The sequence below is a fragment of the Corapipo altera genome, unplaced genomic scaffold (genome assembly GCF_003945725.1).
Source record: "Corapipo altera isolate COAL_440 unplaced genomic scaffold, ASM394572v1 61, whole genome shotgun sequence".
Classification (NCBI taxonomy): Eukaryota; Metazoa; Chordata; class Aves; order Passeriformes; family Pipridae; genus Corapipo; species Corapipo altera.
Genome location: NW_020884910.1, coordinates 6,373,559 through 6,495,980, shown reverse-complemented (window position 1 = coordinate 6,495,980; position 122,422 = coordinate 6,373,559). Strand labels below are relative to the sequence as shown.

Below are 122,422 nucleotides of genomic sequence, written 5' to 3'. Positions count from 1 at the left end.
AATTTTCCAAAACATGAAGCTGAGAACTGAGCATCTCCGGATCTGTGCTGAGACCTGTATTTATTTGTTAGGGATCTGAAGAGAACTGCCATTGGAGAACTGATGATGACAGAGTTAGTCAAGACTAGAGAAGCAGAGTAGATGGAGACAGAATGATCAGAAATCAAACTCAGTATAGACAAGTCCAAGGTAATGTCCTCTGGAAAGAATAAGTATATTCAAAAATTATCCCTGGTTTTAAATAAGCAGATTAGGAAAGGGCACAGTTATAGTTGTGCATATATAGGTAGTTTTAAAAAATTTGTGTCAGTGTTTTAACAGCTGCATTGTCTACATGGAAACTAAGACAAAAAATTAAGGCACACAGTTACTGCTGCTTACTGACTTGGCATAAAGTATTTGCAGTGGCACTGTTTAATATGGATTGATTTCTGCAAAGTTCCCACAATATCTTCCTTGGGAGAAGCTAAGACGGGGCTCATGAAGACACTGCAAATCTTCACCTACGTTTACCTCTACCTCTTTTTCATGAGCAAAGATAAGAGCGTATATTCAAGAGACAAATCATAGTTTCATTTTTTGCACTTCTGATATCCAAATCACCTAACACATAGGGTTGCCATTCAACGCACCTTCTTTGCAGTGGAAAGGAAATAGGAGCATTCGTGGGAGGGGTTGACATCAACAGGTAATTCTGGTTTGTTATTCAAACTATTCTGAGCAATGTTTCCAAAACTGTTAGATTTTTTCAGAAAATCACGTAGATGAAGCAGGAAGAAAAACTTCAAAAGAGCCTTTTCTTTGAGGTAGGGGTTTAGTGCATCATGTATTTAGCAGCATTTCAAACAAGTTCACTAATTTGTCTCTTTTTAATTCAGTAATATATTGGGGTGTTTCCCTTCCCTTTATCCTGTCTAACAAACCTTACTTGCCTGACTCATTTCCTTCAAGTAAGGAAATATACCTGGGGTTTTTTTTCTGCTTCAGGAAAGTTAAACTCATGTAAAATGAGTATGTTCACCTACTGATTGTTGACTTAGCTTTTTATTTTAGTTGCTCCTGTGGAGGAATTCTCAAAATAAAAGCTGTGTCTGCCCAGTGACACAGTCCCAGTTCCATTAACATACATGATCTTTAGAGTCCCCTGGGATGAGGCAACAAACATAGATGTGCAGATATCTGTTGCCTATTTCAGTTTTCTTGGAGCATGGCTTTTTTGCAAAGTTAACTATCTTGGCACTCATGTTGTTTAGCTGAACCTAGCCTGGCTGCCTCTTTGCATTTCTTGAGCCCTTCTCTTGGTGTCTGGGAAGAGTTTGGCAGGAAGAAGCTGAGCTTGAAGCAATGTGTGCTCAATACTAGCAGTAAAACTTTTTTGATTCCAAGCCACTCTGATCTCTTTACTCTACCTCCCTGTTTCCTCTTTGGAACAATTTTGTAAGCACCCATTCTATGTGATGTTCTGTGGTGGTGTCTACGTTAATGAAGTAGTGCAGGTGAGTTAGAGCAGCTGTTTAGAGAACCGTTGTTGGAGAAGACGATGCTATATATTTCAGAATTATTTGTTTCACGCTAACTAGTCCATTGTGCTGGGGATTTACTGGTTGTTTACACCTGGAGTGCAGTAGATGCACTCCTGAAATGTATTTTCGTGTTCATTTTTATCCAGATCATGTTCCTTGAGACTTCTCTGTCATGTCAGCTGAAGTTCAGTAGGTGGGGACAGTGGAGAGTTCTGCAGAACTCCTGATCCCAGCTGCACTGCTAGTATAGAAATGCCTTATGGTATTGCAGAAGTCATTGTAAGGTGTTCTTCCAGGACTGGGTGAGAAAAAGGTCCAAATACATCTTTCCTAGTTAAAGAAAGAAGAGTTGAAAGGTGGAAAGGTATCCTTACCCCTTGCTGTGTTGCTCTTTGAAGAAAAGAAAGCTAAACCAACAATCCTTTCTTTTGAATATGTGCAGTAATTTGTGCCTTAGTCTCAAAATTTCCTCCTTTGCCATTCCTGTATGTAAGTGCATCTGAAGTACATATGTAGTGGTTGGGATCTGCAGTATCAGACATGGCATCTCCTGGTAAGTTTCGCTTACGTTTAGAGATAAAACATCAACTCCACGGTGAATAACTTGCAAAGCTCTAACTAAAACATTTATACACTTGAGACATTCATCTTTGTGGTCAGTGGTTCCTAGGAAGTCATCACTTATAAGAAGATGCTGGGAGTGAGTCTCAGTTCTGTTCTCTCAATTTTTGAGAATTTTAAATTCAGGAACAATGCTTTCTTCAGCAGAGACTCCAGATTAGGATCGGCACCATATATTAACTCTGGCACTGCTCCAGCATACATTCTTGCCTCAAATAACTGGAGTACATTTATATTGTACATTATACTGGAATTTGACTATAACTGTTAAAGATGTGGTTGAAGTATACTTAGTTTACAAACACCGTGATCTGGCTTCTCATATTCTCCAGAAGGCCTTGTGCATAGTTCTGTTTTGGTGTGTGTTTATCGACAAACAATTAAAGCAAAACTCTCAGGATTATGTCTGCATCCATTGAAGGTAAAGGACTTCATAAGAGTGAGCTGAAAGTCTAAGGAAGGACAGTGAAATGGGATCCTTGGGGACTGACCTGCATCTGAACGTTTTGGGACCACAGATTTTAGAAGCAAAAGTTTTCATCTCCCTTGTTAGGGCCATCACGATTCTGACAACAGTACAGCAGTAAATATGGCTAATGAAAGCCTTTATGTCATTTTATGTAAGAATTCTGGATCTGATTTGTTGAGGACTGCAGTATAACATGAAATTTTAACTTTTCTGGTCTCCACAGTTTGCTAGATGTTTGTGACAGCAGAAATCTGTTTGAAACCATTTGCCAAAGCCGAATCTAATCCTCAGATCCAAAGCCTTTGGGTGTTGTCCCGAAATGGAGATTTCACAAAACAGTTTATTATTTATAAACTACAATACCAATTTCAGTAATTGCTGTAGGATCAGTAAGAGCCAGAGGTCCATTCTGAATTACTCATTCATATATTTCATTACTGTTCTGATGCACATTCTGCATATCCATATGGCTAAAGGATCATGACAAAACTCAGAGAGGATCTGTGTGTGGTTCTGGTAATAGCAACAATATGGACCCAGGCGGGTTTGAGTCTTGAATCTAATGAGCATGCTCTTTCAGTGGTCCAGCTTGGTTAGATTTATGTTCAGGACAACAGATGGATCTTTCACCATTTTAATCTCTGTGTTTGAGTTCCTGGATGCTCAAACATAAACTGTTTATAACTGATTGACTGCTTCACAGGGAGAAATAGCAAGCTGGCATAGAGAGTCCAGTGGAAAAGGTTTTCTTTTCAGGAAATATATTATCTGTTCTTGACAGGAAAACAAAAACCCTCTTTCTGCTTTATTGGACCATCTAATTTCCGTTAAATTATTTGATCTGTTCATTCCTTCTGGGTAAACTTGACAGTAGCTGCAAGAAGAATGACAATGTATTGTGTAGTCAAAAGCCTTGGAAGGCCCTAGACATGTCTCATCAATTCAGAAGTCCCTTACATAGTGGGATTTTACTGATTGCATCAGCCAGTTTCAGGGAAAATGTTGCAGCAAAATCGTAATCATATGTGACATTAATTGATCTAATTAAAGCTTTTGTGTCTTGGTTTGGTTTTTTATTTTTTTCTAACTCACTAAGCTGTGAGAGAAGACTTGGGTTAAACTTTGAATTCCCAATCAAGCTTTCTATTGCATAGTCCTGTCTAGATGACAGATGAAGTAATGGAAAATGTATTGTTACAAAAGATTCTGCACTGATTCTCACCTTTCTGTCATTTTGTTTGCTGTGGTAATGGAAGGTTTGACAGAGAAGTATTTGTTCTGTATCGTTCTACCTGCAACAGCTTTAGTTTCATGATTATTTTGTATAAGACCGAATGCCAACCTCCTGCACAAAGGGATGAGCAGGTGTGTCCAGGTACAATAAACAGTTTAACATCTGGGAAGATATTTTCCTGTTGTGGTGAATTGCTGTCACAGAACACCATGTGACAGAAGATGACAATATCCACTACATGAGTGGTCTCATGCTGGACATGAAACTAAGCACTGAGCTTAATGGCTGTTGTGCTGTCATGCTCTCACCACTCCAACATGGCTGTGAGACAGGAACAGCAAATCTGTGCCATACTAGAAGGCTCAATCAGTTCCAGATGTGCTATTTTTGCTGTATTTGCAAGATGAAATGTCAGGACAAGAGTTCCAGAACTGAAATCCTTAAAAGTTATTAAATGTTTGGGAGTAATGGCATGCTTGTAAAGCCTGGTTTATAAAGCCTAGGATAGCGTGGTCTTAGCCTCATTCAAACAGCCGACATGAGAAGTCACGTGGCTGAATGTGCCATAAAGTAAACCATCTGCTTCCTTGATACAATAATGTGAAGACAGTATGAGTCTAATTTGAAGGATTACTGGGTTAACTCTTACAGGTGGGAAGTAACAGGTTATGGCACAGCAAGGTAATACCAGATCTCTCTTGGTGTCCTAAACCAGATGCTCACAGTTCAGGTGGGGACTTTGGATTGTACAAAGCACAGGTAAGATCCTGCGTGGACATTGCCACTTGTCCCACAGGCTGTTGTTCAGTTTCTGTTCGGTGTGATTTTATTGTCATCCAGCAATGTGAAATGACGGTCACGTGCTGATAAAATTAATTGGTTAATTAACAGTTTCTGCTGTCACAAAAATTAATGAAACCTCTGAAATACTGAATTTTTGTTCTCTGCTATCTTTGATGAAAACTTCTTTCCTGATGCCCCAGGATTTATAGAAAGAAATTTTTAAGCTAAATACACATGAAACTTATCAAAACAAGGCTGCTCTTTAGCATTATCCAGAATTTCTGGTGTAGGAGGTTTCTGGTTTCATTCACCCTGTTTACCTTCATGCTTCCTTCCCAAAGCCACATCCCTCTCTGAGTAAAGTAAAATCTAAAGTAAAATCTATACGTTGAATGTTGTGAGACTGACTTTTTATTGTGACTGGAAACAGTTGTTCATATGTATTTCAAGAGTCTCTTCATGGTGTTTGCTGAATGAATAACAAAGATTTCAATAACTGCCTCTTGAGTATTCAAGCCAAGGAAGATCTATGAGTGGGTTGGGGTTTGCTCTGCCCACATGTATTCCTTCATGGCCTGTCTGGCAGATGTTCCTACAACAAGAATGGGAAAATAAGCAATTTTCTGTTTAGGCTTGTAGGCCAAATGCAAACTGCAAGTGGCAGTATGGCATTCATTGTTTTTAGACAGTCCTCATCAACTTTCTGTTACTGACATAACTGCACACCCTCCATGTTGAAGTTGTGTGGATGTTCAGGGGGGAAAAGGTAGGATATTTTTTTGTTCTTCAAGACATGCTAGTTACATGTTGTATGCCCTGCCTTCCATCTCTTCTGGTCAGAAAGTTACTCCTGAGATTCTTGCTCTTAAATGTAGGTTACGCTTTTCTCCTGCCATGAGAAACAAGGTGTGCAGATGTAATGCTGAACTCCAGTGGTTGTGTCTCTTAAACTAATCAGTCATACATTTCTGGAGCATATGTGGAATCCACATGGGCAAGGCATCTCAAAGGACCATGGTTTAACTAATTTTGATGTACAGAAGGCTTCTCCCCATCACACTAAGAACACTTCTCAAGAAGCATGGGAGTTACTGTATAGCCACAGGCTGAATGCGCTGGACAGGAATGACTAAACCCCTTTCTGTCTCAGAGGTAGTGCATTCACTAGGCAGGCACACTGGCAGACAAGAAAGAAGTGCCTTGCTGGTTGGAGAGGATTGCTGCTGCTGTTGAGACAACTGATCCAAACTGCAACACTCCTGGCTTATGTTCAGCATCATGAACCCCCTTAGAAGGAAACTGTGAAGTGGATTGATTTTCCACATGCGCTGCATGAAGGCCGCAGTTTGCGCAGTGTTGGTGTGGCCTGTTGGGAAAGTATCATTTTAGTGTTTAATAACCCATTGCCAAAATGGCCCAAGGATGTGGGGGGATTCTGAAGATCTTGAATCTCCTTGGAGGAAAGTCTCAGATAGTTGTTCCTCTTCAGCCTCGCGAAGAGATGTTTGAGAGGGGACCTCATCTGTATCTGCAGGGAGGGTGTCAAGAGGATGGAGCCAGGCTTTTCTTGGTGGTGCCAGGTAATAGGACAAGAAGCAACAGGCAGAAACTGGAACATGGGAAATTCCACCTGAACATGAGTAAGAACTTCTTTACTGTGCGGGTAACCAGGCACTAGAACAGATTGAGCAGAGAGGTTGTGGAGTCTCCCTCACTGGAGATATTCAAGAAGCCTCTAGACACAGTCCTGTGCAATGTGCTCTAGGATGACCCTGCTTGAGCAGGGAGGTTGGACCAGATGACCCACTGTGGTCCCTTCCAACTTTACCCATTCTGTGAATTCAGATGTGTTGCTGACTTGTGTGTGGGTTGTTCTGGCTCCGCTGAAGATGAAATGTGCTTTTATGGGGGTCTTATTTCTAATGGGTTTAGTTCCTACAGACAGTGTTGTTAAAATAGACTTCAGAGGTGCAATATATCTGTATAGCCAGAGAACAAAATTGAGGTGATGAGCTCACTGCTCTTTTAATCCACTTTGTTTACCAGCATCACACGCTGGCAGGAATAGAAACTTCACTTTTTCGTTTAAGCCGACAAAGCTCTGACTCAAAGGGCTTCGCTCTACTTTCTGCTTGCCTTTGAGAAGATGGATTAGCTGAAGTGTGAATGTCATCTTCGTGTTTTTGAGGATGTTTCAGTAGATGCTGAGTAGTTTGTCAAGGGAGATCTCTGGGTGGCCTGAGAAGATTTAATGGGTGCTGTAAGGTTACCTCTCTTCAGTTTAAAAAAGAAAAAAAAAAGTAATGTAGCTGCAGATGAGAATTAAAATAGAGACTATTCCCTATCAGCTTCATAGAAAGTTTTGCTACAGCTTCATAGGAAACAATGAAATGTGCATCAGCAAGGCCATTTTGGTATGTTGTTTTTAATGTGATTTGGGTCTTTGTTGTCTGCCTTGCAATTTTCTATTTCTTTACTGTTTTTGTCCAAAGAAGAGTTTTGCTCTTTGGTTAAGCAAAGAAAGTCAAAAAACTTATTTTACTTTTTATTTCTTCGATGCATTTGAGCTTTACTGTGCTTTGCCTCAGTTTCCTCACTCTAAATGAGGCATAGGAGACTTAATTGCACAGATATTGGGAGGCTAAACTAATATTTGCCAAGTATTTTGAGCCTTCCAGTTGAAGATGGCCTCACTTGGCACTTAGTTATAGTATTTCTTCCTGAGATGCTCTGTTAGTGGTGCTTGTGGCATAAATAAATACAGTGAAAAGTACTGGAAGGCAGACAGTTCAGTACAGAGTAATAAATAATGCATCCAGTGACAGCATCAAAGTTGTCTCCTTCACAGAAACCTGTAGGCTATTGCTTTCTAACTTGATACTCTTTGTTCTGCTGCAAAATGCCTGAAAAGGTCCCAAAAGAAACTTACACCACAATCTCTACTGCAGCTCCTTAATCTTTGTCTCCCTGCAGCTTGAACACAAGGGCCTCTGCAAGGATCTGATATCAAAAGAAGGGTAATGCCACTACAGGGAGGGGGGGGAAATTACTGGATTTCCTGAATAGTAAATAGTTTGGGTTGGTCTTGGGGTTTTTTTAGGGAGCTGGTCCCTCTGCTCTTGGCCCTTGCATTGCAGGAGGGTATCCCCAGGGTGCTGTTGCTGCAGGCCTCTCTCGCCGCTCCCCGCCTCGAAACTAGGGGCCAGTGGAGAAAACTGGTTTGGCGGGGACGGTGTCGCAGGAGTTAAGCAGAGGTGGGGGAGTGTTGCTCGGCCTCCGTGGGTGGGAAGGAGCTTCTCCTCCGCGGGGAAAGGCGCGTCCCGCGAGTGTTCCCGAGGGCGGGGGAGCGCAGTGCGCGGCGAAGGGCGCCAGGGGGCAGCCGCGGGCTCGGGGGGTGCTGCGGGGGGCGCGCACCCATCATTCCCCGCTCCCAGGCTCCGCTGCCAGCCCAGGACCCTGGGTTTGCCTTAAGCAGCGTCCCATTGCTCTGACCGAGGCGAGGGCGCGGACTGCAAGCTCCGAGGGTGCAAGGAGGTGCAGCTCAGGCTTTCAACCTCCCTCCGGGAGGGAGCCCGGCTCAGCCCGTGTGGCGGGGTGAGTGCGGAGGTCTCCCAACAGCCCGGTGCCGCGGCACTGTGCGGCTCCGCGCAGGGGCTGGTCTGTGTCCCCGAGCTCCCCTGTAGCCTCTGGGCTCACAGATGTTAAAAAGGAGGCGTCTCGACGCTCAAGTTGCGCGTCAAGGGCCTTTCTGAGCCCCTTATCCTCTCCGTGCCTCCCTTTGGGACGATGCTTTCTGCGCGGAACACAGCCCCAGCACTGAAGGCCATCCCGACATCTCCGCATCCGAAGGGCTCTTTCTTCTCCCTCAAGTAGATTTCAGAGCAGAAAAAGGGGCAGCCCTGCTCCTTCTTCGGGGTAGTGAAGCCCTGCAGGAGAAAGGAGGATGACTCCAGTCCCTCTGGGTCCGTCCCTCTCCTGACGATTATTCCCCAGCTCTTTCTCTCAAGCGAGCCGGAAGCTGGGGATGATTTCAGAGGCCGAGTGGTTTAAAAACGTATGTGAGGGGTTGTGCAGCGGCGGTCAGATCTGCTTATCGAGAGTTATTTACTAAGTCCTCCCCGCTTCCCTTAACACGAAAAATACGAGACGAGACGAAGCCGTCACCTCCGTAACGTGGGGAAAGAGGGAGAAGCGTGCAAACTTGTCAGGGAAACCTTTCATTACTTTGTTTTCAAGAGTCCGCAATAGGAGCGAGAGGGCAAAATACACCTGATCCTGCTAATTGCAGGGAGGACAGAGTGAACGCGTCGGCAGATAAAGACGTCTGCCAGCCTTCTTTTGTTCAGTCCGAGCTCCGATACATGACTTTTTCCTCTTTCTTGGCTTTATTCGTTCCCCACTGCCTCTGCTGGGGCTTGCTAAATATGTCTTCGGAATAAAAGCAGAGACGTGGGGTTTGGAAAGCCACGTCTGATCCTGCCTGTGTATCTCAACCTGGAGCCCCTCTCAGACTTGCAATGCGATGCTAAATCTCGTGTGGCCCCGCATCTCCTCACCTCCGCGGAGTCGGAGCATTGCCAGTCTCCAAGCGCCGGCGTGGCGGGAGAGGTGATGGAGGAGAGGGGCGACCCCAGAGCCCTTCGCCTCTGCTGTCCTCCTGGGGGCCCAAGCCCGTGGGTGGGCAGGACTGCACGCCTCAGTGTCCCCATACAGGGACTTTCGAGGGAGGCTTAATGCAAGGCAATGACTGTCTTCATCCTGTTTGGCCAAAGCGAGTGTGTTCTGCTGACACAGGGAATACATCTGCGAGTTACCGAGCACCCCGTCATGTATCACTGCCCTTGATCATTTGAGCACTTTGGGATTAGCGAGAGGCAAAACTCCAGGCTCACGTGGAAATACCCCGGAGACAGCGTGCGTGGGGCAAGCGGGGGAGGCAACAGCGACCGGCTGCAGTGCTCGCTCTTTTCAGGCATCTCCGCGGGGAAAATTGCAGCAACTTCCCTACAACGAAAAGCAATTCAGGAGGGGAAAGAAAATAAAAAACAATTAGTGAATTGGTGCGTTTCGAGAAATGAAGACTTGAGCACCGTTCCGTGCAGGGTGCAACGTTAGTTGCCATAAATAAATCCCGCTGCTCATTTTCATTCTTCTCTCGGCAAAGCCTGGCTAGTCCTACCGACCTCCCCACGCCTTCGGCGGAGGCTCCGGCTGCTGGAGCCCGCGGCGCTGCAGTGCCGAGGGCGGGTAGCGCGTCACTCCTGCGGCTCAGAGCAACCGGTCTCTCCCCTGCCCTTCTGGTGCTCATCCCGAGCGGGGTGTCTCCGTACCCGTCTTCTCTCGAGGTCCCAGGGATCGGTCCCGTCGAGTACCTTTTCAACATCTTTTATTTCAGGCGGCTGAAGCACATACATCACCGATTCTCGTAGCGCCTCGCGAACTCAATCAGGCGTTGTGATGTCCGAAATAAATTTTCAAAACAAACATTTGCCTCCCAAATACGGATATAATCTTCACGGGCTTTCGTTTTAATAACTTCCATTGAATAGATGCGGCAAAGCTCTTTATCTTATAGTACAATACAAAATGTGGCGTTGTACACATATGGTTTAGGTTTTTTCCCCCTAATTCTTGCGAGCTGGGCAACTTTGAGCCGGGAAAGGCGTATTAATAAATATTTGACTCCTTGCACGTTCTAAGGCGCTGTAATGGTATAGGATGTTTCGGGAGATCTGTTTGGGCAGAGATATTAAACTAAATCTAGGTAAAATGCACTTTAAAGCCGATTCCAGAGAAGTGAGTCTATCTTTAGGACACAGCTAAATATGCCCTGGAAATTTGTTGCTGCTGTTACTGAAAATAGGCTAAGCACGGAGTGATCAATTTTCATGTCAAACAGATCAAGAATAAGAGTTAAGAGCTCGTGTGGAAAAAAAATACATATATAAAGAAAAAAATACAGGAGGAAGGTACTTCTGTAGTGCTGCTTATAAGAGAGGATGCGTGCAGAGCCGGGAGTGCTGTGAGCGTGGGTCTGGCATGCAGCGCGGGCGTACCTCGCAGGGGTGAAAGCAGAGGGCAAGCGAGGGGAGGAATTGTCTGGCAACCTGCCCGCAGCCACCACCAGGTACGACCTCCGTGGAGCCGTGATAGACCCGGGGACTCCCCGCCTGGGAAGGCGTATTTGGGAACCCTGCGGCCGACACAAAATCTCGCAGCCGTGTACCAGCAAATCTCCCCCCTTCCCGGTCCCGGGAGAGCAGCGGGACTGTGAGGACTCCCCTCACCGCTCCCGAAATTTATCTCAGCTTGGAGCCCGCACTCAGGGGCTCTCCTGCCTTTCACACCTCGTGTGTCACTGTGTGTGTGTGTGTGTGTGCGTGGGGGGAAGAACGTCCTCTGTGTGCGTGTGGATGCATTAGGCTGCCGTGTCCGTGCCTGGTTTCTGTTTGAAGGCATCTAGAAGTGTTGTCTCCACACGACCCACTGGCAAGGCAGAGGGGGTGAGTATGAGCCCCTGGCTGTGACCCCTCTTTGTGCTGTGTCTGAGCTACCAGGCCATCTTGTCTGGAGTGTGATTTTTATCTTCAGCTGACAAGGAACAGTTTACTCCGCGTTCTCCTTCTTTCTCTGAACTTGACAGGGAAGTGTCGGTGCAGTTTTATTTCTAGCAAAGCAGTGCCTGCAAAAGCGATGTATACTTCCATCCAAATAAACGAATCCGAGTGAACTCCACTCTCAGAACTGTGCCACCCCTTTCCAGGCTGAACTCAAACTCCCTTTTCTAACTTATAAAATCTGTTCTTGTCCCTGCCCGCTAGTCTGTCCATGTATCTGTCCGTCTATCTACCTTTGGAGTTGGTCTTTCTGGGACAGGCAACACAGGTCAAACCGCTGAGTACTCAAGTCCTTTTCACTTTATTTTGGATGGATTTACACCCAAGCCCCCCTGAATTCGTTCTTATTTCAGTAATGAGACAAATAAATACTCATCTCCCTCCTGAACGTCTAAGAACCCCAAACCAAAACCCAATCACAGCACTCAAAATTCAGAGGGCTTCTCTCAAGGAAATGTATATGTATACGAACACAGACCCGTAAAAAGCTCTCGAGCCGCGGGAGCATGTAAACGAGGTGTCAATCCCCGAGTATGTGAAAAGAGATAACATTGATCTTCTAGACGCATTTGAAATAGGTTTCCGGTTTATTGTTGATTGGTTTGTTGCTTGGAATATTTTTCTCCGGAAATAAACATGAGCTGATTTCTGAAATCGTTTACCCCCTTGTGCTTCCCCCTATTTTGTGATATATCTGCCATTACAAACGGGAGATGAACAATTTCGAAATCTCATATCAGGGCTGGAGGACCAGAAGAGTTAATGCTGCCAACCCACCTCTGTTTCTAAAGAGTCATATTTTGGAATATGGCAATACGCTGAAGAAAAGGTGCTCTCCTAAAGGATGAGCCACTCGGCGTTAGCCGTGAAATTGTGTAGGAGGGAAACTTTGCAGCTGTGGAGATCCCGACCCCGAAACGTTTGCTCTGTAGCTCTTTATGATGATTTTTTGTAGATCGTGCGCAAAGGCTGGAGGGTCGAGCTCTTATTGCAGCTCCGGAGGGATTTATGGCCGCAAACCGTGGGGGACTGTGCTGTAAAGCTCCTGAGAGCTGGTGGGACAGCAGGTCTTCACGCTTCACGTGGTGCCGCCGAGGTGTCTTCTCTCCAGAGAGGCTTTGGGGATGGTTCACCGTGACGGTCTCTGGGGAAGTGGGAAGTGTGCGCTAAACTTGTTTTCCAATGCCGACGTTAAAAGGAAAAGGCGGACTTTGAAGCGTCGCTTATAAGCCGCGACGTGCAAACCTGGAAACCAAGTCGCCAGGGATCGGTCGTGAAACCTAAAGAGGGGATGGAGAGTCTGCAAACCTTTGCAGCCTCAAAGAGAATTAATCGCATAACACTGGCTAGACGACGTCCGCCCTAGCCGTGCGTTTAAAAATCAAAATAAGGAGTAAAAACCCGATGCGAGAACCAGAGAAAATGCAGCCACAATAAAAGCTGGTCAGTAAAGCCTACACTGCGGCATGCGGCCGACCCACATGCCCAGTGAAAGGGCGGAGGGGGGAAGGTGTGAACCAGAGGTGTCACATCTGCCGGCGGGGCCTACGCGGGGATCCCCCGGACCAGCAGGAAAGGCGACCACGAAGCAGAGCTGAGAATCGCGCAGCTCCACCGCTGGTGCAGTTGGCATTGGGAGGGGAAGGATCGCCTGCAGACCTGCAACTAAAGGCCCAGAGCGCCTGCCCCGGCCGTGCGCTGCTTTTTCGCTCCTGCTGACCCAGGTCGGCCTTTTTGCTACAGGAGGGGAAACATGGGGCTAACTCTTGTTTTCCCGAGCAGATGACAAAGCGTTGCTATTTCTCTTTCACAGTTCCCTGGGTGATTCCTTCTCCCTCTTTCCTATGCTTGTCCATTAACTTTAAAAACTTCGCGGAGGTTTCTGTTCCCGGGGCTACAGATATATCTGACACTGAGGAGTCACGATCGTCTTTTTCCCTGTCACAAGAAACCGCCCAGCCCACGGGTTTTTTTTTTCTGTGCTCCAAGTTCAAAGGCACGGTCCTGAAGTCGTTAAGGGGCCAAAAGGGACAAGTGTGGGGGAGGCACCGGGTCAGGAGCGCAGGGTCGAAGCCATTAAGAGCCGCCGCCTCTGCGGGCTTGCCCTTTACGGCCTTAGCATTTCGCTGCGAGCATCGTTCCGCCCCGATCCAGAGGCTTAAGGGACACGGTGGAGAAGGAGAGGGCAGGAGGGGGGAAGGGAAATGTCACGGTGTTTCTCTTTGGAAAACTAAAGAGGTGGCACTGAGGGCCGCCGAGCGCCCGAAGAAGTGACCCTGCGGGGAGCTGGGCTTGAGGAGTGCGTGGTTTCACCACTGGCTCTGCTCCCTTCTTAGGGTCCACGATCGCTAGGGTACCGGGGCAGGCATATCCCTACTAATAAACAATCAAACCCGGGACCTGCTTCTCTCCGTCGCCTGCATCTCCTGTCAGCCCGAGCGTGTCTGCTGGTGAAATCTTCCCCTCGCCGCCACTCTCTGCTCCTTCTCTGCAAGTTATTGGGTTACACTCGGCTGCTGTGTTATACGGGGCATGTGCTGGGTTGTTAGAAACCTCTATAAAAGAAAAAAGACTTAGTGGCAGCCCGAGCCTGAAGCTCGTTTCCCTACACGTTATAACACAGTCCGCAGACGCCGTTTAGTAGCGACGGGATTGGGGCGAGTAGAAAGACGAGTCTCCCATTATTTCTATTTGATCGAAAGAAGAAAGCCGTGTAAGGTGTTTCCTGTCTACTTATTTTGTGCGGCCCTTTAGACAGGTTATTTCTTTGGAAAAAAGCCACAGATCCCATTGTCTTTATCTGATACTTGAAAGATTGGGGAGGAGAGGAAGGAGAAAAATCATTGTTAAAAACCACTTTGAAGTTGTGCAACTGTTGCTGCTCCAATTTTTTTCTCCAGTTTCCAGATGCAGCAGAAATCGTTACTTTGATCTCACAAAGCAGCAATTTATATTTTTTAATTTTTTTTTATTTTAAAAAATGGTTGGATAACTCAAAGCGTAATGGCAAACATGCCGAGGATGAGGTCATCGGGCCGCGCGGGGAGGCCCGGGGAGGCGGGAGCGAGCGAGCGCCGAGAGCGCAGGAATGAGACGGCGGGGAAGAACGGGGCTTTTTCTCCGAGCGAGCCTAGTTGCTGGGACATCTGCTCAGGGCTAGTCTTACATCCCTGCTCGTTCACAAGGAAAAAGTCTTTGGCAGTGCATATGGGGCTGGCTGAGCGTGCGATGGGACCTTCCCTTTTATGCGCCTGCCCAGGGCTGGCGGAGGGGTGGAATGCCACGGAGAGAGGAGCGCACACGTCGGGTTGTGAGGAGCCCAGGAGCTGTTAAAATCTCGGCTGCGGACGTGGCGAGGGCCAGGACCCGGCTTGGCAGATGGTCCCGACCCCACTTCATCAGAGCAGGAGGGAGATCATAGAATCATAGACTCATATAATATACTGAGTTGGAAGGGACCCACAAGGATCACTGAAGTCCAGTTCCTGGCACTGCACAGGACAGACACAGGAATAACACCGTGTGCCTAGTGAGGGCGTTGTCCAAATGCTTCTTAAACTCTGTCAGGGTTGGTGTTGTGACCACTGCCCGGGGAACCTGTTCCAGCACCCAACCACCCTCTGGGTTAAGAACCGTATCCTAATATCCAAACTAAACCGACCCTGACACAGCTTCATGCCATTCCCTCGGGTGCTGTCACTGGTCACCAGAGAGAAGAGATCAGTGCCTGCCCTTCCGATGTGTGAGAACCCTCTGCCTTCACTGGTGCGCGGACAGCCCTCTTTGAGCGTTCCTCAAAAACGGGTTGCCCCAGACAAAACCATGAACCTCTTGTCTCTTCCAACGCTCCCAGCTCAGAGAAGCGATGAGTAGGCTGACGTTACCAAAGCCAACCCGACCCGTTGCCTCTCTGTTGTCTGCTGCCTCCTGCCCAGAGGAGCCTGGACCGGCATCCCGGTCCTCAGGATCATGGCCGCCGCCGGGGCCGCAGTGATGGCAGGGGCAATGCTAAGATCGGCCGGACAGGAGCAGCAGACTGACAGCTACCTCTTTCGGAAGGGCTGGGAGGGCTTCTCGGGCCGCCCCCACGCTGACCGAGCCACAACCACCTGCCTAAGGGCTTGACTCCAGAGAGACAGCCACCTATGCGGAGGTCAGGAGTTTATTTTGCTGAAGAAAATCAAATGGAAGCGAGGGTAAGAGGACTGTGCTTTTGTGGTGAACTCGAGGGACAACGACCCCATCACTCTCCAACTGAAAAAACAGGGCCGTGTTGAATCATCAGCACTGAACGCAGGTGATTTTCTTGTTGGGCAGTCACTGTCGCTGCCTGGCTTTTCCATTCCAAAGATACCGACCCAGATCAACCCGCTGTCCCTACAGGCCACACAAGGCGTGAAAGTGGCTCTCTCTCGAGCCCATCGTGCCCCCGTGGAGATGTTTCCAAAGCCCACTCTGGAAGGAGTTCGGCCCGGGCTCTGCTTTTGCCATGCCTGGCAGCGCCCCGCTCGGGTTACACAAAGTATGCGCTCTTCTCCCTCTGCGCGGGTGGAAACGGACCTACAGCACCCGCATGTGAGCAGGATTTCGTTGTAAGGCCCCCTGGACCCACGTGAGCACAAAGATCTGGCTTTGATCCCGCTGCTGCCAAGGGGCGAGACGCCTGCAGCTGCCGGTCGCGGGCGAAAGGGCCCAGGCAGACACCTCCCCGCAAGCTGGGGCCCCGCGTGGGCTGGCGTGTCACCGCCCGAGTGGCCCCGGGAGTGGAGGGTCCCGTGCTGCTGCAGTCCCCGCTCCCCTGCGCAGTGCAGGCCGCTCACTGACTCCCCCGCCGCAGAGAGGGATGCAGGGAGAGCAGCACACGCCAGCGGGAAGGCGAGGTGCCCGTGGGGGACAGGAGACCTGCCAGCTGGTGGCCAGGCACACGCCCCCCCCCCCCCCCCCCACTGCCGTCTGAGGGCAGGGAAATCTGTGCTCTCCAGGGTAGGGGGCAGCCTGGTACTGCTAGAAGTGGCCCTTCCCTGGAAATGGAACAGCACTGACTCCTGGATGAGGTGGTGGGATCTGTCGCGACCCTTCAAAATTCTTATTTTTAAAAGGGGAGAAATGCGGGGGGAGAAGGAAGAAGAGACAGAAATGAGATGCTAACACTGAGGAGTCGAAGGGAGACATCAACAATTGGTGCCTATAGGCCACATCAAAGAACCGCAGAGCAACAATAAAATGCCTTGAAATACTTCTTAAAGCAGTGTTTACATTAGGCAGGTCCACAAATGACGCCGAATTTGCCATCATGGGAGAAAGAAAACAGCAAATGAGGTTTAACCAACATTTCTCTGAAACCCAACTATAGAGGGAAAAGAGAGGAAGGGAGAGGGAGAGATTTTTATAATCCTGAAAGGCAAGAGGAGAAACCACATCAATGCAGAGCGAGTAAAATACGGCAGGGCAGGATTACCAAGGCACAGGGGAATCTTAACAAACAGACCGATATGCCACAAAACATCTGTAAAGAAGAAAACTTCCAATCTGAATTGCTACGGAGGCATTTTTGACTCTGAGGCTATTGCTCGGCCCTGCTATTTTAAAAGAGGCCACACTGGACCCCCCCTTGCCCATGCCCTCATACCCTCAGCCCGCGGGCGATTTGGGGGCACCCGGAACCTGAGGATCGTTCCAATAGCTGGAGAGCTTTCCTGGGGCGGTATGTCTCTCGCACGGATGGTGAAGAAGGGAAACGGGGACGAATGTGTGTGCTGGCGAGGGAAAAGCCTCTGGGTTCCGGTCAATCTCTGCCAAACAAGCAGTCACACTCAGATGAGTCCTTAATTGCTATTGTGTTTTTGTTTTCCAAAGAGAGAAACCCTATTCCCCGAACCCGGCTGCAGTGTGGTGCAGGCTGGCTTTGTCTGGTTGCTGTGCGGCCGCTCTCGTCATCCTGGTCCCGCCAGGCTGCAGCTCAAAGTCGGGAGTACCTATTTAGCTGCCTGCCACCCACGCACGAGAGAATGGCTGGATGCAGGCGGCTGAACACCCCTCTGTCCTGCAGCGAGTCTCTCTCCTCACCCACGAGATGAATCTCCGATCTGTGCTGAACTGTCAGAATCCCGCTCTCAGTTTGCTTTGCTGCCTTCCCCCGCGGGCGAGCTGCTGTCCCCTCTGCATCTGGCTCTCCCACCTCACCCTCTGGCCGGCCGTGCCGGGCGAGAGCCGGCGCCTGCTGCCTGCAGTACCTTTCCCAAAGCCAGAGCCCACCGCGGCAGTGCCGCCTGTGCTAGTTTCACAGGGAACCTCCCGGTTGCTGCGCCCACGCCGGGCAGGCTCGGGAAGTGCTGCCGGGCTGCCAGCCCTATCTCCGGCCGGCCGGGGGGCTCCGCTCTTCCCTGCTGCGGAGATGTCCCTGCGGTTCGGCCCCTGCGGACAAGAGTTGGCTGCTGAGCATCCTGCCTCAAAATGCTGTTCCGTGAGAGGCTGAAAGAGGGTTTGCGGGAGAGGGCAATGGACTGGGGCTCCCGGGGCAGGCTGGGCATGCCGGCCGGAGCCCTGAGGCTCTGACGTCCCACTCCCGCCGGCCCCCGACCCCTCACTGGCTCCCAGCCCCTCGCCGGCCTGGCCCGACCTCGCTGCGGCTGCCGAGCCCGGTCCCCGGAGTCATGGCCCCAACCCTGAAAGCGCTGGGGAGTGGACTCTGCTCCCCGGGGGTGGGCTGCAGGCTCGACCCTCGGGCTCCTCCTCCGGGAATGCCACACGCCGCTCCTTGACCCGGGGCGACTCCTGCCCACTCCGACAGGGACGGGTTGGGGCGAGCATAGGGCAGGGAGAGAGGCCTTGCGGCACGGAAAGCATCGCACACGCTGCCGGGTTCGCTGCTGCGTGGTCTCCATTCCTCAGAGACATGGAGAGAGAAGATAGTTTAACTTATAGTATCGTAATAGAACGTGACCCCGACAGGAATGCGGCCGGCACCCAGGAGGGAGCGGGGGGATATCTCTGGGTTTCCGCGGCTTTGCGGGGAATTAGCGGGATGGACTTTGGGGAGCCGAACAAGCTGCGCCGATGGAGGGACAAAGGTTCATCTGGATCGGGGGTGTCCCAAGGCGTCATCGCCCGTCGTTCTCCGTTCTCTTCCAAGGTTTCTATCTTCCAGACGGGAGAAATCCCTGCGAGGCGTGGAGGTCGAACGGCAAAGAAGGGACGACATGTACCAGGAGAAATTCCTCCCACGACAGCCCAAAATTTCGTCCTGAGAGACCCCAGTCCCCGGCAGCTTTTTGGTTACTAGAAGCTCTATAAAAACAGTATTAGAAGCCAATAAAATCTTGCTTAATCTGGGTAAATTTCGGGCGCCGAGGAAGAACAGGCAAGGTTTGCAACGCAGAAAGGTAGCCCGGTTCGGGATCCAGTGGGTCATGAACACTTTAGAGGGACCTGGAGCCACGTTTCTACAGTGCCTGCTTTACACAGCAGTCGTGTTTCACGTGGGTTAAAATAAGTCGTGTTTGAAGTTCCCGGGTTGTGCCACGAAGATTGCTCGTGAGGAGGCCGGGGACCTCTCTCTCGCTTCTGTAGTGGTGCTTTAACGTTGATAGCACGGCGGGACAAACTTCCCTTTTCCATAGCGGGAAGAGTACATACCGGGGCCACAGGTCTTTTGAACAGTCCCGTTAAAGTCTGCTGCATTTTGTGTTCGACCCTGAACGGGATTGTTTACGGTATAACATATCATGTATGAGATAGGGGAGCGCAGAGACCTTTCTTGGTTCAAAGACCTGTGCCTTGAAGGGAAAAAAAATTCACCTTATATTTTTTTTTTTTTTCCTACCGAACACACATTGAAAGGCTGTGCGCAGCTCAGCTTTCTTCTCTGGAAAAGCGGGCTTTGGATCCCGTCTCCGTAACAAGGGGCCGGTTGTCCGCCTGCAGCACCCAATATGAGAACTGTTGTGCGCAAGTCTCGCAGCGTTTTCTGGGAACGCCGCTTTTTCGGCGTGTGCGAGGCGTGGGGACAAGAGTGGGACACAAGCGACGACGTGGCTGCCGGGTGGGTCCAGCCTGGACCTGGGGGAGGTGAAAGCACGCTTGACCTCTCCCGCTTCTCCTCCCCGGCGGCAGCTCAGGCGGAGATGGCTGAAAGGTACCATGTGCGGTTGAAGCCCACTCATCTTCCCACTCATCGCACTCAGCCCTGTAGGTTTGGGAACCGAGGGTTGCATTTGGGCTGGAAAAATAATCCAACAAAAAGGAAAACAAACCCCAGACTTTAATCACCTCAAGCTATCCCAAATTATAATACCAGCAATAATCTGTGAAGAAGTAGCTCTTCAATGCGCCGCTGTGCAAATGCTGTTTGCTGCCCGCGTAAAACTGATTTCGATTTCTTTCCCGACGGTTGAGTCGGGCGCCCTGCTGAGAACAGTCACCTTTTAGACTAAAATCTCCCCGCCAGGACTCGAGTGTGGGCTACCCCACGCCTGGTCTGGACCCGACTTTCCCGTTGCTCGTCGTATTCCTACGGCCACGCCGCGTGGGACGATAGGGGAGTCATACATGCCCCGATCTGAGGTCGGACCAATAGGAGTGCTGAGCCCAAGCACAGCAGGACTGAGCCCCTCCACCTCTGGGAGATGCTTGACGGGCAACCTCCTCGGGACTGGCTCTTGTGCCCTGACTCTGACAGTGGATCTGGTTGAAGCTCTTGTCCTAGAACTTGTCTAGATACAGTCCCGCTGCCGACTTTTCCACTCTTTCCGAGGTCCCCTAACGCTATAGACCTTCTCCGAAATTCTACAAAGTCGGTTTATTTACTGGGAGGATAAAAACCCCCCCCCCCCCCCCCCCCCACCACAAACAAACACACGAACCCCACAAACCAAACAAAACCAACAAAAAACAGGCAACAAACGAACAAAAACCCCAGCCTAGACCTATGAACCGCTTGGAGATCTCTCCCGGTCCCTTCTCGCCGGCTAACATCACTCCCGAGTCCACCTGCAAACGGGGGTAGGGGCAGTAAGAAGGAGGCCGCGAGGAAACCTCAGCGACCCACTGCAGATGAGGCCGGGGGAGCGCCCCGGCGGACAGCGGAGCCCAACTCCCCTTTTCCTTGGCACCAGCCTCCCCCTGTGGGCATCCTCGGCTCACTTTGCCACCTCTTCCCGGGGGTGTGTGTGTGCGTGTGTGCGCAAATAAGTCTGTCAGGAGGGTAATGTGGCGAGTGCCAAACTGTGGACAAGCTGGCACGGCTGATCAGACACCGCTGTTCCTCATTCTCGGAGCCGAGTGGTGTGCAGTCTTTTTTTTGGGGGGACTGCACTGCTTTCCTGTGGGTTTGCCAGTCTCTGCCCTCCTTGGAGCTGCCTCTTGCCTCTCACCATCCGAGAGCTGCAGCCCCGTGGACTCACCTGTCAATAGAGACCCGAGCACTAAGCAGGGGAGAGGAGAGGGTGCGGAAATAAATATCTCATAAAAAAGCGGGTGGCAGGAGCAGCCGGGACTGGGTCCGGGGCACCCGTGGGTGTGAAGTGGGGTGTCCCGGGCGGGCGCGCCCCCACGTTGTGCCCCGAGGGCTGCAGTGCACCAGGGAGCGTGGTGCAGAACAGCCCGCCCGTGTGCGGGTTTCACGCAAGCAGCGAGAGCTGAAAGCTGCAGAAATTCCGCGCCCGTGCTGACAGGCAGGCGAAGGGGGTTTGTAGGCGACAGATGAAGAGAGAGATCATCTAGTCCCCCGCTTATCGTTCCAGGTTGTTCTGAAGTTTGGTAAATACATGGTAAATACAAATGCATGGCTTTTAACCCTGCCTGTGTTGTTTCAAATCAGTAGCTGAGAAGGCAGTAGGGTCTCTAGCCGGGACTTTGGTCTTTGTTTGCGAGGGGAACCTGCTTTGTGTGAATTATTCATCATAATTGCCTATTTCCAAACAGCTCCGCGGGGAGTCTCCGAAATGCAGTCAGGTCTGGCTAGTGCCTACGAAGAAGCGACGCCCGGAGCTGGTGGTAGTTCAGGCATAATTTTAAGTTCCCGATTCGCCTCTCCACGGGGAACACTGGGACCGGGATGGAGCTTAATGGGGGAGAGGCCCGGAGACAGGGAGCACTTTTTTTCACCTTAAAGCTCAGGAAACCTGCCGATTTCTTTGTGATCTGCCTACTCTCCTTGTGCCGCCCCGAAAACAGGAGTAACAAAAAAATATAGGCGTCTTGGTCTGCAATGCCGAAACTAGTGGGAGACAAGTCCTGGTAAAATGGAGGGAAAGTAGTGGCTGTTTTTTATAGTCCAAGTGTATAATCGGATTTTTTTCTGTCCTGATAGAAAGCAGATAAATTTAGGAAGGGAGAGCTAAGAGAATAATTACAGGGTTAAGGTAGTTAAATTTTATTTCGAGTCCCAAAGGCAAAACCTGACATTTTATTGCGAACATCTGGAAGACTTAAGAGACTGGCATGGTGTTTGTTTAAACACTAATAGAGATTTTTATTCTGTAAAACACAAACAAAGACCATTTAAAAACACTTCAGACTGTAAATATTTTGCGGTGGTTCAATTCTCAAAGCCTGAGAAAACCGGGAGAAGGGGAGGGGGAAGGAATCGACAACATAATTAGGGTATAATTATGAATTAGTTAATATACGCAACAATACCGTTTGTGCAGACCATAAAAATAAATTGCAGGCGTATTTTTTTCCCCGCAGTCACAATAACTGACCCCGCGCAGCACGGGAACATCACCTTGCTCTTGTTTCCAAGCGGCGACTTGTGTTCACTTTAAACTTGCCTCTTAAGAGAGAGCCAACCTCGAAATCCTCCGATCTGTTTTAAAAGATAATCGACGCTGCATTAAAGTCCAGTAAATCACTCGCTCACATTATCAGACATCCTTCAGCCCGCACACACTGACTGGTTTTAACGTTGTTTTCAATTACTAACTTTAAAAAAAAGAAATAATAATAATAAATCCCCTGGCTAGGTCTGGATAAAGGACCTTCGGAAAGGTTTTCCTTGCTGTGAAGCAGGGTTTGAAACTGGCTCAGCCCCTGTGAACAGCACATCTGGACAGCACTCCCGCCCCGCAACCGGCTCCTCTTATTTCCTTTTTTCCCCCCTCCAAATATTTCCATATATAAACAAATATTTTTCAGGCTCGCTCTGCGGCAACTGGAAAGCAGGAGTGAATGATTTCTTTATAAACCCCGGGACCTGGCCCTGCGACCCCTGCTCCTGCCACTTTATTCCAGGGAGCAGTTTCCTGGATTTAATGGGAGCTACCCCTGCAAGTAAGAGTCTGGAATAAAGACCAGGCAAAGGGACGCATTCATCTCTGGCTGCCGGGGGTCGGAGTCGGATCTGAATCCAGATTAAGCCCAGGCCTCTGGTAGACTCCAGGTTTACACCGCTTGCCGCGGGGAGAGGGGAACTTGGCCCCGGTGCCGCTCCGACTGAGAGGAGCACGGGGACCGGGTGCCGGCGGCGCCGCGCGTGTGCGTTTTGCTCAGCCAGATTTTGGTGCAAAGGCTCAATCGAAATATCATTCCCCGACTTGGGGAGAGGGGGTTATTTCTGGGCCAGCTTGCTCAGCCCGGGGAGCAGCGAACCCTGCGAGGGGGCAGCGTTGGCTCTCGGTCCCCCCCGCCCCCTCATCCCCATCCCTCCCCTTTCCCCCGGCACATCCTCGTGGGGCCGCAAGGCCGCTGCAGGGTCTGCCCTCTCCCTCCGCTCGTACAGCGGAGCAGCAATGTCTCTGTGTTTACCACTTTTGCACCGCCCGGCGCGGACGGGCAGAGAGAGGGCGAGCTATCCTAAACCTCCCGGGCACAGGGACAGGGAGGAGGGGGGAGAGAAGCAGTCGCCGGCCGCCGTGTGTCCCCGCGATCCCGGGAGCGGTGTCCGGGACAGCGGGGACCTGTTCTCCGGCCCCTGGCAAAAGGATCTGCTCCCTGGGGTCTGACGATGAGGTGCCGTATTGGCTCGGAAGCTCCACTGTGTTGCCTCCTGCAGAGGCAGTTCGGCTTCCAGGGCCGGACGCGGAGTGCTCGGACACAGCTTGCAGACCTCGGGTGGCACAGGGGAGCGCCCCGATGTAAGAGACCCTAAATGGATCGGGGATGCTTTAACCTGGCCACCAGTAAAAACACACTTAATGCTATGGAAAACGTGCTTCTGAGTTCTCACATCAGCCCTCAAATTTCGTTTAAATCGCCCTGCCTTTCCAGTACCACTTCTTCTCACTAAAACGCTGTAAATATTCCACTGTTTTCTTGGTGTCTTTTTCTAAAATCCCCCTCCAGTTTCTTTAAAAGCCTTCCTCTGTGTCTGTCTCCCAGGCAAGTGTTTTCGAGGCTTTCGGAAATAGGGAAACGGATTTTTTTTTTTTTTTTTTTGAGACATTCTTTCGCTGGGGGAAGGACACACAGCCGGGGGACCCGTTGGAAACACATGTGGCCTCCTACGAGTCCCCGCTCCTCTTTCAGTACCGCTGTCGACTCTCTCCAAGCCCCGGTCTCGGTCGCTCCCTTCTTCCCGCTGCTCCTGCCCCGGCATAGCTCCCCGCGGAGCTCGGGAGCCTGCAGTGCCGGGGTTGGGGACACACGACATCCCGTGCGGCAGCGCCGCTGTGCCCGGCGCCAAGCCCGCGGCGATTGACCTGTCCAGGAGGTGTACCGGAGGGGAGGGGAAAGGAACGGAGAGGAAGGGGATGAGGGCTGTAGCGCAGGTGATCGAGACTCACAAAGCGTGCTCCTCGGCCTAGACATCAGGGCTTAGCTTTCCCGAGATTTAGCGAAGAAATGGCTTCTTTCCCGCTTTTCGTCCGAAATCCGTTTCCGTGCGTGTGAACCTCGGCGCGCTGCTGTCAGTCAGCGCTTTAGGCCGTAGAGAGAGCACTGAAGAGCTCCGCCGTACCGTGCGGATGTGGGCACCTTGGATTCACTTTGGGAGCAAAAGGAAGCGTCTTTCCCCCCAACACTCCCGTGTGTGCCCCCTTCACTTGTGTCCAGCCCCATAGTAAAAAATCATTTACGATTCGTAAAAAAAAAATCTCAATTCGTCTACGAAAAATCTCACTCTTCTCCCGGCGCTGCCCTAAGCAGCTCTGCGCCTTCAGGGAGCCGGGGAGAAAAATAATTCCTTCCTGAAAATTGATGTGTCTTCTCCCCAGCTTTTCCACCGTGACTAGGTCCATGTTAATTTTCTCCCGTACTTCATAATTATTTATATTTTATTTTGAACTTGTATTCGATCCTCGGGATCGAATAAACCCCCTCGGCTTTCCCCCCTGTATTTTCCCTATACAGTGTTTTGCCTGGCTTCACCTATTTTTCCGGGGTCCCATCAGTTAATAAAAACACACGCTTCCGCCACCTTCTCAAAAGCAGCGCTTGTTCCTTTTCACTGAGAGCCCCCCCCGCGCCACGCGTGACCGAGGGGCGTGGGAGCAGTTGCAGACCCGCCTCAGCCGGGAGGATTTCAGAGCAGAGTGAACAGGAGAGCGAGAAATAAAATGCTGAATATCGTTCAGGCAACCGGCCGGGATCTGTACCTAGCGGGTTTGTTCTTGCTGTAGCCAAAGGGACAAAAAGAAGCGGGAAAGGGGGAAAATTTATTTATATATAAAAAAATCCTCCTTCCCAAAGAGAAGGCGCTCCCACTACCCGTGTTTGTCTGGGTCTCTCTGCCAGCCCACGCCGGCCGCTCAGCCCCGCCGTTCCACGGACACGCATCGTTTTGAAGTGAAATTTCAACCCCCTCGAGACGTTGCTTCTGCCGGGTCAACACCGATTCCACCGGCAAGCGCAAGTAATACATGGCATAAATGACTTTTAAAAACACCCCCTCATCCGGCACCACTGGGTGGTAAAGCCCCTCTCGGGTACTTTGCGTGGGGATTAGCCAGCAGCAGTCTCTGGGAAATCTGGGTGCGGCGGAGAGAAGTGCGGGAGTTGTTACCTCTCTGCATTTAGAGCTATGGGTTTCCTACTGGCTCCCCGTTCTTCAAATAGTTAATTCTCCCGGCCGGTGCTCCAGGACTCAGATGGCCAAAATTCCTCTCCCTGAAGCCCGAGTCTCCCTTCCCTCCCCATTGGGTCGCAGCTTTTGGGTCTCTTCCGAGCTCTCCCTCCTATTGGCCGGGGACAGGTTTTTTTTTTTCCTTTCCTTTTTTTTTTTTTTTCCTTGACAGGCGCACACAGCCTGCCTAACTCTTGGAGAAAAAAAAAATCCCAGAAGTTTGGATCAATCAGAGAGAGACAGAAGGAAAGGGGAGAAGGAAAAAAAAAAAAAAGAAATCCAGCCTGCAGCCCCTCTGAGCAAGTGCTGGGACCTGGGCTGAGCACACCCTCCCGGCTCTGCCTGCGGAGTATCTGCAGCCTCATGTAGTGCTTTCAGGAGACTGAGGGCTGGTTCTTCTGGGGGTGCAGCTGGGGAGGGGTGGGGGGGAAAAAGAAGCAAGAGGCTCTGCCTCTGGTCCCCGAGCTGTGCGCTCCCAGCCACTGGTCGCTCCTCTGCCCAAGGGCCTGGGCTGGGGGATAAGATGAGTGAGAGGCGAAGATCGGCGGTGGCCCTCAGCTCCCGAGCGCACGCTTTCTCGGTAGAAGCCTTGATCGGGACAAATAAAAAGAGGAAACTGCGAGACTGGGAGGACAAGGGGCTGGATTTGTCCATGGAAAGCCTCAGCCCCAATGGCCAGCTGGGGGACAATGAAGACCCGACTCAGTGCCTGGACCTCAACCCCGGTTAGTGCGACTCCTTTCTCTTCGGGACTCCCCCGCCCGCCCCGCTCCCTCCCCGCCAGTAGCCGCTCGCTGCCCGCCGGGAGAGCTGTGCCCAGCAGCGTGTCCCGGAAAACATCCGGGACTGGGGGTAGAGGAAAAGGAAGCAGGATTTTTGCGGAGATTTCTTGGAGTTTTTCCTTTCAGTTTACGGGGACTTTTTTCCTACTCGCTGCGTCTCTTTTCCCCCCACAGCTCCATGATATCCCGTGAGGGGCAGCGTGCCGACTCCACTTTCTCTTTCTCCCCCTCTCCTCCCTCTCCGTGCCTGTCGGTCGCGATAGTCCTTCACGAGTGTCTCGGGACACGCGGTACTCCTTGTCCGGAGTTTCCCGGCCTCCGATCGCGGAATTGCCGGGTGGGTCGGGGGCAAAGGAGTGGGGTGCGACATGCACCCATCTCCTCTTTCCGAGTTACCAGCCAAACCTCCGAGCCTGTTTCGTGGAGACCGTGCGCTCTAACCGGAGGTTTCGGTGAAGGAGGAGGAGGAGTCCAGGATCAGCCCTGCGCCGAGGCGAGGGTCGCCGGCTCCTCAGAGCGACGGGGACCCGCTACACACCCCTGCGGCGAGCTCCCATCCGAAGCCTCCCTGGGCTGGGCCGGGCCCGGCAGCGAGTGGCTGGGGGCCTGATCCTTCTCCCGGGATCGGGCCCGCTGGGGCTCGGCGGCGCGGCCTCGCTCCGCTCCCGGGACGGAGCGCACAAGCCACAGCGGAGGCTCGGGGAGACGGTGGAGGGGGTCCTACCGTCTCCTTCCTCTCCTACTGCTCCTGGCAGGGAAAAGGGCCTCAGTGGGTGAGAGGGACTCCGAGGAGTCCGGCCCCGGGGACCGGGGCGCATGGAGCAGCGCCGGAGCCGCGGTCCCTCGGCCGGCAGCACAGTGTTAGGGAAGAGGGAGAACAACACTTCCCTCCTGGTGTCTGTACTTTTAATTATAAACTCTCGTTCATTTATTTTTATTTAAAGGAGATCCAGTAGTTCGCAGCTATTATTTGGCTCCGGCGAAACCCCCGGTCTTCTCTTTTCCCTCCGGTCTTTTCTCTCCGGCCTAAACCGACGGTGCTGCAAAAGCAGCCGCGGACTCGCGACTACCCCGGGGGTGAAAACGCGCCAGGCCCCGTGCCCCCCACCCCCACTGCTCCCACGCCCTTCGCGCCGTCCCCACGCTCCCCAGTGCCTTAAAAAGGGACACAGAGACCGATCCCGCTCTTATAATTGTAGTGGGGGGAGAAAACGAATTTTAGGGGATTTCACTTCGCTTTTAATATTCGGATGGGGGAAAAAGGTCAAGCGATTTCTTTGAGCGACATTGTGAGAAAAAGCGCAGAAATTTCCTCCAGTTGTGCCAAGTCCGCTCCGCCGCACTTGGAGAAGAAAACACCTTTTAAAAATTATTTTTATTTATTTTACATGACGTTCCCTGAGCTATCAGTAAGCATCAGTTCAAGACCCAGAATAAGAAAACAAACAAACAAAACAAAATCAGACAAACAAACATACAAAAAGGAGGGGAAAAAAAAATAAAGAAAGATCTAGGTGTCAAAAATATTTGCTGTAAAAAAAAAAATTTAAAGTGTTTTTGAACGGAGCTAAAGACCGGGAACTCCGAAGACCTCTCCCAGCTACGCTCTCAAGGAACCGCACTTCAATTTGCTTTGAATAGCAGCAGCCCTTCTCGGTGCGGATCCTAGGGAGAAGTAGGTAAAATCTGCTGCCAGGGACGTCTCTTCCAGCGGAGGGACGTGAGTAAAGGAGAGGGGACAGCAGCGATCAACCAGTAAAAAGACAGCTCAGGTTTTCAGGGACTTCCCTGTTCAAAAGAAAAAATACGCGAACAAAACCAAAAAAATCCAATGTCTAATAACAGAGCAGATCTGTGCGTCAGTCTTCTCTTTTTAGTACCGTTTTTCTTATTTTTTTAGCAGCAATAGGATATATTTTTGTGTAGTCTAAAAGTTTAACTTGCCCATTTCTCCACGAATTCGAAATGGAAAATTGGAAAACTCCCTCTGTGCCAGATTGGAGAGCCGGACAGAATGACTGCTAGTGCCTGAAACCTCAGAAAGCAAACGTGATGTTTTTCATAAAGCAAAGGAAATCAAGAACAGTTTGAGAAATCATTTTTAGGAGGTTGATAGACTTTAAATAAAGTCCACGACTGTAATTTGCACAGTCACTTCATTAAACCTGATTCCTCCGAGGTGTACCTTAGCTCCTGGGTGAAAATTGATTAGCGGCTCTATAATGACCACCAAATTCCATCTTTACAAGACCTAATTAAGAACAAACTTTACACCTAAAGTATTTTAAACTTGCCAAATCTCCAGCGATATAGCAAAAAAAAAAAAAAAAAAAAAGTAGAAGGGGGAATTTTTATAGTGTCCCAAAGGTTCAACAGTCAAAGCCGCTGCCCCGAGTAGCGATGGGCTGTTCCTTCTGCTGGAGGGATTCTTGGTACGGTGTACTCACAGAGAGGCCACAAGTAGTACAGTACGGGCTGGGAAATTATGTGTTGATTTTGCATGTGATAACGTAAATCGGGCTAGCCCCATTTATCGATCTTTTCACTTAAAGTTCCTCCATTTCAGCTCAGGAGGGTCTGAAAATCATTCGCCGCGGGGAACTAAACATGGTCAAGGGCAGAGTAAGGCTTCGCTCTCCTTTTTACAGATATTTTCCGTGCAGGCGGGTATCAGGATTTCTCTCCCACGCGCTGGCGTGGATTTTCCTCTCCATCCTCCAGGAGTGGGAGAGAGGTGGGGGTGTCGGCGGGGTGGCCCCATTCCACTCTCGGCGTTGGGGCTTCGCCGCCTTCGGTGCGGCTTTGTGCTGGACGTGTACAAACTGCAGCCCTGGGGGTGCGTGGGAGGCAACGCTCCTCATCTCCCCGTTTTGGCGGAATCCTCGACCCCTTATGTGCCATTTTACAGCCGTGCCCAAACACTTCGATGATGATATTGGCGATACTGAGTCGCCCCGAGAGACCTCCCCGCGCTCCGGTGCCACATCTTCCTGGGAGAAGCGAGATGGCAGGCTGGGAGGTGGTGGGTTGGGTGTGGTGTGGGGAAGGTTGAGAAAAGCAAGCGGATAAACCCCCCGAGTTTATAAAAAATATCTCCTGAATATCCAAGTTATTTATGTCTCAGCCACGAATCTTGTCGCCAGAGTTAATGCGTTTTTTTACGACTCATTGAAAAGGGCGATAAATCTGGATTTTAATTACGGGTTCTAATCACGACGTTGTGAAAAGGAATTCGGGATTACAAGCAGCTCTCACCGTCTCTCCCCCCACCCCGTCCACCTGGGGCGCGCCGGGCTTGGGGCCGCGGCCGGGCCGGCGGGAGGCAGGGCTCGCCCCGGGGCTCGGTGAAGACTTCCCAGCTGCTGCCCCGCTATCGGGCTGGGCCGGGCTCCCGGCATCCTCCACCGGTCCTCGGTTCTGGCCGCGGAGAGGTGAAAGGAGCAGGACAGTGGAGGGGCGCCCCTCAGTCCCCTTGGCAGGTTTGGTTTCAGAGGGCAGCAAAACAATGGGCTCGGGTGTCTTCTGGGTATTTATAGACTTAACCTGAGCAGCGGAAAGGTCACAGGGGGCCCGGGCGTTGCCTCCCTTGATGTCTCTATTGTTTACCGTCGTTTACGGCGGTGGCATTCGTCGGCCCTTCCCTCCGCCACGCTAAAGGCCCAGGGACAGACCGAGGCAGAGTCGAGCGCGCTCCTTTCCCTATGGGCGCGTTTCCCCCAACAGAAGCGCGGCTGCTCCCTTAGGGGGTCGGGGTCGCTTAACTGTGAGAGGAGAACAGGCGCTTCAGAGGCAGAACAAAACGGTGCGACTAAAAAGATGGAATTTTTCGGCTTTGGGACGGTCCTTTTCCTCGCAAAGAAACACGCGAGTCAAGTTCGTAAACGAATTTTGGCAGTGCAGTCCTTGTATCACACATCCTATCAGCATTTTTGATTGCATAAATTAAAAGTGGCCATATCGCTTAAAAAAAATCCCAAACCACCTGAAAACAAACTAACAAACACCCAAACAACAAACTAAACCAAAAGAAAACAAGGCATTGTTGGGAATTTAATTTTTCGTTCCCTATGTTTATCTGAATCTACATTAGGGAATTACTGCGAGGTTTTGCAACGAGAGAAAACAATGAGGCACACATTTCAAGACCTACAACGTGTTTATTACAGCTGCTTATCCATAAGATTAAGATCCGAGAGCTTGACAAAGCCTTCTGTGGCTGTCAAGAGTATAGCCTCCATCTCTTTTACTGAGGCATGTTCTCCTGCCTCTCCCGGCAGGTTGCTCGGGTGTCCATCCCAATCCCGCTCCGCCGCAGGGCTCCTGCTTCTCCTCGCCCCCGGGCAAACCCCCTCCACCGGCGGGAGTGCGGAAGCCACGCAGTCCGTCCACCTTCCAGAGAGGCAAACAGATTTTAACAGCAGGAGAAATGCGATTGATCATATGTGACCTGTCTTTATTTTTTTGTTCAATACCCCTGCTTCTGAATGCTCATATTGATGAAGTCCTGTTCTCTGAGCAGTGGCTGTTACAGCCGCGAATAGGGAGCGACCTAACTTGATTTTTCGCTTCAGCTTTTGTTTGAGTGCTCGGTGGATGGGACTGGGATTTCAAGTGCTGGCAGAGAACGTTTTCTCGTCTCTTCCCTGAGGTAGGGCGCACTGGTTTACATCGCCCTTTGCATGATCCTCAAGGCTCGCTGATGAGCAATGCTCTGTAACAACGAGGTGTAAGAGAGAGTGTCAGCTTTGGCTTGGGACTGGGAGTTATGGATGTGAAGTCTTTCTAACAAATTTGTGTATGACTGGGATTGTATGAATTCATTTCACCTGTTGAATCATCAGTTTTCCTCTTTAAGAGAGGATACGGAGCTCAGATCCGTTGGTCCCTTGTGTACATGATGGAAGGAAACGCAAAAATCTGACTCTCCTAATGCCTCTGCTCCCCCCATGCTCCAGCCGCAGAACTAATGCTCTAGCCCTTCTCAGAGGAGACAATCGCAGGAGGCAGATGGAGCTGTCCAGATTAGAGCCAGAAGAGCCCTGTGGGGGCTCAGGAGAGGGTTGTCTGAGTCAAGTTCATACAACTCTGACCTTGGAGCCAGGGGAGACTGAGAGCGAGAAGGATTTGTCCCTGCGTTAACGTGCGTCTTACTGACTTGGTGAACTCCGGCTGCTGGGTTTGTGAAACTCTTCCTGCAGAGAGGTGAATTGCTCACACTGTATTAAGAGGGCAGGCAACAGAAAAATAGAGACAAGCCTTACAGCGCAGCAGAGCATTAGAAAAAGCACAGAGTGGCAAAAAACTTTCCCTTCTCTTTCATACATATTTCAAATCTGCAGCACCTTTTACCCAGGTTTATTCCATCTGTTGGGAAGGGGAAAACTGCTGTTTCAAAAGATGTTTCTTACCTTTGACAAGAACTTCAGGAGAATCCAAAAAGCTTCTGTTACAAGCAAAAGTCAAGTAATTCCTTACAAACCATCAATCACTTCTCCCTTCTCCCATATGGGACTGAGCGCTTATATCAAATATCAGCCTAGCTATCCTCTCCTCAGGCAGAAGTGTTCTGCTTTATCTGTATCTGTCTTCAAGGAAAACTGATATTTTTTTCAGATGGAAAGTTGAAAGATGTCTTCCAAGAGTGCTACATTCAGGAAAGAGCATTTGCATTATTTTACAACACAGTCGGTGCCAGTTGAGTCACTTCTATTCACACAGATCACTGTGTGAACAGATTCTGTTCCTATTGTAATCAGCTGGATTCTTGTATGAATCTTAGGTCTCCAAAGATTAAAACTTTTTTTTTTTAACCTATCTTTTTTCCTACCTTCTCATCTAGATTAATAAACTTACACTAGTTTAAATAGTGCACTAAAATCAGTCTGAGAGTATTCAGAAAATTCCTGGATATATTGAGACAGGATCATATGGCGTTTATATCAGTTCCTTTTGCAAGTAAAATCCATTCAACTGTGATTTAAATCACCCCATATTGAGATCTGTACTTTACACTGATGATGTAAAATCAAGCTCAATGAAAAAAGCGTACCTTTTCTAAAACTAACAATGTTTCAGAGAACAACAGAGTTTCTGGGAGAGGCTGAACCTTTTAGTGCCTTCTGATGTAATTACAGAATTTTATGCGAACTCTTAGCTCTCTGACAGTGCAATTACTTTGCAGTAATGGGATGGGAAGTTATGTTTAAATTCTGTCAGCAAAAGGAGGGTGGGTATACATGCAAATGGGCAGTATTTGTCAGCCTGGGAGCTGTGTGTCTCCATTGGGAAGAGCAGCTGTGGGCACCTGGGTGTATAGGAAAAGGCAGACAACTGGGATCTTCCCAGTGCTCCAGTTCCTAATCTCGGCCAGAACAGCTCTGCATAGCAGGACATTGAAAGATTTGGCTTTTATGGCTTTTTGTTTGAACTAGTGTTTCCACAGGGAGAGTACCGTCCAGCAATGCTGAGACATTTTTGTTTCTAGAGGAAAAAAAAGGTGTAGCTTTTTGTTGCTTATATCCAGTACTATTTAAAATAGGTTACTATTGCAACCTTAATGCCTGTGAAACATCTACTGTCTCAAAAATACAATCCTGTTACATTTCTTGTGTTAAAAGCTGTTGCATGCTCTGGTGAGAAGTTCTAGGGAAAGATAACATAGTAGTATGGTAAAATCAAATTGAAATATCTTTGAAAGCAGATTAAGAATTTTTAAAACTCTGAAACGAAACAGTGCCAGCTCAAATCCAAGCAACAATATTCGTGCCAGGGGCATCTTTTAATTGCATATTCTGCAAGGTCAGACAACAATGAATCAGTAAATCAATCCAGGAAGTGACAAAAGCACTTGTTACAATAATATTTACTATAATATTTCCATATACCCTTTGTTCAATTGAGCTATTGATCTGACTGTATTTTGAAAGATGGTGAAAGGACTGTCTGAGTCAGTCTCCTGTGACAGTGGGTTGTCCGATGTTTGCTGCGTATTTGCAAATGCAACCTTGCAGATGTTGGAGGGAAGGATTCATCTAGCAAATATCTTAGACCGGAACATACCAATTTGCAGCAATAGAGGATTTCTGAGGATTTTTCATTTTGAGATGCAGTAGAAAAGAAGTGAAAATTGTGAGGATTCATTTAGATTGAGTTTAATAAAAGCTTTTTTTTTTTTACTTCACTGAGAATCAGAAAAACTTAGGATTTGGCCAGCCTTTAAATATTATTTTTGTATCATCAAACTACCTAAAGTTTTTTAGTTATGCAACCATTTTAAAATTTGCAGTTAAAAAAAATAAGGCATTTTTATTTATATATAGTACTCAAATAAAGCATTTGGCCATTCAAAACTGCTTCCCAATTTTTCTTCTTCTAAAAATCAAAGTTCTTTGCCAAGTTCTGTAGGATTTCATGAAGTTTTCTTTTCTCCAAAGCTGGGTTTTCATTGTTGATTCACTATATATATATGCATATATATATATATAAAATATTCAGCTAAACTCTTGCACGGTAGAACTCAGCCCTTGTCATAGTGGATGGTTTCACTTCACTGTCTCTGCACCTCTTCATTCTTCTCAAGAATCTTTTGCTTTCTTGGAAGGAAATCTTCCAGTATCGTTAAATGGACATTCTCAGCTATGTCTACATGTGTAGTTCTTGGAAAAGAGCTTAGGAAGAAATTATTGCCAACCACCTTTAAAAGAACCAATTTAGAGTTTGTAAAGAGTACTTAACCAACTGGTTAAAAACTGACACAAATCATATTAATAATCAGCACATTTATATGAATACAGCCACAGCAAAAATTGTTTGAAAATCAGTGGGCCAGAGCACACAGAATAGTTATGAATGACTTACAGTTCTTTGACTTCACTCAGGGACTGGATGCACTCTTGGCTAGCATTGACATTTTTCCCATGACCAATGAATTAACAAACCCAAGCCTCTTCTTTTAGGAGGTTCAGGAAATGGAGAACTCCCTGATCAGAAACCTACCCCAAAACTAAGGGGAGAATTGAAGACACCACAGTGTCTTTGCTTTTAATAAGAGCAAAGAACTATGCATTGTATACTTCTTAAGAAGCTGCACTAGTAATAGCAAAATCCTTAAAGAAGATACCAGCAGATGCCATCATCTGTGAGGATGCCCATGCACATGAAATAATTCTAATGAAAACATGTTATAACATTGAAATTCATGGTGCATATGATGAGAAGGTTAGGGAGTCTTCAAAAATAGGTTCTTCTTGATTTATCCCTGAAATGCCTGTAGATCAGTTTTGTAAATCTGAGTCTGCAGGGAAGAAGGGACCTTGGAAATAGATGGAAAAATTGACAGATAGACTTCTTTTTTTCACCTAATCACTGCACTGGATTGTCCTCAATCCTCCTCAAAGGATCCTATTAAAAGGTCAGTTATTTAATGTTCCTAGCTCTTATTGTCTTCACATTTGACCGCTTTACAAGCATCACTTCATTTGATGAAGAAATTATCCCAGTGCTGCTCTGTCATCCCTCTTTCATCTTTGAACATGGATGCACTTTGCACAGAAAAATATTGCAAATTTATTTTTGTTGTGCTTTAAGCAGTCTTTCTTGTCAGGGTGAAAAAATAGTAGAAGAAGACCTGTTGAACGTTCCCTTGTACGCTCTCAGACCTTAATGGAAATACTCTCACTGGCTTTTTTGAAAGCAAACTTCATTCTTGAGGTTCTGCTAGACTCTGCTGCTGCCTTAACTTGTAATATAATACCATGCAAGAATCAGGATTGGCAATCTTAAATTTTTAGTTGACACATCCTCTTGTGAAATTGTGTATTGCCCCTGAGTTGGTTCTTTTATTTAATAAAGACTTTGGAAGTGTCCTATGACATTGCATAAACCAGTAGCATGAAGGCTGTTGGAAGCCCAGAGGAGGCAGCTGCTAAAGGAGGGCCTGATTCTGTGAGATGCCAAGTATCTGCATTTCAAAGGGTTTTATGGTGCTGATTTTCAAGGGTGCAGCTTTTGTGACCTTATTTTCAGTGGTGTTAAGAACTTGTAATCACCATGGAGATCTTGGCCTCTCACTTGATTTCTGCTCTGAGATACCCTAAACAGACAGCCACGGCCAGAAGGTAGCCTTCCTCTCAGCACAACTGTCAGGACTGGAATAATTTTGGCTTATATATGGGGATTTCTTTTTTGTACCAGTCTGTAGGAGTTAAATAATCATGATGGTGAGGTTAATGCCTGGGAGATCACTTTTATGCTATAGATGGATCATGTTTGCTCTTCAGATTTGCTGCAAATGCCTGATGGTGTGAAAACTATCAGGTTGGATCAGATACAGGTTTCTGGATTATGCCTGTCTTCACAATTTCTAAGTGCTCCTGCCCTTTCATTGTGTAATAAAATAAAACAGTGCTCCATACAAGGCAACAAGGCTGTTATTTTTAAACTGAAAAGTAGTTTTTTTCTTAAGAAAGCTTAATCTTTTATACACCAGAAAGTTGTAGGAAGCTAGGAAAATATAGAATACAGCCCATGACTGTGAGTGCCTAATGGTTTTTATTTTGCTCTGGAATTTAAAAGATAAATAGAAGATTTATTATTGTAGGATTTGGGGGTTTCCTGTGCCAAGTTCCTTGGATCAAATAAAAAAAAGTCTTCATTTACCATCAAACAACCCCAGCAAACTCTCCATCTGCCTAGTGGCAAGCCAGGCGCATTATTCGCTTCAATGCTGGGGAGTGTTAGCCACATAAGACTGTAACATCACAGTTCTGTTATGCAGGTCCCTACAACTCTGACAGAGTGGCAGAGAGCCTACACTGCCCCATTAGAGACTGCTTGGATTATTCTGTACACAGTAATTCTGTTTACTCCATAACTCAGGAAATTGTTCCTGGGCTGGGGAAAGGGAGGGCAGCTGTGGAAGTGCCTAGCAGTGTGCTGTAAAAGAAATGGACAATAATTAATAGTTTTTGTGAAAATATAGGCATATAATGCAACTTCAGGAAGATAAACCCCCTCATTCTGCTTCTTGGAATCAAAGATTCAATTGTGAATTGGCTGTTTATTAAGAGTGTTTCAAGACTGTTTGCTTAAGTTACCAAGATGCTGAGCTTCATTTATCTGGAGTAATTTGGGAATAACTGATTTAGAAAAAGTGGAAAGAGGCTGGACTGAGTACATATGGGGCACATAAGCAAGTAATCCAGTATGGTTACAGCCCTTAAAAGAAAAGCAGTTCAAACCCAAAGGAGCATGGAAAATGTCTGGGGCATTTTTTGGCTCTGTTCTTTTGCAATGTCAGATGCCCTGCCCCGGTCGTGCTCTCAGACACCTGCTGGACTGGAATGTCTATGGGCTTCTGTATGTGCTGACTCGTCCTTGGGCTGAGAAAGCATAGTAAAATAGTACATCAAGAATAAGAGGGCTGTACCTCAGCCTGGATGAGGACTGGGTGCCCCATTTTGCTCTGAAAGGCTTACTCGACCAGGACAGGGGACATAATGCACCAGGGAATGCACTGGGTTAATGTTGTGTTTACAGAGTTACATGTGCACATTATCCTCCTGGGAATTAAGTGAAATCAGGCAAAATCAGGAAGACATGAGTTAATAGGGGTAAAGGAGTAGAAAACCAACCAGAAAGGGGAATCACAATTGGGAAGGCAGAGGAGAATGAGGCAGGAAAGGGAGTAGTTCAGGCCTTCATTTCCTACCCACCAGCTGCTCTCGGCATGAGAAGAAATTAGAAACTGTTTTCAGACTTTCTCCCTGCATCTGGGTACCTTCCTGGTTCATTTGCCCCCCACCCCCCTGCCCCCAGAATAATGAATAACATGGTTCCTATAAATGAAATATACTCTTCAAAATGGTTTCTGAAGGCAACTTAGTACATTATATGAGTAAATGTAATAATTTGGTGTAGCTTAGATATGTAAGAGGGGGGAAACAGTAAACCTTTCAAATAAGTAGAAGTTTTCATGAAAAAGAGCAGGGTTTCTTCCCATGGTCCTTGTTCTCCATGGTTTAATGCAAAAAAAAGTTAGGAATTTCAGGAAAAATTATAAAGCTCTTCTAGAGGAAATATTTTCTCTTACAGCAAACTCCACAAGATTTTTTAGAATATTATTTAAAATCCTATTTGCGACTTTTATCACTTTATTCAGGCCTGCAGCCATTTTATAGTCTATAGATGTTACATGTGGAGTTATCTATTTTATTATGCAGTTGCATTGGCTGTACATTATTGATTTCCATTGCATATAAACATCATGTGTTTCAGTGCTTTATGGTATTAATATTTAAATTTTCAGTATACAGAAGTTTTTTACATTCCTGAGAGACTATGTTAGTCATTACTGCAATGATTGTAGTTATTTATTCTATAGGTATACCTACAGGCAATTTCTAATCACTAATTAAATAATGCGTAGCACATTTCTTATTGTTAAGGACATAATTAAACTCAATTTATGATAATCAAGTACTACAGACAATTCAATCTTCTCCCTCTCCTCAGAATTTCTACTTATTATTTTTTTGTGTGTGTTTTTCCTGGGGGCATGGGTGGAGGGAAGAGGGAGGCAAATTTTTTTAAAAACGTCTGTCTGGCTAAGACCCCATAACTTAAATCAAGAGTCACAAATAGTAACAATGGTTTCTTGTTACAATTATTTGTAGTGGAATGAGAATATTTATTTGTGAGCTCACCCTCAATCATTTCATTTATGAATATTCAAACATCTACTGAGTATTCATGAAAATGCTTGACAGTCTTGAATTAAAATAAAAGTAATTACATCTCAGATAGTTGCTATTTGCTGTAGCATGTATACAGTGATGTTTGCCGTGCAGATAAGTGGGAAGAAAAAGCTTATTATTACAGTCATCTAATGAAGTGTATAGCAGTTATTTTGTATTTCTTTCCTGAAAATTGTGTGGTTTTTTTCAATCTTTTTTTTTTTTCTATTTCTACTTCCTTTTTTATTTTATTCCAAGTTCACAGTCGTAGTATTTTTTACTTGTCTGAGTCATGACTTTTCTCCTGTATGTCAGGATGCTCGTTCAGCTCTATTTCAGCAAGAGGTGATTCATTGTTGGCACTTGGGCTATTGCACGTACTTAGACTGTTGACTCTTTGTGACAGCCTGATGATCTCCCCTGCTTACATTTAGCAGTACAGCAGAGCATCAATTCACATCCAGGGCTTCAGGACATTACAGTTGCACAAACAATAATATTTTGAAGGTGTTGCTTGTTACTCACAGTCCTTTTATAAGACAACACTCACACCAACTGTTTACACTGTGGTTGGCTAGTTTTTTTCCCATGTACATACTAAGATGTGATTTTCATTGCGAATGCCAGACTTTGCTTCTTTGAGCACAGCAGGTCAGATGCTCATAACTCTTCCCCCGTACCTCCACCATAGGGGAAAAAGGGACTTCAACCAGGGTTTGTCATTATTTTACTTGTGGTCTGAGTTTGACATAATTTAATAATAAATTCAAAAGCATGGTCGATGATATTTGAGTAGGAACTCAAATTTCAGCACAGTGGAAACCCTAAATGAAGAAATAATGAAAGTAGAGTTATGTGAGGTAGAACAGAGGTCTTGTTTTGTTTCAGTGCACAATCAATTATAGGTGAAATTGCCATTTATAAAGGAATATTTTGTAAAAAAAAAAGAAATTCCTGAGCTATGTTTCCTCATCTTCTGCCTAAGATGTTGGGGAAAAAAACCCTTTCTTCTTGTATATTTTAACAATAAACAAGGGAATAGAAAGCAGTAATTTCTTTTTTTACAAAGGCAGAGGAATCTGAAGCTGAAGGCTTTGTTTGCAGAGTTTGTACGGCAATTAAAAATAACAGGATTCCCAATTCAAATGATTGGCTCAAAATGCAACCTTATTTAGGAAGGAAAGCACAGGAATAAGTCAGTGATTGAGTCTCTTGCACAAGGAATTTGCCAAATTGGAGATCTAACATTCCCATTTTCTTCAATTAAATTTTGACTACCCTCACACAAATAAAAAAGTTATTTTTTTTTACAAGGACATGACTTTCAAAAGCTATTTTCAATTATTTTTTCTTTGTTTCACTTCAGAAGAGTGTGCAGATACCTATTTGGGGCCAAATTCAGCAAACAGCTGAGAACTCTAGCCCATTTTGTTACAGTATTTTTTAAAAAGGATAACAGTGACAATGACGTATACAAAGTATTTAATACTCCCCATTTTTAATAAATATAGTTCTCCCTCTTTCTTTTTGCTTTTGTTCTAGGATTTCTTTTGTTTAAGAACTGAGGATTTTTTTTCAGGGAAGACTTTCCAACTCTTCTTAACAGCTCAGAAAAAGTGACTGTTTAATATTGATCAGAGTTCTAATTCCATTTTGCTTGCTATACACTTCCTCCACATTGTCTGCATGTATAAGTCTCTTTCTCTATAGGTAGATTTATCATATGTACATGTATATATTATATATATAATACTATTATTACATATATGTATTATATATGATATTATACTAATATTTTTTCTTTTTTATAGGAATGTAGCATAATCTTTTCCTAAGGCCACTAAAACACCAAATTTAAACATTTAACATATTTTAAGGATTTTAGAAATACCAGTCTTCTCTGTTCCTATTTTGCAGTTACAGTTTTTTATGGCAACTAGTATTAGATACCAATGCTACATTTGGTGGCTAAAAATAAGAGAATCGTGCTCTGCAAGAGGTTTCATGCATTTGATAATGAAAGCTCCTTTCATTTTACAACGAAATTTTCACACCTGGTTTTGTACAAAGCAGGAAAAAAAAGGCCTTGCGTTTTAATGGGAGAAGCATTGTTTTATGTACTGATTTATCCAATTAAGTTTGGAGCAAGCACCTAATGTTCAGAAGTTGAGTCTTCGCTGTCTTTGGTGAGAACCACTCAAAACCAAGAGCATTCCCCTTTACCCAGCAGATATATTTGTGGCAACAAAGTTTTCGCTCCGGGGCAAAAGTGGATTTGAAATCCTCTTTTAGAAGGGCAATTCAAAAAATTCACTGTGTTAAACAGAAGTGCAAGAAGCTCTTTTAATGAAAGACAGATTGTAAGCATTTTCCTAAGATTATCACGCTGTTAAACTGAAGCAGAGCAGCCGAAATTCCTGCATCATTTACATCCCATGAGCAAGGCGAGGGCAAAAGCTGGAGGGAAAATATTTGATAATATGGGAGCAAACAGCTGTGAGAAAGAAAAAGCTGCACTTTCAGTCGCTGAATCTCTTAGGAAAAGAAAATAATAGTTTAGTCAAAGCCAAATGAAGCAAGCCCTGGGCTGTGTGATGCCATTAATCATTACAAGGACACTCTCAACATGGATTTAAAAAAGAAAGATCAGTTCTGATGTCCTCCAGTTTCTTCTCTCTTTAAATACTCTGGCTGGCACTTTAAAGTGTATAAAACTTTAATTTTTGTTCCTGGGATCTTTCCCTTTTTACGTTTGCAAAGATGGTTTCTGTTAGACAGTTTCCTCCTTGCTATCTGAGGCCCTGATCCTGCCAAAATGTATTCGTGTCCTTTGTTGCAGTGAGTCTCCCACCCAAATCCCTCCCAGCAGGAAAGGTGAGCTCACATTTATGTGTTTGTAGGAGCAGCGCCTAATTGTAGGGGAAATGGAAACTGTACAGAGTTCTGTCTGTGGCACAAAATAAACAATAGAGAATATGGAGTAAAAGGTATTTCTTTAATACCTCAATTATAAAAGCAATAGAATTAATCTGTAACTTCAGTAAGAGATACACCCTTCAGAGAGAAATGTAATTTTTCATGTTATAAGTATATAGTTTTAAGCAGAAATAGCTATTAAAATAACATATCTTGAAATTATTTTACTTGCAAGGTGAGGAATCAGGTTCTTTATTTTCATCCTATATCTTCCCTTCAATGTAAAACTGTCAAGCCCTTTTGTTGCTTTCCATTGAACTCCAGTGAGACTTTGATTTTATTTCCCTCATGCATGATCTTATTTCGCACATTTAGCTGTTCTGATGTTGGAACTTTAGTCCACTCAGAAATTGCAGTATTTATTAAATCATTTTTTATGGTCATAACAAAAGACAGAATGTTGAAAAAAATTAAATTGTGACCCCTTATATGTCCTTATTCAGAAAAATAGTCTCACTGGAGCTTCTGTGAGCCAAAAAGTAGATCGGATGCAACTTAAGCATTTACTTGAGCCTAAAAGCCTAACCAGCATTTGAAAATGGGTGGGGGACAAAAAAGAATGAGCTTAATTTATTTACATGCCTTCAAAGATACTATCAAGTTTTAAAGTATGGTATTACCATGCATGACCGTAATTGAAAAATCTAGTCTAGCCATAACATGCTACCTTTACCTTGTGCTTGAGCTGGTTGAGATAAAGACTGCAAACCTACTGTCATCTTACAAAGCTTGGTAAAGTTACTACACAAGCTGCTATCGGACACAACATGAAGAATGGGAATGATAGAGGACTGAGATGTTAGGTGAGAAATTATCTTTTTTTCTGGCTATCAGCCTGAGGTAAAAGTTATGGAAAGGTGTTTTGTTATTACTCAGTTTTTGGACTGCAGCTGCAGGGAAGTTATGACAAAGAGAGGTAATCTTTATTTCTTGTTCTCTCTTCTTGCACACTGGTGCAGCTGTTTTACTGAGAGTCATTTGTAGAGCACAGGCAAGATGTCGTTATTTAGATCTTGTATAATAGAATACGAAGGACCACATAGCAGCAATCCAGGAAGATTTTATAAGCTTTTTCTACTCCAAAGGCCTAGTTTTGCTCTTCCTGTGGGCCCCCAACTCTTCATTGCTTTTAAAGAGTGTTTCAGAGAGAGAAACAAGCTTCTTGCAAGAAACTGTTCAAATGACTTGCATCATGTCCTGATGCCACCAGAAATGTTAGTTCCTCCTACCCCTTCCACAGTATTTGTATCCTGTTATTTACCAACATTTCAGCTCCACATACATTTCCTTGAATACCCCATAGCATCCCAATTTCAGTCCTGACTTTTCTACTACAGCCAGGCACAGGAAAGCACTTTTTCCATCTGGCTCCTGTCTCAGGATATTCTGCTGGGATGAGCACATAGAGTAAGTAGCCAAGAGAGCCTCTTCACTGAGGGTGCTAATTTGTTTAGTCATTCATTTGCACAAAATGTGAATTGTAATTCATTTGAGACCTCTATCCCTTTGTCAAAGTTGTTTGAAGCTGACAAGTGAGTCAGTTTGGATCAGTGGGTTCAGAATATTAAGGGGAAAAGGAAAATTAATCAGCTGATGGCCTTCTGCGAGCCTAATTTCCTAAGAAATATAGATAAAATATTTGATACATAGACAGACAATCTATCCCCTTACTTTGTATAACCCAGTGTTCAAAAGAGATGCTTTAGGCTAGAGTTATTTTATGTGTTTATGAAAGGATGATGAAAAAATAATTCTTCACACATTTTTTGTCATTTGTATAGCTTCATTCTTCAACTTTCAGACCCAAGTGCCACTTAAGGAAACAAACCCAAATACACAATGCTTATGCACATGCTGCTAAGAGGCACTGATTCTCTGTGCCCTTTTATTCCTGACATGGGTCTTTTAATATGGGTCTTGCCTGTTTCCTCTTCTTTCCCACAATATTTGATAAGGAGAGAGCTAACAAAAATCAGTATATTACAATTAGCAAACAAATTATCCCCTGAAGATCAAAGGTCAAAACTATAAGTTTAGAGATTGCAGATTCACACAGATGTCCATAAGGTCCAGACTTCTTTGTCACCTTGGTTTAAGAGATACTGGGCTTCATTTTTCCAGAAGGCGATACTGTAACAGTGCCTCAATGCTGATTGTGACAAACTGATCAGGAGCATTTTTCCAGAGATTGCTGTGTCTCAGCCACTGCTCCTTCTCTCAGACTGTTTTAGAAGCCCTGACAACTCAGAATGAAATATTTCCCCTTATTTGGTAAATGGTAACATTTTTCTAATGATAATTAATACAGAATTAGGCTTTCATAATTTTTTCATTGGTTTGATATAAATAGTTACACCCTCTGAGTGAAAATTTCCCTGACAGAGAACCTAGATTAAGAACCCATTTACCAACTAAGACTAATTTAAAACTCATATTAAGTGTTTAGTATAGTTTCTTGGCTCTCGTGTGGAACACTGGATATGAATTTCATCAGAATATATATAGATACAACATTCCTCCTTTGTATCACCATCTGCTCACCACCTCTGATTCTCTAGCTGAGCTTCAGGGTCTGTACCAATGTCAGCGGAAGCTTTAAAATCTACCATTAAAATAGCAACAACATCAGAGATCTGCTGTTAAAATAATAGCAACAACATCCCTCTGTGGGATGCTAGGGAACACACAACTATGGACAGGCCTGATCCAGCATTCCTTTCCTGCCCTGGGAGGTTTTTAGAGGGAGGAAAAAAAAGAAAAGAAAGAATTCACAGGCTGGCTCCATTTGTGTATAGATAGATGGAAATGTGGAACTACTTTCTCCCATTGTCCTTCTAGCTGAACACTGGGGAGAGAGTGGAACAATGCATGGAAATACCATGGAGGGAACGTAAAGGAATGCTCAGCAGATGAATTCAATACAAACAGAGCTAAAGCCACTGATAATGGTAATTTATACATTTTCCAAATGGCTTTCCATGTAACTGTGACTGAGCCAGCTTCTACACATATTGCAGTTAATGGTAGCAGTTAATTACAGTTAACAGGAGCAGTCTTTATATCGGATAGCAGTGGGACTGAATTTTTGGGTCGTGTGTGAAACACCCTGAATACACAAGTACAGTTGTAAGCAAGAAAATAATATGTGAAAACAAAAATAGTAAATAAACATTGAATGTCTGGCAAATTTTTGGTTGATTTTAGAGGAAAAACTTTGAGCAATGTCAGCTGGTTTGGTCCATTAGTTGTTCTTTTTTCAGAGGGTCTAGGTGGCCAGTGATATAGAAGTTGAGACATATTCCTGGATATCATCTCAGTACATGCACATGTCTAATGAATTCACACCACATTCATCAACACAACTTCTTAGTACTTTTTCATTTGTTAGTCTTGCAGAACTTCAGAGACGGTGTCATTCCTGATACAAAAATAAGATTGTGGTGGCTAGTATGAAAGAATAAGATGATCAGACTGATCAGTAATATATCTTGAGAGGTCTTAGTTTTTATATTTTGATGCTACTTTGATAAAAAAATAGTCTGAAATGTAACATAATGAGCTTTTTCAAACAGAGAGAAACTAAGAGCTTTAAAAATTGCCTTTTCTTCACAGAAGAATAATTTAGGGCTGAGGAATTAAGCTAACCATAACAAAAGAATAAAAAAGAACAAGTTTGCAAGACAGAAAATGCATTTGGACAATTTCTTATCTTGAAAAGTATGTGAATGACCACTTGCAATGGATGTTAACAGTGTAAAATCAATGGGCTGTTTTAGGTGCTTGGAGTGGGATAGAACAAAGGACATCTTTGGTGCAACAAAACTTGTAAATCTCATCTTTCACTAAAGAAACCTACTATACTCAATTTACATATAGAAGTAGAAGGAGGTTTGCTGATTTTGATGCAACTATTTGCTGAAGAGCTAGGCAGAAAAACAATTCTGTGTGTTATGGTGCAATCACTGCAAAGTGTAATGCTCACTGGTGGAAGCATAAAGAATACAGTCTGGAGTATTAAGAATCAGCAGTATGTCAATGAAGTGACTGTGTTCAATATGTTAGTGATAATTGGTAACTCATCAGAACAGCTATTGCATGGTATTAATAGATACTTGCAGTTTCATGGCATTGGAGGAATACACACAGAATTAATTAACAAAGAGCAGCACAAAATGGCAGCATGATAAACAATCAATTAATGTTTCAACAATGGTGAAGCATAGTGGGAATACCATCTTTGTACGCAAATTTATTTCCTCTTGTGTTGTACAGGATTTTTTGTCTTGCTTCCCTTGTGCATTCAGAGAGTGCTATTGGTTAAGTGGAACATCAGATGAAGGTGTGAACTGCTCGTGTCTCTGCTGTCAGAGGGAAAAAGCCTGCTGCATTTTTTTTTTAATCTAAACTGTGCGAGTCTGTCAGCAGGACTATGGGGAAATGAACAGGACACCAAAACAGGAGGGGAAAAGAAGAGATCTCCATGAGATAAGGCAACCCAATTTATTATTTTTAATGACAGGCACATGGGAGAGACACGTATACCACAGTAGTAACAAGAAACAGCCTACCATTTAATAACTGCAGAAGATAGCATTTATTTTTATGGCAGGTCAAGAGCCCAATCCGCAAAACAGATGAAACTTTGCTTTCATGAGCTCAGCAGGCCAAACCCATACCATGCAAGCCACGACTGCAGTTGGACTGGCCTTTGAAGTTAGTTGTATGTGACTTTGCAGTATCATGCACATGAAGCCCAAGAACATTACAGGAAAAAATCTTTAAAAAATTACCGTAAAGGGAAGTAGCATACAGGAAAAAAAAAAAAAAGGACAAAATCCACATTCTTGTGGCTATAAATCAGTTCCAGTGACCTGAGTGAGTTTTCCCTTGTTGATACTATGTGAGACTGACCCAGAAAGACAGAAGTAGGAATATACAGTAGCTACTCGGCCAAAACAGCAGTGAGATAAGCATTATCTATATAATTTCAGATAAATTCCTTTTATTTTTGTTCAACAAAGGTAAGAATTGCACAGAGCAAGCCATACAGAGGTCAAACTGCTCTGCATCTCTTCTGTGTGACTTTGACTGCCTGTCAGTAACCTACAAGAACTTGAGACATGGATTCAAGGCTTGAATTTGATTTCATACACCTAGAGCCTTTTACTTCCTTGGTCTATTAAGATCTCTCTGTAGGATCTTTCCTAGTCACTCTGGGTTTTGCAGAGAAGCAAATTGGGATGAAAAGCACAGAAGTTTCCTGTCTAGACACACCTTTTCTGTCAAGGATGTACCTGTCTGACTAGGAAGAAATAACAATGTATTTGGGTAAATCAACTCTTCTCCTTGCTTATTCCTGGCTGCTTTCAGTTATTTTCTGTTCAGTTGATTTCTTACTATATCTGTCCCAGCTATCCAGCTTCTCCCTTTTGTTTCAGAATCCTCTTTCTTTGCTTTTCCCTAGAAAACTCACCATGCTTAGACTATCTTGCCTACAGGACCATTACTCTGATAATTCTCCCCAGATGTTGTCTGGCACATGGTCATCAGGCCAGACACTTCCTAACCTATTTATCTTACGTTAAAAAAACACAAAACCAAAAACAAAACGAAAGACAATGTTCTGTTTAGACAACTAAAAAACCCCAGTCCAAACACAGCTAGGACATGCAGAAATTTCAAACCAAGATATTCAAGATGCACAAAAACATTAACATGATACAAGTCACTTAATGGAAGAACTATGCTTGTTAACAAACGTAAAAATATAGCATGAATGTGCAATATGTAAATGATCAATATTACTCATAAAAAATGTAATGGCTAGGAATTTGGGCTTACTACCTGCTGAATTTCTGCCTTCTGTGTGAGTAAACAATAGAAACTGGATGTAATAACACTTTTTCCTCTTCTGACTAATTTTCATAAGTGTGAACTGATGGCCTTCTCCATCTGGTACCAAGGTGTCTCAGAATTAACAGGCTGCATCTTTAAGGAGGAAAAGAGAGGGCAGTTCAAGGATGAGACTCAATATTTTCCAGGTTTGATCACTCCACACTTAGTGTCTCCCAGCAAGAGGGATATCATCTCTTCCTTCTGCACCAAGTGAACTTCATGCAAGGGGCAGGCAGGAGGAAGCCCAGCAGATCCAAGGAAATATTGTATATCCAAGGATATACAAGGACTACGGTCAAGTCCTCTCAGAAAATTTGTGCCATCCCAGGTCCCTGACCCAACCCAGGATGACAGGAAAGGAGCTTGTATCTCCAGAGGTTCTCCAGTAGAAAAAGTCACCACCACAGAATATACACTGAATTGCTACAGAGACAGATACATAGATAGAACTTTATTAAAGTTGGTTTTGAGCAAATCACGCCTGGAAGCTCATGTGTTCTCTGTCTCATTCCCTATGCTGATGTATCTGTTTCTTCATTGAAATTACACGTTTTAGAAGTTATTCCATTTTTTGTTGTGTTCACCTACATCAGTTGCTCAAAAGTGCAAAAAGGTCAGATGAGAGCTCCTACATGTTCATTGCTGATTGCTACTGCTGAAAGAAGAGAAGACTTCTTAAATTATCACAAAATTTTAAGTAATATTTGATATCCGCCTCTGAAAGGTTTAATCTAAATGGATGTCAACTGTCATAATGCAAATAGAAATATACATCGGATTAAGTGAAGAATTCTTTATTTTTAAGATTACCAAGATGGTAAAGAGAGAAAGATGAAGGGAAAAGAGTGTTTTCCTATTTATCTCAAGGAAGGCCAAGTAAAGAAGTGGCTTTATTTTTTTTCTTTTGTCCTTAATCTCTTTCTTATGCAGCACTCATCTCAGAAATTTTCTCACATCATTCTCATTCTGTATTAGCCTACAAATATGGCTTTGTACTGAAATATAAAGCATCCTTCAGCCGAATCCTTTTTTTCAGCTGAGCTCTGTAACAATGTGCTAGCCTTTTAGGCCTGTAAGATTTCCCATTGTGGGAGGCCTTAATAGTATGGAACTGTTTGGTTGTGGCTCTGTCTATTGCCAGATGAAATTAATGACAACAGCTTTTCAAGTCTTTAAAGTACTGTCTGGTACACATACAAGTGTGTGGTGAAACAGGAAAAGAATGTGAGGGAGTATTTTCATTTTCACAATTTTTCTCTAGCCCATCTGAGAAATCCCTGATCTTACTCCATTTCTTAAAGTTCCTGAGCACTTGGGACATACAAGTATTTAATCAAATCTTTAATCCATGGTAATTATGTATCTGAGCTTATTTTGAAAATGCAGAAATCCCACACTTTCCTTCCCTCTTGATTAATAATTCTGTGTGTAGAAGCTGAGTTGTATCTCCACTGCTTATGAGGCATCCTGTGCTGAATGTTTCCCAGAGAGTTAGCACAGGTCCTGCCTCTGATCTGTCCTTCAGTTGCTTAATTTTGAGAATTCTGCTTAAATCCTCATGGCCAAAATGAACAGCTTTCAGCTACCAGCAGGACCTCATCAACTGTCTTCCCCTTGAAGACATTAGATTCACTAACAGATGAACTGTGGGATCTTTATAGAGAGTAAGTTCTAGTCCTCGACATATCTTCAGAATCATATTTTTAGTGTCGTGACTTTAAGTTCCTGTTACTTAATTATTTCTACATCCAGTGACTAGAAGCCTAACCTGTATAATTTTCAAACTTGCAATTATTTGCATTTTAAAATTTTAGTTGATTTATTTCTTCTGGAAGAGAAAGTACCTTTTCATTGCACATGATATTGGTAAATATGTTTAAGGACATTGTATTTGGTCATAAACCCATCTGTTCCTGCTGCCTTATTTACATTCAGACTTTCTGTGATAGAACTCACTTCTTTCTTTTAAGTGAGTTACCCAAGAATTCTCTCTACATAAATATAAATAAAATTTTTCTTTTTGGTTTTGTGGGAAAGAAGTCCTTAAAGCAATTTAAAAGTTGTTGGCTTTTGGAGAGCTGACCTGCAATAAATAAAACCTTTTTGTCTCAAATCACCCAGCATCTCTTCTCAGCATGTTACCAGATGTCCTTTGCTGTCCCTTTTGAAGACACTGCCGCATTATCCATTTTTAAAAAGCCTGTCCAACATCTTTCCCTTATATAATGTTTTGGTCTATGCATTTTTAGGTTGGTTCTGTTCAACAGATTTGCAGAAATCCAGTCCCTTCGATCCCTGTGGATTTATGCATATTTTAACAAAACCTTTCAGTAACTTTCTGCTTATCTCAGACTGAAAGGGATCACCAGGCTTTTCCTTAACTGGTTCTTGATTTTTTAAGATGGAAAGCTTTACTGGTACCTTCACCACTTATCCCTGCCTTTCAAGATACCCACAGAGGTTTCTGACCCCAATGAGTTTCCTGGGGTATTTTTAGATAACTCTGAAAAAGCTATGGATATTTCTTTTGCCCTATGTTCTAAGCAAAGTTCCTTCCAGTTACCATCAATACAATTTCTTTTAAATTTCACTCTTTCAAAATTTGGTACGGGGGTGAGGAAACTGGATGATTACATCCAGAGAGATCAAAGTAACTGTATTTAGCAGGTCACTAGTTACAGGGAACACATCAGTGCCTGAATATGCATCACATAGTTGACAACAGTAAGAGCATCCCCCGAGTTAAGAGCTTACCACCTTTTGAACATAACCAGTATCTAAAAAGGTGATTAGCTTTAAGTTACCTTCTTATCTGCAAATCCTGATCAATTTGCTCTATCAAGAACTGGATGCATGTACTGACTACAATTTTCTCTTTTGTTCTAAATTTTATTAAAATTCTTAAAAAAAAGAAAGGGAAATGAAAGAAGCTTGTCCCTGCATGGAACAGTATGGAATATACACTCTTTTAAGTTACCATTTTAGAAGCCTTTGATCAGAATATATCTGCCATCTTCAAACACCAAGCTTTTAGGATGAAAAGGAGGTATTTGACTAATAAAACTGCCACCTCTGCTCCTGGTGACCTGATGAGCAGTATGGTGTATATTCTCATATTGCATCTCAAGAAGTTTTCATTGTTGGTCTGCAAAGGAGCTTCTTGTAATTGCACAGTTGTGTTTTTCACTTTTAAGATTTCCTTTTAAATGTTTGTAAAACTTGTTGACCTAAGCTGGTCAATCATTTAGCCTTTTAAAGACATAATTTGAATTGATTCATCTGTTCTGCTGACTTTCCAGCTGTTGCTTTTCCAACATTTAAACTTACAGGCTATTATTCTAGTCCTTTCAGCTGATGCTCTCATAAACAATTCAATACTGCCTGTTGCAATAGCTGAAGACAGCTCTCGAATAGATGGATATGACAGTAAATTTGCAGCAAAGCCTGTGAGAGTAATATGATATTTGCATCAGGTTCTGAATTAGGTTGCTTTGCTATTCTCTTCTGCATCCTGGACTGTTTACTGTTCTAACCTATCCTATACTCTTCTCAATAGGCTCAAATGGAAAGAACAGAGAGAGGTATAGATAGACCAGATGACAAAACTTTGAATAACTTTTTGGGCTTCTACACTTAGTTTGTATTTCATACTATACCATTGCTCTAACATTCATTCAGTTAACTTTAGCCATTCTGAATTTCTCCAGTCTTAAATAACTTGTTGCTAGCCTTTTGGATCTTCAAGCTCTGTGTCCTGTGCTCTTTGGAGCACAAATGCAACTTCAAATGACTAGAAATTACTCGTTAACAGAAGGCACTGACCACTAAAGTGGAAGGCACTTGCAAAATGGAGAGAGATGCTGGGAGAGCAGGGAAGGGAAGACATAAATATTCGAGAAGCTCTTCTGGCCTGACCAGGGAGCTAATTGCTATCCTACCTGACAGCCTACACACAAAGCAGCTGTTTGCCTGCCAATCTGTGCAAATCATTCGAATAATAAGAAGGGCAAGGTTTAAAACACTGCCTGAACCCGAATGGCAACATGCCATTCTCAAGATGGTGCCTCTGCATGCCATGGACCTGCAGCTGAGAGGACAGTGTCCGCTAGGAGTTTTATTTCGTGCGTATGGAGGGGGCCACACTATCCGGGGTAATATGGCAGCACAGGAGTGTTTGGGTGTCCCCAAAGCTTTTGCTCTCTTTGAAAGTCAAGGCAAGGAAGGCACCCTGCCTCGCTAGAGAGATTTCTGCTGTCCAGACGGGGGAAGTGCTGCTTGTTATTAAGTCTCTTGAAACTGTGAGCAGTTGTGAAAGCATGTTTAAAAGTGTTATATGCTCTACAGTGATATCCTGGGCTCATAAGAGATTTTAAAGGGATTTAAAGAGGAAATCAGACTTGATCAAGAGAGCTTGAAGATGGTAATTTAAAAGGGGAACTCTATATTGTCTGAGAGTTTTGCTTTCCTGTGTATTGATTTTTCTGTGATTCTGAACTAAAAAAAGGCATTAGGATATTAAAACCAGAACTTCTGGAATATGGTTTGGATGAAATCATGAAGTGAGAGAATCTGGCAAATTTGCCTATGCAAAGCCCAGTGTAAGCTTTTCCTTAAAAAGTCACATCAAAGCCATAAACATTGCAAGATGTAAAGCATGACAAATGTGCAAGCAGAAATACCTCTCCTTGTTCTTTCCATCTGAGCCTATTGAGGAGCGTATAGGATAGGCTAGAACCATAAACACTCCAGGATGCAAAAAAAAAAAAAAAAAAATAGCAAAGCAACCTAATTCAGAACCTAATGCAAACATTATATTACTCTCACAGGCTTTGCTGCAAATTTACTGTCATATCCATCTATTCGAGAAGTGTCTTCAGCAGGGAAGTGGGTGCAGATAGTGCTCCTGATAATACCTCTCCTGTCAACAGACCTCTGGATTCATGCCACTGGTAGGGGAGATTGAAGGGCATTATGGAATTTGGTCCATCTGCATTGGAGGAAGAAGTTGCTTTACTTCTTAGATATTTTCAGCTTCATTTCTGATTCAAATTGCCTCTGGTTTTGAAGCTCAGAGGAGCTAAGTAGGATAGACAGCTGATGTCTGCATCCTCTTTGCAGTAAAACCTAGCAAGACCTTTTGTCTTTCTGGCTTTAATAACATTTTTTTCCCAACAGTAGATTTTTTTTTTCAATGCAAGTAAAAGCATTTATACTTTAACTCTGCAGATCACCTTTTCCTCTAGCAGCAGAGATATGCTGTAAACCACAAGGAGTTTAGACTGAATACCCTTCTGGTGGTCTTTGTAGAGTTTTCTTCATATTATGCTGATTAGCTACAGTATTTTACAATTTTCTACCAGTAAATGGTATTAGCATCTTGTATTTTATTTTACATTGTAAAGTGGTATTCACCATTCCTACATTTGCAATCACATGGCTTCAGAGAAAATACACATGTTGAACTTCTATTTGTTTATTTTAATATTAAGAGGATCAAAGCCTCACATAGAAAATGTGCTGTGAAACGCCCTTGAAGCCATCATCATTATCCAAAACCCAAATTTTTCCTTGTTCAGTGCTGTAATATAAAAGCTTCTAAGTTCAATTAACACAAGGACTAAAAGATCTACTTCCTCTTAATGAGATCATCTGAGATGCCTGTAGCTTAACGTTTCCTTGTGCGGAGTAAGGAATAGTCTTTGGCATTAACAACTTTCTTGGTTACTTTGATGAAAATCCACGAAGATTCACCTACCTTCTAATCATGATAAGTAACAGCAGCGTAGATATATGGAGTTTAAGGACCAAAGAGACCATTAGATTGTCCCATTACCTTTCCATCTATCAGAATTGCAACATCTTAGTAAACTTTTTATTAGGCTAAAGGTTATCTTCTAGAAAAGCACATAGGCTTTAATGTTTTATTGTATGCATATTCCTGCATTGTAATAAACTCACCCTGTCTTCCTTCTGAAGTAGGCAGAGGTCCTTGCATCTTCCTCTATAGCACATTTTTCTCTAATCAGAAGTAATTTTGCTGTTTCTTTTCACTGTCTCATTGAACTTTTAAATATCCTTTAAAAAGTATGTGCACAGGGTTGTATTCAGTATTCCACTAGTAGTACCTCTACTTTTAAAAACTTTGAAAATCTAGATTAAAACTACCTCAAATACCACTCAGTACTCCCCAGTTTAAACACAGTTGTTTGGTTTTCTTCCAGAGCATTACACCGGGAATGTGTAATGCTCTTGTAGGGTGTTCTTGTCACTGTGACACCCCATCCCTTTTCAAACACACCACTCTTCAAAACACAATCCTCAGTTTGTAGGTTTGGCTCCCATTCTTTGTTCCTAAATACACAACTTTGCATTTGCCTTCTTTAGCATACCCTATTTAACAAGATTTAGGTTTCATTGAAATATGTGATATAGCTTTATTTATATCTTTATTCTTTGGCTATTTTATGAATGGGATCCCTTCCCAGCTTTTGTATTTTTCTTGCCCAGAAGAAATATCTGACTCATCAGCAGAGCTCCTCTGTTCATCCCATTCCTTTAATACTGACACTGTTCTAGTCTTTTAGTGTTTCCCTGCATTTCCAAGATACTTCAAGACCATCACAGCAGGCCAGAGATCTCTTCAGCCAAGTCTTTTAGAATTGTTATGCACAAGTGGTCTTGGCCTGCCAACTTGAATATGCTTACTCCTAGGGGACTGATCTGAATTTATGTAGCATCCTCCTCTGTTACTAATAAATATAAATGTTGTTCAGCATTCTTACATGGTGTTGTCTTACTTCTGAGACCTAGACATGAGTAATTGTTATTTTGTATTTATGTTAATGTATCTGAGTGCATTGATCCTATTAATTCAGCATTCTTAGTTTTATAGGCTACAAGCTAATATTTATTGCTGGGTTTTGATGAAGAATTTTATGCTGTAAATTCTCTGACACATTTAGCACTTACTAATGCAGACTCTCTTGCTGATTTTGGCTTGACCCAGTCAGATCATTTAAAACTCTAGCCAAAATTGCCTCCTTTACTTGTTGCTTCTTGTGTGCTTCCTGTTCCTATGGACCCCTACTCTTTTTCTCCAGAATTTTATTGGGACATTGAAATGAGTTGTTTCTAAATATACATACCCACAGACTTTCAACCATCTTTCAGATCAGGTTTGAGAACACAGTTTGACCCTTTAACCACAAAACGTGTTAATCTTTTGTGTCGCGTGTCCCCGCCCCGCCCCCCCCCCCCAACTATTTTTATGAAAACAATTATCTCCACGGAAGTACTCACACCTGCTATCAGGAAGCCTTGGTGCATGCTAATGGTTTCCTGTAATACTAGAATTGCAGCTGCTTCAGGACTGGAGGTTGTCGGTCCTGCTGTCATTCATGCGGACACAGGGCCTTCACTATTTGGTCCTGTGACGTGGGCTTGGTGGTTACCAGGTCACCCCTGTTGTATGTCAGGGTGCGGCCTCCATCTTCGTGATCTGGAGGAGATTCTGATATTTGCTCCGTTCACAGAACAAAACATCATTTCCATGTGTTTGAATTCTTCCTGAGCCTGCTCTTCCCACCCGCAACTGGGAATCAGACTACTGTTACAGTTGCATACCTTTAAACATTTATGGGAGGGAACCATTTTTCTTCAAGTCAGTGTTAGGAGAAAATGGTAGGTGAAAGGAAGAAATGGGGGCAACATTCACTTACAACCAACAACCACCTGAATGATGCATGTTAATTTCTGCTCAGTCCCCTGCAAAAAAAAAAAAAATGGTCAATATAAATTATTTTTGACATACAAGCCTCCAGAGGCTGGAAGACTGGAAAATTGCAACTACTCAGTGTAGAGAGAAAAGATAAATACCACCAAATGAATAGGAGACCAAAGGTGAATTTTTGGTTCTAACAATACAAAACCAGGGAGACGAATTTAAGAAAAAAATGCCTGCTGATGTAGCAGAGATCAAAACTGAACTGAGGACTCCAAGTATGTCTGCTGTAAAAAGCACAAAACATGCATAAAATACAGAATAGAGGTTTTTTACCACATGAAATGATTCAAAATGTTGGCATATTACTGTATGAAATATTGTATTATGTGAATTGTTACATAGCACCATTATCTCTAATCCTAAAACAAAAGTCTCCAAGTCTCCCTCTTTTCCTCAAGGCCTGTAGGTTAAAACAAGAACTGGACATTTTGCAGAAGGGTATTTCCATTCCATTCAGATTTGGTTTAAATTAACAACTACTCATGTTCATTTAAGGTTTCTTTAGGCCTGTCCTATGAGCACACTGCTTTGGTGGGCAGACTCCAGCCATACAACTCCTTGACTGTGCCATGGCAAGGAGCTTGGGAAGATGCAGCAGTATCTTGTTTTTCCTAGGGGAAGACAAGAATTGGAGAAGGAGAAAATGTGTGGTACCAGAGCTTCTCTTGAATTTTTTAGTTTGAACTGGACATGTGTCCATGCATGTGAATATACATGCATTTGCATTTGCACAGAACAATGAAATACAGGGAAACAAATGTCTTTTCCGAGATTGTTTCCTTAAAAAGTCTTAGCTAATTTACACAAAAATCCTGGGTATCTATTCTTTAGAGATGAAGTAAGTGAAATCAGGTCAAGGTCATCCTAATTCTCAGTAGGAATTTCAACTTAAGTAGTTTATAGCATTTTAGAAAATCCACTTTAAATTCCCAGCTTCATTGGTTTAGTATAGTTTTCCTGAACATCTCTGTATAGATAGTGCCTTGAAGAATTCCTGTAAAGGTGGTAGGTTTTAAAGCAGTATGGATATTTTTTTCAGTTTTCTTGAATCATCGAATCATAGAATCAACCAGGTTGCAAAGACCTCTGAGATCATCAAGTCCAACCCTTGATCCAACACTGCTGTGGTTATTAGACCATGGCACTAAGTGTCACATCAAACCTCATCTTAAAAACCTCCAGGGACGGTGAATCCACCACCTCCCTGGGCAGCCCATTCCAATAACTGATTACTCTCTCTGTAAAAAATTTCTTTCTAATATCCAACCTTGAGACTGGCTTAAAATATAAGATAAGGTAAAGCGAAATAATTTGGTTTTTACCTAGTTTGGAGACTTCACTGTAAGGTTTAGTGCTGACTTGCTTAGTAACATTGCTTAAATAATTCTTTCTATTAGAATCCTACTAAAGCCCAAGAAGAAGTTCTTCAAACACAGACAACACCCAGGCAAGTTTCTGGTGATAAAAGTGGAGCTAATATAAGCAAGATCGAAATCTACTAAGACTGCATGGAGCTGGAGGAAGGAGGCTGAGACATTGTGCAGAAAGCAGGATACATTTGGAAGTGCAGTTTGCTGTCCTGATAAAGGAGGAGAGGCATGAAAACCACTGTAATTAACATGTTCAGAAGTTTTCATGAAGGAAAAAAAAGTTCATCATGGAAAGAAAAATGACGTTATCATAAAAATAATGGAAAACTCAGGGTTGGGAAGACTGAAGTGCAAAACTACTTCTGCACAAGAGAAGCATAAGGAAGACATAGTTCAGGTCACAATGACTGTAGAAATTAATTACAGAGCAAAACCAAACCTGATTTGGAAAGATTTTCTGTACCAAGTATACTAGTGGTTGCTTATGGCTCTAAATTGGAAGTCAGTTTTAGCTAATATGTTGCTAATTTTTTCCTGCTCTGTTAAAATGTTTTTCATATTCTGGTGTGCTGAAAATATCTTTGAATAGGACCTTACAAATATATGAACTTCTACCACAAATCGTGCAGGCGGTGCTAAAGTATGTTGGAGAAAATTGCTTTTGGCCTTAGGGACACAGAAGACAATGAGAAGTTTCTTTAAAAAACAAAAAACAAAAACCATCTAGTCTGCATTTTGTTGTGGAGCAGACCATAGGATCTGGTTATGGGAATCATCCCACACAGAAACCCAGCCACCATCCCTTGTTCTATATTTGCATTGTGCAGCGAAAGATGAATCAGTATTTTCTGTGGTACTGACGGGGAAAAAGAAGTGTAAGTGAGCAAACTATCACATACTGCTCTACAAGAGGAGGACAGCTTCACTCCTTCAGTTTTCCAAGACAAAGTAAATGACAGGAAGTCTTCTGCCCTCTAGAAGTGGAAAAAATCCAGGAAAAGCTTGCCCATCACCTTAGAGCTAGGGAAAACAGTGTCATGCTGGAAAAAAAAAGAAACTAGAAGTTTATAGCTAAGCTGTGCAGTATATTGCCCATATATGATTTTCAGAACAGAACGCTTTTCTGTCAGTGTTCACAGAATAGCTATTATTGGCCTTTAATAGGAGCAAATGCAATTTGGAATAACTGTTGTGTAGAAACTAAATGTGCAGAGTCTTGAACCCAGATTTCAGGTCCTGGTCTGAACAGTTGGGTCAAGCAGTAGGCAGGGGAGTGGTGTGGAAGGAGTGGAGGAAAGGAAACCCTAGGAACTACCTTGAACCTTCTCCACAGTGTGCCCACAGCTGAGCAGCTGAGCAGGCCCTGTGGGCAGCAGTGTCTCTGTTTATCCTCCTCACCACCTTTGTCTGCTTTTCCACAGGGCCCCACGCAGCTCTGGGTCGTGCAAGCCTCCCTTTGGGCTCCTTTGTACTGAGCAAGTGCAGTGATGATACTGGGTGGGGATTTTTGCCCATGAATCATGAAGCATGACATTTACAATTTACAAAGTCCTTTTGCAATTAGATTTTTCTTTCTGAATACCTCTTATGGCATTCTTTCTTTTTGTTCATTTTCTGCTTTGATTTGCTCTTTCCATTTGGTAATATGCTTCAAGCAGCGTTTTGTCAGCCTGGTTAACAGTTGCTTTCTCTGTCTTTTGTATGGCTAAGGACTTCATCCAATGCTTTGTGTCTTTTGCTGTTTTTCATCCAGGCACTCTCCAGCATTTTAGGGAAGGTGAACTCCCCACCTTGCACACACTAGCCATCATACATAGACCCAAGGCTTCTCTTTGGAGGCTGAAAATTTAAAAATGAAGGAAAAAAACCTTCTTAAAAACAACTTCCTCAATCAATAAATCAAGGCACACATTTTTAAAAACTGCCTGTGGGTATTTTTGGAGGAAAAGCCTGAATTGCTGTGTGTGTGTATTTGGTTTGCATGGTGTTTTATAGATTTCTCAGTGTTTGCCTTAAAAAGATGTTTTAATTGAATGCAATCTCAAAAACTCTACAGGCAGAACAGTGGTTAGACATTAAATCCTAATTTATATATCAACTGCCTTTGCATGCAGTCAGATAAACTGCAGTTACAAATATTTGTATGGCAAACACACTGTGCATTGCTCAGAATCCAGACCACAGGGTTTACCTTTGAAATTCTCCCACTTTCAAAAAAAAAAGAAAAAAAAAAAAAGATGAGGTGAAGTTGTTGTTATGAATTGAAATGCTTGCTGTAAACTGTGCCATGCTTCTGCCTTGAAGCCCTTAAGTGCAGCTTCTAATGACATTGCTCCAGCTGCAGGAATCTGCTCAGTGAAAGAGGAGGAGGAGAAGGAGAACGGCTGCTGGCCATTTTTGTTTTCTAGTGTGCATGAGTCGAAGAAAGAAGAATCCCTCATGGGACTTGATTTAGATGGTTTTGGCAGCTGTAAATTACTCACAGCATGCTGCAGTTTGTGCTACGAGATATTTTCAGTTCCGTTGAAATCTCATGCTAAAAAAAACCAGCCTCACTAAATCCGAACAAAAATAAGGCAGTGGGACAGGAGATTGCTGCAGATGACTTTCAGCTGGCTTATGCCTGCCTGCTCCATAGGAGGAGTTTTAAGGAGCTAGATTCAACATTTAGGGAATTTTGAAGAAACAACGGTGAATAACACTGAAACATTGTTTTTCACCCTTAATGGCTAAGAAAGAGCTTTTTCTTTAGACTTTGCATTACATAAGGGTATACTTATAGGTGGTATTGTTTGTTTGTCTTAAGATAATGCTACAGTACAGGTTTTTAGAGGAGTTGAGTTAGCACATTCTAAAAGCTTGTTTACTTCTGTGGTTATGTCCTGACATTTAAGAGTGAATCTTAGTCAGAGAGCAAAACTGCTACTTATAAATTCTACCTTTACAAATAAACAAACAAATAAACAAAAACCTGTGCTAAAATTAAAAATCTCTTGTAATCTTTGGAGCACTGTGTGCAAATACCTCTATTTTATGGAGGGCTGCTCTTAGAGAGAAGTGAGATTATTTTCCATTAAGAAAGATGTTGCTGGAATTGAAAGAATAGCGTCTGTTTCAGTGGAGAGGAATCTCTTGGAAGCAGCTCAGCTTGAGTCTCAAAGCCCAGGCCAGCTTGCAAGGTTAGACTTCCCCACAAAATCAAGAGAAACAATTGAGAAATTGAATGGATTTGACCTAGAGATGATTGAAGAGTGGGCAACATAGGTGTCCTTGGTGACACATAGGTTTTTTTGAGCAGTTGTGCTTTGTCAGGACATTTTACATTGTAACAGGCATGGGGCCATATAGTCTTTCCACATCAAATGGAGCCTGTAGCAGAGCGGGGCAGCTGCAAAATCAAGTTATGGTGAAGTGGGAACAAGAGCTGCTCACCTTTTTTTCCACTGGCTGGATCATTCCAACATCTGTTCTTACTCCACAGCTCTGCCCGGTATCTACATTATTTTTCTGTTTCCTGTATCATTGTATATAGTACAGAGTAAAATATTTTAGTAAGTAGGAAAATGCAAGACATTTCAGAAAAATATATGGGCATTTTAATATTGACATTTTTGCAATTGTTAGTATGAAAAGGATTATAATCATAAAAATGAAACAGAGAATGAGACATATTTTCAGATATAAAACAATAATAATAGCTCTTTGATACAATTCTATTTTTAATGGCATTTTTTTGAGAAAAATTATTTAATCAGGAGGTTTTGACCCACTTCAGTCGTAGTTTCATTTTGCCATCACTTTCTCAGGTGGAGTAGAACAGCAAAGAGTCAAAAAAATGCTGGTATCTCGTATTACTAAATTATTGTCCAGTGCTCTTGCTGCCTTCCTTCCCTCGGTGAGTCCTTCACTGCAGATACAAATGCACACATAACCACACACCCAACCCCATGGCTAGGCTGTGAGCAGCCAGCTAGATTTAGGTCTTGCTTGATGACAAGAAGTTTGTGTCGTGGAACATCTGCTCCCACCTCCACCTTCCTCTCTGCATTCCCAGGCAGGAGGGGAAGCATTTCAGGAAAAAAGCTACTTGATCCCTGAAGGATTCTTCTGCAGGCTGAACAAAAAGCCAAAGCTGAAATTGCATGTCAGGTATTCATCCCACGTTTTACAATTGGGACCAGGGTAGGACTTCCAAAGCTAGTTTGGTATTATGAGTTATGGTGGCTATGCAGTGTGAACAAGGTCATTGTGGTCCCCAGTTCCATGGTTCAGCACTGTGCTGAAGGTGCATAGATATTTAAAGATGATTTTAGGCATCCTAGATGTTTCAGTCACAATCCCTGTTTTACACAGGCTCCTTAATATTTCTGCTGCTGAAAGTCCGCGTATGGTGCAAGAGGACGGCATGTGTAGAGGGGTCATGATTGCCCTGTAGCCTGGTAAGACACCATGATTAGAGTCTTCTACTCAAGAAACTGATGTTAGAGGACCACGGGACCCAGTCAAGCCTTCTACTGGCTGTTCCTCAACCTCCTTGATCTAGAGATATTGGTGGATGAGGAAACAGGGAAAAAAAGAACACGGACTGCAATAAATTCTGTAGTTAATATTCATTTTGTGTAAGGCATCTTGACCTACCCTCTCTCTATCAGGGGAGTTTTGATGGCCATGCATAATGTTTTCTCCTGTTCCTCTGCTGGATTAACAGCTGCAAAAACTGGAGCAGCTCAGCAGTTTTAATCCCTGGGTTCCTGTGTGTGCTTTCTGGTATTGGAGGCCTCTGTTGCTAGAGAAGGGACAAGTCATACCTCTAGGGCCAAATGATATGACAGTGGTTATGTGATGTCATCTGTTGTCTTGCACATTATCTTTACATGTTTTCCAAATCAACCTATAATTGCTTCTATGTGACCTTCCACAGGACAGTATGGAAAGTCCTGGCTTTGGCTGCCTGTTTAAGTCCATTCCAAGATCCTCTGCAAGAGCATTTGAATATGAGATGGTGATGTAGGAATATTTTCTCTAGTGTGTTATGCTGCAGAGCTTGTTCTCCTTTATTTTTCTGTCTGAGCTATACCTGTGCAGAAAGAAAGCACAGTGGAGAACAATTAAAAATCTCCAGTATCACTGTAAATGAGGAAAAATGCCATTGAAGTACATAATGTAACTGCTGTGATTGAGGTGAGAATTGCTTTGTACTGAATTGAAAGCACACAGAGAAATACACTGGCAGGTTAAGATTCAATATTAGAGGAGTTTCATAGATTTCCTCCATAATCCAGCATATGTGGCTTTGTGCCCACCTGCATGTGGTTGTCTGTTTCATGCAATTGGGTATCTCACAGATGTATAGAAATTATACTTAGGGAGCACTGGGAAGGTGTTCAAACCATTTAGCGTGTCAGAGTAATTTCTGAATTACAGCTTGACTTGCATTTTCCATTATCTGTTTTCGCTGTATGTTTTTCATTCATATTTTTATGTCTTTCTAATGTTCTTTTAATGTCTTTATGTTTATTTAGCTTTATTAGTTCCTCTGTGTTTTTTTAAAACTGTGCTGCTATAGATCTTTACTGTCTTTTCTTCTTCTAATCTCTTCTCCCACTGATTTCTTCAACTTTTTTTTCCATTCTCCTTCTCCTGTGCTTTCTCCCCTTTCTTACTACTGCAACCTAAAATATTTCTACCTGTTTCCCCTGAAAACATCCAGACTCAGGACGGTCTAGAAGAGTTTTGGGATGAATATGAGCCAACAGGTCTTTTAGGAAATCTTACAGTCAAAGGCTTAATTTTAGTAAATAAGAAGTATTGTAGCCTTCCCTGTGACAGGAGAGGTGGCTCCTGAGTGTTTTCATTAGCTTTCAAGCAACAAGGAAATTCTTGAGAATGTTTTCAGTGATTTAATTTCTTAGTAAGTCTGCAGTCACTGAATTATTTTGTGTATGTGTGGGCAGATTTTCTCTTTTTGCTTTATTTTCCCCCTATTCCTTTATTTCATCAAGCCCTTGGCCTTTTTTTTTTTTTAATTTTCTTTTCCTCTTTCTTAAATTAGTTCTCTCCCTGTAACCTCACCACATCATCTATTTCCATCCACTGTGTCCTTCTAGGTCCTTTTCATCTTGCTTCTTCTACTCTTTTTCTCTTCGTTTTCTTCTTGCTGCTCTTTCCGACAGACTTTATTTGCCAGATCTATAACTATTGGGAGCAAAGAGCCTTAGGCCTCACAAGGTCTATGATATTAAAAATAAAAATCTGGAGTGTTTGGCAAAAGTCTGGAGGTTAACTTTCCTGAGTCAGTAACTGGTTTGAACCTAAAATTCACCTGTGTTTCTCCTACAATGTTCCCTGCTGGATGGTCTGACTTTAGGAGCAGAGCAAGGAAACTGCCTGTTGTGTCTGTTTACTTCTCTAAACACTCATGTAGCGCGTAACCTTAGAAAGCATCAGTGACTGCCACTTGTTACTGCCTATGGTAAGGAAATAGGGAAGAGTGTGAAGGGATACAGGCTGGGAGAAGGGATTTGCTGACCAGGTTCCTCCTGTCTGTAGCTGCTTTCATATTTCTTTTCTCTTAGAGCCTGTCTTCCTCATTCCACACCCTGTGCAGGATGTTCTTTTTCAGTGAAATACGTGGGTGCAAAAGCTATTGAACTGGTACTAGCATTAACAAGGTGAAATTGTTTTAAGACTGTATGGTGGATCTATCTGCTATAAAGCTGACAGTGGTGCTGTAAGCAATAACTTGAGAAAGTCTGTGCAAGTCCTCAGGCATTGTCAGTGAGCCCAACTTCTAGGTGAGGGTTTTGTGTTTATACAGGAAGGCTTCCTGGCCAATGGTGAATATTAATGGATTTACTGCTGCCCTGAGGTAGCAACTGTGAATTAATCATGAGCAATTCTCAAAAGTGTGATTCAGTTTGGTCTTCCCCAGGATGCTTTAGCACAGCTGAACACAGACACAGGGAAATACTCCTGGCAGAGGCTTAAGGACATTGTGTGTAAGCAGATGTGTGTCTTTGCTCTTGCACATGTGTAACCCTTGTGCAAATGCCCTAAAACCAACCTTGGTCTAAAATAAGTAAGAAATTGCTTGAGCTCATTGAAGAAACTGGAATATAATAGTTTTCTGTCAGAAATTCTGCATAGAATTGATTTAAATTGCATGAGGAAAATAAAGCATTTATTGGGATATTGGGATCTGTACTAAAACAGTCAATGCTACTACAGAGGTTTTTGCTTTCTGGTGGTTTGAACTATCAAGGCAACCATGCTGCCTTATAAAGTTTAAAAGCCCTATTCATTCTTAGACATACTGTACTGGCCTGTTGACTAATTTCTATGAACTGTAATATGCTTTTTATTCAAGAGCTGTATGTTTCTGGCAGATTCTTTTGAGTGCTTTTCAAAACTTTGAAATAAAAAGTTGAGGAGTATTTGAGTACATAAATAAATGGGAGGAAATCATGTGCAGGAAATCATTGGGCGTATATAGACAGTCTAAGGACTGTGAAAGAAATGAAGTGTGAAAAAGCAATGATACTGTAAAAGAGTTACAATAAAATCAGAAAAAACAGTGGGTCAGATGCTAAGCAGCGTGAAGGCTACTTGGCTCCACTCCAGCAGCTCAGTATAGGAGATAAACAAACATTTTAGCTGGAAGTACACATACTGTAGTTCCTCTGAAGCTGGATGCTGTGCCACCCTCACTCTGAGGGTGAAAGAACAGCACACAGCCCTTGCACCAACAGTCTGCACAACTCATTTAGTGGGTCAGTGTGTGGGGATGGGACAGAAGCAGTATTCACTGGCTGCAGGTTTCCTGCTTAGTTCCTTGCCAATTCCCAAGCTTCTCTGCCCAGTCCTGTTTACAGCAAGAGTGAGGGAACCACAAAGTGATGTTGAATGCTATGGAGCATCTCCTGACTTAATTGATATAAAACTGGGAAGTTATTCTTCTCTTTTAAATACATTGCCTCCTGCAAGCAAATACTGTTTTTTAAGCATTACAGGAATGTCATAGGAAATTAGGCCTTAAAAGCAAAAAATACATGGAAAAGTTTGTGAGGGTGGTCTCAGTATCCCCTGGTGCCTATGCATTACAGTGTGACCCCAGTGCCATCATTTGTCAACTAATGAGACAAAGTGGTGTACTTTTTGCAGCTCATCTCCTTCATTCACAGGTGCTGGTGTGCATGTGTGTTCATGGAAATTATGCATAAACTAGACTGTTTATGTAGTCTAAACTGTTTAGCTAAACTCCTAGACTATAGGAGTTTAACTACAGGGACGTGGTTATGCCAGAGCATTTTCCCCTTCAGATGACATTGATTAGTGGGTGACTGTGATGAGCTGGGCTGTACAGTAACTGTTGCCAGGACTTTCAAATGGGTCTGGTGGGGACAAGTATGAAGAAAGGATTGAAGGGAGAAGAGTGATCTTTTTGTGTAAATGTTTCCTCCTGTGTGTGAAAGGTGCCATAGGAGAAGTCACAAAGATGCTTGGTGAGGCCTGTAGCACTCTGGAAACAGCTGCTGGTACTGAGAGCCTTTCAATAACTTCAGTGGATATGGAGGGACACAGTAAAGGCCTATCAGGTTTTTGAGAGGAGATTTTAATGTTTTGTATGATGTGCCAGAAAAAGGGAAGAGAGTAGAGGAATACGGTCCAGCAGAGAGGTCAGGTGGGACCATTGGAATAAAATGAGAAGTTTATCCTTGCAATGGTGTTTTACACAAACGTAACTGTGGAAGGACTGTGTTAGATTACATAAAAATGATTTAGCAGTGAACAACACGCCAGTACTGACAAATCTTATAATTAGTGGTGCTTACGAATCTTACAGATTATGGCTGAGCCCATGAGTGATGGCACTAATACCTCTGTGATAATATATTTAAGAGGGAAAAAAATCATTGAGCAGAAGAAATTGTGGCCAGAGAAGAGCGTAGTGAGAATATGTGAGAGAAACAACCCTGCAGACATCAAGGTCAGTGAAGAAGGAGAGGAAGAAGGTGCTTCAGATGCTGGAGCAGAGATTCCCCTGAAGCCCGTGGTGAAGACCACAGTGAAGCAGGTTGTCCCTATGCAGCCCATGGAGGTCCACAGGGGAGCAGAGATTCACCTGCAGTCTGTGGAGAACTCCACACCAGAGCAGGTGGATGCCTGAGAGAAGGCCATAATCCTGTGGGGAGCCCTGGCAGAACCTGTGGACCCATGGAGAAAGAAGCCTATGCTGGAGTGGTTTTATTGGCAGGACTTGTGACCCTGTGGGGACTCACGCTGAGTAACCTGTTCCTGAAGGACTGCACCCTGTGGAAAGAGACCCATGCTGGAGCAATTCACGAAGAACTGCAGCCTATGATAAGGACTCATGTTGGAGAACTTTGTGAAGGACTGTCTCCCACAGGAGGCACTCCACGCTAGAGCAGGGAATGGACTCCTCTCCCTGAGGAGGAAGCAGTGGCAGAAACATAAGATGAACTGACCATAACCCCCATTCCCATATCCCTTCCCTGCTGTACATCTGACAACGCTTGCTGCTGTATAATGGGTTACGTGCAGGGTAGCAAGGGAACAGCATGATGCCACATTTGGAGGTGCAGCACACCTGGCTCGTTGCAGGAGGCATGTGCTGGTGCATGTGCCCTGTGTTACATGTAGGAGAGAACCATGGTCTTCCCAGGGATGAGGGATTATTGCTCTTTGTTGCAGCCTTTCCAGAAGGAGGGGATTGTTGTGGCTCAGGTTTCAATGTGGGGGACAGCACGTGCCTCCTGGCTGTGCTGTGGAATGGGAGGCACTCTGCCACCTGTCCCTCCAGAGAGTGCTCAGTGACCTCTTGCTGCTTGAAACACAAGGGGCCCGAGAAGAACAAGTTTTGGAGGTGTGAGGCTGGATGAGTGGGTGGGGTGGAGGCAGTTGGGGTGGACACCATAGTTTGACCTAGCAATGTCCTGCACAGGATACTTGTTCTGTACTCTGAGGGCTTCTCTGCACAGGAAGTTCATATTGAATATTTATTTGATTGCCAATCAGTGTAAGATATTCGTTATTCAAGAAAAAACACAAAGTCATGCTTGCTGCCTAAACAGCCCTGTAAGTCCATGTGGAGATGCCTTCCTGAATTTAAAGCACCACAGTTATTACACAAGGCATGTCTCGTGGATCTGACCTTCCCAGTTCCTTCCATTAAGTAAACAGTGGAATTGGTTATTCTCTAGCTGTGTCTTCCTTGCAAGAAAGGCACATTTTTTAGAGTGAAATACATAAAAGACAGTTTGCTGTCTTTCTGTGAAATATTCAATATAATGAGCTTGTGAGGGACTTGCCTTGGTTGCAGAGAGAGTTAGGGAGAGGCAGGGGATGTAATAGATGCAATGTGGGACTTGCTTTGCTGCTTTCCAGGGAAAACACATTGCTCCTATTTTCCAGTGAGGCCGACAAAGTTCATTAGTTTACATTTCTGTAAATATCCTGACCTGTTTTAGTAGTAGAAAGGCAAGGGTGGCTACAAAACTAGCATTTTCCAAAGATATCTTGAGATTCAGCCATGGAAATAGCCATTTAATTTCAGCCAGACACTTTTATTTTATTTTATTTTATTATTTTATTTTATTTTTATTCTGTTTCATTTTTTTTCATTTTGTTTTGATTTTTGTCTCTGTGCCTCACTGGAACTTGCCAGCAACTGTACTGTGTTGTTAGGAAGGAGTGTTGTGAGGCATACTGTCTGCTCAGAGAAAGGCTTTTAGTGCTAATTTCTTTACCCCTAAACATCATAAAATTTAAGTAAAACCCACAGTCTCAGGAGCCATAAAACAGATTCCCAGTCAGGATTTTGGGTGCTTTAAGCAACCAAGAGTGTCCTGTTGAAGCACCTTTCATTTCCCTATTATGTTAATATTTTTCTCCATCATGAAATGTAAGTTGGCAAGAAAGATGATGACAGGGGTTAACAGGTCCATACTTACCTGATGCACTCAGGAGGAAATGAGCTGATCTGCTCAGCAGATCAGACCTGCAGTCAGAAAGCAAAACTGTCTGACATGAGCCATGGAAAGGGAGGGAAAGAATTGTGTGGCATTGAGGACATTCCCCTGGCTCACTGTCATTCTTTCTGCTGGTGCATTTTGTGAGAAGGTGTAAGGTTGTGATGCTTCCTGGACTGTTTTCTCTCTACAGCGTTTGGTACCAAGAAGCCACTTCCAATAAGCTATCTTAATCCCCAACCTCTTCCTCCTTCTTTCTTACTCTATATATTTGTTTAACTTCTGTTTTAGCCTCGTCCTTTCCCTCCATCTCCTTCTCTGCCTTCCATAACACATCTCACTGAAGAGGAGCCCAGCTGCTTTTCAGACCCTGCTGGGCTCCAGGCTGGAAGGGGTGGGTCACAGCTTCACTTTGAAGCATCGCTGTGGGGCTTCGAAACTGTACTGGGAGAGGAAATTGCTGCCTCCTCCTGTAACCACATGGTCAAGCTTAGCAGCATCAGAGACAAGCACGGGCTGCTTTTCACATCAAATTTTACCACACAAGAAGAAGGTGATAGCAGTATGATTGAAGGGAGAGTTGGGAGAGGGGGAGGAAAGTATGTTCTTTTGAAACTGTCTTTTTCTTCTCCTCTTTTCCCACACAAGGACGGGTGGATGTCTTATTAGTTCAGTGCTTCTCTCCAACCATCTCATGCTGCAGGTTGGGACGGGCTGAAAGAAAGTTTTGAGCCACAGATGGCAGCATGTCAGCAGTAAGGAGGGCATGGGAGGATGCACAAGAGCACCAGAGATAATAAATAAAATTATGAAATACTATGTTTGGAAGAATAATAAGGGATATGCTATTTGGCTGCTTATGCTCTTATACCCTGTTCTTAATGAAACCCCAATGACAGATTAAACTCTTGCTTTTCCTCTGCGTTCTTCTTGAGCTGAGCAGTAAGAAAAATCTACAGCAGTGTCTTGGAAGAATGTGAGGAATCCTCTGGATATCAGGAAAGTCACACATTTTTTCATCAAGACCTTAGGGATATGCTTCATTTAGACATTAGGGATATGCTAAATGATACCAAGTACTAATAGGATTGGCAGGCACTGAATTCTTGGTGTGTTGGTGTCCATAGTGGTCTTTCCATCTCTAGGCTCTAGTTTGAACGATTTTGACTTTCCATTCTGTGCATTTTCTACAGTAGTACACCATCAGCTTTCTTTGTGCCACAGTTGTTTGTGATAGAAACCCCTAAGTGTGGTAGGAATGTCTCAGTATGCAAGTTCTAATGCTGGATGGCAGAGTGAGGTTGAACAGGGCATTTTGGGAGACGTATGGAGACTGCAGATTCAATGTGCTATCGCATATCTGTTGATATTATTTTAAACTCACATCAAGAAGGCTAAAATAGAAGTTAATGGTGATGTAAAGTCTTGTTTTCTACTTCAAAAATATATGGAATATATGGAATATGTGGAATACCTTCTTACTTGTAGTTGTGATTGAAAACTTTGAGAATTTTGCAGATTTCCCTTCCACATGAAAATGTTCATCCTCATCTTCTAACAAGAAGTTCCAAAGTAATTCAGTAGAATTTCTTCTTTGCATCTGCAGTAAGATACAGCAAGCCATTCTTTCCACTGTCAACCCCCCTAATTTTTTACAGAAAAGATGGTTGGAAAAAAACCCTCAATAAACTCAAAATGTGCATATAATTTTCCAAGTGTAGTACATGCTTTTAAAGGTTTCAAAAGAATGAGTTACAAAATAGTTTAGTTCTGCATGGTTGAAAATGTGTGGATATTCATACACAGAAAATTACTAGCCCTGTTTTTACCAGCCCTAGAGGGTACTATCTGAGGTCACAGAAGCCAACCAGTTTCTGAGGTCACTACAGATGCACTGACATTACCCGTGGGGGAATTGGGCAAACCTGAGACTTTTGCAACTCCAGTGTCTCCAGACTGTGCACTTTTTAGCATATTTTGCTGTAAGGTAGAGTTTCCTGAGAACATCACAGTGGGGCATCCCATTGTTTCCAGTGTGCTGAACTGAGAGTCAGGCAGGCACAGGCATTCTGAATTAAGGTATTTTGCATACAATATGAAACAAAAACGATAGAAGTTTTTGCCCATATTCTCCTTGAATATATAATTTAGATTAGATGTGAATGAGAGAAGCTAAGGAAAACAGACTGGAAAGTATCAATTTTAGTGTTGAACAGTGGTGTGTTTTTAAGTTAACAGATATCTGGACATGATTCTCCATTTCCTTTTATCAGTTATATTCTGGCATGACTTCTAACCAGGAAGTGGAAAAGTGAGTCTCATACCAGTAAGGGCATGTAGGCACACATACGGGTATGACTGAAAAATAGAGAGATTTATATCTGTATGCACACTGTGTGCTACACCTGTGAAGTGTTTATGTCAAGAGCCATTCATGCCCTGTTATTCAGAAGGACTAAATATGTGCTTTTAGAGTAAGTGCAAGTGATTCTTTGTATTTCCCCGTGTGTGACTGTAAATGCCACATTAAAAGCATATACTTCTTTCAGTGAAGTGAAAAGGGTTAGGCACCTCTTCAGTGGTTGTATAGATGAAGTGTTTGTGAGTTTTGTAAAGATGAATGAAGTTCATGGAGTTATTACAGTTAGCTGTGATTGCCAGATGTTGGAATATGTGTGTGAATGCGTGCTGGTGCATCTGTTGTTTGGATAATAGGATATACACGTGTGGGACAACTGTGGAGTGTAGGTGTTATCACACTCTGGACCAGAACTTCAGCAGGCGTAAATCAGGGTGGCTCAGTGGAAGGCAACAAAATCCAGCAGTGTGTGCTTCCTGGAATCAGTGTGGGTGATTGCATGTAGGGACTTTGACGTGTGGGATTGCGGTTGGCAGAGTGTGTCAGGATGTGACTTTGGGAGCTTGAGCTGAAGACAGTTACTAAAAGAAAAGAAAAAAGGCCAAGCCACAAATACACATCTAAGGAGCACGGATGTTAAGGAAAAAGGAAAGAATACATGCACTGAGACTGATCCTTCACGCTAAGTCAAGAGTTTTGTGCTACTTTTCCTCTGTGGAAGTACATGAAAGCCAAGGGATTTTAGAATACTTTTGGGGGGCAAATTCCATTTATGGCTTGGCATGTGTGAGTGATATTTCAGATTTCAAATTAAATTGTGTTTATATGACATAGTTACCTTTCATAGCACAGGCTTGATTGAAGTTCCTAACACATCTTTTCCTGGTCCATGCACCATACACTTGTAATGCAGTGCTGTAGCCTATTCAGTCTCTCATGGTTCTGTCCCCCATGAACCAATGCCAACTCTATCCCCCATTTTGTTGCTTTTAAAAATATATTTTTTATGTTTCTGGCTTGGTCTTGAAACACTAGAAGCTAAAAAACACTAGCACCACACTCAGACACTTTTGGAGAATCTTTTCTCTCAACCCTACCTGTATGGCTACATAGTCAGAGGCAGGAAAATTGGTCGATTTGGATGCAAGTCAGTTTTGTGTGAAGCAAATAAAAGGAAGAATATGTTTATCACTTGTGAAAAATACCCCAGGCTCATTGTTTAGTAAAAACATCTGGTTACTCTGCGGAGGTGATCAAAACAGCAAACGGAACATTAGGTTGCGAGAAATTTAATGGAAAGTACTATTAAAAATACTGTAATTTCTGCTATGTAAGCCAGTGGTAGATCACTAATTTAAAACTAAAATGCATTTTTAGGAATTCAATCCCATACGTATATTTATGTATCTTTGTATGTGTATGCACGCATGTAACAAAAATAGGACAGATTCTGCAAGCAAGCAATTAAAATGTTTAGAGTCAAGAAGAAGCTTTGTTATGAATAAAATCTGAAAGGATTTGGGTTACAGTCAAGAAGTTTAGGTAGAGGAGAATCAAAATTGTGTGAGGGCAGATAGTCTTCCAAAGTCTGGCTCAGAAAGGGGTGTGGGAGGTCTGAAAGACAGTTTGGCTAATGTAGCATGTGGAGGAAAAAAATGTACTCTAATGATTTGTTGAACTATTACAAACCCAAACATCAGTTCAACAGGACTGGCCTGATAATTACTCTTTTCCCAAAAGAAAATGGTAGATTGTGAATGAAACGAACAATTTAAACTTGAAACTTCAGCTTAATGGAGATGCATTTTTTCTTGTGAAACCATTCCCATGGAAATTTTCTAATGATTTCCTTTTGAAATAGTTGCACTTAAAAAGGAAATACCTAAAGTAGTATTTATCTTGTTATAACACTGCAGCAAATGGACAGTCATACCAAAAAGGCAATGCATTTTAAAGTGAAAAAGTACTTTTTGTCTTGTGTGCACCATTAAATTGTGGAACTCACTGCCACATGACAGCAGTACCAAGAGTTCAGAAGGACTCAGGAAAGAGTTGGACTCTTTCCTCCATCTGGCTCCCTGATACTGCTGTCATGATAACCCCCATGGTATAGGGAAATATATATAATGTTTCTTTCCCTGTGTTTTCTTGGCCACCAAATATCAGCTAAATAATAATGTACTTAAAATGTTAAGCTTCTTTTGTTTGAGCTGTGTTTATGCCTACAAAAAGGTCAATATTTTCTGGACTTCGCAGGCATTATAAATTTCTCAACAATTTCACACTGGTTTCAGACAGAATAGATACCTCTGCAGCATTAATCTTGTGCCATGTTTTCTTTTTTTTATGAATGCTTTTTTTTTTCCTATCTGGCAGAGAGCAGTCCAAGCCGCAAAATCCAGAAACAGACTGTCCCAGAGTTGGTGCCCGTTTCCATCAGGGAAGGGCCTGCCACAGAGCTGGGATCTAGTTTCAAACTCCTGCACAATTTGTGGTTATTTAGAGCCAACATTTTCATTTGGGTTGGTCTCTAAATATTTGTTGTATGGTTTTATTTATAAGAATAATGACTCCATGTTTACAGGCTACAGCATATAATGTATCTGATGCCTGGTCTCTTATTTTTTTTAGTTTTCCTAACTTTCAAGAGCATTTCCACTCTTTAATTTTACACAAACCCTTGGACATGGGCCAGACATATTCTTTGTAGTCTGTACAGTTCAGGATCTTGGCCAGATTAAAGTTGTCATCAATTTCACCTCCTTCTTCTAATAACATCCCACTTTCCCCCTATTACTTCTCATGTTTTTAAAGGTTACTGTTCTCTGTGTTCTACTGCATTTTTTTCAGTATTATGGTCTTTTATTTTTAATTCTCATTTAACTGAATATTATTTTTCTGCATGCTCTTTTAAAGCCCTCTACTATTTTAAGTATAGGCTTTCTAAATATTTGCTACTGAGAAGTCTTTTCGTGAGGCTGTGCTGGTGATTCCTTGTCCTAAGTCAATTCTGACTGACAGCTGCAGAGAATCTCCTCAGGGAATTTTAGGAATTTCTTGGTTTCCTCTACACTTAGATTTCAAATTGCATTTTCCACAAAGCTAGTCTGACATACTGAAGACCCAAGCTATTTTTGTTTTCCGGAAAACAATAATACAACATCAAACTCTGAGTCCAAGTTTTGCGATTTCAGTGGATTTTGTTCTCCTGAAATGTGATTGGACAGAAGCCTCTACTGGGAAAAATTATGCTTATAAGCTACTTCTAAGCAAAAAAAACATAGATTGGAAAGTTTATAGGACAGGTTTTTTGTTGACATCTATTTGATGGGATATTTTTAGTTATGATAGGTAGTCTAAAGCATGAATTGATGAGTTGCAGGAAGTTTTCCTGAGAGATAGGATTTCATATGAAGTCTACAAAAAAATCCTATGCTGTGACACTACTCAGAACACTCTTGGCCACCTAGCTTACACTACTGTAATGAGAATTTGTATTTGCCAAGGATGAGTTCAGAGCCCAGCAGTCAACATCTCCATTTTCAGTTGAGGCAGCTCAGGACTGGAGCTGGTATCTTGAATACCTGGTCCTAAACTGTATGTTGGCATAATGTGTACATTTTCTTTTTCTTGGCATACTTAAAAAGTTACAATAGATTGTGAGATAAAAACCCTATTTTAAAATTTAACTGTGGCTGATATTCTTTCTTCTGGCTGGAGCAAAAGTTAACTTTTAAGGGCAAACCCCCAGGGTCAAGTATACTAGTAAGTGCCAGCTGCTTTGTACTTCTTTGCCAATACCAAGAAGCCATAAACCCAATTTAACTTGCTAGTTAAACCAGGTTTACAGCTGTTTTGCATTGCTGGAGTGGAGCAGAGCAGCTGGAGCATACCAGTGAATCAGAGTGATTTTTATTTTGCTGGGTCTTATGTCTCTCTGTTGAGTCCTACATAGAATAAAACAGTATAAGAATAAGTCAGTTCTTGGCAGTGCATAGTCAACTTGATGCAAAATTTGCATTTACAGCCAAAGCCAGCATGGTTTTTTTTTTGTCTTCTGTTTGTTTTTATATTATCCTACTGGTTGTGTTTGCCATGGGGATATAGATGTGTAACAACTTTGCTGGCCTTATACTCAGTCTTAGTTTTGGTAGGAGCAGCCTTTTTTTAATGTATCTTACATGCTTTTTTGGTCTAACAAAAACACCTTATAAAACTATATTTCAGGAGGATGAAGAAGCCTTAGAAGTTAAAGTGCCAGAGCAATCCTTCAGAATCAGCTAGTCTCCTATTGATTTCACTTGTGACTCTTATCAGGTCTCTTCATTTGTCTATGCCACATTTCCCCATCTCTACAAGTTCTGGTTTTTTCTTTTTGAGTCTTGTTGATGTTAATGTCAATTTGTCCTGCTATGGTTTCAAAAAAAGGTCTTAGGCTGGAAATTAATTATTTGAATGCTCCCTTCTGCTGCCTGAGATTGCAATGTAGCAGGAGTATAGAGGAAGTTCTTGGTTTGGAAAAGATTGTATTGTCTCCATATCAATAAAATCCTGATACTGGTTGCAACTTGCAGTCACAAATATAATAATAATGAATATTGTTGGGGGATAGAATAGATGATTTTTTAAAGGTTCCTTTGAGCCTAAATCATTCTAGAGCTTTATTATCTGTGGTAAACAGGTTATAAATTCTAGCTGTATGAAGTTGCTAATGGGCCTAGTGCTGGAAGAAGGGATGATTAAGGTAGTAGGGTATGTGAGTGAATGGAAAAGTACAGGGGGATAAAATAATATATAAGAACATCTGCAGAACTATCTTTTTGTTATTTGTTGTGTATAGTAGGTCCCATATGGTTACAATCACCAAGTGTATAGAAACCTTTGCCTACAGCAAGAGCAATTGCTGGATCAGCTGTGCAAAATATACCATGCTAATTTGAATGTCTCTGTTGAACTCCAAACTTTTCTGCAGTTTGCTTCACCTCTGCTGCTCCTACCGTCTTTCCCACAGCCAGACTTCTCATGTATTTTTGAAGTTACTGAGGTTTTTTTCTAGCTTTTGCCCAAGTATTAGTAATCAGGGGAAAACTGTTGTGTACCTGAAGTAGTTGCACCAGTAGCTGACTCACCACAGTCAGATGAATTTCCACTCTTCCAAAGTGCTTGGACTTAGTGAGTATCTGTTCTTTCACTTTCATACGGTTGTGACATTTTGTATCAAGATTCCAGTATGGTCACACTGCTATATGCATGGTTTTTATGCTGCTGATTTTGTGGGGTGGCAGTAAGCCAGCTTGAAAATTAGAAATCTGAAAAGAACCTTGAGATCCGTCTGCAACCAGCAGCAAAACAAGGTATCAGCTCTGCTAATTTCTGCTGAGTTGATAAGAGAAAACCATCCCAAAACCCCCCAAAGTCCTCAAAATTTTCTTAGCCCTTACATGTTCAGGATTTTGTACCTTCTTTTTAGTTGGCAGGTCCTAATGGCCAGCAAGTCAACTGCAGGGGAGAGTGAAGGACCACCTGTTGCACTAAATGTTCACAAACCTTGCAAACAAAAATAAACAGTAAAAAACCAAACCCTTAACAGCTTGTAACAGCTGCCACATTCCACCCAAGAGAAATCTTTACGCTAATGGAATCTGACAGGATCTACATTAGATATCTACATGTATACAAAAAAAAAAAAAAAGAGAAGAAAAAGTAATGAGAGGAAGAGAATAAATCTGTTGAGCTCCTCTGGGTAGGTGGTGTTTCATGTATATAAGGTTTTTGTCATTGTTTTCACTCCTGTAGTTTACATTCTTTGATAGCTTGGAGTAAAACATTTGTTGAGTTCATGAGCTGCATGGTATGGCCAAGGACTAAACTGAGCTCTTTTTATTTTATTGGTTAAATAAGGGGAGCATTATCCCTGCTGTGCTCCAGCTGCAGTGAAAACTCTGCTGAAGATTCATGTATGAATTTGCTTAGAAAATTAATGTCTTTTAACATTTCACATGCTGGTTTGCCTCTTGTACCAGACTGATGAAAACTCAGGGAATTTACATGAGGAACACTAACCCATTGAGTAGTAGAAAGAAGTCAGGCAGTAGCACCTCGCTGATTTGTGTAAGAAGGTTCTGATCCCAGGAGACATGGTATTGGTGCAGGAAACAGGTTGGGGTTATTGTCCATTATCTTGGGACATTCAGTGGGGATACTGACCTCAGAGTCACTACGCTTGTGAGAATGGTGTTTACTTCCTATCTGCCAACAAAAAGCCTGGGAATTTGTGGATGAAAAGAAACTATGAGTTGAGGATTTCCAGGGTGATCTGGAGATGGTAGAAATGGGAAAGGAATTAATAAATAAAGGTTGTGGCTCTCCTTCCACTTCCATGATAATAATAAAAAAACCTCCAAAAGTCTGTAAAATCAGTGGGATGATATCAGCATAAAATCAGTGAGAGGGGGCTTAAGCCTCTGATATTTAATTTTCTGCAGCATGCAGTTCTGCTTAATTTCCAAGGATCCCCAAGGCTCCAGCCAGATGCCCAGTTTGAAAAGTTGTCCAGGAAATGCTGGAATGATGTGGGGACAGCATCTAGCCAAGTGCCATCTGTTGGCCATTTACCATACTGCTTCAGAGGATGCATTGAGTTTCTGAGTGCCTAAACCAAGCACAAGTGATGTGGCCTAAACCAGCCTCTTTAGATTCAAATATACAGTTTTGTGCCTCATTTTAGAAGGAGGACTCCATAATGGAAGGTTTTCCCTAGGTCCAGTCTCTTTAGACTCTCAGTGTAGTTTAGCTTTATTTTAGGTTGAACATTAGGAAGAATTTCTTCACAAAAAGGGTGATTAGATATTGGAATGGACTGCCCAGGGAAGTGGTGGAGTCACTGTTCTTGGAGGTGTCTAAGGAAAGATTGGATGTGGCACTTAGTGCCATGGTCTAGTTGACATGGGGTGGTGATCAGTCGTAGGCTGGACTTGATGATCTCAGAGGTCTTTTCCAACCTAGTGAATTCTGTGATTCTATGACCTAGGAGAAGATGTTAGACTTCTGGTTCAGCACATGAGCAGATACATAGAAAGGTCTTACTGTGATTTTTGAAGCATCCTCTTCCTTTTTGTTGAAGGACAAAGTGATTAACTATCCCTAGGAAGACGTAAGCATAGTGACCTCTATCTGTCTTGTGGCCACAGAACCTCAGCAAGTATCTTGTATTATCTTGAATCACCTTGTGTCTAGGACATCAGTTTTGAGTGTAGTACTGGTCTCTATGTAACAATCCTACACTGGTAATTTTGTGTTACTCCTTTAGAAGTATTGACCTATTAAGGCATCAGCCCAGCTTGGAAGTCTATGGGAGACATAAAGGAGTCCCTGTCCAAAATGGATTGGGAGCAATACATCCTGAACCTTTCTAATGTCCTACAGAATTTCTACATTGTACTGGCATATTGTCTAAATAATTGACAGAGCTTTCTGGAAACATCCTTTGAGCAAAATGTCCACTGTCTAGTGATATCACCTAGGGCTCTCACAAAAGATAAATGCTTCCTGGTGACACTTGGGACTGGAAGTTTCTCTTCTACTATCAGCCAAAGACTTTGTGTCCATATCACTGCAGCAAAATGGATTTACCAGAAATGTTTCTATGTAGCAGGAGATGGGGCTGGTGGTTCCACAGGTGGTATCTTCAACGCCTGTGTCTTCTTGTCTGTTGCCCTCTGCACTGATGTGCAAGCTTGCTCCTGCAGACACTGTCTCTCAGAAATACTGTAAACCTGAGACTCAGCCTCCATGACCTCAGGGTTCTTAAAGGCATTTGTTTGGTATGGAGGGAATTTTAGATAGTATGATTTAATCACATTTTTAGCACAGATTGTTACTTTTTGTCTCCTTAGGTTTCCCATGCAGACAGGGATATCTCTTTCTTTTTTTAAGTGCAGAGAATAAGTGTAAATAGATGTTTTATTCCTTCACTGAGATTGCTTGTACTTATGTGATCAGTGAGGACACTCAAGAATAGTGCTTCTGAATCTTGTTTGAAATCCACAGAGCTCTTCCTGAGCCTTTTGGTGGAGTGTGTCACATCACTTTATTCTGCTGTTAATCATTTATATAATACTGGTGCCAATTTGTCAAAAATCAGACTCAAGACATAAACACATTGCTTTGCAGAATGTATTGTGAATTAATTTGATATAATGTGGGCATGCACCCTGTTTCAAAATAACACTGCTATTTGCAAAATTTCATCTTAGCCCTACTATATGAGAATGAGGGTTGTATATAAATACCGTACCTACCTAACACATTAATGAGATATTTTTGCAAAGAAATGGCTCCCTGACCAAATATGACAGCCTGGACTGTCAAACTAGTTGAACCTAACTTTTTTGTTTGGTTGCTTGTTTTTTGAGCAAGCCTTTTTCTTCTTCTCCCCCATAGAGGTTGTTGTGTGCTCTTTTCTGCAGTTTGCTTCAATTGCTTTCCTTGGTAACATATTCCATATGTTTACTATCACCTTTTTTTGTTCTTCTGTAGCCTAGAGCATTTTATTCACCAAAAGCTGCATGGTTATCTTTTCAGGAAATATCATTCTTCAAAAAAAAGTTTTATAGGAGCAAATGAAACATTTTCAAAACAGTGCTGCCAAATAACAAAATAAAAACCTATTCATTGTTTTTGATGAAAAAGATGTTAAAATGAAAAAAAAAAGTGTTGTTTAAAAATAACCAACTCTTCAATAGTAGTGTGGGACAATATTCAATTAAATGTAATGTAGATTTCCAGTAAGCCCATCTAATCCTAGATTGAAACTATGGATTGAATGATTTTTTTTTCATTTCTATTTTTAATCTATATTTTTAACTTCATCCCCTGCATTGCTTGCTACTATTTTTATTTTATGCTGAGGGTCCTTTTTTCAGCTGTTTCTAAAACTTTACAAAAATGCCAGATATCATGTTGGAAACCCAAAGCCCCAAATCACAACAAACCATAAATATATATGTGTTATACATATATACACCTTATAAAAGGGCATTGTATCATTCTTTAGCACTTTCTGTGTTGACTTCCCTCTTCCCTCCTTTTAACACTCACAGTAGGTAGAACTGGAGCATCTTACCTGAATTCTTTACTTTGCAGACTCAGAGCAGAGCACTGGGTCAGACACAGAGGTACTGACAGAAAGGACATCCTGCTCATTTGGCTCCCATTCCGACCTTACATCTGGTGGCTCAGGCCCTCAGCCTCCTCCACCTTCATCCATGGAAGAGATCCAGGTAGAGCTGCAGTGTGCTGACCTCTGGAAAAGATTTCATGACATTGGGACAGAGATGATCATCACAAAAGCAGGCAGGTAAGACATCTCTGGTTTTATATCTAGTTAAAAAAGAAATCATAACCCAACAAAGTAAAAAAAAATATTTTTTTGAAGAAAGAAACTTTTCTTTTTCCTTCTTGATGAGCCAAAAGAATAAATACACAGAATTAATTAAATGGCTGTCAAAGTTTCAGAGCTGTATCTCCTACTAGCTTTCTTAAGACAAGTAAAGTTGTTTCATATTACTACTTGAATAAGTGGCTACAAAGGAGAACTCACAGCTGCAGGAAACTGTTGAGAATGGTCTTTTCTTTGAATAAGTAAATCAGGAAACGATCATTGTATTGTTGGCTGTACTGAATTTAAAATGAGTTATGCATTTGGGGGTGAGCCACTTGAGTTTCCTTTCAAGTTTCCATAGCACTTCATGAGCCAGTTGATTTAATCTCAAATACAGTGAAATTCAAACTCACCTTTGCACCAAATGAATGTCTTCCTGCAGTTCTATATAGATAAAGTGTTAATGATGTCCTGTATAAAAAATGTGCAGGCGTAATGTTTTCCTTGGCTATTGCAGCTGATACTATGTCAGCTGAGATTAGGAAGAGCCACTAATAAGTGAGATTCTTTTAGAAAGAAAAACCCACTCTGCCATGCTGTTAGCCAAGGGAAAGATCTTCATTGCTGTCTACTATTAAAAAATAGCTAGACGTCTGTTTGCCAAAACAAAGCCTGAAGCTAGTTGTACATTTATAGAACCCCAAAACTAGAATTTTTAGCCACGTTTGCGTTAACAGTCTGTTCCTCACCTCCACCTAATGAGGTTTTAATTCCGATTAATGGAGCGAAGGAGAATGTCAGCACCACGGAGAGATCCCGCCACGGCGAGCAGATCCCGTGATTGCCCTGGGAGCTGTCCCGACCCTGCCTCAGGGATGCAGAAGAGATTTCCCCCCAAGTTTTGGGGAAAACCCACAGTGTTCTATTGTTTATAGTGTTGTTTTATATCTGTGCTTTCAGAATTTTCCAAAACAGCTAGACTTGTTGTTTTCCGTTCTTGTGAAGTTAGTGCTATTGCTCCGTAGCCCCAGGAAGTCCAGATAATTTGAAAAAAGATTATCAGAGCCAGATTAGCTCCCAGTGTTAGATATACGATCTCTGTGGCACAGGAATCATCTTGCATCAATACAAGGTGGGCTGCTGGTTTTGCCTTTCTCTCTCAAATGGAAGAGGCAAAGTAACAGGAATTATATCACTTGCTATTGTGCAACACCTTTTCTCTGGAGGTGTCAAAGCAAACACAGAGAAATTTTATTATTATCCCCTTTTCATAGGGGGTGAAATCGAGACCTAAACAGATTAGGTGATCTGTCCAGCATCATTAAATATGGCACTGGAAGAACCAACTTCCTTGCTTCTGACTTTGTTATCCTGGTGCCTGGACCATGCTGTTTCAGAAACATAAAATAATACATTATTACCTGTTGGATTAACTATATTTAATTCTCTTATGATACATAGAGTAGATAGACTAAAGAGCAGCATAAATATCTCAAAACTTACCAACACTAGTTCAAACTAAAATGCCCAGAACTTAGTGGTATGAAGATGATCTCATCAGCTCACACTTTTCTGCATGAAGGAGCTGACCTTTCTGACATCTTAAAAAGCCATACCCTTTTTAAGGTGCTTTTCTTTTTTTTTTTAAGTCATCAAAAAAGTTGAAACATCAATGCCGCTGGAATTTTGCAAATAGTTCAATGCAACTTTTCACAGAAGCCTTGACATCATTGGCAGGGATCTTGGAAAAGGAAGGGTTCTGGAATAAAAACCATGGTAAAACATTCTGGGGAGAGACATAATGAAATTAAATACTTTGGAAGAGTTTGGTCAGGCTGATGTACATATAAAGGAAAAAAGATTCTGTAGTTCCTTAAAAGTTTTTAGGAAAATACACAGAATTAAATGCTCTTCTGGATTTGGTTTTTCTCTCTTTTTTTTTTTTTAAACAACTCTTAGTTGGAAATTTTCATCAGCTTTCCTTGAGCTGTAAACTCTTATTTGTTGATTGGAACTATGTATTTTGACACTTTTGATCTAAAACTATTGTTCTGACATATATGAATTGAAATGTTTAATGTCAGCAATGGTTCTTGGAATTTGCGATTTCATGTTGCCTTTCAGACAAATACGTCTTCCTGCATCACGTATCATCATATCAAACAATAGATATCTATCCCTAATTCCACAGTAATAAGAGGAAGCTGATTAAGAATTATTGTGAGGTGTACATAGTTCCGTCCATGTGGGTACACGATGGAGCTGAACTAAAATTCCAGAGAAGCACCATGCCAGGAAAAATGAGTCCCATTTAGTAAAGAAGCATCACAAAGTCAAACATTCAAATTCACTTCCCTCATCTGATCTTTTTCTCTTTGTTTCAACCTGGCCCCAAGTAAAAAAAAAAAAAAAATTGTTTTCTTAGATTTTGGCTCATGTTTTGGAAGAGATGTCTCTATTCTTTGGTCAAAATCTTGGTCTGCATCTTCTGATGAAATATCTCCTTTCTTATTCATGCATCTGTCAGAGGTGTTTAATAGCACATGTGAAGAAAGACAGGCACACTAACTTTATTTAAGGAGTCCAAAACAATAGATATTTTGATAATTTTTAGAAGGAAATAGACATGGGAAAACCTGTATGGACTGTAAAGAATACTTCTCTTTCCAAGATTTTTTTCCTATAACACCATTAATAATATTCTCAAGTGCCTTTGCAAGCTCCAGTTTGGATAATTTTTCCACTTATGGAAGACCATGTATCACTTACATGTCTTACTGTGTAAATCATAAATTCTTTATAATCCTAAATAATATTCTTTCTCTTTGAAACGAGATGCTTTCTTGACTTCTGATGGTCAACTGTCTCATCACTGGCTACCCACAGAAAATCTTTGTAGCTGTAGCTACTAAATATATGGGTTTTTTCTGCTTGATGATATTCTTCTCCAGAAGTGATGATAATAATATTAGAGGGGGTTGGTTGGTGGGTTTTTTTTTTTTTCCTGTTGACTATATTTGTAGGTTGACTGTTGTAAAGCAAAATGAAGAGTTGGGGAGTTTGTTTAGGTAATATGCCTGTTTACTGAGGATGGACCTTACAGATACGATAACATTTACTAATGAGATGTTTAACTTCTCTGGTTAAACATTTTTCTTTCAGAGAAGATGTGTTAGTGATGGGTGAGGGCTGATTCAGGTAGTCCTGTTTCTCCATGTGGGATGCATGATACATGATGTATCTCATAGAATAGTATGTATAATTTCTGGAAAAAATAGCAGAGCTCATGTTCTTTCCTCAAGATTTTCTACTACTTATTGAAATTGTGAGAGATGCACAGGGTAATTTGCATCTGCTTCCTTCCCCACAGAAGATTTTGCTCTTGTTGCTTTCTCTTTTGAAACCCTGTTTGAATCCTCTAAGACCTTCTTGTTTTGGAAGCCATTATAATTACAGACTCAGTTGCCTAGAACTACAGCTGCTCCTTAATTTTCTATGACCTGTAAGGCACTGCTTGGTTCCTGCTTGACCACACAATGTCTTTCTGTTTTGCTATGTAATGCTAGTTTCTAACCTACGTTCTCATTTCAAACATATTTCTGGAGTTATATCCTGACTACGTCAGGCTGACTACACTTTTTGTCTTTCAGACTCCCACTCTTACTCATATTTAATTCTGCTTTGTTTTTTCTTTTCTTGATGGTATATTTACAGATGTCTTTTTTTGTCTGTTTTCATAACTTATTCCAGTCCTCTTATGACTTTTCCTTTCTTCCCTTTCATCAAAACATTGTTATTCAAATTTTAATCGGATTCTTATAACAAGACACCTTCGTTCCTTGTGCAAAAGGTGCAAATGGCTGTCAGCTGCAGTGCGTTCAAATCTGCAATCACCTTTATCTCCTTTTTGTTTGAGAGGCAATCTTAGACCCTGTATAAAATAAAATAAATTCAGCTTAAGCACTGAGCCATACTGATTTGAGCAACTAGACCTAAAACCATCTTTAACTCTTTTAATCTACCCTCCTTTACTAACAGTGATCATGCTTGTACCCTGGCAACATCAACAGAGGAATTTGAATCTCTCCCTTCATCTCTACAATCCCTATCTAAAGTCTATGGCCATCTGAGTTGCAGGGGTAACTGTTAACTGATGCATAGAAGTACTGCCCAAAGTGGGAAACAATGTGCACTTATTCCTGCAGGAATACACTATAAAGAGTGCTTGGAGTCCTTCTCTGGGAGGAAATGGCTGCCTACTGTTTATGGAGGTGGTTATATGGAGTGTGACCATGCATACCAGCACATCCACATTGCTCTGGGAACTCAGGTTTTACCTGTCACAGAGCCAGGATCTCATCTCAACAATAGGGGAAATTATCTCATGTGTCATATCACAGTTATCATATCCATACCACAGGATGGCTCAAACCAAAGTGCTGAGGCCAGGCTTCATAATAAGAGTGGAAAAAACCAGAAGTGAGTGGAACTTGTGAATTTGTGACCTTGTCCTCTCCTGACTCCTGTATGCAAAATGGTATTTTGCATGGAGTTTCCTTGCCTCCCTAAAATCATGAGTCTGAATTGTTTGTAATAAGTACTTAGGGCTGTTTACATTACTAAGCATTATTTTTCATTTCCAGTGCTCCTCAGTTAGTGACAGTAGCAGGGATTTTGTATTGAAGCTCTATTGATGCTGAAGGGGCCCATGGAGAGGACTTCTCAGAGCAAGGGCTGGCAGGCTACAGCTACCAAACTGCTGCTTAGAGGTCCTGGCCCAGCGGGTCAGATGAGCTTTCTCCAGCTTCCAGAAAAATATCCCCTTTGGGAGCAACTGAGAAGATCTGCTAATCTTCCTCTCCCTCATAAACAATAAATCCTTTTGCTCACAAGCCCTGCCCTCAGCTTTTCCTCTCAAAACAAACATCCCATGCTGCAGAGGGAAACAGAAAGGCATTCCTCTGTTACCTTGCCTTGCCCTGCCTTGCCTTGCATTACCTTTCTTTCCCTCACACATTACATGTTTGTTTTTTTGTAAAGAAATATCATTTGGCACCAGTCTTAAATGCAAGGAAATATAAGATATGAAGTAGCAATGATAACTTCAGGCTGCCCTGTAAACTGACACACACTGTAAACACTGTACACACTAAATCTGCAAACTTAAACCAGATTATTTTGTAGAGTTTCTCTATTGGATTTTTTATATCTGGGAAATTACTACTCTGTTACTGTCAATAGACAAATTGTCTTTTGCTACAACTGAAGAGCACAGCCCTTCATTTTAGGGTTTATATTTAACAGATGTCACCCTTATGCAAATCTAATCTTATTTAAGTTTCTAATTTAAGGGTTAAAAACTGAAGCTTTATTCCATTGGAGGAAACACCTGTTACACCTGATATACCTTCTTTGAACAATTTTCACAGACGAATATCAAACTCTATTTTTTGTGTTAAACGAAAATTTTAAACAAAAACAACAACAAAGATATAATGCTAGTTGCCAAAATCCAACTACTTCTTTCTTTTACTGAAAGTTCACAAGCATGGTTCTTAATATCAGTACACTACAGTGCTGGATAATACTGATCAATACTTAGAGATGTTTATATATCATTAGTTTTCTTCTCATTTGATGTTCATAAACCTCACTTTCATTGCGAAAGAAAACAGAAATTGAGTAGATTGAGGCATATGGTCATTACTAAAATGCTTTTTAAAACACTTGTAAGTGGTCCTAAAGTAATTTAATAACTTATTTCATATCACATCATATTTCTCCTAAAAGGGTACTGTGTGTAAGTTCACAGTCTAAGTTTAGGAAGACTTGTTTTCCTGCTGAGTGGTAAAGCTAACATATAAATAACTTGATCATCCCAAACTGCTGCTGATATAAAACCTCTTCCTAAAATATATCAGGTGTCATCAGATGTTCCCAATGAAAACTGACAGCCTTCATGTCTGTAGCTGTTGGCTATGAAGCTAGCTGATACCTGTCTAGATGAAAGATTCTTGACTGTTTATTCATATCATATTCATAAGCCATATTAAAATGGCCTAAATTACTTCAAAACCTTGGAGCCCCTTGTTTTCTATAAGGCTGGTGCCTCTGGGGGACCAAGAGCCTACCAAGAGCCAACCAAAAGGAAATGCAGAGAACAAGGACTTCACCAGGATTACACATGGTACATCCCTAAGTCACCACTGTTTGCCTGTGCCTTTTCCATTTTCCCCTTTCCATGCAGCAGTGCTGCTGGAGACCTGCTGTGACAGTTCCAGGCCACATCCTTATTGCAAAGAAACCTAAGTTACTTTCACACCCACAGAAAAAGAAAAAGAGTAATAATTCAAAAAACTTTAAAAGTTCACTTAAACCTTAGAGAAAGCAGCGGGATCAGCCGAGCTCTCTCCGATCATTTTAGAGATTAGCCTCTAAGCCTGCTGAATGGTCTGTGGTAATCTTTTACAAGGTATTTCATCAGCAACAACCCCACAGGCTATACTGCAACTTTACACGGGGCTGCAGATTTGGAGGGAGCTTCTTGGGACACACAGAGTGTTCAATTTACCCAATACAGTGTGTAGTCTTGGACCCAAAGAGACTCAGATTTAATCCTGCATTTCTCATCAACCCTCTGAAACATGACCTGCCTCTTTAGCTGCTCCCAAGCCACCTCTCTCTAATTAAGGAGAGCTGGACTGTAAAATGCCACATCCTGTACCCACTTGGCTTGGCAGATTTAATGAGCTATTGTGGTAGAAACAAGGTAATGCCCTCAAGCCACCAAAGGCTAATCCATTATTCCTCCCCCCCCCCAAGTCATTTCACTAGTAAACTCACACTATCAATTGCACTAATCTGCTTTGTCCTTGAAGAGTTTCTGCAGATGATTTTTCTGACAGTTTTATGTCTCTCATAACTTGGGTTTGCTGTGCTGCGGCAGCTGTGCTGTGGTGCTCTCCCCACTCCCCAGGAGAAATACCCTTTTCCAAAGCAGTTGCAGTTGCTAATAGATCAGAACTTATCTTCTGAGTGTGGTCTGAAACGAAGGAGCTGTGGGTAAGGTAAAGGCTGAACACCAACCTCCTCCTTCTCACTCTCTTCTGCAAGTGGCTCTATGTGGCTTGGATGGGAAAGAATAAAATATCTTGTCATGGTCACATCCCTGCAGTGAAAAGTTTAAGAGACATATTTGGAGATGTTGACACAAAATTTCCTGTTTTCTCCCTCCTCCAGGCTATGTCCACTAGTAATACCTTGAGAAACAGAAATTCTGGGAGAATTAAATCTTCTTCTCTGATGTTTCGCTGCTTCTCACTAAATAGAAAGGAAAGTGTCATGATGGTTTCTAGAGATGGCTCCTGGAAAAAGTGGACAACATTTCTTGTACACTTTTCCACTATTTTGACATTATGATTTTAAATTTCCCTTTAATATCCTCCTTCCATCCAAACCTTCATTCCATAAGGATATGCCTACTTGTCAGAGAAGTAGAATGTAATTTTGTATGAGCATGCAATACTTTCAGAGTGTCTCCTACCAAACCTTTGCATTTTCTAGGTAGAAGTCATGCAATTGAGTAACATCATCCTATAGGACCTCCACTCAAGTTTTTCTCAGATAAGGGCTAAGAAGCTAGTCAAGTAGAGCTCAGGTTTGAGTTAACAGCCAGTGAAACAACGCAGGATTTCTTTCAGTGCTCTGCTCTGCTACTTGATTTCATCTGCACTTCGCGCAGTTCTGCTCCTCAGATTTCGTGAAGACGTGAAAATATCACATTACTTGCAAATATAATATGGCACAAGCAATTCCCTTAGCATGCTGTTTGAGGGAGGTATAGAACAGATATTGGTCTACTGGCCACCATAAAGTTTTTAAGAATGAGAAATTATGCCATAGCCACACTATCACTGACATCTTCAAGGTTAAAATTGTTCTGATCTGTTCTCTTCTGAAATTATTGCTTTGCTACAAACACTTCCAGAGCAGTGACTAATGTACAGCAGAACCAAACTTGAGCTCAGACAAGAGAAAAGCTGGGAATTGATTCTTCTTGGTGTATAGTTCCATAATTTGCCTATCAGAAGAAAATGCTTAATAGAGACCTGGCATAGAAAGACAACATTGCACAAAATACTACCTAAAAATGCCTTAGAGAGGACAATCTGTGTAAAGTATAGTAGAATTGTCTCCTATGAACTGGAAACAGAGTGCTTGACTGTGAGTATTTATTATTACTTACAGGTTGTTATCCTGCCACTCCTTTTTCTAAGTGGGAAAAATTTGAAGACTCAAATCACTGCCAGCACAGTCTTTTCTACCCACACCAAGTCCAGAGGAGTCCATAGCAAGTACTGGGCTGTGTAAAATAGCATGCTCCTGGTGTCAGAAAGAGGTATAAGGACCCACTTCAGCATCCTTATTCACCATTTTCCCCCCTTATTTCTACTCTTATTTTCCTAGGAGAATGTTTCCAGCCATGAGGGTGAAAATTACAGGCTTGGATCCCCATCAGCAGTATTATATTGCCATGGACATTGTCCCTGTGGATAACAAGAGATACAGGTAAGCTTTTTAAGTGCAGAGGTAGGAATCTTATAATAACTTACTGTTAATGACAGCCTAGCAAGGACACCTGCCATTATACACCATTGCAAAGGTCTGCTGGAGGAGACCGTGTTGATTTATATAAACGTGGTTGATTTGACCAGAATCACGAGACACAAATCCAGAGGTTTAATATAGTCTCTTTGGATTTAAACCTTTTTCTTTTCAAATAGCAGTTTTTAATTGAGGAGTTCCCTGTCGTGCATTTCCTAATTAACATAATTCGCTACAACTTTCTGCGGGAACTGATAACTGGATTTATCAATGAGAAGTCTGCAGCCTCTAAAACTACTTCAGCAAGAAAGGAATGGGCAAGCAGCAGCTGAACTAAGATAGGAACCTCAGGTCTGGCCTGAACTGAATTGGATGATTTAAATTTTAAAAGCATTCACTGTCCAGCACAGCAGCCACAGTGAATATTGGTCCCTGACTTACAGTGTGGAGTCATTGAGAAACACTCCACCACTGAGCTGAAAGACAGGAAGAAGTTTCTCTGATATTAGTGGGCTTCTGACCCTTAAATGTACTCTGGAAAACTCATGGTCCCCTACATCCCAGAAAACTATCCAGACAGAGGTGATTTATGTATTCTTATTAAAAGACCCCTTTTCCCCTAACAGTCTTGACTGAACCAGATTTCAGGGATTTGGAATTGACCCTATGCTTCAAATGCTAAATACTACATTTTTGCTCTCAAATTGTGCAGAGTGTTTCTCAGGAAAATGTTTTTACTGGGGAAGCATCAAGACAGTGTTTGATACTCAGCTGGATGGTTTTTTTTTGTTTCTTTGAGTGTGGTTCTGACAACATTAACATTGAAAATAAATATGTTGTCTTACCCTTTGTTTCTGTCCATTGAGCAAACCAGCAGGGAAAGGAACAGACCTTTTTTTTCTTTTCATTTCTTGTGAAAATACAGGAAATTAATCACTCTTTGTAGGTAAAGACCGAAACAGCTTAGCAGAGCTGAGTAGAGACCCAATGAGGGGCAGTACAGGGCAGAACTTCAAGGTGTTAGCAGAACTCTTTGTGAAATGTCTTAGATGGAACTAGCTACAGGACAGAAAAAAAAGTGTCTAGGCAAAGCTGTGGTAGAAAAATTTATGGCATATATAGGATGGCTAGATCAGGAACATAAAAGATCACAAAAGGTCAGGAAAACAAAAATAATTTTTTTCCTTTAGTCCCAATGTATGTAATACCATATGGAATTTCCTGTTTTGCAACATTTCAAACCAGAAATTCTGTTTTAGCAATTGTTCTAGTGGTATCTATTGGCTTTTGCCCTTTCTAGTTGAAGCCACATGTGTTTTGCGAAGTCTGATATGGGATCCAGTGCCGATTTCCAGAAATTACAGGGCATTTATTAATATTTTCAGAGAGGACTTTGTTTATCCGTATTTTCCAGCCTCTTACTCTGGCTCAGAGAGGGTTAAGGAGTTGAGAAGGCACATGTGGCAGAGTTTTACTGGGAAAATAACTGCAAAGCGGTTTTAATAAGGAATCAAGTCTGAACAAGTGGCTCAGGGATAATCTGGCTTTCATTTAGAAGGTAGGAGGTTGCAATAAAGCACATTCTCCCCTGACTGCAAATGAGAGCTTGAATTGCATGCGGTAGGGTGGCAGGGGAGGAGGAGCTCTGGACATGTTCCTACAGTGAGTGAGTGACAACTTCCCTTAGGTCTACCCTTCCTTTTTCAGGTATGTGTATCACAGCTCCAAGTGGATGGTGGCTGGCAATGCTGACTCTCCAGTACCCCCAAGGGTTTACATCCACCCCGACTCACTGGCTTCTGGAGACACCTGGATGAGGCAGGTGGTCAGTTTTGACAAGCTCAAGCTGACCAACAACGAACTTGATGATCAAGGCCATGTAAGTTAGAAGTTAATTGTGGTGCCTGCTGTCCCAGTCTTGCCTCTCCCAGTCTTGAAAGGGTGCTGCTGCTGCTTTGATGCTCCTCTGTCTTGTTCAGCACACGTCTGTAGCTGCTCTCCAGAGTTATGGAGCTTTTTCCCTGTTTCAGTGCTTTTCCTTGAACTGTTGCCTGACCCTATAAAGCAATAAAGCAGCTTTCTCTCTGCACTTAGCACAAACTTTGTCTCATACATGCTTGTAAGAAAAGGGTAGTTTTCGCCATATTAGCTCTTACTCCATCCCTGCTTTCTTGTACATCTGGATGTGGTGTAAAATATTTGGGAAAGAAAAAAAGTCCTTTTCCTTTTGTTTTCTCTTCAGATAATCTTACATTCAATGCATAAATACCAGCCTCGTGTTCATGTCATCCGCAAGGATTTCAGCAGTGATCTTTCTCCTACAAAGCCAGTTCCTTCAGGAGATGGGGTGAAAACTTTTAACTTCCCTGAGACAGTTTTCACCACAGTGACAGCCTACCAAAATCAACAGGTAAAGATGTGTGCCTTCAGGCTCCTTTTATGTTGTGTGGTCATAAAAATGTCAGTGTGCTCTTTGTGATTGAGACCTTTTTTTCTCTACCAAACAAAGCTAAAGAAGAGTGTACGCTTTACAGGCTAAAAAAGAAAATACTTGCTCTGGGGTAGAGTGTAGATTTCAAGTATCTTGTCAGAAAACCACCTTGGAGATAAGATGGTTGTATCTTTTTCTGTAATGTAAGTAGGTGAGATCAATCATAACGAGATGTGTTGTGTTCAAATTTCCTTGCTGTCTCATGGTACAAATTACTGTGTCTTGTCCCTGCTATAATTTTAAGGTAGTACAACTAGTCCAGATCTGTTGTCTCAGAAAGAAAACACATAGTTGGGGTTTTTATAGCAGCAAAGGAAAAACTTTTAAAGAAGTGCAATCTCATCAGTTTGTTGACAAAATAAGTCTTTGAATGCCTGTATTGCACATGAACTGAAATCCTCGTGCATAAATGTCCTAAGGTAAGGAATCAAGTTAGGTCCCTGAGCTTTAGGAAAGAAAACTTTCAGCTCTTCTAGAAGTTAGTCAATAGGATCCTCTTCGAGACTGCCCTCAGGAACAAGGGATAAAACAGAGATGGCAGATCTTTAAGGAAGTCTTCTATATAGCCAAGAGTTAGCAATTCCCTGGAGCAAGAAATCAAGCAAGGAAGTCAAGAGACGGGTATAGCTGAGTAGGGACCTCAAACAAAAGGGAAAGAAGGAAATGCACAGGCAATGGAAACAAGGTCAGATAACCTGGGAAGAGTAAGGAGATTAAGTATGGTTGTGTAGGGATTGGGTGAGGAAGGCCAAGACAAAGCTGGAACTGAACCTGGAAAAAATAATAAGGGCTTCTACAGGTATGTTAACCAGCAAAGGAAGGTTCAAGAAGGTGTACCTCTCCAATAAACAATGCTGGAAAACTGGTAACAACAAAGAAGGAGAAAGCTGAGGTACTTAACTTTTTTGCATCAGTCTTCAATGGCAACCTCTCTTCAGACTTCTTGAGTGGGTGGACAGCAGGCTGGGGAACAGGGGAAAAAAAAATGCTTCCCACTGTAAATAAAGATCAGAAGAAAAGGCTTTGGGTGACCAAGTTGTGGCCTTCCAGTACCTGAAGGGAGCACACAAGAAGGATGTAGAGAGATTTTTTATAAGGGTGTGTAGTGACAGGACAAGGGGGAATAGATTCAAACTAAAAGAGAGTAGGTTTAGATTAGATATTAGGAAAAAAATTCTTTACTGTGGTGAGGGTGGTGAGGCACTGGGACAGGTTGCCCAAGAGAAGCTGTGGATGCCCCATCCCTGGTGGTGTTCAAGGCCGGGTTGGGTGGGGCTCTGATTGTACACATTTGCTCTCCCTTCTCCTTCAGTGGCCAGTGAAATATTGTGTCCTACTCTTTGATGAGGTGTCCTGCTTCATCACTTCTTTAGACACATTCACTGCACATATTGACAGCTCCTTATATCCACCCATTCTTTTTGTAGTCTCCTTATGCTCATCTGCCAGCTGCCCTTGCCTCAGAGATTCACAGCACCTCTGTCATGCTTTGGGTTCAGGGAGCTTGCCTTCTCTTGTTTGCCTACACATACTCCCTGTTTTATTCTCAGGTGAGAGGAACATCCCATTTCCCTTTCCTGCCATTCTCCTCCTCACTGAGGTATGGGTTGTGATGGCATTAAAAGGGATACATAAGGTAATTTTTTTCCCCAACCATGTGAAACAGAATGTCAGTTATTGAAGATTTTTGCTGCATTAATAGTGTGTCCACTTAGAGAGTGCAAGTTACTGTTGTAAAACTAGAATGAGGGTACAAACTCACTTGGAATAAAAATAATATACTAACAAACCTGTTAGGGCAATAGATTATACAGTTTTCTGCCATGAATTGCAGAGGAGTCTTGAATGGAAAAAAGCTGGTGAAAAAAAATTATGAAGTTAGTATTTTTTCCATGGCAACAACTGTGCTTGTGGAGAATGACTTCATGAACTCAGTGGATGTCATTATATTCAGTATTTTTGGACTGAGGGACAGACACATATTAAATTAGCTTAAGGCAGATTGTAATATTTAAACAATTTCTAACAATTGTGAATTGTAACAATTCACATGTCAGAGTTGGGAGTTTTTTGGGAGTTCACATGTCAGAGTTGGGAGTTTTTTGCAACATACATGCTGACAATGCTCCCACAACTGCTTCTTTTTCTTCCCATTATTGCTAACTTTTTTCTCAGTCTGGTCCCCTCAAACCGACTTAAATAAGGACCTGAAATGGATCAAAAATATTGGAACACGATGGTGGGTTTTCTGTAATTGCAGTGCGGGAAATTTCCTACCCCTCTCAGCCAAATGCATATACTCCAAAAACTTTAGCTGTAACCAGACATGAAAAGAGGATAGAGAAGGAGAAGAAATGAGAGAAAATAAGCCTGTCATTTTTCCTTCATGACCAGACCTATAAGACATAATTACACAGGTAAGGGAGGTGCTAAGGGAGGGATCCCTGTCACGGACTGATACCATAAGCTGCCTCACTCTAAATAAGCACTAAAGTTTCTGTCTCTCTGAATTCCAAGCATTTGGGGATTTTGTCCAGAAAAATTTGGGGGACACAATCACATTTTTATAATACCAGTAAGGAGATTCTAGTGGGCTGGAGAAACCTTTTCATTAAACCCAAATTTAAACCCCCTGAATCTGCCGGCATGCCCTCCAGTGGCTGTAAAACTTTGTCTTACTGGGAGAAGTGTCTCTGGAAACAATTGTAAAATGTTAGCAAATCCACCACAGGGATTCCCTCTGCTGTAATTCCATCCTCTACAGAACATATCTGTGTCTGTACACACAAGTCCCAGGACAGCTGCAAAGTCAGGCTAGCGGAAATTAAGTTCACAAATTAAGCTTCTGCAAAAATAGGAGCTGCATTCCAGATCTGAGGTTCATATTCAGAGCAAAGGCTTGGTTCTAACAGAAGCAAAACACCTGCAAATCCACTTCAGATCAGACTGTATTAAACTAGTCCCTTCTGAGCAGTTTCAGCAAAAACACCTCAAATTTGATAGGGTCTGGAGATCTCACTCTGCTTTCACTACAGAGATAGAATCTCTAGGACAAGGTGAGGCGGGCAGAGAAAAGCTCTTGTGCTACACCAGGTTGTGGAATAGCCAACAGTGAGTAGAATACCACAGACTGCAAGGTCAAAATCCTCATGCTATTTTTCATATTTACCAATATGGAATTTGTGCTTAAAAATAAAACATGAAGGAAGATCTCCCCCAAAGTAGTTAATCTGGCTGCCCCTTCCTTTATTTAAAGGAGCAAAAAAAAAAGAAAAAGAAAAAAATATTTCCAGACCGAAAAACTCTTGAGGAGCCACCTAGATGCTGACCAGGACAGCAGCAACCTGTACGTGTGGCCGGGTGGCCAGCTGCCATCTTTGGGGGCTGTAGCCTGTGCTTTGCTAGGCCTTTCCTCCTTGGCATTGTTTGAAGGTTCATGAGTGCATCCAGCTGCTGGATATCTAGAGTGTTGAGGCTGGGATAACTCAGATACCAGCCAAACATGAGCAGTATGCCTGTTCCCAAACCACGTGGACATTGACAAATTAGAGCTTCTGGGGCTTTGCGTCCTGGTCCGAGGTGCGCTTCTCCTTCAGGAACAACTTCTCAGCCCCAGTGCTGTGCCATGGTTTCTGTCTCTGGTGCCATTCCTAATACTGCCATGGTTTCTGTCTCTGGTGCCATTATCTTGTAAGCAGATAGTGTATTCATGGATAATGGAAGGGCAACTTTAACTGAAGTCTGGGGAAATAAGTATGGAAAATCACTGTACAGGTGGCTTGGGTGAGAGTGATAATCATCCGTAATTTTCATTTGTTTAAAGAGAAAAATTTGAAGACATCAACTAATTCTCTTTTTCTTCCTTTTAGATCACCAGATTAAAAATTGACAGAAACCCCTTTGCTAAAGGTTTCAGAGATTCTGGGAGAAACAGGTAACAGGAACTTGTTTGTGTTTCCTCACTGATCTCTTCCCTGCTTTCCCTGATGAGTGCACAGGGCATGTGTCTAAGGTTGAGGAAGGCATCTTGTGATCATAATTACGTTTTACAGGAGAAATTTTCTGTAGACTAGTTCTTAGAGGAATTAGAAGGACTGTTTTATTTCGCCTAAACAGATTTAATGTGTAATGGTGGCTTCTTTGGGAAATACTTCCCAGGTTAGACAGCTAGATTGATCCCATTTCTTTTCAGAAGTCTCCTCCAGTGCTGCTCCTACCTCTGTTTGGATTCTGCAGTCCTAAACCCTGACAAAGGGGTTTAGATATCCTTAGACAACATATCTGTAAAGACAGCTTATCACTTTCCTGCTCGATAACATTTTTCTCTGTGATTGTATTTTTTTGCTGCTGTATGTTTGGTTCTCTCTTTGCTTCTACCTTAGTGTCCCTTCTGTTATTTTGCATATATGTTTTGCTGGTGGGTTTTTTCCTTTTTTTTATGTCCTGGATAATTAATTTATATATGCTCATTTCTATGATTTTCATGTTTTAAAACATTCTTTAACATTCTGATAAGTTGTTAGTAAACTGTTCATGTATCGCTGATGTGGTACCATGACATCTAAAGAATTAGGTAAAATCATTGAACTTGTAGAGATACTGTAGTTTCCTAATTTTTTTTTTTGTTATTAAAATGAACACAGAAAAATGAGGGATTGCAGACTGTAAAACAGACAAATAGGTCACAGTCTAACACTGTGCAAAATAATAGCTTATTCTTTATTATATGTAGAGCTGGCTGAAGGGCATTTTTTAATTTTAATTTTCACAGGAAATGCCAAAACTTAGAGTGCAAATGCTTGCTTTACGTTGGAAGAAAAAATGACTTTGTGATAGGTTCTCAGGATAAAAGTACAAAAAGATTCTCATTTCAAACAATTCCTGTTTTTCTCCAGTGTTGTCAGATTATTTCACTTTGACTGTGTCGCTTGATTTTTGCCAGGATTTTTATGAAAAGATTAAATAAAACACCTTGAGCGTTATTTAGAAAAAAAAGTATTTTAACAGGTAATAGTTAAACAGGAACTTTAATCAAAAACCCCTATTGTGATAGTAAAAGACATTACAGAGTTATCAAAAAAGAAAAAGAAAATCAAAACAAAATTTCAACTTTTTCTACCAATCATGAATCCTGAAGAATTTGCAGCCTATCTGAGTATTTCAGATCTAAATGACGTGGGTATCCTTTCAATCAGTGTGACAAAGGCTTTAAACATTAATTTTATTATAGAATTAGACATACATGAGTACATTACAAGAAGCCTAGGGTTGTAAAGCAAGATTCTGCAAGCCAGAGTGAAAGTCATGTGCATAACCCTCCTTTGCTGTTCCCTTGGGCACTGTAATTCAGTTTTTACTTGCATGCTCCTGTTGTGTGTGTTCCCCAGGACCACTACGTCCTTATAGTTTGCTAAGGAGAGTGTTCAGTCCCTGTGTTTTCCACCACACATTGTAATGCTACACACTCTATGGTCACAGACACCTAACAGACCTAGAGATTTCCTAGCTCAGCTCCTCTGTTCTCATCTTACAGAAGCTATGCAAAAAGATGTTACCGCTCTCATTTAATCCTCACTGGGAGCATCAGTTCTCCTTGAGGCATATGTGACTTTTACTCTGCTCTCCTCTCCTGTGTGTGGGAAGCAGGATGTGCCCCAGGTACAAGATCTGTGTTCAGAGATACAGCTGCACTGGGGGCTGGGTTAGGAAGAGGATTGATGCAGTTCCAGGTACATGGTGGGCTATATTAACATGGAAGGCATTAATAAGGTCCTAGCTCAGTGAATTTGGACAGTTTCCTGAAAAAGTTGGGAATTACTGATTTTTGTAGCTCATTGATTTAAGAAAGGGCAGGAAATTGCTACACGGCTGCAGCTGTGGGGAGGGCTCAGTAAGGCTTTCTGCTGATGTAAAGAGGAATTAAAATCTTTAAGGTATTACACATCAAAGAGAGCAGCCTGAGGCTTTAGGAAGAAAAAAACAGGCAAAGGTATTTGCAAGCATATATAGCAGTCAGGCGCCTGCCTCACAAGCAGTGGTCTGGCTAAGGTTGCACTGCTGTTGTCAGCTATGGAGGACATTAATGCTCAGCTGCTCCCTTTCAAGAGGACACATAGGAGGGAGAAAAACATTCAGGTCTAAGCCGTGTGGGGAGAGGACTCTCCAAATGGGACTTCTCCTAACTATGCTAGATGGCTCTTCCCCTTGTGAATTTGTCATTTCATCAGGATTACTGGTCAGCTGGATTAGCAGCCATGATGCTCTGCAAATTCCCACACCCTCAAACATCATTCGCATATCCTTCCCACAACTTCGTTCAACTGCAGTGCATCAGACTGTGGCTGGAGAATGTCCCACTGAAAATGTAGGCCTTCTTTGAAAAAGAAACAGGTTAATTTGAAGAAGGGGCCATTTGTGAAGCAGGCAATTGAATAGTATATGCCCAAGAGGTTTTAAGGTTTTTAGAGGTTTTTAGAAGATCTTAAGGAAAAAAAAAAAAGGTGTGGCAGCAGCAGGAGACACAGAATTCTGAGTCAGCTCCAGGACATCATATCCCAGTGACATAGGGATACTGAATCAGAGCCATGGTTAGAGTTTGCCAGCAAATGATGGGGGAAAGAATCCCCCTGGGAAAAGCAGAGCATATTGGTAAAAAAGGAACTCTCAGGCCACTTCTTCCCTAGGACATTACCTTTCTGCTTTGTGTGGAGATTCTTCCATTAAATGGTGGTAGATATTTTCCCCTCCAGTTATTTATTCTTTTATTGTTTCACTGTTGTTTCCTGCTGCAGAAATTGTGGAGTTAACTGGTTTTTTTTTAAAATAGTTTCCCTTTTAAATCTTTTGCTTCTATCAGCTCACAGCCTTCCCCTACGTTGCCTTATGACTGTGGTCTCACTTCATTACTACAAGAGATTGCTAAAACCATGTTGCTCTGGGGACACCCCATCATGATGTAAATGCTTGTATCCATATGGAGCAGCAATCTTTTCCCAGATTCTTTCTTAGATCTCTTTCAGTTATTTGCATGAGTGTCTCCATTCATAGCTCACTGCCTCAGTCTTTAAGCTGGGGGAAGGAGCAGTGATGGGTTTCAGAGGGAAGGATAGAAACAGCTCAACAGCTAGATGATGTTTTGCAGTCTTTGAGCACTCAAACCGTGTTAAGTAATGGTGTTCAGCCATCTAGCCATTTGCCTTGTTGGTTTAGGAATTTAGCCTGTGTTTGAAGTCTGAGTCTTGGTTCCTACTTCTTAGAGATTCCCTCTACCTGATTTTTGGTCCCTCTTCACTTTTTGGAAAGGCACATGAAGCATCTGTAAAAATGCAACAAGAGAAGCTCCTGGTGGTGAAAGAATACCTATATAATGGAGGTACAAGTCAGGTTATTACTTGGTTTCTTTCCTGAACTTCAAGGGACTGAGAAACTAGAGTTTCTGAGATATAGAGCTCAGCTAGCCAAATGTTTGGGTAGCAAGGGTGCAGGTTTAATGCCACAGAGCCTATTTTTGGAGACCAAGCAAAGTTGATTTGACAGTGAGATGCTTGCAGGATCTCCTTATCCAGGAGGAAGCCAGAAGGGACAACAGTCAGGAAACTCAGCAGGGTGATGGAAGATAAAAAACCCTAGGCTGAAGGCAAATAACAGCACTTGACTTTCAGATGTGGGCAGCTGAAGTGAATACAAGTTGCTTCTGCTGGAAATGCTCTTTGAGTTTTGTCTAGGATAAGAAAGCCAGGAGGGCACTTGGAGCCAATAGTTTGGCTTCCCCAGTGAACAATGAAATGATGACCTGAATCCTGCATGCAGTGGGAATGGCAAGATCGGCCATATGGGATGGATTATGGAGGTGCACAGATAGCTCCTTTCATTTTTCAAACAATGGAACTGTTTCATTTATTGCCTATTATTAAAACTTTATAGCACTAAAAATAAAAGAATGAATGAAAAAGAGAGAGTAAATTTTGGATACCTTTTAAAGGACTGACCTTATTAAAAAAAAAAAAAAAGCTGGCAGTGAGTCCTCTTCTGATACTTTTGCTTTTTACTTCCTTCATAAAGATGGTGTGAGAGGGGAGGGTTTATGGACTGATAGATAGTTTGAAGTTAATTTTTCAGTGCGGTTCTTTGGAAGAGAAAATAAATGCCACATGGATTATGTTCAGCACACTTGGTACCAGCAGTCCTCACCAAAGTTCCCCCCGTATTACTGAGGTTTCAGGAATGCTGCAAACAATTATTTTTTTGTCAGCATTTATTACTGTCCCAAGAGGTCTCTTCATTGGCCAGGGCGGGTTTCTTTTCCTTGTTAGGGGGTGGAACACACACGCATAATAGCACTCCAGTATTTCTGCTGACTAGGAGAGCACACCAATGTCATAAATTGCTACATAAGACACAGTTATTAGAGTTGACAGGGATTAAATTTCTTGATTCCCACCTCACCACCTCAACATTTTCTTTCAAAAATAGGAATACATCACAGACAGAAGAAAGGCTGGGGCTAGGGTTGTAAAATGAATCACACAAAGGTGGTGTGCCTTCTCATCAAAAACTGTTTTTTAGCATGGCTGCATGTTCTTCTTTTGCAAGACTCCATACATGGGGTGGTAGGTGCCTAGCAGGTTAGCACATGAAGCTGCTGTCTCATGGATCTTGTCTTATGCATGGAAGGATGTGAAAATTCAGTAAGGATGTGTTCTTCTTAGATACTATTTCAAAAACACCCACAATATTTTTTTCTACACAAAGTGAAAGAGGCCCCCAAAAACATAAACCAAAGAAAAAAACCCCAAACAAACCATACACCAATGGGAAAAAAAGATTTTTCTAGTATATAGGGACTTAAATTTATGCATAGGAGAACTGTACATAACTTTGAGCTCTGCCATCCACATACTCAGAGAGGATGTTTTGTAATGCATGTTCCACATGTGTTCTGGAGGAGGAAAGGTCTCACATTAGTGGCAGGAAGAACCAGCTGTGGAGTTTGGCGTCCATTCTTCAGGTACCTGCTTCTGCCACGCTGCCTTCAGCATTTCAGGGCAATCTGTGAGTCCAGCAAAGCCATAGTGTTGTTTCCAGCAGTTGCAGTGTGGAAAGGGAAGGGTGAGAGGAGCTGTGTCCACAGCAAAGGCGCTGTTGTAGAACTGCTCTCCTGGAGCAGGAGGAGGTGGGTCTCTGGTGGCATCTTTCCTTTCCCTGACATACAGGCAGGAATACAAGCTGGTACTCTCAGTGCTGCCAATTACCCTCTATCAGGTCACAGACACAGTGGAGTCTAAACCTTGAAAGCAGTGTATTATTCCCGATTTACTGTTTCATTTCTTCCTTTTATTATCTCCTGACTGTTCTATTTTTTCCTTTTCAAGTTATATGGTACCTGTGAGAACTGTATTGATACAGCGGAAGGGGGTAGATGCAGAGCTAGAAACTTAGAATAATAAGTCAATTGCTGAGCAGATAATGATGTAGTCTCCAGGGAGAGGCAGTGGTAATAGCATTAACCTGCTTTTACTGTCTCCCTGAGCCACCTCCCATTTTACTGGATTTTACTGGAAGGGAGTTATGAGAGCAGAGCTGGAAGTCTGATGCTGGAGATCTAATGACTGAGCCAGACTGTGTGTCCACTGGTTTTAGTGAGCTGGCCTCCTTGCTTCCTCACATGATCCTGTGGAAGACGCAGGGCAGCTGAATTAGCGGAGCTGGAACTTTCAGTCTGCATTTTTGGATATATTACATGGTTTTAATCACCAAGGCAGGTCCTTTCAAGAGCAGGTCTAATTGCATTGCAAGTCGCTCAGGACATTTTTTGCCCCTGGATATATGGTACCAGAAAGTCCTTCCTTCATGTTTGGGCCAGGGAGCATTTCATGAGGCTGCAAAAAAGGTGCTGTTCTCTTCCCAGCTGTGAGAGTTGAGAAGCAGATGGAGTCTGAAAATGTGTGACTTTCACACACAGGGAGCAGAGGAAATCCTGGCCATAATATCGGTAGCTGAAGGGTAGCTTTTGCACACAGAGCCCAGCTTAGCAGGTGGGTTCAAATTCTGCACTGCCTTGTTGTCTCTGAGCTCTATGAGCTGGCAGAGGCCACTGTATTAACCAAATAGTTTTGTTGTAATGTGCTCAGCACTAGTGTGAGACTGCTATGCAGATATGTCTTCTGTTTCTACTTCTAACAGCTTAGCAGCTAATAAACACCATGCAACAACCTCTCTTCTAAACCTCCTCTTAAAATACAGAGTTTAGTTTGCCAACTCCAATGTATTTAAAGCATCCAAGCTTCCGGGGAGACTTTGGAAAGTTAACCGAGTGAGTGAAGGCACGTGCAGAAAGACATTTTCAGAAGCAAAAGGCAGCTCCAGTGTCAGCTCAACATCTGATGAGAGGCTCTGGGGATGTTAGTGCCTTTTGCATTGAAAGGGGATATGTTCTTGCATTTGACGAAGAATCTCTAGTAGTGTACAGTCAGTGCAAGGGCTAAAACCTACTGCTGGAAAAGAGGCAGGGGAAAGTGAGGAATGGGGAACAGAACAGTGTGCAGCTTCCACAAAGAAGAGCCTTTCCTGGGAAGAAACTCCAGGGGTTTATCTTGTAAGGAACATAGAGTCTTTTCCTGATTATAAGCCCGTGTCCTCACTGAGGCTGTGGAGCTAAGAGACTTCCAGCAGAGCTAGCATTTTTTGGTGAAAATAAGAATAAATCTGAGAACCCACCCTTCAAGAAGAAAAGTTCTCACCAAATTTTTTGGTGTTTTCTTTTTGTTATGTCTTTGTGGTGAGTTAAGGACCCAAAGCAGAGATGTCACTGATCATTTTTAAAGAGCATCTTATGCATTTCTAGTCAAAGTCCAAACCCAAGAAGATTCCCTTTATGATGGCTTCCCATAGCACTTCAGAACAGTGTCCAGAAGTAGGAAGTGGCAGGGAAAGGCAGTTCACAAAATCTCTGGTTCTGTAGGCTGAATCCCAGACCTCCTTTGTTTACATGACAGCTTACATCCACCAAGTATGGAGGCCCAGTCAACGATAAAGTATGCCTTGAGGAGCTGACAGGCATGTGTCTCCTGCAAAGCAGACATGAGGCTTGAGATTCTTTTTAGAAAGGATAAAGGCATTGAGAGACTGTTTGATGCTTTTGAAATCCTGGGTTGGGGAAATTTTATTTTACTCTGGTCCCCAGCACTTGTGCGGGAAGACTTGAGGAATTCACAGATGCCAAGGTGACTTTTTGGTAGCCGCTGGCAGCCTGTCAAAAAAAGTTGGAGCCTTCTTTCCGCAGTGCCTATGCTCCCAGCTGACTGACATCCTTATTCTCTCCTTGTTTTATTTTCTTTGCATAGGACGGGCCTGGAGGCCATTATGGAGACCTATGCCTTCTGGAGGCCCCCTGTGCGCACTCTCACCTTTGAAGACTTCACCACCATGCAGAAGCAGCAAGGTGAGCATACAAAAGGAATGCAAAGAGCTGTAGAAAGAGCAGGAGAAGAGGGCATAAGAGCAGCAACACACTTTGCCGTGTGTCCAGCGACTGGAATGGGGATGTCACATACATCATTAAGCTCTTGACTGTAATGAAAGGACACAGAGCAGAGAGGGTAGATGGAAATGGTGGACAGGCCATGCCTTATGAGGTGGAAAGGAACCACTTGATCTCCCTTGTCTTCCAAGTGCTGGAACTAGAGTCCTAAGAGCTAGAAGGAGGAGCACGAAGGAGTGTAGGGTTAAATGAAGCACCCTAACAACACAACATGAGTTAAGTGTGAAGAGGGCACAGAGAGACTGAGGAAATGCTCAAGCATGTCAGACACGTTGTTCTCCATTTACAGTTAACATTTGCTATTTGTGTGGAAACACAAGGGAAATGGGATTGTGTCCTGTGGAAGTTTTAGGAGACCAAGAATGTGCCTCCCTTCAGGATCATGGTACCTTGATTTCAGAACTCGGTGGCCTTGCTGGAGAGACTTTCTGTTAGTAAGAATCTGGGAAGAATTATTGGATAAGCCAGGTGTTATCCACTTGCTCATGCAGTGTCTTTTCATAGCTTCTGCCCTTTACATCTCTCACTTGTTAAGTAGGGCTTTCATCTCTAGTTTCAGACTGTGTTGCTATTTTGCTTTTTGCAGGGATAGACCTTTCCCATTCACTTTATTGCCGCTATGTCTAGTTAAAAACACAGTGATCATTGAGAATGGAGGTATCAAGGCAGCCTCATACTTTTTCATTCCAACATACATGCAAGAAAAGAAACAATTCAAAATGGTGTTTAAATGTGACACCAGTGAGGTTAAACAATCAAAACCAAATGCCTGCCATGTGCAGCAGATTTTCCAGCCTCTCACACTTTAGCTTGACATCACCCCCAAAAATTCCCTCCAGACCTTGAATCCATCTAAGGATGATATGGTCTCCTCCAGAGGCAGGTAAGCCATGATGGCTGTTGGGGCTGCCCATCACCAGGGCAGAATCAGAAGAGTATACAGTGCAGGATTGTCTTCTTGCTGACTGTCCCCTACCTCAGTTCCACGTGCGACACCCCAGAGCCTAGGTCACCTGCTGAATCATGTTTCTGATGGCATAGCATCAGAGAAGGATAGAGCACACTCCAGTCAGCTGTGTGAGACTCCCTATGTCTTTACATGGTCTTTACATGGCCATTCAACTTAAATGGCACAACATGGGGCAGGAGAGATTTTGCACAAGCTCAGGGGCTTGTGTTGAGGAGCACTTGTAGTGGGAGATGTGGTCAGAGATGGGTTAAAGAAGGCACTCAGGAATCTCTTCATCACTCACCTAAATAGAAACATAACAGCTTCTCCTCCTGGTCACAGCCACTGAAGCAGACTCTCTCCAATGTCTCACTCCCAATTTGGGCTCGACCCCTCCCCTCCCCTTGGTTATCAGATAACATCCTAGTGGCAAGTCCAGCAATTGCTTACGTGGTAAGGTAATACTAGGAAAGGAAAATATTTAATGTATTTTTAGCTTGCTATAATATAGTTTGGCAGCTGAAAAACCAGGAAGCAAGCCAGTACCCTGTGACCAGCTGGCTCTGTGCAGACCACCACCACTGCACCACAGACCTCTAGGCTTAGGGTATCCTGTAACTAAAGTTGTGTTCACAGGTCAATCTCAAAAACTTAATAACTCTTTACAAAAAAGTGCTTTGAGCTCTGCATTTGGCCATATCAAATGAGCTCAAGATAATGAATCAGAAATATTCCAACCATCATAGTGCTCACCTCTCAGTAGTTGCTGTAACAAGCTGTCCCCTGATCTCAAAAATAGATGCAAAGCCAAGGTACAAACACACTCTATTTTAATTTCTGGTTGCTGGGACATCCCCCAAAGGCCAGCACAAATGGTCTGGTCTGGAGGCCTTGGAATTGCTGGCAGAAAGATCAAGAAATGCTGGGATGGCTTTAAGCCACATGTGATTCTTCTCTCCGAACGTAAGACAGCCAGGATATACCATGCTCATACCTCTTCATCTCCTTGCTTTCAAGCACATAAACTGGGTGACAGGTGAGTAAATCACTGGTGTTTAACAGCTGACATCACCAATAAGCTCTTGTACCTTGGATCCTTCCAACCTGAGCCAGTCTTCACATGTAAATAGCTTGCCTTGGACTTTCCTTCTCTCTCCTGCCTGAAGCTTCAGTGCTCTGAGCTGCATGCTGTTATCTCACACCCTTGTATATTTATGAATTAGAAGTTTTCAGGGTATTATTTTAATAAACAGATACTTTAATTCTAAATCACATTGTTGTCTCCAAAACTGAGTGAACATGTGACATTTCTGAATAAACATTTGAAGAATTGCAAGCCTTCCTTTTACCCCTTGCACTGTTAGTTGAGAGATTGCACAGGAGGCTTAAGGAGGGTTTTGGGACTAGATGTGTCCACTGCAGCTATAAAGGAATGCGTATTTACTTCAGAGAGACAGGGTGAGAGCAGCAAAAGTGGCTGCTTGATGAGGAGGAAGTTATGGTTATCCAGCCTGTGAGGAGGGAGAGAATAGTTGGCAGACAGGAAAAAAGCAATAGGTTCCAGTTACATGAAATCTAGGGAAGTTGCTGGACCAATTCTGCTGTAAGAACTGCAGAATTCAGCTTTGATTTTCTAGAGACGAGTCCCTCTTACAGTAGTAGAAAAAATTATGTTTTCTGGGGCAAGAGCTTGGGATGTTGGCAGCATAAAGTTCTGTCCTATGAATTGCTACAGATTCTTAGCTTATGTACCAAATTTTTATGGCCTCTACTATCTTGTAGAGATGTTAGCTTTGTGTTACCCACCCCTGATACTCTTGTTACTGTAATTTTCATGTTTTTATGAAACAACTGTGTGGAACATGCTTCATTCAAGTGGCTCTGATTTTTCTATTCCAACCTAATGTCCATCCCTTTTTGTGGGATGTTAAGAGAGAAGGAGAAGTTCTCTCTCATCCACCTTCTTTATACATTTAATTGTTTTATGTTTTTATGTCCCTCTTCTGTGCCTCTCAAAGTGAATAGCACCAGTCATTTAATTTCTCTTCTAGTGGGAAGTTTTCCAGATTCTTAATAGTTTCTTTAAAAAAAAGTCTGCACAGAGTATTCCAGATGCATCCACACGATACAACTATATAAAGGTGTAATATTTTCCACATTATCCTTTCTGCCATTCAACATGCATCCTAGTGCTTTGCTCATTTGCTTGGCCCAAGCTGTATGTTGAGCAAGGGGCCCAATGACACACCAAAATCGATACTCGGTGTGCTGGATGCAGCTGTTTCATACAGGGATTAAATAACTCCCTAATCTGCACAATGATAGGTTTCAGCTGCCACACAAACTGGTAAGCTTGATATCGCAACCAGTCACACAGATGCCTGGTGTAGCAGGCTGAATGTAGCAGTCCATGAACTTTATTTGCACATGTTGCCATTGAAGTAAAGCACATCAGTAAGTCTCTGCAGGTCTGTGACCTGACTGGTGACCACATTGTCCTACCAAGGAGACGAACATGCTCTTTCTGTTAGTGAAACCCTTTGGCTTGAGAACAAACCTCTCTTTTGGAGCATGCAATCCAAAAGTCATCACAGCTTCACAGGAACAAGCACCATATTTGACAGTCAGAGCAGGTTTGCAGCCACTTTGGAAAAAGAAAGTTCCCCCTGAACAAAACCTTTGCAAGAAATGCTCGGAAAATGGAAGCCCAGGGAAGGCTGACCTTCTGGAGAGTGATGTCACCCACACTGCAGTCTACTTACTACTAGGGAAAAAGGGGTCTTGGGATTATTGAATGCACATGTCAATGGGATGTAGAGAAAGCCAAGAGTCTATTAAAGTCTTTAATTGGAATATATTTTCAAAATTTAGATTGAACCACATCCAGATTCTCATTATTAAAAATATGTGGCTCAGTTTCTTGATTATAAAAGGGAACATAAAAAAAGAAGAGGCAGGGGGGAAGAAGAAAAGAGTTTCAGTAACTCTGGATTATGTCACTTTCTAAGAGTAAAAAGAGCTATTGCTGGCTTCTATATCCAGTGATATCTAGTTTCCCACAGGATATTGTGATGAGCAGATCACTATCAGTGACTGTAAGTTTTGCCAGGACATAGAGATTAGAAAGGCACTGGGACAATAGTAGAATAGTGATCAGTATCTGATCCTTCCTACAAAAGCTGATGACTTATGCAAGAAGCGAAATCAAAGGTACCCTGGCAGTTGGTAAAAAGAATTTCCTCCTAAGCAGAATTTCAGGACCAGTATGGGAGTTACATGATGTGGTATATCAGCAGGCTTGCAGCACATAAAAATTTACTTCACCATTAAATTGCTGCTTTGGTATATACATACCAAATTTGCAGGGCTCAAACATCTTAGACTTGACTGGTGAGTTTTCAAGGCAACTTTCCTTTCAAATGGGGTCTCTTTCTTTGAATAAGTGCCTTTGCTGAAGACTCCACCAAAGAGTAGATTCAGTAGATTCAACTCCGTCTCCATCAGCTTGAGCATCTGCATTGATCTTGGACTGGAGACCTGAGGTAAAGAGTCCACCTCTCAAAGAGTCTGCAAAATTGGCATTAATGGTTCTTGAGATTAGCATTAAGAGCTTGAAAATTGTCTAAAAGGGTACTGAAGACAAAGAGGGGTGTGCTCCTCTCTGGCAAGACAGCTGTTGCTGTCTCTGGTAGCAGCAGGTATACTGCTAGCCCTAGAGCAGCATGCACATACACACCGATGATCGAGTACAGGTCCTACTGTCTTCTTCTGAGAGAGGAACATCTTAATCCTGCAGTTTTGTGTCAACAAGGATACGCACAAAAGGATATGCACCCTGTCCTCAGTATGGAAGAGATTCAAATGTCCCATTTACTGCTGGAAAGGAACAAAGTTTTCTTGTAGGAACAATGTTTCAAGACAGACACTAAGTCTGTCAGGAATGGTAGGTCAGCAGATGGCAGACAGATACCCTGAGCTTAGGTGGTACTGCTTTTCCACCTTCTCTGTAAACACTACACTTTTTGGACAGGCATCACCTCTGTCTTGCCAAAGTTTGTCTGTACAGCTTGTTACTTATTCGGTATAATATGCTTCACTCATGGGGGTGGTGCTCAGAGAGCTACCCTGATTGCAGCCATATGCAAACAAAATCCTGAGAGCACAAATGTGTACTGGTGTCAAGTGGAAGGAAAACTGAGCCCTCTAGAACTTCATCTGAAGACATCACAGGCGCCTGGAGACAGAAAGAAGTAAATAACTATTAAGATCCTTTTGGCTTTATCTGAGATCCTAGATCCCAAAAATAGTGTCTCCTAAAAGAGACATTATGCCAAAGGAGGTTGAACAACCTACAAATTCATCTGCTTGGCCCCTTGCCTCCCAATGGCAGCCATCCGTTCTCTCAGCACTGCCACCAGGATAATCTGGATGCTGCTTTCCTTTCAAAATCAATTGTGAGCAGTTTAGGCTATTGGCAGAGGTCAGATATCTAGGTTTGGTCTCAATTATCATCTTGATTCTTTTGACCTTGAAGAGGAGATTGGAAACAGAGCAGTTGTTGCCAGAGTTATTGGGATCAAGCACTGGTTTCTGCTACATACTTCAAATGGCTTGTAGATTGCCTCATTTAAACAAAGCAACAGGGAACTAACTGTTCCAGCTTCTTCTTTGTTGAGTTGCAAACCGTTTTTCTTTAGAGAAGGGACATTTTTGGTGCTTCAATGTCTCATCTTTCACACTGAAAATTAAAATACCCTGCCAGATGTGACAGTAGTGGCTGCTGCCACTCCCTGATGACCTGAAAGAGCCTGAAGTGCTTTGTTACTCCAGGAGGTGTTTACCTTGAATTCCGATGACTGAAGTGAAAATCTCTGTTATTGGCTGAGTGATGACCAGATTTCACATGAATGATTGGAGGTGGGCGATACTACTTTAAAGAATTGCAAATTTCCTCAGAGTAGCATGTTATTTTGTTTTGAATAGAAAATGACATGTCCTCTGAGCTTGCCACAGTACTGTGACATTTTTCCTCAATTCAGAAATTCTGAACCTTGGTGCCTCTGGATTTTATAGTTTTTTATTGTATTTTTTATCATTTAATGTGCAGGAGTTTCCAGGGCCAGTGTTGGCCCAAAGCAGACTCCCTCAAGATTGGCAGAAGTTTGCAATTCAGGTTACTTCTGTGACAGAAGTAAAGAAAAAATGATCGCAATTTCAGTCAACCTCAGCTGCAATGCTGCAGAAGCTTCTGTTGTGATCTTCTGAAGGATTTATACCACAGGGAGTCCTTTTCCGCATCCTGTTTTCATTCTGTGTCCTCTCTTAGAGTAGCTTTTGCTACATAACCCCCTTGTCAATGTTTGTGCCCAATTGATGGTTTTAAATGTGAAGGACCATGCATGATTATCACTCATCATCCTCCAAGTCTGAGTTGATTTGACCTGTACCTGAAGAAGGGGAACAGGAGGAGCTGATATAAAGCTCATGGAACTGTTGTGTGTGCCACGTTACAACTGTTTGCATGTAAGACAGAAGGTAATGTTCTCCTGAGACAGTGTGGATCTGACCCAGGAGTACCATGTGTTTATGTGAGGAGTGGAAACCCTTGCATTAAAGACAGTCTGCAGCCCGGAAAGGGGGTGCTTTCGGGAAAGTTCCTTTGGTGTTCTGGATATTGATGGGAATTGAAATCAGATGTTCTGAATTCTACTTTTTGTCCACATTAGAACAAAAGGGTTGCTTTTTACCATTAGATCTTGAAAATGTTTTGTCTTGGAGGGTGACTGAAGCAAGTTTTATCTCTAACTTTCTGACTGCTCAGTTTGTGTTGCAGAAATCTGTAAGAGCTAAAGGGAAGTAAAGTATTATTCTGAGTTGTTCTAGATCTCCCATTAATTCCAGTGATTCTTGTAATTTGAGGGAAACTTATAAAAAAAAGTCCTTCTCTATAATTTGTTAACCAAAATTTCCTTTCATTTCTCACCTCTGTGCCATACAGTATATGCTTTCCCCCTTCAGTCTGTTGCTGTAATCATTTTTTTTGTGCCCTGTGAGCTGTATCCTGAAGAACTACAAAACACTCTTTATGTTTCCTCTACAACCCAGCAACTTGGCATGTGGTAGATTTTGAGTCTCATTTGGGCCTTTTAAAGATTTTACCAGCGGATTCATAATTTGATAATTGGCTAAGGGCTCTAGAGAGAAAAAAATGCAGCTACACTGCAAAGACAGAAATGGCTCTCATTCCCATGAAAGTGGGAAGTTTTCATTCCTAGAAATGAGGAAAGAATGAATAAAGAGTCCAACATGTCACAAACCAGGTGGTCCTGCCCTTGCTTGGTGAGAAGGAAGAGGCATCAAAACTGTTTAGTTTTACAAGGAGCTGAATTGAGAACTTGAGTAATGATGGTGCAAGAAGGATGTGGTGAAGAATCCTCCAGTCCTTCTAAAGGTTTTAGACTTGGGTTTTGAAAAGCTAGGAATGGGAGGAGAGACCTTGGACTACTAGTTTTACTTGCAAGGTAAAAGTTGTCATGATAGGTGAGAGCAGGAGTGATACCTGATTTTGTGCCATTTAGATGCCTGGAGGCATCAAGCAGGACTGAGGTGTGTGCTGCCTGAAGGAGAAATGGATCCAGGTTTGTGCTAAGGCTATTAAAGGACATGAGATCATATGGTTACAGTGGCACACTCTGCCTCATAAGCTATCAGTCAGACCACCTGGCAATTTGCGCAAACTCTCCCTCCTTACCTTATTATTCTCTCAGATTCCTATCTTTAGGGAATTAGCAAATTTAATTTTTGTTCTGTAACCAAAGGTGAAGTAATTTGGAAGACAGAGTAAGTTTCATAAGCCATATTTAGCATATATGCATGTACAAGCGCACAGAAAGGGAATGGGATTTTACATTTTGTTCAAATTTGTTTTCCTGCATGCACACCATCACATTTATTTACTGTTGTGTCCAAGGATAGAACACTACAGAACACTGTGAAGAGTTGCTCTTTCCTGTACTTTAGAAATGCTCTTTACATATGTGTACAAGTCTGTAGAGTCCTCACAAAAAACAGACTTTCCAGTACATCTGCATGGACAGGCTCCTCTGTGCTCCTTGCTGGCCAGACACATGCCAGCTCCTGGCCAGCTCCACTTGGAAAGCTGGAGAATTGCATTAGCATGGCTTTATGCCCAAGTGAATGTAAACTGCCTCTCAGGAGGGCTTATTCACTCAAGTTAAGCCAGGAGGATAGCTGTGAGCCAGATGAATGACTGGTGGCCACAGCCTCTTTTTCCTGCACCCTCAGGTGCTTGGACACGTGCCTATCATACGATGAAGATGCCAACATCTTGGGCATGTGTCAGAAGAGTTGTAGCTCCTCCAGGAGATGCATAAAAGAGGTCATGCACCTATCAATCCAGCCATCTGGCTTTTGGGTTAGGTTCTGCTCACATATGAAGGTGGAAGATGACTTGGCTGAGGCTGTGGGCCATACACTGTCCTGCTGGGCTGAGCCGAACGGCCTCCAGGTCATAGACTGGCCATGCTGAACCTGCAGTGTGGATCCAGCCATCAGCTAAACTAGCTTGTAAGTGGAAGTGGGCTGAGTTGTTTAAGAAGCATTCACTCTCAAAGAATAACTCTTTATTGCCTGACTCATCAAAACATAAAATCTTAAGACAAACCATCTTGCTGTTTCCATCCTTGTTAGAAAGTCAAGGCACAAGCTCTGAGGACCCACAGCCACACCTGTTTGTAGTGTCTGAGACCAGATATGCTAAGAGCTGCAGGCTGCAACCAAGTTGCCCAAACTACTCTGAAGCTCTTGCCTGTCGGATGAGACTCTGCCATTGCACAGGGCGTGGCATTCATGCTCAGACATCTTGTGCTGACTGCAACTTCACCTGGCATTTTCTCTCCTCCTTTGCACTAAGAAAGGACTTTGAGGACCTAGAGGTTTGTACGGAGGCGCTGCAGGTTCTGGTAACAACCAATGGCTGGAAACATTAGCAAGGAAAATATGTTGCAGTGAAACCCAAAGCTTGATTTATGTGCACCTTTCAGATAAAGGAGGTTGGGATAAGTTGTGGGTCAACTAAATAGTATAGTGTCATTTGTAAAAGAGATCCCAGAAAATTTTCCATGCACAATTGCTTCAGACTCCCTTGGCACTGATGCTCTCCCCACTATCTTGCAGTTGCCAGAAAGCTCCTTTGGCTAGTGCTGGCTGCTGGCAGATGTATTTTCCATCTACACTGCAGTGTTATAAGTTCTCTACGTGACCTGCCGTATGTGGAAGAGGTCCCTGTTGCCTTTCAGACACCCTGGCATGCTGAATGCTTCAAGAATACTCTGGCCTCTCATTTTAAGGCACATCATACTAATGAATTGAGGCAGTTTACCATGGGCTTGCAGTTCACCCTCACACTGTCCTTAACACAAGCTCAGTCCAGGTAAAAGCAAAAGCAAGGGTTTATTGGGAACATATGGGGAGACAGCACTGTTACCAAGGCTTAGATGGACACAGGTAACAGGAAGGAAAGACTAGTCACAAGCTACTTGAGGCAATGTTTTAATGGCAGTTCTTGTTGATACTCAGATGAAAAGTTGTAACTTCTTCCCTAACCCTCATGGGCACGTATCTGCCACTGGCACATAGACAGCATTTGTATATGGTGTCACAAGAGGAAACGCTGGCCTGAGGAAGAAGGTTTGCATTTACATCCCATCTTCTCAACAGAGTCTCCTTGTCTTCCATCATGATTTCATTCTTTTTCCCACCTTCTCTCCTTACCAATGATTTCTTACTTCTCAGTGCAATTTGCAAATTTTGATTTCTGTTACACTAGATCATTTTCCACTCTCCCTCTTTGAAAATGCTTCTGTTGTTTTGATAAAGTCAACTTAGCTATCATTTGTATGCCTAAACAGAGAGTAGGCTTCCTTTAGGATGTCGCCTTGCTTAGCTAAGCCCTGGGCATAACAGCAGAATACTGTGAGGACAGACAGTTTCATCTGGCATGTGGTGCAGGGCTCAGATACAAAGGAGCAGGCTTTGAAGTTCTGAACCTTGTATTTTATACAAATGTGGCATATGTGGGACCCATGTCTGCAGAGCCAAAAAATTATCATCTGGGCATAGTAGTAATCAATCACTTTGGAATCATGCTGACAGTGGAGGTGAGAGATACTGTGACACTACTAGTAAATGCTTTTGGTATTGGCAACTAATTCCATGGGAAATAGTGGGTAGAGAAAAAGAACATAGGAGAATTATTGAGAGATTAATTTTGTTCTTGCTTAAATTAGGTTTCAGTTGAATTAAACCAGACCTAAACATAGTGTTGCGTATCAGTTTAACGAGCTTTTTTGTATCCATGACTTCCATTAAAATGACATACACATCCATGTATTGAAGGCTGCAGTATGGTGTGGATATACTTGCTGGCTTGCTGCCATCTCTAGGGATATTTGGCTGACTTTTTAACAACTACAGACCAAGTTAGAACTTCACAAAATCCAGTTTGCATTTGGCCTATACTTAGTGCTGCCAGCAAAGATGGATAAGTAATAGCATTCAGAGCAGAGTGGAGCTGTTTGCCTTCTGAAGAGAATGAGCTGAGAAGGGCCTTGCTCTGTATTGCTTCTCATTCCACTTAAAAATATAAAAATTATTCTGCAAATTATCAGGAACTTCATGCTTCTGTGTTATTCTCTGTTACATCATAAGTGTGGTGTGTCCTGTGCTTGTGGTTGGCATTCATAGCAATGCATTCTTAAAAGAGAGTTGTCAGGTTTGGTGTTCACTTCAGTCGATGGATCTCTTACCTCCTCATCATTTTGAAGTTACAGAGAAAAAGAAAAAAACTTCTTTATTTCCTAACTGCTGTGTTGTGACTTCAGGATTTTTCTGTTGGCCTGAAAATAGGGATAATTCAAAGCAGAATCACTTCAATCTCTCTTCGGGAGTGACCTGAAATGTGCAATTCTCAGTTTTGGAGACATTAAGCAACCCTTGCAATTGCTAATTAGCAACCTCTACTTATTCTACAAAAGCCTCAGTTATGGGTATAACTCGATCATAGCTCCTTAGCAGATGAATAAAGACTAATGCTTGGGGTAACTGGTGTGTGCACTCTTCTCCTACATAGTTTTTGAAGGTTAACTATGGGGTAAAGGAAGACTGAAATGAAGACATTACATTTAATAACTTATTCTACATATTTTATTTCAAACAGATCATTGAATACTCATATATATATACATACACATTTTTACTTATTCTCCAGACACTGTCAGCAACTAAGTCACTATCTGCAGTTTGTTCATGAAATATGTGGTGTAAAGAGTTAAGTATGGCGTTACTGTGGGTTAAATGCATCTCACTTTGTGCTGTATTTGTTTTGTGATTATGTGACCTCTGGATTTTGGGCTTGGATAACTAAAGGATGATGCGCAAACTCAGCTGTCTACCTGTCCTCCCTGCTGGAGGTTGCACTCTTTAAGTGTAGGGCTAACAGAAATATGTGTGTCTGTAGTTGTGTACCTCAGTTCAATCTCAACTTTATCAGCAATTTCAACTACTTTCAAAAAACAGACTGCAATGAAACTACTTGTGTAGAGGCAGACATTTCCTTCTGCTGACCCTGCTGCGTTGTTGACAACCTGTAACAGAGAGACAGAGAGAAAGGCAGGAGGAGGTACCAACTTAACTTACCACAACAAAATTAGCCCAAGACTGTCTGTTGGAGACTTGAAATGAAACACTGAAATGTACCCTTTAAAATAAATTAGAAATTCACACAAAAAGCTTTAGAACTCTGGACCTAAATGACAAGAGCAAGTTTTAACATTTCAGTATTGTCAAGAGCAAATACATGATGCCATTTGAAACTTCAAATTTTCTCATTAACTTTAATAGAGATTTATTGCAATGCTTCTCTTTTATGCTTTGAATAAAGGAGTCAGGGGCCTACAAATAAGCAATAACCAATAAGCATTCCTCCCCATGGCTGGTAATGGGAATGACTGATTTGATTTAGCAACACAGAAACACGCATTTTGTTAATGCTGCCTGGGTCAACAGCAATCACTCCAAGCTGTGCTTGCCCAAGGCTGTTTTTCTTCTTTTTATTGTGTCTGGTTTCAGAAAATTTTTGAAATTAAGAAATCATAAATATTATTAATGTCTCAAGAGTACATTTTCACTTCCCATTCTGTTTCATCCTAGATGTGTTAGAAAGAGTCAAATATAACTTCACTTAGATTCTCACCTCATATATTGACACAGAACCTGTCTTTCTAATGCATTTCTTAACCATTAGCATCACCTATTCTCTTTTCATCAAGCAGCACTGCATTCAGTTCCTCCCCTATTTGGCAGCAGATAAAGTCCTGCTGCTTTTTTTTCCACAAGGTGACACAAGAAAAAGCTGTCCCTTATTTTTAATGCTCAATTTGCAATCTCTGCCTTGGTTAAATTTCATCTGCTCACTCTAACACACTCTTTTTCATTCCCTTTGCATCTCATCTGTCATCTTCTAGCTTGTCAAAAATGCTGCCTCACCAATTGTCTTCCCAGTTCCTCTGGTTCTGCTTATTCCTCAGTCAATCTCTTCACCAGCACCTCTTTTCTGCTTTTACAAGACTGTTAGTTGCCCTAATGCAGAAAGGGCATCTCACACAAAGAGAATAATTCAAATGAAAATAAAAGGTTTCACATCAGAAAATTGAATTCCTTTACACACAGAACTCATTTATTTTCCTGGTTGCTCAAGGAAGCTTCCTCTTACTCAGAATGTTGCTGAAAAATAACCTCTTTTCAAGCTCAAAATTGTGCCATCAGCTTCTTCATATAACTTACTTTTAGTTTGTTACCATTCTTGATAGTATTACACAGTATTATTTTCCCAGGTCAGAACATGTGAGCATTCCTGCTGTGCAAAATAGTCAATTCCATCATTCATGGCATAAATATTGCATAATGCGTTGATACTGCAGACATGGATATATATCAATATTTTGTTAACACCAGTGGTACAACATATGGAATCCCTTTTAAAGTTTAAGTACATGATTGAAAATCCTGACAGATCCTCTTTATCTGCTCTGTGGTACAGTCTACAGCTTGAAACTCTGTCCCTTCATTTTAGTGTTACTTATGGCTTAAATCAGTCCCACTGCACCATGAGCCATCTGAAAAAAATGTTGAACGGTGCAGAAGTCCAACATGCTTTCAGCCACTTCCCGCCACAAGCCTATGAGCAGATGATAAAGCATGTTTGAGGTGGGACCAGACTAGTGGTCTTTCTGCAGACCTGGAGAGAGGAGAAAGACACTATTTTTTTCCCGATAAAAAGAACTAGGCACACATGCCTGGAAATGGCAGATCTCTTGACTGATGGAGCAATGCTTTCTCACAGCTTTTGTCAATGCCCTGAGTTGCTCTGTGGCAGGCTTGCTTCCCTCTCCCATTTTAAGAGGGAATAATCCTCAGTTGAAAAACAAAGTCATCACAAAAAAGCATGAGGAAAGACCAAGGGATGCTATTAATAAAGTGAGGGCCCATGCCAAGAAAGACTTGAGTTTTCCAGCAGCCATTTTACCACCCTTGTTCCTTTATTAAACTAAGCTGTTTTCTAATGAGACTGTCTCATATTGCAGATGTGATTCCGGGCTCTGAACATCCTCCCATGTGTTTTGTTTTGCAGGAGGCAGCACAGGAACCTCCCCAACCACCTCCAGCACAGGAACCCCATCACCATCTGCTTCCTCTCACCTTCTCTCTCCATCCTGCTCTCCTCCAGCCTTTCATCTGGCCCCCAACACTTTCAATGTTGGCTGCCGGGAGAGTCAGCTTTGCAACCTCAACTTATCTGATTATCCCCCATGTGCCAGAAGCAACATGGCTGCATTGCAGAGCTACCCAGGGCTGAGTGATGGTGGCTACAATCGGCTGCAGAGCAGCACTGCTTCTGCCTCGCAGCCCTCTGAAACCTTCATGCCTCAGAGGACTCCATCCTTGATCTCAGGAATGCCAGCTCCTTCCTCCCTCCCCAGCAACAGCAAGATGGAGGCATACAGTGGCCAGCTGGGATCTTTCCCCAGCTCTCAGTTTCAGTATGTCATGCAAGCAGGCAACCCTGCCTCCACCTCCTCGTCTTCACACATGTTTGGTGGTGGCCACATGCAACAGAGCTCCTACAACGCCTTCTCCCTGCACAATCCCTACAACCTCTATGGATACAATTTCCCTGCTTCCCCAAGGCTGGCAGCGAGCCCAGAGAAACTCACCACCTCCCAAAGCACTTTACTCTGCTCTTCCCCATCCAGTGGGGCCTTTGGAGAGAGGCAATACCTTTCAACAGGAATGGATCATGGGATGCACATGATCAGCCCTCCCTCCAGCAACCAGCAGACAGCCAACACCTGTGACAACAGACAGTATGGTGCAGTTCAGGGCTCCTCCTCACAGATGTCAGTGCACATGGTCTAACACGCCATGCCTCTCCTTGGCATCGGAGGCAACCAGATCTTCATCGTTTCCAGGGGTGAGACCATCCCAGTACCCTTTTGCCTTCAAACTTATAGTGGAACTAGTATTGTAATGATAAATAAGAACACAAGCCATCTCGGTGTGTGCCACAAGAACCTTGTGGAAAGCCTTGACTGACAGTCATCGCAGCTTGTTGTAGCCCAGGGCCTCCAGACCTGCCATGGACCATGTGCTTTTTCTGGACATTGCAGAGAGAAGGGCATGACTTTAAAAGAAGCTGGAGAGAAGCAGCCAGATATGCTGTCTATGCATTAACTTTCAGCTGGTGTGAGCTTTCAGCGTGGAGGGACCCATACCCCTGTGCTGTCTCCTCTGGGTGTTGAAGAAGGGCAGTCTCCCAGGGCTTCATCCTCTGAAGCTGCACTGCCCATGGCTTTAAAGACCTCCCCCTTTCCAAATAGATCCTCACTGCTGGAGCGGCTCAGCCCGTTTCTGAAGCAAACAGTGGCCTGTGGGACCTTCTTCCACTGTATCACAGAAATGGCACAGCTGGGCTAGGCTAGAGCTTCTTCCTGAAAGGTTTCTGCATGTTCACCGTGGCTCCGCCCAGCAGTTTCTTTATGAGGATTGAGCTCACTAGTACCCAGCCTGCAGATGGAGATGAAAGAAAGAGAGAGAGAAAAGTTTTAACCCACAAAGGAGCTTCAGACATTAGCAGGGACTGAACTTTGGAAAGGTGCACAGAGGAGTGCTCGGCTCCTGTTGACTTGGCCAGAAGTAATGCAGCCAAACCGAATGGATGACAGCCTTTGTGGGGAACGTGTGTCCCACAGCACTCATCCCAACAGGAGGAAACTGTCCAGGCTGAACTCATGGGGAAGAGCAATGAAAAAAGAGAGTTTCCCTCTACAGGAGCACAGCTGTCCTTGCATGCAAGAGTTGCCATAGAAAACCATTAGCATTTCAGAAACAGTGAGGTTGAGTATTTGCCAACCTCCCAACTGCCACATGATCTCTGTTTAACCAAATAGATCATTGCCTTTTGACATCTTTCTTTTCTGGTTTTTTTCCTTTTTCTTTTTTTTTCCCCCCTCTTCAAATCCTTTAATAATAAGAAAACAATTGTAGCTTGGTGCAAGCTATGCATTTAAGTTGTGTGAAAATGCAAATACCAAGTAACAGAATACAGATATTATTGAGATTTGTTGTGAGGTGTTGTAGATAAATGTATTTATATGCCTAGTGGGGTATTCATTATTATGAGTATAAAAGAGGGCAATAAAAATGGTATGTAAAATATGTATGAAGAAAAAGGTGTATAAAGATTTGCCCTACGCACGGAACTCTGTTTCTAAGTGCCAAGCACAGAATGCGCTAAATAAATCTTTGCAATTGTTCCCTCTGTGTTTTTCTCTGTCTGTGAGGCTTCTCAGGGGTCTTCTAGAGACAGACATTTTTTACATACTGTCATGCGTGTTTGCACAGTCAAGACACGGTGCTAAATTGTGAAGTCCAGGCAATATTACAATAAAAATAAAAATTCTGTCTTCTCAAGGAATTTTAAAAATTGAGTGCTTGGAATTTGTAGGATGCCTTCTTCAAAGGAGGTGTGTCTTAAAGACAGCTGGAGATGTTATTTTGATTATTGAAGGCTAATAAAAAGCTCTTCAGAGTAATTTTTCACAGTCAATATAGTCAATAATGCCTAAAAACAACAGCATAATATATTTCTCATTTTTAAGTGGAACTTTGTGGTGTGACAGTTTTTCAATTGCACTATAATTCTAATATGAGATTGAGACATTAACACTGAAAGCCATGGGGAAGCTGAAGTCCCCTGAAAACTGGCTGGAAGTTATGGCTGCAAAGTTTACAGCTTTTCCTGTGTCAATAAACTTTTTTCCTTTTCCTGAATTGCAAAAGTGCCAGGAAGGTAGAAAGACCTTTAAAGATAAGTTCTGCAAGCATTTCTTAATTTTTGTTTTTACAAGGAAAGATAAATATACCAATGCCATTCCCAGTTCTGTGCCTACTCTGTCCATCTGTATTCTGGCTTTTACTGTGTCTAGCCATGGATGCTGCTGAAAAGTGTAGGGGGGCTGTGGATGGCAGACACTCTGTCCCTCACCTTGTTGTCTTTTGTTTACCCCTAATAATGAATTATTGGTTTAATCTTGAAACAGATAGTTTTAGACCCTTTCTAAAATATTTTCAGAATCTTTCAGATCTGTGCTTTGCTGTGCTTTTGGGTGTAACTCCATCTTATGGAAAAAATTTCTGCAGGTTAATAGTATCTTGTGTGAACCAGTATTTCTTTCTGCTAGCTGTTTAGATTAGATTATTCTTTCTTATTTATTCCATTTAGTTCTTTGTGAGTGAGTCTGTATTTCAGCTAAGAAGAGACTCAACAAAATCAAAATCATTCTCTGTATCACAATACATGTTTCTAATCTTGATTAAACAAAAAAAATAATTTAATCAAAAAATATCACTGAAAACATTTGCTGAAAAAAGCAAAAAACATATGTAGGGCACAATCTTCAATATTAGTATGAAGACCTGGTATTCCAGTTTCCATGCATTTTAGTAGGAATCCTTGGGTAAGAGCTTTGAAATTTTCACTCACACTCTTCAGCAGCGTGATTCTTCAAGTTATTGAGCATCTGGTCCCTAATCAAGCAATCTCTTCAGCAAACTGAGGTAATGTTACTGCATCAGTATGAATTGAAGTTGCTTTCAGTATGAAACTTATTGACCTCAGGGTGAGCATTTATTGGCTATATTTATAGACATATTTATTTAGCTCTTATGGGACACACATACAAAATGAGAGATCTTAGTTAGATAGATAGTTATTCCTTAGTGTTTTGTTGCTGAAGGATGAGAGTATTCAACATCAAGATTGAAAAAGAATAGGAAAAAAACCTGAGAGAGGTTTCTCTGTCCCAAGATGTAAAGTTGTAAGAACACAAATAGTACTCAAAGTGAAAGTTACACTGACAGTCTATGAGGATTAAAAACAAGCTAACACTGAAATGGGCAAAAAATATTATGCTTTGTCCATGGTTGTCACTGTGCAAAGCAAGAGCCGGCTCTGGAGGGCATTATCAAAAATAACAGGCCAAAGCTTGTTAAAATTATTTACTTAGTGTTCATTTAGATGCACAGGTGAAATCCTTGCAGGGGAACAGCCCCCTGAGCAGACAACCTGCCTAAGGCCTTGACAGCAGCTCAGAAACATGAGGTGAGCATTGAATTTGAAGCAGACCCAGGCATGACAAGTATCTCATGTACGGCAGTGGCTCTTCTCCCCCTGCCACCTGTGTATGGACACAAGGCCCTGAGCCATTTGCCACTTTTTATTGAGGCTTCCCAGAGAGAGGTGATGCCAATGGGCAATGGGAAAGGTGCCCTGGGTTCAGTCTGGGAGTTCCACCTGGGACCAGCTGGCCTGATGGGCGGCCCATGTTGCAGTACACACAGCAGCCACCCCTGGAGAGCTCCCTTTCCTTGGGTGACTGCCCTAACCACAGGACTTGAGAGCCCTCCTGGCACAGTCATGCTCTCATCTAGGAGCCCTTTGATTGCTCATTTGCAAAGCATGTGTGTGTGGGTGGCAAATGCAGCAGTGGTCTGTTTACTCTCCCCTTCCTTCCTTCCCTACTTCACCACGAACATTTGAACCCTTTGGCCAGCTTTGAGCAGCTTTGGGATGTAAGTTCTCACATGTTTCTTTAGAAGAGGCAGTGGAGGAGGACAGGGACCTTTTTAATTTTCCCAGTGCAGGAAAGGCCACCGTGTAACATCTCATTCAAAGAAGCCGCAAAAGGAACAGGTGTTCTGCATACAAGCCCCAACCACAAGTTTCATCTGGCATATGGATGTTATTAGACACCAGAAGATCTATTCAGAGCTTCAGAAACCAGGGGGTTTCAAATCTACCCCTGGGCTGACCCACTTGGTCTTAGCCCACGCAGGCTTCTGGCTTCCAGTCCAGGAGAAGAGAAGGCTCTACATCTCTCAGTTTGATGCTGCAAATTTAAAAGGTGAATCATGTACCTCTTTGGAGAAGTACTCTTTTCTAAAAGCCCAGTCCAAATCACAGGAATGGTAGTGGAAATCTCAACAACAGAAGATCCCTCATCTTGTAGCACAGGCTGCTCCAAGTGCAAACCTGGCAACTTGTTACACAAATGGAAAGAATGGTGCAAAAATAATCAGAGTGGGTTTGCCAGCTTTGCAAAGTTTATTTAGCTTCATTCCTTAGCACACTGACACGCACAGGACATAAATATCACCGTGACCACAGACAGTGCAGCTCAGCAACACCCGGACATTGCATTCCAATGCACTACAGTGTTTTCGAAGGTAATGTAAGCACTGTGTGCTAAAGCAAAATGCTCAGGGCACAAACATAAATATGAATTAGGGGGCATAGCCATTATCTGAAATAGACTGCAGTGAAAATTACGGTAGATGATCTGCTAGAGCGACGTTTTTATTGCATACTGGGAGAAGCTTTACTGAGGTAGGTGAGGGCTGACAGATAGCATTTGCCATTGCAAAAATTTAAAAAGTGTTCAGATTATTTTTCCCCCAACTCAATCAGGTTCATTGACCCAGAGCACATGACCCATGTGAGATCAGCAATAGTAGATGAGTTTTGCTGGATGCTGCTTTTGGACATAATTCTGAACAAAACAACAAGAGGAAAATGCTCCCAAGGACTGGGCAGAGGAACACCTGAGCATGCCCATTTCATGCTACAGATGTACCAGAAATGCAGCTACAAAAGCAGTGCCAGAACTTCATGAAGAGGTGTGGCCAAGGGATAATTTGCTACAAATAAGACAGTTCCTCTAGAGGAACTGATTAGAGGAACATGTTCCTCTAGAGGAACATCTAACTACTTCAGCGCTTTTTCTTCTAGAAAGAAGCAGCCTGCAGGACCAGGCATTCTGGCCAGGTCTGTAGTCCAGCACTTTGAGTCCGCAGAAGTGACCATTTCTGAGAGCTTGTCTGTCGGTCAGCAGGGAGGGGTTTCTGTAGGCTGCTGCTGATCCATTAATCTTCTGCTTGAAAAGTGACTCAGTTTTCTGACTGCTTCTTCTAATTTTTTTGCAATCACTATCTAAGAAACTGCATAGAATATAGCTAGAATTCCTGGAACTCTTTTCCAGGGTGGGTTTTCCATGTCACTAATTGTTTCTTATCATCCCAGAAGAGCAAAATGGTCACAAATTACGGAAACAGTGTATGGAGCACATCTCTTCAAATATTAGCTCCTTTCTACAATAAAAATCTCCAAAAATTCTAACCTGTCTGAACAGAGGACTAATCTGTCCTCTGCTAGGAAAAGAACAGTTCACATGGCTGCACGCTGTTGTGCTCTGACAGCACAATGATGAGCATGGCTTCTGTGTTGGGTAATGGTTGGCACTAGCTGATTCAGGGAGGAGTAATAAACCTCCACAGTAGGGATAGTTGTGCAATAGTCTATCTCTGGAGCACTGAGCTTGTCTATTTTTCTGACTCAATGTGGAACTTATTGCATGCTGTGGGGGAGAAGGATTAGGACCGTGTAATTTTACACTGGTTGAAGTTCCTACAAATGTTGTTCTTATTCCAGTAATGTTCTGAATTTGTTGAGCATTTTGGAAGCTCTGACATTCAGCTGGATAATGTCCTTCTTTGCTGAGATAGGATGACTTCTGTGGGATACCCTTGGATGCTTCCAGAAGCAGTCCTAGGCTCTGTTTGGTCATGTCTGTCCTTGAGCATCTAGCAATGTATACACCTCAGGGCACTGTTTTCCAGCAGACTGGGTGCAACAGTACTACCAAGACACGAAGCCGTCCTGAGTAGGACTGTGAGTAGAGAACATCAGCCCTTCTTTTAGGATGATGGAGAGGGCAGTGCTGCTTCAGCCAATAAGCTGGTTCAGCTGTTAAACTGGAGGTTTACTCCCATAGTTATTCTCAATGAAGGTGCCTGTGGCTGGGAAGGACTTTTCCCTCCAGACTGCGCTGATGACAGCCCTGTGGACATTCTGCAGCACTGACAGTCTTTCCAGTGTTTCCTTTGTAAGAATCAGGGGTGCCTGAGTAGTTACAGGAGTGGTAACATGGCCTCAAGTTGCTGTTCTACCTGAGCTGGTTTATAACATTTCCCTCAATGTGCAGTTAGGTAATTGCACATGAACATTTGCATTAAGTTGGCGTAACTGGCCCAGGAACCAGTGCAAAGGAAAACTGCCTGCTGTCAGTGTGCTACATTAAATAGATAATGTGGTCTTGTGATTGGAGACATGATGTAATTATCTGCATCTGACTTTCCCAATAAAGCTGGAATAAGCTGCAGTACAATTAACCCTGCATAAACTTAAATACAGCCTGCCAACCATCCAAACCAGGGCCAGCACTGTACTACGTGGTTTATATTATGTTGCTATGCAAGGGTCTGTATACAGAAATATTAAGAACAGTTAGAAAGAAGTATGAGCACAGATGTGTGTGTAAAAGCACTAGAGGAACATGAGAGAAAGGATGCAAAGAAAGGCCTGTACTGGTAGGCAGGGACATGATCAATGGCAGTGAAACTGGTAAACACTTTTTGTGTTGCTTTCACCAAAATCACAGCATGGGTGACTCAACATCAGAAAACCTGCAATACAGGAATGTGAGAACGGCAGCAAGAATAGAGCACACTGTGTGTATCATGTGTATCATGTAACTCCAACAAGAAATCTAGATTTACTAGTGAGCTACCCAAAATGAAGAAGAAAAAGACAAGCGCAGCAATCTTACCCAGGATTTACAGTGGATAATTAATA

At 42.7% G+C, this 122,422-nt stretch overlaps 1 protein-coding gene across 1 annotated transcript; it reads left to right on the top strand.

Annotated features, from left to right (window-relative positions):
- Window positions 1–25,453: 25,453 nt before the first annotated feature.
- TBX15 (T-box 15) lies at window positions 25,454–117,770 on the top strand. The gene is made up of 8 exons (XM_027653605.1): window positions 25,454–25,971; window positions 78,276–78,489; window positions 86,980–87,081; window positions 88,825–88,996; window positions 89,360–89,527; window positions 93,478–93,542; window positions 100,951–101,048; window positions 114,806–117,770. The coding sequence occupies exons 1-8, from the start codon at window positions 25,770–25,772 to the stop codon at window positions 115,588–115,590; spliced, it is 1,806 nt and encodes a 601-aa protein (XP_027509406.1). The 5' UTR covers window positions 25,454–25,769; the 3' UTR covers window positions 115,591–117,770.
- Window positions 117,771–122,422: the final 4,652 nt, after the last annotated feature.

Bases quoted from the DNA above. Each gene is read 5' to 3' on its own strand.
- TBX15 (XM_027653605.1), top strand. From the start codon at position 25,770: ATGAGTGAGAGGCGAAGATCGGCGGTGGCCCTCAGCTCCCGAGCGCAC. The intron at 78,490-86,979 runs GTAAGACATCTC...TTATTTTCCTAG, and splicing joins ATCATCACAAAAGCAGGCAG to GAGAATGTTTCCAGCCATGA. The intron at 89,528-93,477 runs GTAAAGATGTGT...TCTTCCTTTTAG, and splicing joins CAGCCTACCAAAATCAACAG to ATCACCAGATTAAAAATTGA.